Source organism: Glycine max, chromosome 13, assembly GCF_000004515.6.
Source record: "Glycine max cultivar Williams 82 chromosome 13, Glycine_max_v4.0, whole genome shotgun sequence".
Classification (NCBI taxonomy): Eukaryota; Viridiplantae; Streptophyta; class Magnoliopsida; order Fabales; family Fabaceae; genus Glycine; species Glycine max.
The window spans coordinates 26,491,868-26,624,641 of record NC_038249.2 but is presented as its reverse complement, the minus strand read 5'-3'; the positions used below and the strand labels follow the sequence as shown (position 1 = coordinate 26,624,641).

Genomic DNA, 132,774 nt, shown 5'->3' with positions numbered 1-132,774 from the left:
TATTTTATTAAAATCAGTGATTTTTTTAAAAAAAATAAACTTAAACAAGCTCACCTTTAATATGTTATTAGCCGATTTTTTTATTATTTTCCTATTAAGCGATGTTTTTTTTTTTTTTTGTAACGGAGGAAATTCTAATCTCAATTTAGAAGAAGAAGCTTTAGGCACCTTTCAAAAAAAAAAAAAAAAAGCCCTAGGCACAAAATTTTGTAAAAGCAAGTTCGTCACAAAATATAAGGCCAGTGTAATTAAATTTTGTCACTACTACATTTTTACGGCCGCAGAATGTCGGTGTTAGCTGAAATTTTTTTATGACAGAATTGCGAATCGGAATTCAGGTGTATTTCGAATAATTCTATTATAAATAAAGCATTAACGTATAACAAATAAGAAATTTAAAACATTAATTTAAAAGTACTAATGATTTTATTAAACTGTAAGCCTTAGTAATAAATAATTAAAAAAATTATTTAAAGAATTAAGAAATAATTTTTTATTAAAAATATCATAAAATTACATTAAAAGTTATAATAAAAAAAGCGTATTCATAAAACATTTTTAAAATCCTTTTTAATAAGTGATTTGAGCGTCGTTAAATTATTTTAATCATGCAAGAATTGATGTTGGATTATTATCTTTCTGTCTGTATTCTGTAGATTCATAAGGTAAGAGAGAAATTTAAATTATAAATGAGAAATGTTAATAACATAGTACTTTTTTAATAAATTCTTTTTCATACAATGTTTATTATAAGATGAAATTATTTAAAAATCACAAAATCATATAGATTCTACTTTTTTGTATTAAACACACCCCATTTATGAGTTTATAGTTTTGGGTCTTGTCAATAAAGGTACTTATTAGGAATTTAAAATATTTTTTAATTAAAATTTATATTGGAAATGCATTAGAATTAATAATGGATATACGTTAATGTTATTTTTTAATAAAAACGTTCTATTACCAAAAGATGTTTTATTTTTTATTCTTTAAGCAGTATTCTTAGCATTTACCCTCTCACTGTAAGCAGTTATAATGGTAGTAGACCAGTATGGTAACAAATAAATAAATAAAAGGACAATATGGTAATTTAAGAGCATGATTATGTCCTTATGAAATGAGAACAGTGAAAGAGAAGCAGTGAGAGGGAAGGAAGCATATAAATTTGCAGTCCCCGGTTTCAACCCCCTCGTTCCACCGTTTCGCGTTTTTTTCCTACCATAAATTCTAGATTCTCAATTGCTCAAAGAAATCGTTTTATGCCCTCAAACTCAATTACCACATCGATCTTCTTCCCTCTTCCCTCGGGTGAGTGAAATTCACGTGCTTTTCAATCTTTTCTTCTATCTACATTTCGTCTTTTAAGTTGGGTCGTGTTGTTTTGCATCTGCATCCTCCCTTAACTAAGAACCTAGTTAGAGCTTGTTCCGTGTACTTTTCAATTTTTTAACTTTGTTTCCTTGTCATTTCCCCTATCTGGGTCTTTCAGATCTGATGCAAAACTGTCAAAAAATGGAGTCTTTTCATCGATTTAGATTGTGGGTATTCGTTTTTCTGTGCTTAATGTTTCAATCGGGAAATGGGTTTTACCTCCCCGGTAGTTACCCTCACAAGTATGGCATTGGGGATGAGTTATCGGTGAAGGTGAATTCTCTGACTTCAATTGAGACAGAAATGCCCTTCAGTTATTATAGTTTACCCTTTTGCAAGCCTGAGGGTGGTGTCAAGGACAGTGCTGAGAATCTCGGTGAACTCCTCATGGGGGACCGGATCGAGAACTCGCCTTACAAGTTTAAGATGTACACCAATGAGTCTGAGATATTCTTGTGTCAAGTGGAAAAGCTCTCTGATGATCAGTTCAAGATCTTGAAGAAGAGGATTGATGAGATGTATCAGGTTAATCTCATACTTGATAATTTGCCTGCCATTAGGTTTACCAAGAAGGAGGAGTACTTTTTGAGGTGGACCGGGTACCCGGTTGGTATCAAGATTCAGGATGTGTATTATCTGTTTAACCATTTGAGGTTTAATGTCCTTGTCCACAAGTATGAGGAGACCAATGTGGCTCGTGTTATGGGGACCGGTGATGCGGCCGAGATGATCCCGACAATTGGTAAGGATGGATCTGACAAGCCTGGTTACATGGTTGTTGGGTTTGAGGTGATACCCTGTAGTATTATGCATAATGCTGATTCTGTTAAAGGGTTGAAAATGTATAACAAATACCCATCACCTATCAGATGCGATCCATCCTCGGTGGCAATGCCTATCAAGGAAGGGCAGCCACTTACATTTACTTATGAGGTCACCTTTGAGGAGAGTGATATCAAGTGGCCATCTAGATGGGACGCCTACTTGAAGATGGAGGGAGCCAAAGTTCATTGGTTCTCTATCCTCAATTCGCTTATGGTGATCACTTTTCTTGCTGGTATTGTTCTTGTTATCTTCCTGAGGACTGTTAGAAGGGATCTGACCCGGTATGAGGAGCTTGATAAGGAGGCCCAAGCACAGATGAATGAGGAGTTATCTGGTTGGAAGCTTGTTGTGGGGGATGTTTTCCGTGCCCCATCAAATCCTGCTTTGTTGTGTATAATGGTTGGTGATGGAGTTCAAATTCTGGGGATGGCTGTTGTGACAATTTTGTTTGCTGCACTTGGATTCATGTCACCGGCCTCACGTGGAACACTTATCACAGGTATGCTGTTTTTCTACATGATACTTGGTGTTGCTGCTGGTTATGTTGCAGTTCGGCTGTGGAGGACAATTGGCTGCGGTGATCAGAAGGGATGGATTTCCGTTGCTTGGAAGGCTGCTTGTTTCTTCCCTGGTATCGCCTTTTTGATCCTCACAACCTTGAACTTCCTATTGTGGGGAAGCCACAGCACGGGAGCCATTCCATTTTCACTCTTTGTTATACTAATTTTGCTTTGGTTCTGCATCTCTGTGCCCCTTACCCTTATTGGTGGGCTCTTTGGAGCAAGGGCACCTCACATTGAGTATCCAGTCAGGACGAATCAAATCCCTCGAGAAATTCCCCAGCAAAGGTACCCATCATGGCTTTTGGTTCTTGGTGCCGGCACCCTTCCATTCGGTACCTTGTTCATTGAGCTCTTCTTTATCATGTCTAGTATTTGGATGGGTCGTGTTTACTATGTATTTGGATTTCTCTTGGTTGTTATGATTCTTCTTGTGGTGGTCTGTGCTGAGGTATCTCTAGTTCTAACCTACATGCACCTATGTGTGGAGGACTGGAGATGGTGGTGGAAATCATTTTTTGCCTCTGGTTCTGTTGCTATATACATCTTTTTGTACTCCGTAAACTATCTTGTATTTGATCTCAAGAATCTGAGTGGGCCTGTTTCTGCAACTCTTTACTTGGGATATTCCCTCTTCATGGTTCTAGCAATCATGTTGGCTACAGGCACAGTTGGGTTCCTTTCCTCATTCTGGTTCGTGTATTACTTGTTCTCTTCAGTCAAGTTGGATTGAAGACTCTTCACAGTTAAAAAAATTAGCTCTACAGAGAACAGTTTTCAACAGGAGGACCCTCGGAAATGTTCAATTTTATGTTACTTTATTTCAGTCCATTTTACTAAGGAAAGTAGTAAATTTTATAACAAATAATCAAGTTTTACTTTTTTTCATTGTTAGATATAATATCATTGTATGATAGGTTGGAATTCTGAGGTTTATACTGTACTTGGCCGTCGCAGTTGAGGAATGTAATTCTGATAATGGGATCTTCATGGCCTTACATGCAAAATTTACAATTTCATTTTATTCATATTATTGGTTTTCAGTTTACTGATCTTTGTACCTCTAGTTTAAATATATTTTAGTCTTTATATAAATATAATTATAATTGATTTCATTCTTCCAAATTGTTTTGTTGTTTAGTTCTTATATTTTTAAAATTTTTGGACATGATCTCAGTTTAAATGTATGTTATGTCATTGATAAATGATGATAAGAATTATTTTAAAACAAATAACATTGTAAGAATTAAAACCAATAAAAAATCAAATTTAAATGTTGAAAATATATTTTAACGGTTCCTCATAGTACAGTACTATGGCTGTATTTCACACAATAATTGTCCTTTTTTAGCACCAAGGGTTATTGGACCACCTCGAATGGAAAACAAGGGACAAAAAGAAATTCAAATTTTAAAATTATAGTCACGCGTAACTTGCATCATTCTGCACCTTAATAAGAATTATATGGTCTGATCAACATTGGGAAGTTTTCATTCCATCATATGGTACGACTTGTGTTGAGTTGTCATATTTGTTTGTGGCCGTTCCGTCCTTCTGCAAAGGACCTTGGACAAAGGCTTCTACAGTTGGTCCTAATTTTTTACAGTATAGACAAAAGATAATAGATAATGATGATGATATGTAATAGAACATTTACGAAAAGAGCTCTTCAACAAATTGGAAAAGTTCAAACTTTATTTGTTAAGTCAAAAGAAGTGTTTATAAGAGTATACATGAATTGTCTTCTGTCTCTGCCTCAAATAAGGGGATGGATGCCTTATTTATACACAAAATTTAATCATTATACACATGCCTTTTTTTTAAAAAGTGCATTATACACATGCCTTGTCTTACATTATTGCAGAATTTGAATTATTGTTTTGCTGACAATATTGACAAAAAGTCCAAAGCTACAAAATTTAATTCATTTTAACTTATAAAAAAAACTCATTTCATTTTCTTCTTCTTATTTTCTTCTCCCAGTACACAAGCTCATAGCACAAAACAACACTTTTTAATGAATTTTCTGCGAAGATGCAATAACGGTAATCATCCTTGAAAATTCTATCAAGATAAATATATGCTTTAACCATAGTAAAACAACCAGAGAATAATGAAAGGAGGAACCTGCATGTCTATATATGCTTCAACTATGATTTCCAACAACTAAAATTCTTTAGCAATACAAATTCCTTAAATTAAAATTAACTGTTACACAATTTAATTCCCTTAATTAGAGCTTTAAATTTAGCCTAGTCCACCCCCTCAGTCATAGTCCATGTAATGATCCTTGAAAATTCTGTCAAGATAAATGTATGTTTTAGCCAGGATCTAAGTTACCCACACCCGAAGTAAAACAGCTAGAGGATGAGGAAAGGAGCAAACTGCAGACCTAAATACTTCAACTAGGATTCCAGCAAGTAACTAGAATTCTCTAGCAATGGAAATTCTTTAAATTTTAATTGACTGTTAGACAATTCAATTTCCTAAATCAGAACTTTCAATTTAGGCTAGTGCACCGCCTCAGTCCTCGCCCATGTGGGTCAGGACCAAAATCACAAAGCCGAAAGTAAAAGCTCACAAAGTCAAAATGTCCCCAAATCCTTAGGGTTAGAGTTGGCCCATAGTCCTTAATTTTTTTGAAGAACCTATTTATTATCAAAAAGTTGGTCTAACTCATTCCATGGGTCATCGGTTTACTTCTATTTTTTATTTATAAATAAATCATTAACTTAACATAAATCTATTTTAAAAAATTAATATTTTGTCTGACGTTCCAAATAAACTTTAAGGCATTCGAAATCCATACGAATAGTGAAATTCATGCACTTTGTTTGATATATAACTAATACTTTAGCACGTATAATGCACTTTCGTTTTACATAATTAAAATTTATAATATAATATATAAAGTAAACTATAATTAAAATTCGTAATGAATAAATATTTTTTAACACGTATCACCATTAAGCGACGGTTGAAGTTAGTTATTAGGAGTTATTAGAAGTTAGGTGAATAATTACTTTAGTTATGTTACTAGAAGTTATTGAAGTTAGTTATTAGGAATGACTAGAAGTTGGTTATTCTCTATATTTGTATAAATAAATCACCTTTCTAATACTTTGATGAATGAATTCGAAAACTAATCGTTTCATTTTTTTCATTCTTGATATGGTATCAGAGCCTGATTCCGATCCAAGGACCTGTGGATTTTGGACTCACCACGCTTGAAGTAGTTGTCAAATTAAATTAAATTAAAAAATATATTTTAAATAAATAAAAATAAAAATGAATAAATTAAATGTCCAAAAATATAAGATTATGTTCAATAAAATTAGTTGAAAAACTAGTAAAAAGTTAAAAAAATTAACTATAAATTAGAAAGTTAGTTAAAAATTAAAAAGGTAGCTTATAACTAGTTAAAGAATTAGTTTATTAAATTATAAATATTCGATAACTAATGGTTGAACTAGTTGAAAAGTGTAAAATAAAAAAAATAAAATCATTTATTTAAAAGAATAATAAGAAAATTAAATTAATATATTGAGAATAAAAATGAAAAGAAATATAAAAAAATTAAAAACTAAAAACTACCGTTCTAACAAAATTTTACTTCAAGTAATATTTCAAAAATATTACAAACTACTAAAAAATTATCAAATAGTCATACAAATTTGTCAACTAATAAAAATAATTAATTAAAATATCTTAATGAAGATGACCTAAGAATAATATAAAACATCATGACTTAACAAGGGATAATAACTCTAAAAACATTCTCAAAAAGAAATCCTAAAAATATTCTCATTGAATAATAACTCCTAAAAAATAATCTCATTTGAAGTACGGATTTGAATTTATAATATTAAATTTGGGACTCTGGTTTCTGGTGTTCTCCAAGTGGCTATTTTTCCATCCAAGAAGTAGGGCTAATGTTGTGGAGTTGTTGCAGAACTAATGATGTGGAATTTTTGCAGACTAGATGTGGAGTTTAGAGTGATAGCTATAATAGGGAAGAAGATAACCAAAACTTACACCAACTAGAGGGTTGTAGTTGAGTTTGTTGCTGCTACCTCTCTGGTTCTGTTTGCTTCAAAGTTCGGGGCTCCCATCTATGCAACTCATACTCTAGTAGGTGGAGTAATGGACGTTTAAAAAAAATGTTTAAATATGTCTATAAACTTTTATTTTGCATTGACTTTCTAATAAAATAATAATTTATTTTTTATTTTTGATATTTTTATTTTATCTTTTAATAAATTAAATTTTTTTATTTTAGCATCAAATAATAGCAAATAATTTTTTTTTATAAAAAACAAAAATAAAATTTGTTAATTTATTAATTAAAAAATGTAAAAAAATTAAAAATTAAAAATATTTTATTATCACAAAATAAAAATTTATTAGAACAAAATAAAAAAAATTAAATATTTATTAAAGATAAATTATATATTTAAGACTTAAAAAAAAAAAAAGAGAATCATATTAGCTTTTCACTATGACGCGCATTTCAAATTGACAAATTCATAAAAGGGTAGTATTACATTCAAACAGAAAACGAGAGACAAAAAGCACATAACCACGGATTTCCCACTGACACCAAATTACACCACCGATCAGCATTGAAATCATCAATCTCAATCAAACGTCCAATTCCGTGATAAGAGAAATTCAAATTCAAATCAAAATAACAATAAATTCAATTATGCACAAAATGTAAAGCTAATACCAGAAACTTTGTTGTATTACTAATATAAGTTTTCACAACTACACATTATGAGCATGATAATAAGAACTGAACATCACACCAACATCACCTAAAACATACACAACGCATCAAACTTTCTTCTACCATACGAAACCCCCATCAAACTACACATTCTAGATTCACATATACCAGACCCACATTTCTATTTCTTATTCTTATACCCCACCCTTCCGTCTTTAACAGCGTTTTAAAACTAACGACATCACTACCTACCTATCTAACCCCCCTTACAGAAACCGTAACACCAATATCTCCATCCCTAAAAACCTTCACACGTTGCTTTCTCCGTTTTTTCTTCACGCGCCCGCACCCTGCGCCTATCCTCTTGAAAAAATAAAGGAAGCGCGTCAGAGACCACACGAGCAATCATCATCATCATCATCCATCAACCCCTATTCATTGCAAAGTACACAATATAATCTGCAAACACCGAAATCATATAATCGAATTAATCATCATTCCAAATCGAGTCGCAGCAACCGTCGAAGATTGCTGGTGGCGGCGCCGTTCCGCACTAGAAATCCCGGCACCGGAACAGAACTCGGGTGCGGCGACGAAACGAACGCCGATCCCGCGTACACGCCGTTGTTGTTCGCATCCGAAACCCTAATCTGCTTCTTCACGGTTAATGGACCCGGGCCCAATCGATCCGTGGAACCCAATAACAAATCCAGGCCCACATCGTTCTTCACCAAAACGTTCTCCGCGGAAACAGCGAGTCTTTGGTTTTTATTCTGGAGGCTCAATTTCTCGCCTCGCTTCAGGATCTTAACGTGTCCCGTGACGAGATTCGGCGGCGATCGACGGCGCTCTCGATCAGTGACCGGACTCCGCTTCCGGCGGCAATTCTGGTTTGCGGAGGAGGCGAAGCTATTATGGTTATTGTTGTTAGAGTTAGGGTTTCTTCGCGATGCAACACGTGACGTGGCGATCGCGAAGGCTTCGTTGTGGAGGAACCGGCCTTGGAGGCAATCGTGGGAACGAAGGATTGCTGTTCCCATTTCTAGAGAAAGAAAATTGGAAATCGTGTTTTAGAGAGAGAGAAAGAAAACGAGAGGTTTTCTTTTACTTTTGAGATGAATGCGAGAAAAGGATAGGGGCACGAGTGGCCATTTATAGAGGTGTAAGTTGGGATTTTGAAAATGACCCTGGATTGAACCGCCCTTTACCGGCTGGTTGGGTTTTCGGTTACCCCAGTGGGATTAGTGGATGTTTAATTAAGTGGGGACAAGCTTGTGTTAGCGATGCGATTCGTTGTTGATGTTAGAATTGCACCCTTTCTTTTGATGTCAGAATTGCACCCTTTCTTATGGACACGTGTCGAGAATTTGAAATGATGGATTGTTAGGCGGTTCACGTAAGAAACCGACTTTCAAGGTTAACGAGATCCGAGGCGTGCATGCACATGCACGTAAATATCTGCATCGTTTACAGGTGTCAGTTTCTAACTCATTCTTATCTGTTTGTAGTTTTTTTTTCAACAATATAAACGGGGCCCAGGCCCAAACAGAAAAAAAAATACCCCACGATATCACGTGGGAAAGGATCTCCAAGAAGTGAACATCATATATCAACGATTGCCCAAGTAGAATACGGGGTTGCTCTAAGACCAACCAAGTTAACCGTTTAATTTCCATTGAATGTTGTTTTGGTATAGGGTTTCTCTGGTTTAGAGTTACTTAGTGAGAGCATAAGTGCGTAAATTTGTCTTTGTTCTAAGATCTTTTTTCTTTTGAGGATAGTTATTGATTTTATTAACTGATAATAAGGGGAGACATTACATCAGCATAGATGATTTGGTTCACTTGTGGAGAAACCTCCTCTAATCAATTATGACAAAATAAACAAAAGTTAAAGAAGCTAATGCATGTGCAGCTCGGTTGCCTCCTCTTTTGGTGAAGATGAGTTTATGAGAGTGAGGAGTTGGAATAAGAGTGATGCAGTCACTCACCAAGCCATGGAAGAGCTCTCTACCACCCGATGAGAATTCCAGCAATGAACCAGGTTCAAACAATCAGTTAAGTACACTCCATTAGCCTTTATGATAGTCCATCTGAAGGCCGCAACTTCTACCTCCCTAAAGTTCAACTCAGCCTCATATAAGTAAGTTGTTGTTGCGATAATCTGGCCGCTCTGATCTCTGGCAACCATGCCCAAGCCTGTTCCAACATCCTTTATGTCTGAAGCATCGAAATTGACCTTGTAAGTTCCTTCTGTAGGCGCTTCCCAACTCATAGACTCTTGACTCAATTTCATTACATAGAGATTGGGGAAGCATGAAACACCCCATTACATATGTAGGGATGAACTGTACTACTGACTTTATCAAAATTTCTCTTCCAACACTAGAGAGCGTCTTTTCCTTTCCAACCCTTCAACTTCTTCCACATGATCCCAGACAAAGCTAAAAATCTGCTTCTTAGACCTTCCCGTGAGAGTAGGAAGTTCAAGACACTTCTCATGTCTCTCCACTGTCTTTACATCCAATAGTTGTGAAAGCTCATTAATTTTGGTACTTAGCACGTTTTGGCTCCAAGAGAGTTCTGACTTATAGAAATTTATTCTGTGACCAGATGCCACCTCATAAGTCTTAAGAATGGTAGAGATGTGTGAGACCTCCTCAATGTTGATATGGAGAAGTGTTGATTTGTTGGCAAACGTATTAAGTTGTCAAATAGTATTTGATAAATAAAAGATATTGTTCCTACCAGGACTTATGTAATACTTGACAAGTTTATAAATTTTTATTATCTAAACTAACATACAAAATAATGAAAGTAGGCAATTTGACATTCAAAAATAAAGAACACCTTAAATAACAACACAATTTTAAAATATTTTTGGAATTTTTAGATAGAAGCACGTTAAAAATAAATCAAATACAAATGACAAAGCTTGTCGATATTAGATTTTTCACCAAACCAAACTCTCTTTACACTAGAGCATAATACCCAACTTGAGATTCAACATATTGGTCATTGTTCAAAAATGGTATTCTTTCCCTAATTTCTTAGGTGAAAATACCTAAGTTCTTCCATTAAATGTCAATCTCTTACACATTTGATAAAAAAACTTGCTTTAAGCTAATGGATGTTTTACCTAAAGATAAACAATAACCCTCATCTTATTCTTAACTCTAAGAGTTAATGGGTGTTCTACCATAAATCAAGACAAAGAAAGTATTTTTCAATAACAATTTCATCCTAAAATCAAGATATAAAAAGTATTTTCCAATAATAAACCATAACAAGCATTAAGAATAGAGGCAAAACACTAATATTGAAGAACAAGATGCATATATAAACATATTTCAAATGAAATACATGAGAATATAAGGTTTAGTTACAATCTAACCCCAGACAAAGACAAAAATGGGTAGCACCAAAATGCAATATGGAAGGAAGAAGATGGAAGAAAGTTGAAAGAAGAACCTTATTTTGCATAAATGAGTTGTTTTTACAAAGTAAGACCAGCTGGGTACAAAAATGGCACACAACTATTTTTAGAATCCCTAAAAATCTGTAATTTAATGAAAATTTGCTTAAGCCAAAAGTTTCGGGCTTAAGCAAATTCTGAAGCTTTGTATTCTCTGCATTCTGTTTTGTTTTTGTTTAAACAAAAACAGTTAGAGCTTAAGTGAAATCCTCCTTTACAACTTAATTTTCCACTTTAAGCTTTTTCATTTATGGCTTCAAATTGTATTTCAATCCACTTTAAATTCCTATAAAATGATCCATCCATAAGCATATATAACCTATCAACATGACAAACAAAAGAAAAAAACTACAAATTCATAAATTAACATAAAAAAGGCATAAACAAAGTCCTAAATAAGAGCAAACATGAGATACTTGCCTAAATTCACATATCTCAATTAAGTACTTTTGACAATTATCAAGAACATAATATTTTCATCTGCAAAGAAAAGATGAGACACGATAAGAACAAAATTTGCAATTTTAATACCATGAATATCTTATTTTTCTCCAACTCTGGATAACATTGCAGAAAGAGTTTCAACACACAATATAAATAAGTATGGTGAGAGAAGGTCACCCTGTCTAAGCCCTCTCTAAGCCTTGAAAACTTTATGAGAGCTCCCATTAACCATAACAGAGAAAGACATTGAGTCCACACATCTCATAATCAGGGAAACCCAATGTGATAAGAATCTCATAGACATTAGGACATTCTCTAAGAAACTCCATTCCACTCTATCTTATGCCTCAGACATGTCAAGTTTTAGTGCCATATACCTTTTTTACCTTTATCCTTGCATTTCATTTAATGGAAACACTCAAAGGCAATAAGGGCATTATCTATAATAAATCTATTAGGGACAAAGACACTTTGGTTCTCTCCAACTAGGTCAGGAAACACTCTTTTGAGTCTATTTGCTATGGTTTTCGTGACAATTTTAAAAATGACATTGCACAAATTGATGGGTCTAAAATTGCTAGCATATATAGGATTCTAATAATCTTTGCTCTTAGATCTAGCATGCATTATGTATGCATTATTAAGTCTTAACCGTATCATAAATAATTTATAACATTTTTTTTTATAATCAAGATGCATATTTTATTTTCATATATTAAGAAACAAGGATTGCACAAATTGAAGCTTAGACACTATTTTTTTCTCAACAAAGAATACTTTGATGATCTAACGGGAACATTTATTTTACAAAATCTTGATTATTTCACGAAATCTTGATGAATTTCCAAAAATATATACTCTCATGTGTATACAAGTTTTTTTAAAAAAAAAAATCTCGGGTATGATTGATTCTTGGGAATGTTATAATTTCCTTTTTTTTATCATGCTTTCTTGTACTTATATTTTCATGAAGAGGAGTGAAAAAGTGATATTTCCATGGAAATGTAAAATTTTATTTTCCAATACACATGTAACTTCTTTTTTATTTAAATTATTTTGAATTTTAAAAACTTATTCCTAGGAATATTAAAACGTAAAAAAAATATAATTTTTAAAAAATACTCAGCAATGATATTCCCATGTTATATTCCTAGAAATAGCATTCCTGCAAATGTAATAAAATTTCGTGAAACAAACGCCTCCAATATTAATTATTATTTTTTACTCTCTTGGTCTTGATTACTTGTTTCAATGAAAATGCTTTCATAAATAGGATTAGAAATATAGAGAGTTTATTTTTCAAAATCCTGAAGAATCTAATTTGATTTGGTAAGAGATCAAATCATTATCTTTAAGTTTCTTTTCATATTTCAAATATCAGAAAAGGTATAAATCTCATAATTTTTGCAATCCAATAGGTCGGGTATGACTGGAAATATTTGATACACTTTAGATTAAAAAACTTGTGTAATTTATCAATTACAGCTTGTTAGATTTGAGTTTGTCAAATATCAAATAAGGTATATATCTCATGAATATCCCTAAATGTTATTAATTTGATCATTATTTTTTTATGTTGCTAACAAGTTTTTTGAAGATAGTATTTGTTTAGAGTTTGACTAAGTACCTTTATAATGTTTAGATTATTGTAATCTTAATTAATTGCAATTCTAATTTAGGTTTTTCAAAAAAAGATTCTGATTTATATTTTAAAATTTTAAATTTGACCATACTTTTATTAATAAAGACTATGGTTGCTGATTTTAGTAATTTATTTCTTAATTGCTTCATTAATTTCAAATGTCAACTATTTAATTTTCCATATTTAATATAATCAAAATTCAAAATTCACTATCAATATCAACAATAAAAAATTCTACAATCCTCTTTATTTTTAATATACTTATATATTTTCTTCTAAAAAATATATATTTTATTTAAATTTAAAATTGCTTGCACAATATACAAAAAAGAAATCCAAATTTACAATTAAATAAATTTCCAAATAACAGTGGTAAATAATTATAAAGCAACATTTTTAAATCTTTCAATATTATTTAGAATTCTCTCAAAAAATATCATTTACAAATAATTTTAAGAGTATAATAATAAAATATAAAAAACAAAAAAATAGTTACAATTGAAGTATTCCTTAACGAAGAAGTATATACTTTATTCATTTGCTTATTTGAATTTAGCAATTGGGGTTGCTTTTAGTTTCCTTTAATAAAGTATTCATTCAACATGGAAAGGCAATTAATTACTCAGACGCTGACTAACAAAGCACTGCTAGCAGAAAAAGGAAAAGCTTATAGGTGTTAACGTGGCAGCATCCAACTCGCAATGTGACAAAACTTTGACGGTCAGCTCAACCTATACAAGCTCGTACCTCACAATCCCCAACGTAAAGTGGGACCCACTGAGCTTACCCAACACAACTGTGTGATTAATTGCTTAACCGGAGACATCAAGGCAATGGCATAATAATGATAGCGAAACAAGGAAAGGGAGAAGAATCCGATAATTGAGGGTGCGGTGTGTGGTGTGTAGTGTGACAGAGATGGACGCCGTAGCAACAGGTTCGGAGCTGAACAAGTCCGGAAGCGGAGGTTCGGAACGAAGCGAGGACAGCGGAGGAGCTGGAGGAGGAGGGATATTTGAGTACTCTGGGTGGGTTTATCATTTGGGAGTGAATTCCATTGGCCATGAGTACTGTCATCTCCGATTCCTCTTCATTAGGGGAAAGTATGTCTCCATGTACAAGCGTGATCCTCACGATAACCCTGGCCTCGTATGCTTCCTTCTTCTTCTAACCTTCTTTTACATTTTCCGTCAAAATCAAGTAATCTGATAATACTCTTTTTGCTTTCATGTAAAAATGAAATCAGTTGCTTCTTACGATGAATGTTGTTGATGCTGATTTGAATTTTAGATTAATTTTGGATCAAGAACTGAGAGTTTTGTAGTTTGATTAATTGATTTATAGTTTCGGTGGTAGAACGGAGATGTTACATACGAATGTTGCTTACGTGATTGAGGATTGTGCTACGTTCGGTTTGCTGAAACTTGAAAGAAGTAATTGGAAATAGAGTTCGCAAGCAGGCTCGAAGGCTTATCGATGCAGTATTTAGCTAATTATCATCGGAAGGAATTTACGATTCAAGTTGAATTTGCATCGAATGCTTTTTAGTTTAGTTTCTTTTGTGCTGAAGGTGCTGCAGAAACAAATAGGAGCAAGAGTTTTTGTAACACTGCTCTATCTTAGATCTGTGGTCCCAAAACCCGAATCGTGATCCGAACTAATCTTCTTCAACTTTACCCAAGTAGAACATATAGATAACCTTTTTAAGAAAGACTCAACTGGCAAGGTTAAAATATTAAACGGTTGAGCTTAAGGGCCAAGGCTCATTGGCTTTCCTTACATTTTTGTCTTTAAAAGAAAATATTTGTAGTGAATCAGTTATATTTAATTGGGCATGCATACTTGTTAGTTTCAATAATTTGTAAATAATTTTATTATTTTTTTTCAAATGTGGGTAATAGTGCCATTTCACTTACTAATTTTCCGTTTCTCCTTGGCCTTTATTTTTTTATCTCGTTTTTTTTTTGACAAGGAATTTTTATCTCTGTTTTTTCAATAATAAAATAGTTAATGTTAAAAGTTTTCTCCGTGCAGAAACCCATCAGGCAGGGAATTGTAGGACCCACGCTAATGGTGGAGGAGCTAGGTCGTCGAAAGGTCAACAATGGGGTAAAATACTTGTATTTATGAAATTAAACTGATTGTGCAGTAGTTTTAATGGAATATTCTCTGAGGTTTGATGCATAATATCTTATGTTTTGAGTGTGCATACATGTTTTGTTGCGTTCTAAATTTAATGGGAGCTAAATTTTTTCTGTTTTCTTCCCCAGGATCTTTATGTTTTACGGTTTTACAATCGATTAGATGAGACCAAAAAGGGAGAAGTAAGTTATGTTTTTGTATTGCTTATTCCAATAACTGCTGATACTTGGTAGTTGATTGAAAACTACACCTGTCTACATGCCATGCAGCATGCTTTTTAACAAGTCTAACAGCAAAAAAAAAAGCAATAATTGCAAGATCCCAAAACCATGAAGAGTGGCCTGTGCTGGGGTTCAGAACTCATTTGAAGCACCTTGTGGCCTAGGCCAAGCCGATGCCTGAGTGGGAGGGGGTTGGTCGCACACCTTGTGATCTTAACAAAAAAGTGCCCAATCCCCCAGCATACAATTGAATCTATGGGGAAAATCCAAAGCAGGAGGAGCTCTTGATAAAAGTAGTTCTTTAAGTTATTATTTTTCCTTCAAAATAAATATTTTCAACTGGAGTTCCTTATTTGGAACTCCCCCTTCATTTCATTGTAAGCATTTGTTGCCACACTTGTTGTGGGCAGTGTCATCAAAATGCTTAACCAAGTTCCCAGAATTAAACTTTATAACATAAAGTCATAAACTGTCCCTCAAATATTTGGCTTGAAAGGTTCAATGTAGTTTCTTGATTCAACAATTGCACTAGCATGCAAATTTATCTGCATCTGTGTCTGTATTGCAGAGCTTATTAATTTAGAATTAATGAACCCCTAAATGGCATGGCTGTTATAATTTTTCCTTTCTTTTTAAGTATAATAGAAATAAGTTTCTTTTTCATGTGCATTTTCTTCAAGATTGCTTGCGCCACAGCTGGGGATGCCAGGGGATGGATGGAAGCATTTGATCAGGCCAAGCAACAGGTATGAAAAAACCATGGGAAGGTTGTGTTTATAATGTGAGAGCATTGTGTTTATTATTGGTTTTAGTTATTGTTACAACCCAAGCCTGATTGAGATTGAAAGTTTAGTTCTGGGGGGGGGGGGGTTTGGATTGGAGTTCTTATTATGAAATTTCAAGCGTAGGTTTCCCTTTATGTAAAGAATACAGGAGTAGATGTTTGCTATCTGAAAGAATTGGGATGTCATAAAGCTATATGGTATTTGACATCATTTGTGAATGGTTTTAATTTACTAGGTATATGCTCTTTGTAGGCTGAGTATGAGCTGTCAAGAGGAGTTAGTGCCAGAGACAAACTAAACATGGAGGCCGAGTATGCTTCTCCCCTTTTGAAACGCACATGTACATTAAAGTCTGATTGAATAACATCATTTGAATAGTCTTGTTGGCCATACTGATTAGTTGTGTTGTATTATACATATTAGCAGCGGGTTCCAATGCTTTTGGTCCTTGAAATCATCTCTCTTTTTCTTCTTTTTTCTCATTATTTTTTTCTTATAAAATCTAAGAAGAAGAATAGTTTACTTTTAAATACTTTCAAGACACTGCTTACGGCTAGATATTACTGTCTATGATATATATATGTGAGTTATGCTTAATGAAAGACCTGCACAGTTGTTGTGGGATCACCATTGGGTGTTCTGTTCTGTCTAAGAGGTTGTCCTTGTATTAGATGATTTGACACAAGTTAATATATATCATCACTCTTTATGTTATGGAAGGATCAATCTTGAAGGACATCGACCTAGAGTCAGACGATATGCCCATGGGTTGAGGAAGCTTATAAGAATTGGCCAAGGTACAAAAGAAGTATGTTCCTATTTGAAAACCACAATGTTAATGGATTGACAAGTACACCAATTCGTCTCAAGTATTAAAGTTAAAATGAAAGTTCGAGTATCGTATCCACGAGTACTTTGTTTGTACTTAGGTAGATGAATATTTAATTAAGAAAAAAATTTGAAAAAGACAGTAGAAAACAAAAAATTAAATTGCTAAAAATTAAATCAAACAAGAAAAAGAATTAAACATGAATTAATTAAGGACAAAAAAGATGAGAAAATCCAATATTATTGTAAAAGAAAATTTAGAAGATGAAAATATTGAAAACTTAGCCTACCAAAACTACCCTTTGATGTAATGTTAATGATTTTTTTCTATTTATAATTATTTCGATTTATACCTGTATCTATTAGTATACTCTAACTTTATCTCCCGCATGAAATAGCCTAATTTATCTATTTTCTCTCTCAAATTCCTTTGCAGAGCTAAAATAATAAATTGCATTAAGAATAAAGATGTATAACATGCTAAATAAATATCAACCTATCCCTAGTGATGACTTTATTTAGATATCATTTTTCAGTTGTATTAGAAAATAACGTTTTACAATGCTACCCCTAAAACTTACCATGTAAATGGGTGGGTGATCAAGCCACAAACAATAATATTAAGCACAGGAAAAGATAATGCAAATGTAATATTCATAAATAGATAGGAAGAGAAATACATCAAGAGTAGTTGGCTGTCAAGTTCCCAACAAAGAGGGTTTAGCCTCTCATTGTCATAGAGACTTTACAATTGCAAGATGAAAATATTTAGTGAAGGGGGAAAAAATAAGAAAGGGAATGGAGGGAAGGAATGATTCTCAATGCTTGCTTCTCCTTCTTCTGGCATTTGCCTTCTATAAGGAATTGTATTTTCTTGGAATTCCTGTGTGTCTTTTCCTTCTTCTCTCTTCTTCTTTTATAGGTGCATATTAGCGGTTTGTTGCACTAATCCCGTATTTACATTCCTTAATTATTCTTCTTACCTTAATTAGCTCTGTTTTTCTCAATTAGTCTTTTTTCTATAATTAGCCCTGCTTTTCTTAGTTAGTCTTCTTTCCTTAATTAGCTTGCTTTCCTTAATTAACCCTGCTTTCCTCAATTAGCTTGCTTTTGTGGGCTTTATTTTACTCACTAACCTTCATAAATCCATTACTTTTAATATTCTCTGCACAAAAATTTAAATGATGTTAATTTAACAATTATTTGCTCAAAAAGAAAAAATTAGAAGAGAAAAATTACAAATTCCTTTATAATTTAGCACCCAAAATATACTCATAATTAACAGTTATCACACAATAACAATAGCCTTATCTCGTTAGGGAGGTTGGCTACATGGATTACACAATGTCATTGGGCTATGTTAAAAACAAATTTTTAAGGATATTTTTTATCACGAGATCCATTTTAATAATATCTTCTAATATCCTTCTTGGTCTCCCTTTATCCCTTTTTACAGGTTAAAAATTGTGTCTTTTTTTCATTGGTGCCTCTAGTGACCTTCTTTGCATATGTCCAAACCACCTTAACTGATTCGATATGTCGTACCAATTACTCTTTGTATACTATTATTTTGTATCCTGTCCTTTTTTGTGTGGTTACACATTCATTTTAACATACTCATTTTTCCTTTTCATTTTTTTCTCTTGCTAACCCTTTAACATTCACTACCAAAGTATAGATGGTCATATAACATTATGATAAAACACCCCTTTGAGTTTGATAGGTATTTTGTGGTCACAAATAACCCTTGATTGCTTTCTCTATTTTAACCACCCAACTTGTATCCCATGTGTGACATATTCATTAGTTTTCCCATCATTTTATAATATTGTGTTATTAACTTTCGTGTAGGATCAAGGGCCTAGACACAAAAGACTTTTTCTTGCTACCTATAGTGAAGCTGGAACTTGATAGAACCCCTCCTAGACTAACACAATTTTTTTTGAAATAGTTCCTTTCTTCCTTCCTCCAATCCAAGTCTGCCTTTTAAAAGGCTTCCTTCATAAGTTTAATCCCTATGTAGTTCATTCAGTTCTTAACATCTTCCTTGTTCTTATATATAGAAACCAAAATGCTCCTCCTCCACTCATTTTGACATTTTCTTACATCTGAAAATCACATTAAATAACTAAGTCAAATGATACCCTGTATTTCTTCATCCTTAATACATCTTACTTGGTCTAAATCTCTTGATTTCCTTTCCCTATTTTATGCAAGCTTAAATATCTTATGTTTTCCATTCTTTATCTCAAGATTTGGATAAAACTCCTCAAAAGCTTTGTATTGTGCCTCATTATCTCATTTCTAGTCGCTTCATACCTTGTCCAATTTCTCAGCGTTGTTGTACCCATGTAAGGCCTTAAAAGACTATTTTATTTCCTATTTCAAAAGGAATCAAATTTTATGGTATTGATATGAATGAGATTTGTGGAGTAATAGTTGTGAAAGCATGATTCTAAATCAATGGTTGTAGTGTTTTTGCAAGGAATCGCATGTTTCCAATTTCTATAATTATGGTGGGGTTGTGCATTAGCATTTTTTTATTATCTTATATGCTTCTCTCTTTTTATTACTAGTTAACTTACTCTTTCCTTTTCTTTCTGAAAGGCCCAGAGAAACTGTTACGACAATCATCAAAGTTGGCTGTTAGGCCAGAGGGGTTTGCAGGGGACAGTGGAGATGCAGTTGAAGCACATCAATGGAAATGTGTTCTTACTATGGCTGGTATTTTTCTTCTGTCATGCACTATTTTGCTGCCTATTACAAGGCAGCGTTTTTCTGCTCTGATAGCGTAATACCCTTTCCCTTTATGTGATTTCTTAAGTTAATCTTGATAAAAAAAATTAATCCAAAGGATCCAAAAATGTAATAAAGACCCCCTTTTTTGAGTAACTCTAGGTTGTTGAGGATGTAACTAAAGGCCCTTTAATGATAGCATCTACTTCTGGGTTTGAATAGAGGAGGATGATGTGGAGGCCAGAGTCCTTTGGACTAATAATTGGACTGTATGGTAATCAAATCATGTTGTCAGGGGAGAAAATTTTGAAGGGTATAATCCTCACGTCTTGTAGTCTATTACTGTATAGAATTAGAAATGTTTTATTTATCAGGAAAAAGAAAAAGAGTGGTAAAGGAAACTCTAGAAGGAAGAGAATCATTGATTTATTTGGGGTAAAGCAACTTGAGTAGTGTTGTACGCTTTGCCCTTTTTTTTTGCATGATTTAACTGTCAAACTCTTTTAATACAAACAATTATGCTTTTACTTATGGTTTTTCCTGCTTGTAATTCTTATTTATATTTGTTTCGATAGAAAAAATTATAGTTGAATCTACCCTAATACATCTAGATGTTTTTTGTTTGTGGTTTCAGGTATTAGAATTTTTGAGGATGTTTCTGATCACAAGGTTTCTGAATCTATCCTTATACAATTCACTTCTTTGGGTGGGGGAAGACCTGGGCAATACTGATTATTAACTTATTTCTTGAAAACTATTTAGCTTTTCATTCATGTCGACATGAGTTGTTAGAGTATAATACTTGTCGCGTTGCTGATTCATTTATTACCCAAGACTTGTTTCTGTGTTAACATGTGATTGTAAAGTGAGTTGCTTGATAGAGTTCAGCTGAGAGAGAAGAGAGAGAGTGAATGACATCTCTAACAGAAACTAACAGTTAACTGAAAATACTAACAGTGCACAGTTAACAGTACCAGCAAAAAAGACTTGGAATAAATTGAACTGTAGTAGCAACTATATCCCTAACCTTGCATCACACAAATTTCTTCTGGTGCATGGGTGTGTGTACCTCCATCTGTTACTTATAGTTATAGTTATAGCATTGGTTGCTAGTTACCAGGAACAATATTTTTAACTTATTTTAGTAAATCAAATGGACCTCATTACCAAAAACATAGGAATATTTTGATAGTGCTTAAGGAAATTCAAGGGATGGTTTTCTATTTCAGGAGTTAGTTCATATGTGCAGCTGTTCTCCCTCAAATATTCATTTCTGCTTTGAGATTCAAGTGCTTGGTTGGTCTGTTAAAATTCCAGTATTCCTTATCACTATTGAAGTTGTCGCTGATTTAATTAGAAAGATGTTTTTGCCATTATGAAACTCCAATTTTTTTGCTTCCAGAATAGTTAACATGTTTTCTTTTCTTCCTATTATGAATTTGTGGCTGACATTGAGAGTTTTTCAAGTAATTGTATATTGGTATCTGCTCGTACCTGTACTAGTAATGTCATAATATTTTCACGAGGTTGTTTTTATTGGTATCTCCCTCAAAAAGGACGTTGGAAGAAATCATCAAGGGAGATTTCATGCTAAAAAATAATATTTCTGAAATTTTGGTTTTTAATTGTGTTGAATGGTGTCATGTGGTCCATGTAGCCGACCTCACCTAGTGGGATAAGGCTTTGTTGTTGTTGTATTGGTAAAATCTGAAAGGACACCTTTATGTGTGCTGCTGTCCTTTATATGGTAAATCAAATGGCTATCATTTTCCCATTATGTTAACAAGAAAGTCCTGTCAATAAAGACCTTGTGTTTTTCTTTGCAACCCAAAACCTTTTCTTTTCATAATAAATCATCATGTTATTGATTCATTAGTTTTGCTAATATCTAAATGTTTGTATATGCTTGCTGTATGGCTTCTCTCCTATTTTATGTTACATTTACAACAATTGAGATTGGTGCTTTAGTTCATTATGATAGGACAGATAAATAAGTATGATTTCTGCTTTGACTTTTTTTGTGCTTTGTAGAATGGTAAGGGTGTTCTTGCAAAGTCTGTTGGTGTTATTGATGCAACTGCAGATACTGTTTTTGAAGTGATTTTGAGCACTGAACAACAGAAAAGATACGAGTAAGTTTCCTATAAAAGGTGCTTGAGTGTCTTGATAACATATTGGGGAAATTAGTCTCTTTTATGTTTATTTTTTGCAGGTGGGATACATTGATGTGTGACTTGGAACTGATAGATTCTTATGATGGACACTACGATGTTGTTTATGGGACATATGATTCTAAGTATCTATCCCGGTAATCTATTGATGTTAACCTTTTCAAATTTCAAAAGTTATAGCATTGTAACAACTGGATTGCTGTAATGATATTCTCTGTTCTGGAAAATTCATTGTGTGGATTTTTTCAATGATAGAGATTTCTCATTTGTGTCGACTTTTTCAATCATAGAAATTGCATGCTTGGCTAGTTTGATTTTCCTATTGACTTTGGCTCTCATTCTGCTAAATTCTTCATGTTAGACATGTGCTAATTTATTTGGTGTGTGTGTTTGTCAGTCCATTCTATAGTTATTAGTGATAAAATTTTAGTTGCCAAATAACTACAGTTTCATGACATCTCTGTCTTCTCTCCCATGGCCTTATTAGTTATTTTTTTCATCAATGAACATAAAGCAAGTTTTACACAAATTATTGTTACTTAATCATGTTTTACTTTTTATAATGTTCATTGAATTGCCTTTTAACCCAGGTGGCACTCAAAGCAGGATTTTGTCTTCTCTAGGCAATGGTTTCGGGGACAAGATGGAACATACAGTAAGACTATGGTTATTGTGATCACGTGCTTGGAACTTTTGTCACGGTCAAGAATTATTTCATTGCTAGTATTGTAGTATTGTGTACTTCATTTACTTGCTGAAGACTGAAATTTTTACATAATAATACTTATCAAACAGAAATAATGCTTCAGAAATTAAATTTCTTTAATTATGTGCATTGTATCCATATTTTTTAATTATGAAACCATATTGTATTTTTTTAATGCAGAAGTTTGGTATTGTTATGGTAGTTGTTGTAACCTTGATTTATATGAGCATCATGTTTTTTTATCAGCAAAAGTATATATATATATATAAACAGTACAAGTAGTACTAAAATCTGTACATCCCAGTGTGCATGTTATCAATGTATGACTATGGTATGGAAATATGCTGTATACAATGAGCATCATGTTGTATTTCAACTTACTCAGACAATATATGCTGAAATATTGTGTGTTTAATTCATACAGCTATCTTGCAATTTCCAGCTATACATAAGAAAAAGCCTCAAAGATCTGGATATCGACGTGCAAAAGTTAATCGTAAGATAACAATTTTTTGTGTTAAATCCTAGGAATTGACTAGTGGTGGTTGGTGGTATTTACTATTTAGTAGTATCCACTTTAATTTCACCCAATGGTGGAGAGTGTGTTGATTTCTCTTTGATGGGAACTGTCACTGTTCCTTTAATTTCAGAACTCTCTGGCAACTGATTAGAAGAAAGAAAATATGACCATTGATTTTTGTATTTTTGGTCATTGACTAATTTTATCTCTGTATGTGTTGTATTTTGGCTTCAGCATCTTCGTGGGAGATTAGAAATTTGAACACATCTATGGCATCAAAGAGCCCAAGATGTTTAGTGACCCACACTTTAGAGATACACTCTTCATCCTGGTGTCAATGGAAGAACAACAAGAGCTCAAAATTTGAGAGGAGCATTCCATATGCACTATTGTGCCAAGTGTCAGGTTAAGTATTTTTAGTATTGTACTACATCTAGGTAGTTTAAATTGGCCTCTTTTGTTGAAATTCTCAAGTCTTGATCAAATTAAGTTCTTATTTGGAGTGAATACCATTCCAGAGGCATTTAATATATTTTGCTAAATAATGTTTCAGGTCTGAAGGAATACATTGCAGCCAATCCTGCACTCCACCATGAAAATGGCACCACAATTGTTCATTCCAAATTGTCTGATGCTTCTATTTCTAGTGCTGAATATGAGGATGAAATGCAGGATGAGTTTTATGATGCAATTACTGCTGATTCATCAACATCAGACGAAGAAAGTGATGATGATCAGAAGCTTGTTCTGCAGGTTTTCCTGATTCTACCTATCTGTTATAAAAATAGTATACAACAGAAATGACTGTGCATTTGTGTGACTGAGTTGAAATGATGAAAACATGTTCATTTTGTTAAGTTCCCTAGTTTAATCACCTTATCCAATTTATCAGGAGCCAAGAGTCAAACTAAAGAATATTTCATGGGCAATCACAACCTTAGCTTTGAAGCGAACTGCAGGTCAGCTTTTCCTTTGCTTCTTGTTATTTGGTGGGGGGAAATGAGGTGAAACTATAATAACTTTCTCTTTGATGCTCTACTCAACAATTCCAATAAACATTTGCTTATTCAACAAGAACTGTGACCACTCATCGAACACTGAGAATGGACTCAAAAACACCTTTAGAAGAGTAAACTTTATGTACTCCTGTAGTACTTACTCCTTTGACAGTTATTATTCTTAATTAAACAGTTTTCTCTTATTTTTATCTCAAAAAAATTAAAATATAAAAAAATACACGGCACCCATCATGATTTTAATGGAAGGAGTACATATGCTCGGAGGGATGAAATTATTATCCTTTAACAAGTCAGGAAAAATTGATCAGCCAACAAGAACTTTGAACAAATTTATTTTTTAATTTATTTAAACAATACTTAAAATTTTTGCTGATAATATTAAGTATAAAAATATTTATCTTAGAGTTCAAATAATTTGTTTTTAATTGAAATTTTTTTCTACAAAAACAACATAAGGCTTGTTGGTGTTTCCACTCCAAATTTCCCTCAAGAAATCTATATATAATAGTTATATCATATGTATCAAATGCACTAGGTGGTGTATTGATTTTATTGTCCACACTCTTGTGGTTATGGGTTCAAGTCTAATAATTAACATTTTTTGCTTTTCCTAAATGTTCAATGTCAAGTTAATGTAGGGACCAATATCATATCACAAATTTTAAAAATATGGGGACCAAAATCAAGCAATTAAAAGTAGGACCTATGTCAATGCCTCTTGTCTTCACTTCAACTCTACGTCACCACAATCATGAGGTGGGGAACTAAAATTACCCAAGTACTATACATAGGGGCTAAAAGTTCAATTAAGCCTACTTATTAGATATATACCCATTCACTTACTTTTATCTAACAGCTTTAGCTTTTGAAAGAGTTGATTTATGACTTGATATCAAAGCCTCAATAACCATGCAAGTAGTCTAGAGTTCAATCCTTATTACCCCCAATCTTCTATATGTAAGTAAATTTTAGCAGAAGGTGAGGGTTAGGCCTTTAAAGGGCGCGCATGAGAGGATTTTTTAGATATAAAATTATTCATGTGCTTTCACATGACAGCTTAAGCGTTTGGAGAGTTAGTTCATGATTAACCTGTACAGTACAATTTATATATCTAATCTACAAGAGTAAAAGAAAACTAGTAATGGTAAAAATGAATAAAGCATTCTTTCTCTTGTGAGTAACTTGCTATAGTTACATATAGCTTCTTTATTTCATTCAGAATTATAATCTAATATATTTGGTTACTGAACACAGCTCCTGATCTAACTGAAGAACTGGATCCTCATGTAACTCATATCACAATTCCAAGTGACTTGCATGGTTCTTTGTGCAAAGGAAAGGATGATAATGACACAAACTGTTGGGCTTCTCCTAGCGGAAAAGGATTTATGATTAGAGGAAAGAATTATCTTAAAGATAGTTCTAAGGTTAGTTGACTATTTAAATCATTTAATTATAGAGTAACAGGACAACAAATCTTTTCTTTAACTTAGACGAAAAGCAATGCTGCAGTGGTGTGCATATGCTTCAATGTCCTTCAAGTTTCCCCTGCAATGGGGGGATATTAAGGGTTTTCGGCATATTGATCATTTGAACTGCCACTTTTTTTTTGTTTTTTGCAAATTCAGAAGTCAATATTTCTCAATTGTAGAACTGCATTTTCAGCGAAGATCTCAATCCACTTTTGCATAATTATAAAGTATATCTTGCTTTATATTGTTTTGGCTGAATGTGATAGGAAACTAAAAAGAAAAGAATCAATTCTTTTATTAATGAAAGAAAATTACATTCACGTCAACCACAGCCTCAGCTCCTACCAGAGAAAGACCCTACTCCCCCTCTCTAAAGTCACAATTCGCAAGCCTTCTCTCACTTTCTCCCCCCCCCCCCCCCCCTCTTTACCCTAAAATCCAGCTCTCCTGACAGAATTATCATCACTTAACTGCCACGCTGGCAGTGTGAGGCTTCTTCCTTCTAGTATATGCTTTGCATATAGTGGGATTGATCCCTCACATCTGATTTTATGGGTCAATCAAATTGTCATGGACATGAAATTTGTCATGCAGGTAGTTGGAGGAGATCCTCTTCTCAAGCTTATAGCAGTTGATTGGTTTACAGTTGATAAATCCGCAGATAGAATTTCCCTTCACCCTAAATGTCTGGTTCAGGTAATATCAATTTCCAATGTTTTATATCTTTTAATATTTGTATTGATTATTGTAAAATAGGGTTGGGGGGAAGATGCTCAATTTGCTTTTGACATGTTAATTAAGAAAACTTAAAAAGTTTAAAAATTTCTGAATATTATTTTATACTGACATGTTCAAGGTTTTTCAATATATATAAGGCTACATATTTGTTTTCCTAAAAATATGCTTAACAATATGACAAAACTGTAAATCAGTCCTAATTTACAATGATTAAGAGATTACACTTCAAATAATGTGGGACTGTTACAACAGAAAATGTTTTTGCTAAACCGTCAATTAACTCAAGGTTTTTAAGTTCTCATGCTATTACTTCTGCACATGTTAGATTTCTTGGAAATGAAATACAAGATAAATGACATTGATATCAAAGCTTCATTAAATCATCATTCCAATGGAGCTTTATAGTTTATACATCATCGTTCAGTTTGTCATTGTTTTGTAAAAAATTTGTTGACACTGAGTTTCTAAGATTATTTTGGTATAGTTTTGCAGTTTTTGCGATTTAGTAAACATATCATATATCTCCTGTATGATTGTGCTTCTTTGTTTATCCTTGGCTACTCTTTTGTTTATCAAACCTTCTCATTTTTTTCCCTCCTGCTATTTGAGGTGGTTCTAGATCCCCCCAGAAAGCCATATCTTTTCTGCAAAATTCTAAATAATGCTGTTGCTTTTTGAATCTTTTAGTCCGGTACATGCTAAAGCTTATGTGCTTGAAATTATTTATACGGTCTAATATTTTCCTTTTGAACTTCAGTCAGAAGCCGGGAAAAAGCTTCCATTTATCCTTGTCATTAATCTCCAGGTATGGATGTTACTGTTTTTGTCTTTGGCATACACAAATTAGGGAAAATTAAGGTTATTAAATGTGTGAATGTTAGAGATTCAACATTGACTAGTGAATAGTGATATAATCAAAATAGTATATATAAATGGGAGGCAACCCTCACCTCATGAGTTAACTTTTGGGGTTGAATTAGGCTCGAACCCAAATTGTAAGATGATTCCAAAGCTTATCCTAGTACTTGTTTTTGGGTCTATTAGCCACTCATTATCAGGCTTTTATCAAATAACCCACAAATTTCCCGTCTTGTAAACTTCACACTCAAGATGCTCAGTCCTTGGTGTGAAGGGGGTGTTGGAGATCTCACATTAACTAATGATATGACAAAAATAGTGTATATAAAATGTGAGACAACCCTCACCTTATGAGCTAACTTTTGGGGTTGAATTATGTTCAAACCAAATTTGTAAGGGTGAATAGTTAAAAACCACTCTTAGGTCTTGATTATCCAGTGATTCTTTGAAATGGTATCAAAGCATAGTTGCCCCCCTGGATGCTACTCTCCATTTTATATTGACAATTCTATTAAAGTATTTAGTCTCAGGTAATTGCTTCCCAAGTTTCAAGCTCCCAGAGTTTTAATCTATAAGAGGTCATGTAGCAATTTTATTATTATTTTCTATTTTTGGTTATTAATAAAAGAGTCCAAAAAGAGAAATTAAAGAAGTATAAAAACAATTAAGGATAAATTTATGCTTGATCCTTGCCTTACGTTTAACATTATTGACCAAGTGATTCTTCAGCTTGCCTCAACTCTCATCCTCTTTCTGGTTATACCTAGTTTGGAAAAGTCTGCTGCCAGCATATTATTGCTTTTGAGATTGAATGAAGAATTAAGTAACTTTACTACTAGTACATTGTCTAGGCTACCAACTTTGACCGAGGAATAAATTGGAAGGTTTCACTGGCTTTCTTTTTTAACTTAGGAAGCATGAATGTGATGCTCAAAGCTGAGAAGTTATTTGATTAAAATCCCGAATACTCTGTAATATGTACTTTGTCTTTTAATTAGTCAATCTCTGAAATCCACAATATCAGATCTCAACGGCTCAAGGGTTCATCATCTGTGGTTTATGTATATAGATATAAGTGTTACATTGGAGAATTTATTAATGCCACAGATCAGTTTCTCAATAAAGACTTCTTTTTTGTTGTCATCAAATTCAGGTTCCTGCTAAACCAAACTACAGTCTGGTTCTATATTATGCAGCTGACAGACCGATAAATAAAAATTCTTTGTTAGCTAAGTTTGTTGATGGAAGTGATGCATTTCGAGACTCAAGATTCAAACTTATTCCAAGTATAGTTGAGGTGTGAGATCCTAAATGAAGTGTTATATATATGCCCTATTTGATGACTGATAGCATTTGTCAGCTAATAGTTTTCAAATTGATACAGGGATATTGGATGGTCAAGAGAGCTGTAGGAACCAAAGCTTGCCTCTTAGGAAAAGCTGTGACTTGTAAATACTTTAGACAAGATAATTTTTTGGAGGTAATGTGCTTCCTTAGCATTTTTTCCCTTTTGACTACTCATGTTAGATGATGATAATTGATTTAGTTTAGTGTCATTGGAATATCAAGTTAAGAAGTAAAACTTCGTTTCTGTTGATCCTCAAGTGTAATGGAAAAACTTTTGAAGTGAAATCTCTGCCTTATTTCGATGTATACTATATCATGGATACTGTTACCTGTTCTCTTGACTCGAATTAATTATAGTTTCAGAATATTGCATTTTTCTATGCTAATCGTTTGATCTTGTTTGTTATGAAGTTCTTATGCAATTTTATAATTACATTGTATATGGGGATTATGCAGTTCGCATACATCTCTCATTTCCTTACTCTATCCCAATTTCCGCCTTAAAAACCGACTCTATTTTGAACCAAGACATGCACGCACGCACAAATACACACAGTTTCACAGTAATGGTTACTTTGTAGTCACTCACTCCTGAACATTTTCTCATCTTTAATCCTTCATGACAAAAATATACTGTAGTGTTGGAAATTGAACCAATATTAATATTCAAGTAGAATAAGTTCAACGTATCATGGCAAATAGTGTTATCTTAATTTCTCTCTTTTAAATTGTACTTGTCATTTATTATCTTTGTAACCTGCGTACCTTTAAATTGAAACATACTGCTGGGTGAAATTCTCACTCAAGCCAATTCAGAAAATTCTCCTTATTTGTCACAGTAGTAACACTAGCTCACTCTTTTTAATATAAAACTTTCAATAGGACATCTGGGGGAGGATGAGTTTGGGTTATTGTTATAGGTCTGATGATTATGTTAGTTAGTATTGTATGCAATAATATGCTAATTTATGTATCCTATCTACTCCCTGAATGCAATCATTCAAATGCAAAAAGAGAACAGCATGTTAGTTAAAATATAGATAATCTCAGCTTAATTTAAGGTTTCGTGGTAATTTTCTGTATTATACAGATTGATGTGGACATTGGATCATCTTCTGTAGCCAGGAGTGTCATTGGCTTTGTCCTGGGATATGTTACGAGTTTAGTTGTTGACCTTGCAATTTTGATAGAGGTTTGTGCCTTTCTGTTCATAAAATTTCTGGACAAACTATCCTCTTAGTGTCATCTTTCTTTGTTCCTTTTGGTGTAGACTGTAGACTTGATTTTTGGCAAAAATAATGAAGCCATTTTATGTGACTCTGCTATTTATGCAATTCTCCGGTGAATTTGGTTTGGGAGGGATGCTCTTAAGTTGAAGGGTGTCTTTAATACTTTTATTATGAGATAAGATTTGGTTTATGGTTCTATTTCGTGTCATACTCATGTTTGTTAAAGGAAAATTCCGTTAAGAATGTGCGAAGGGATTGGATTTCTTATCCTCTCGGGTGGATTTTCTCTTTCTAAAGTATATTATTCTTTTGTCAATGTCACATACACACAGGCATACTACTTTTGATTTGTGCTAAAGATGGCTTAGCCCTTTTTAAAAAACACATACAACATAATCACATATAAGGAAAAACTGAGAGAAAGAGGTTTGCAAAACTGTATATTTCTACTAAGAAAAAGCGGTGAGCTGATTATATTAACATCCCTTTCAAATGAAATAAGCAATTGAGGAAAATCTTCAATTTCTACAAGTTTCTTTTTATTAGGAATAAACTCCTCGAGGATTCTTTTACATCAACTGCTAGTGCATTCACTTCTAAAAGTCTAAATGTTCATCAACTTATGCAACTCAATTCTCAAGTAGTTCAGATATTAACTGATGCTATACTTGCAGGCAAAAGAAGAGGCGGAGCTGCCAGAGTACATTCTTGGAACTGTTCGATTAAACCGTTTGAAACTTGAGTCTGCTGTACCATTGGAGGTTTAAGGTGTTCTGCCAGAAATATTAAATCACCTGGTTTCATTCCATTATTATGAATAAATTTACACAGGGAATTCAAATAAGAAATGATGAGTAAATTTTCTGAGATACTTCAGTTTCTGTTTCTTTTCCTTTCTCCCATGCCTCTCATCCAAATTTGATTCCTCTGATAAGTTATCCAGATTCTTAATTGGTGATAAGATTGAGTAGGCCATTATTTTTCTAGAAGGAATGAAAAGCAATATTTATGCTGCTAAGCATCTGAAAACCCATTCCTTCACTATATTTATTTATTACAATCAGAATTAGGAATCCTTCTCTCGGTAAATGTGTTTGTGTTAAGCTCAAAATTGTATGGTTTAAAATTAACCTTTTCTCTCCATTTAATAACTCATAGTTAACATTTGTTTTGGAGAGTAAAAACTTATAAATTATGGCTCAGGAGCCCTACACAAGAAGAATGTTATTTATTGATAAGGCATAATGTAACTTGTTCATTATGTTTTACAATTGTTTCATTTCGTTTTGATAGATTAAGTTTTAAAAGTTTCACACTCTTATACTTAAGTTTTTAAAGTGCTTCATTCTAATCCTTTCTTTTGAATTTTGTAAGCAAATGTTAGTATTTCATTAATATTTGAATTTTAAAATAATTAATTAATATAATGATGACTAAAAATGATTACTATATTTATTTTATTTTAAAAAATAAACAACTAAAGCAATCATCTTCTCTTCCATATTTGAGTTTTCCAGAGAGAGAAACAATGGAGGCTTTCGATGAGAGCTAGTACTTCGAAATCAGATTGATCAGGAGAAAGAGCTTCACGTAAGCGTGAACGCTGATATGATTAGGGAGGACGAGGAGGAGCTGCAATGGGTAGCACTATTGAGATTGTCATTGCAGAAGCGCATCAACTATGCTCTCCTTCGTGCCTTCCCTTCTCACCAGCATCCTTTCTCGTTGGCATCGAGAACTTAATGGATGTCAAAAAACTCAGCCGCTCTCATCACGAACAAGTCGTTAAGACAACACTTGCTACCACGACAAGACAACTACCACCTCCTCTCCTCCATCAAAGAACGCCTCAATAGGTTTCGCTTTCAAATCATCAATTATATATAAATTATCATATATGTTTGTGATTTTTCAAAATTACAGATCTATAATTATATATTACTATTTTTGTTGCTTTTTGTTTTACTGCAATGCGATGGGGTTGGAATGGAAGTGACAAGTTGTGTATTTTTTATAAACTAAAATTATTATCGTGGTGGCTAAAAGCTCCTACAATATTAAAACCAAGTTGTTGTTTCCAATTTTTAAATATTATTACATAGTAGCAGTTTTTAGTTGTTATTATTTTAAATTAATAATTTCAAAATTTAAATGTTAATAGAGCATAAACGTTTTTGGCGGAAAATGCAAGAATGTACCAAAATGGTATATTTCAAAAATATCAAGGACCAAATTTAAACGTTTTAAAATTTAATGTAACAAAATAAAATAAATGTGAAACTTAATTGACGAAAAGTAACATTAAGCCTATTGATAAAAACACTTCCTCCCCTGCTTTCAGGATATCTTTTTTTCCTTGATCCAAAATACCTTCCTCTTATAAACTACTTGATCAACTCGGCTTCCTATAATAAGATGTTTACACCAAAAATAGAAGTTAATTTTTTAAAAAAAGAATTGGCACTGTACCAATTCCTATATTTAAAAGCAAAATGTTTTCAAATTAGATCAAGAATTAAAAATGTTTGGAAAAGTTTTATTGTTATTTGGTGGGACAATCCACATCTATGGATGACCCAAAAATGATAGGTGTGTGGGTGACAAAAAGGAAAAAAGAAATATAAAGAGAGCTTCTCTTGGGTTGATTTTCTTTCGAAGCCAGTAAACAAAAAGATTTATTGATTGGTACAAAATGGTAGAAGACAAAAATAATGAAATGAAAATGATACGTTTATCACGAAATCAGTGAAAAGGGAAATTTTTTTCTTGTTTTTCACTTGCTAGCTGTGGGAGAATAAAAGTGATGGAGTTAATTTTGTTATTTATTGACAGGATAGGAATGACCAAGTTGAAAGAAAAATCAAAGGAATTGAAAAATGTTTAATTAGGATGATGTAATTAACTAATTACAAATGAATCACAACACCAAATGAGTTTTAAATTTATTTTATCGTGAAAATAATTTACTAATATCAAAATAATCATTTTTAAAAAGAGAAAATATAGAAATGCATTTTTTTTTATTAATTTGAGATTTTTTTTTTCAAAACTACGCTACATTGACTTTTTTCTACACAATAATTTTCCTAAGCCTTGTAATCTTTTGTTAATCACTTTTAAGACATCAAAACTAGTTTAATGTACTGTTGTAAGATATAAAGTTTAGGTGTAGCCACTATCTTAACTTGAACTTAATTTTTAATAAGTTTGGTAGCTCAAATTTTTTACTAGCTCATGAATCTTTGCAAATGCTTCCAAATCTTGATCATTTTGTCTGGTACAAGGTCATTTTAGCACTTGCAAGTCATGGACAGAGTTCCAAATACAAGGGGTCCTCTTTTAAAAAAGTTTAGGACATTAAAACTTATGTATTTTTTTGTGTGTGTCTTAGATGTTTTATAGGTTAAAAAAGTACAGAAAATAATAAAAGGTTGAGAAAAGTTTACCAAAAAGCTTGAAACATGTGCCTTAGTGTAAAAGAACCGTTGTGAGTAGCAATGGATGTCTACATTCAAATTTTTACCATTTTGGTAATAAATTTTAGACTTTGAATAAAAAGAAAAAAAAGTGTGTTTAGCAATTTTGGTGAAATAATTTAATTTAATATAAATTAATGTGCTAATGATCAAACTAGAATGTTACTAACATGTGATTACTTCACGGTATTTCAGTAAGCTGTAGAAGCCTTATCAAAGGCGTGCATTCAACATTAGGTAAAATTATAACATTTCAATCAACAATATAAAATATAGTAATCCAACATCTTAAGGAAGTTTAACTATAATTCTTAATGACCAGTCATTATTAATTTCATCATATACTTGACTATCTATTCCCAATCACAAGCTAATGTTACATTGTCTATTTCATAACATAGTCTAAGTTTTAGTTGAATTAACTACTAAGTTTTCACTAAAAAAATACATAAATTTATGATAAAATAGGTGGTACATTAAAAATGTTAAAATATGTTATAACATCATTTAATTTTAATTTATTATGCATGAAAAATTTGTTAACTTTTATTATAATTATCTTAAAAATTATATAAAATAATTTATAATTGATTCACAATGTAAATAATTTTATATTATCAATGTAACATATTAAATTCTTAATCTATTTAATCAAAACTTATAATTATGAAAAAATCATTTAAATAGAAATTACATGAAATCAAGGTGTTGCCATTGTGGTGCTCCCAATAGTATATACATACACAAAATCTAATCTTTATTTTCTCTTTGATAGACATAAAAAAGTTTGATTGATGATAATAAAATAGATGAGTGAGAATAAATAAGAAATAAAATAAAATTTTAAAATATTTGATTGAAGATAAATAAAGAAAAAACGAGTAAAAACAAATAAAAATAATACAACTAAGTCCCACAATTTTTAAAAATGTTTTCACCCTATTCATATCTTACCAAACAAACAAACTTATTTCGATTTCTCTCCCTCTTTCCTATGTTTCATCTATCAAAAATCAAACAAAGGCTAAGGATAATATAATTTTTTTTATGTCCTGATATATAAATTTTATTTCTACATAAAAAAAAAATATAAAATTGATTTCTAAAAAGCCATTTTGTTTGGAAAATACTAGTAACAAAAAACGACATGGGGGAGTGTTGGGAATGAAGTGATGCGAAAACGTGCGTGGAAACAAAACAAAGAACAAAGACTTTCAGTCATTCAGTCTTTAGTGAGCGTGTTCACTAAGGTAACTCTTCACTCTCTTCTCCGTTGACTCCATAATCAACGTTTTGGTTGGGAACAGAAGTGAATGAAGTGACTACAAACAAAGCTCTCTCTCTGTTATTATTATTATTATTCATTTTCTCTTTTCACACTCCTTTGTCCTTTGAACCCACCCGTGAACTCTCCAACCGTCGTCGTTTTGATTTCACCCACTCTCATACCTCCAAACTCTCTTTTCCTCGGCTAATGCCGGACGGAGAATCCTCTGCCGTCGCCGGCGGCCAAGTTTCCATGGAACCCTCTTTAAGCCTCTCCGATCAACTACAGTCCCTGAGTCTTTCCCAAGTAAAAAATCATGATGACTCGGTCAAGAAAGATCCCCGGAAGATTGCAAGAAGGTAAGTAACTTTTGCTACCCCTTTGTTCTTTTGATTATTTTCTTCACTGAGTCACGTTTATTTTTCAAATGGGTGGGTGGAGTTTGGCTTTTTTTATTTTATTTTTTTATTGTTATTTTTTGCACGTGGGCTTGGTCATTATTGCTTGGCGTTGTTTGCTGTTGTAGTTAGTTAGTTATTTTTTTTGTTTGGCTTTTGAGAATTGGAGTTGAAGAAAACGCCTGTTTCAAGATTCTGCTTAAAATGTGACTAGTTGAATTGCACTAGCAAGCTTTGTTGTGTATGCAAGATTGTACTTCTTGCGTCTGTGAAATTTTCAACCGAGTGTTTTGTTATTTATATGTTTTATTCCAGAAAATGTTTTTGTAGTTCAAGAAAATGTTCCTAATTTATGGTGATCAGATGTCTGAAATGTGATGCCGACTATGCTTATCTTTTTTATTCTTCACTTGTCTTCTGGAACTCCAATAATCTTATGAATGTTTTGGTCCTTTAAAGGTATCAGTTGGAGTTGTGCAAAAAAGCTATGGAGGAAAATATAATTGTGTATTTAGGGACAGGGTGTGGGAAGACCCACATTGCTGTGCTTCTTATGCATGAGATGGGTGATTTGATTCGGAAACCACAGAAGAACATATGTGTCTTTCTTGCTCCCACTGTGGCTTTAGTCCATCAGGTGAGCTGCTGTACATATTGTTGCATTCAATGTTGTTATTGTACAAAAGTATTTTTTTGGGAAGTACAATATTTTTTTTTTCTGGGCAAATTAGAAATATAATGGAACAAATATCTTTTTCCTCCCTTTTATTTTTGGGTGCTCTGTACTTTGGCCATTTCAGGTTGGGTAATTTTGTGTTGCAGGTTTACAGTCTGTAAGGCCAGTGAGAATGGCTTTCTGGGATAAATAGGCCTAGCAAGGAAGTATTCTGTTGTATTATAACTGAACATGAAAATTTTAATGACAGATGACCTTTATACCTTTGATTATAATCATTGCAATTGGGTCAGTCTCAATTTCCCGCCAATCTTTTTGAATAAAACATTTCTTGAATCTAGAATTAGAGATCTTAGTGATCTACTTGTTATGTCAAGCATGGTTGTTTTATGTGTGAATCTGATGAATTAATTTGTTCTCGTGTTTAATAATGTCCCACCAAACTTTAGTTTTAACTGATTTCACTATGTTGGTCAATTCCATCATGTGTTTTCTGAAGCCTATTTTTTATTTATCTATAGCAAGCAAAGGTTATAGCAGACTCTACTGATTTTAAGGTTGGGACATACTGTGGAAGTTCCAAGCGCTTGAAACATCATCAAGACTGGGAGCAGGAGATGGGACAATATGAGGTGATAATGCTAGTTAAATCATGTTGAAATTAATTATGTTTTTCTCTAAATTATTTTATTTTATATCCAGACTTGTTACTGTTACAGAAATTTTAAGTAAAAGCTGTTGAAAGAAAGTTGGTTTCATCACTGAAATTTAATTTGGCAAAAAATTCAAATTAGCTCCTGCTGTTTTGAAATCTTAAAATCTGCTTACTTAAATTTTAATTCCATGTTGTTTTTTGCTTCTAAAATTTCTGTGTTCTTGTTTTTTTCCCTTCAGGTTCTTGTTATGACCCCACAAATATTACATCATAACTTATCCCATTGCTTCATCACAATGGAGATGATTGCACTTTTGATATTTGACGAATGTCATCATGCTCAAGTCAAAAGCAACCATGCTTATGCAGTAATCATGAAAGTATGTTGCACTCTTGCTCAACTTTAAAGATTCAAAATGGAGCTACACAATTTTCCACATAAATTTTTCCATTTTCATAGCTTTTATTTTTGACAATCTTTAATTTGGCATTTTTTCAGGTCTTCTACAAAAGTAATTCCACAAAGGTTCCCCGTATATTTGGCATGACTGCTTCCCCTGTTGTAGGAAAAGGTAAAATAATGCTTATCTTAAAAAAATTGAGTACTAACAAGAGCCAAGATATTTGCCTTCCTCAATTATCTTCCCCTTGTTGGTAGCAGTTATAATGTGGATGTTTGTGAAAGCTTTTATTGAGAAAAATAATTGCTTGTTTTTCAAAAGTTCTCTTGGAAAGGGATAAAGTAAATTTTTTTTTTTTTTACTCCAAATAAGCTATTTCAAACACTCGTTCTATCAAAAAAAGGTTCAAGGTGGGAGTGGGGGAAGGGAATTTGTCACACAGAAGAAGGTCAATGGGTTGTGTGGTCTATTAATCCATTTTTGTACATGGATGGAAAAAAGTATGAAAGATCTGGACTTAAGAAGTCAGTTTGTTAAGTTCACCAAAAGACTTACCCTACCATTAACAAGCAATTTTTTTTTATATAGTTTGTTGTGATATATCATGCAAGGCACTATTGTTGTGCCTAGGTAGAATGTGTAAATGATATGGTGTACCTTTATATGTGTATACATTCTCTTTATCAGAATAAAAAGATCTTAAATTTCAGCAAAGGGGCTGAAAGAGACTGACTGTATAGGATGTGGTCCACATATAGTTTGACTGGAAACCATTGGTTAACTTTGAAAGGTTCAAATGTGTCAAGAAAAAGAAAATCTTGTGATGTGAGGGACCTTTTTCTTGAATATGGGACAGGGAGTGAAGGGACAAACCAAGGTCACAGACATTTAATATAAATTTTTCAATTATTGACAAGAATTTTTTTTAATGAAAATTTTAACATGTCATTTTAGTTTTCAATACTTTGACCTTTGTTTAATTTTTTTTTCTCTAGGACTAGGTCCATCTAATCCTGCGAAATATTATTGAAATAATATACACGTGTGTGCAGTTTTGATGGTTGGCTTTCTGTTTATACATATATGTACATATTTTTTTATTTTGTATTTGAAAAATATTAACTGTTACCTGCTTTACTTTTGGGAATGTTGATGTTCCATCATATAAATGTTTTGTTGTTCTTATATCCCATTTCTGTCTGTTCTTCAAGAGTGTTACCCTAAAATTTGCCTACATTGTTAATAATATATTCTTTCTTTCCTTTTTATATTTTATGCATATTTCTATTAGCATAATTGCTGAATACTGATAGTGTAGTTTATTCCAAATATGTAAAACCCTCTTCATAATTTCTGAATTTGCTGGTTCTTTCAATTTTCAGGTGCTTCTAGTGAAGCAAATTTAGCAAAAAGCATCAACAGTCTTGAACATATACTTGATGCCAAGGTACAGTTTATTTAGTACAATATGTCAAAATTCTTAAATTTGTGAACAATATCTGTTGTTTGTGTAAAAGATTTTTTGTCAAACTTTTGCTGTCCTTTCCTGTGCAAGAAAGCAAATGTTCTTCCCATTAGCTATTGACTAGAAACCATTGATATAATGGTTGCAGCTGTGTATTGGTTGAGCTCCATATAAAGATATTTGTGTCTGAACTCTTCTGAATTCCTTATGTTTACCTTATATGCGAACTGCATGGTTCTTGTGGATAGTTACCTAGTTGTTCTGCTTGTTAGATGCTGGGCATGGTTACTAATCTGTAATGATTTGAATCTCATTTGTAGGTATACTCTGTTGAAGACAAGGAATTGCAATCTTTTGTGACCACTCCTGTGATTAATATATATCATTATGTTTCAACTGCAAGTGGGGAAACTAGCTTGCACTTGAAAATTGAGGAGATTAAACGCCAGGTGCACTTTTGCTATGGGTTTTAAGATGATTAGATAAATAAGGTTTACTGATCCCTGTGTAATTTTATTTGAATAGTGCATAGCAACCCTTGGTAGGAGTATAGAAGATCACCAGAAACGGATGAATACAAAGAAACTTCTGAACCGGATGCATGATAATGTGATTTTCGGTCTGCAGAATCTTGGCATTTGGGGAGCATTGCAAGTAAGACTCTTGTAGTGTATTATAAGTTTTAGTTCTCTAATCATTTGACTAGAAATATATTAATATAAGTCAATAATGTTTTTAGCAGAATCTATAAATAATAATACAGAGAAAATTTTTGTTGTTATTTGTTCCATTTTGTTGGTCCTCCTACGGGGCCCGCACACCCAAAGAAGAAAAAACCTAGGAAGAAAAATAAGCCTAGAATAGGCTGTGGAATTTCTTGGTTATAATGTTAAGCTTACATAAATTAGACACAGTAGCAGACACTCTACATCGATTCATGAAGATGAATGGTTTAGAATGGTGTTTTGTTTCTTGAAGATGATGTCTTGGTAGTTGGTACCAATTCAGTTTTTGCTAGTGAGGTAGATGGGATATTTGAAGATAAGGGGATGTTATTTGGAATTCATTTAGACAAGTCTTCTGAATACATGTTTTCCTTGGGTTTTGGTGTATTTATATTTTTTCTTGTGTTTTGTTATATATCTCTGACATCTCTGTTTTTTCTTTTTAATTTTTATTTTGTCCATTCCTGTGGTTTTCCATCATGCTTCTTGTTTTATTGATATCGGGAAATGATTTTATAGGTTAGAAGGACTGTCACTGTCACTATCTTGGTTTTTATTCTTTTTCCTTTTCTAATATATGTGTTCACCTTCCAAGGCTAGTCATATTCTTCTGAGTGGTGATCATTCTGAGAGGCATGAATTAGTGGAGGCAGATGGAAATTCAAGTGATGACTCTCTGTGTGATAAATATCTTGCTCAGGCTGCTGAACTATTTACTTCACAATGCATGATAGGTATTTTGACATTATCTGATATTCTTTTAATCATGCCACTGCTGTTACTAGGTTTTCTGGCTGTTATGTGCTTCCATTTTGCTTGATGTGTTAGGCTAACATTTGTCTAGCAATGAATCAGTCTTTTTCATTATTGTTAATTTTTATGATATGTTTAAAACAGAGTTCTTGTAGGATAGATGCTTCATTTATATTGCAACTAAACATACTTTTTTTGTAGGCGACAGGGTAACTGATTTATCTTCTGTGGAAATATTAAAAGAGCCATTTTTCTCAGCAAAGCTTTTACGACTCATTGGGATACTATCCAACTTTAGGTTGGCAAAACTATGCTGTTTAAACCACTCCTTTAATACATGTTTTCATATAGCACAAGTCTCGTTGATATTTGGTTATGAAACTAATATATTTGGGCAAATTCTGATTACATGTTCCAACTCAGGTTGCAAAAGAACATGAAATGTATAATTTTTGTGAATAGAATTGTGACAGCAAGATCCCTGTCATACATACTACAGAAGCTCAAGCTTCTAAGACAATGGAGGAGTGATTTTCTAGTAGGAGTCCATGCTGGACTGAAGAGTATGTCACGAAAGACCATGAACATCATTGTTGATAAATTTCGTTCTGGAGAGGTATTACTATTGGATTTCTCATTAATTTTTAAATGAATTAAACTATACTCCTGTATATGTGTGTATAAGTTGCTAATTCTCATAGAAGATTCTCTGATTTTACCTGATTGGCAATAGATATATTGAGGGAATGTAAAATGTCTCTTACATTGCAAAACTATGAAATAGCTGGGACCTACTGGAGAGTTTTGTAAAAAATATTTTACCTAACTTCTCTTCATGTTCTTTAAATATGTATATATTTCCTAGCTTGTTAGAGAGTTGATCGCTAGTAATGTGCCTGCATGGTCATGCTGTTAACAGTTGAATCTACTGGTTGCAACCAAAGTGGGTGAAGAAGGACTTGACATTCAGACATGTTGTCTCGTCATACGATTTGATCTTCCAGAAACTGTTGCCAGCTTCATACAGTCAAGAGGTCGTGCACGTATGCCTCAGTCAGAATATGCATTTTTGGTGGACAGGTACTACTTTCTAATAGATTTCAGAAGTAATTTAAGCAAATCCATCCATTTGGTTAGTTTTGTAATCATCTTGTTGTTGCAGTGGCAATAAGAAGGAAATTGACGTAATTGATGGTTTCAAGGAAGATGAATACCGAATGAATATGGAAGTTACTTTTCGAACATCCAAGGAGACATACATCATCCCTGAGGAAAGAATATTCAGAATTGATTCGTCTGGTGCTTCTGTTAGTTCTGGATATAGTATCTCATTGCTTCACCAATATTGTTCAAAGCTTCCACACGATGAGTATGAGCTTATTTAAACTAGACCATTTTGATCCAAATTATATACTCTGTGAGATTATGTCTTGATATTATTCCTGCTGTTGTATTTATTATTAGAATATTCTTTTTCCTGTTAATTAGTAATTGATTGATCTTGTAATCAATACTGATTCATGTTTCATATTATAAATAACATGAGGTGTGGTCTACATTGCCACTTCCATTAGTTTCTTCGTAGGAGGGGAATGAATATCCTCTCACACAAGATTTTCACATAATCGTATCATATGAAAAAATTGTCTTTCTTAATTTTCACATAGACTAATATAGATTTTGATAATATCCCTCCTATTCAATGTATATGAAGATAGAGAAATAGGTACAGAGAGAGAGAGATGAGTAGAGAGAGAAACAATGGGGGGGGGGTGAGTGTCAGGAGTGGCGGTGAGGCAAGAGTGAGAGGTACAGCGAGCTTCCATGCGGACCCACAACGGACATCAGCACACAAGGATGGACAGCAACAAGGTTACAGTCGAGAAAATTGGCGGGACAAGAGTGACATATCAACATTCTACTTCACACGATTTACAGAGGACATCACAGAGAAGGAACTATGGTATCATTTCAAGAGGTGGGGTGATGTGAAACAAGAACGGGAGGAGATTTGGATTTGCAAGATTCAAAGGAGTGGAGGATGCGCACGGTTTAGCAAAGAAAATGGACCAGATGGTCATTGGCGGTCTGAAACTGTACGTGAACGTACCCAAGTATGGGAGAGACACGAGGAGGATGGCACCGGCACAACCCAAAACGCAGTGGCACTAACTTGGACCATTTGGAAGCATCGAAATGGGGTGGTTTTTGCTAATCAAACTTTCGAAGGAAGTAAAGTGATGGAAGATGCGATTTTTCTACTATGGACATGGCTTAAACTTTTGGAGAAGGGTTTCACCCTGCATTTCAATCATTGGTCCTCTCATCTCACAGCAGCGTTTTGTAATTAGGGAAAAAAGGTAGTTGTAATATTATAAGTATTTGTGCTGTGTAGTAGTGTCTTTCCTCAGGGTCAGCTGGTTCTTATTGCATGTATCTTGGCATTCTGAACCAGCTATTAATTCAATCCTCTTATGTATCTATAGTACCTCTGGTACTCATTTTTATAAATGATACTTACTTTTGCTGAGCAAAAAAAAAAAAATGTTAGATGGAATCTGTTTTCAGACGATTGCTTGGATGTCTTGGAGCCAGTGCTGCACTCCTAAGCATATGGGAGGATTGGGGATCAGAGATATTCAAAGTCTCAACAAGGCTTTGCTGTTCAAATGGAAGTGGATGATGTTCCACCAACCAGACCAGCTTTGGACTAGAATCCTGAACTCTAAGTATAATGGCTGGAGGGGATTGGAGCATGGTCCTAGAAAGCAGTATTTCTCTACTTGGTGGGCTGACTTAAGGGCCATCTCTCAACATCAGAATGTGATCAATGCTGATAATCAAATTAGGTGGAAGCTGGGGAGAGGCGACAAATTCCTGTTTTGGGAAGATCCTTGGGGCGATGAAGGAGTTCCTCTCAAGGACCAATTCCCTGAATTATTCACTATTTCTTCCCAAAGGGATTTAAGAGTGGCAGAGGTGGGATCTTGGACTGAGAGTAGGTGGGTCTGGAATATGGTTTGGAGAAGACACTTGTTTGATAACGAGGTGCAGCTAGCCTCTAAATTCATTGATCACATCCATCAAATCAGATTAATTAACAATCTCAATGACACCTGGATTTGGAGAGCTGAATCCACTGGGGTTTTCACATCTAAATCTGGTTATCAAGTTATTAAAGCTGATAGGGATGATGAAGGTCAGTACCTGGGATTCAAGAAACTCTGGGAGATTAAACTCCCTCCTAAAGCCCTCTCCTTTGTTTGGAGGTTACTATGGGATAGACTTCCCACGAAGGACAACTTGATTAAGAGGCAAATTCAGGTGGATAATGATTTATGCCCCTTCTGTCATAGTCAACCTGAAACTGCATCCCACTTATTTTTCACTTGTGGCAAAACTATGCCTATATGGTGGGAATTCCTATCTTGGATAAAGGAAGAAAAGGTGTTTCACTGCAGACCTTTGGATAATTTTCTCCAGCACTTCTCCTCAGCAGTTTCAAAGGATGCTAACATAAGAAGGACAATGTGGTGGATAGCAGTTACAAGCTCAATTTGGAGGCTCAGAAATGATATAATTTTCCAGAATCATCAAACCTTTGATATCACTAGACTGACAGATAGCACTCTGTTCCTCTTATGGACCTGGTTGAGGGGTTGGGAAAGGAATTTCCAGATTCCTTATTATAGTTGGTCTTCAAATATATCTATAGCTTTTAGTTAAAGCTTCTGTTAGTAGGGATTTCATCTGTGTAGGGTGTTGTATCTCCTGAATTTTCAGGACCCTTTTCTGTATTATGTAGTACCTCTAGTACTTGTTATTACATATTACATATTATCTTCGCTTTCCAAAAAAAAAAGACAATTAACCAACAACAGAAAGAAATGCTGATGGGGAGGTTTTGGGAGGAGGAAGTAAAAGAGGCCATGTGGGACTGTGGGAGTGAGAAAAGTCCAGGTCCAGATGGTCTCAATTTCAAGTTCATCAAGAAATTTTGGGTCACCATCAAGCCCGATGTCCTTCGATTTTTGGATGAATTCTATGTTAAGGAATGCTTCCCAAAGGGATGCAATGCATCCTTTATAGCATTAATCCCAAAGATGGCTGATCCACAAGGATTGAATGATTATAGACCTATTTCACTCATAGGCTGTGTCTACAAGATCGTGAGTAAGGTTCTGGCCAACAGATTGAAGAAAGTGATGGCTTCCATTATAGATGAACGCCAGTCTGCATTTATAGGTGGTAGGCACCTGTTGCACAATGTCATTATAGCAAATGAAGTGGTGGAGGAAGCTAAGAGGAGTCATAAACCATGCCTTGTGTTCAAAGTTGATTATGAAAAGGCATACGATTCAGTCTCATGGAAATTTTTGAAATACATGATGAGAAGGATGGAGTTTTGTCCCAAATGGATACAATGGATTAAGGGGTGTTTATCATCTGCCTCTGTTTCGATTTTGGTGAATGGGAGTCCCTCGGCTGAATTTACCCCTCAAAGAGGCCTTAGGCAAGGCAATCCACTAGTGCCCCTTCTTTTTAATATTGTTGCTGAGGGTCTAAATGGTTTGATGAGACAAGCTGTGGAGAAAAACATATTTAGAGGGTATCCAGTGGGTAGCCACAGAGTGAGCATCAGCCTGTTACAATACGCGGATGACAATTTTTTTTGGGGAGGCATCAATGGAGAACACTAAGGCAATCAAATCAATTTTGAGGACCTTTGAACTTGTTTCAGGCCTCAAAATTAATTTTGCAAAGAGCAACTTTGGTGCAATTGGTATGCCGGAATCGTGGAAGCAAAATGAAGCTGATTTCTTGAATTGTAATCTGCTGTCCATTCCTTTTGTGTACTTGGGGATCCCCATTGGGGATAACCCGAGGAGATGTCAGTTGTGGGATCCTATAATTAAAAAGTGTAAGAAGAAATTAGCTAAGTGCAAGCAGAGACATATCCTTTGGGGGGAGAGTTACACTCATACATTCAGTCCTAACATCTATACCTATTTATTTTCTTTCATTTTTCAGGATTCCTAGAAGGGTGGTGGAAAGATTGGTGCGTATTCAGCGAAGATTCCTTTGGGGTGGTGGACCTGAACACAACAAGATTGCTTAGGTCAAATGGGAAACTGTGTGTCTCCCAAAAGACAAAGGGGGGCTAAGAATTAAGGACATCAACAGCTTCAACCTTGCATTGCTGGCCAAATGGAAATGGAGCTTGTTCCAAAATCACACAGGCCTATGGGCTAGAGTGTTGGAGTCGAAGTATGGTGGGTGGAGGGGTTTAGATGAAGCATCACGTGATTCTAATGAGTCCATATGGTGGAGGGATCTGAAATTGGCACTCCACCATCCGCAAACTAAGAATGCTTTTCATAATGGTTTGGTGTGGAAGTTGGGGTGTGGCGACCGAATCAAGTTTTGGGAGGATGGATGGCTTCATGATGGGACAACATTACTTGCCAAATACCCTAGGCTATATCTTAATTCCTGTCAACAGCAACATTCAGCAAATGGGAGCTCATACCGACACAGGTTGGGAATGGGACCTTAAATGGAGGAGGCATTTGTTTGACAGTGAGGTATCTATGGCTGGCAGTTTTCTGGGTGAGGTGGCAGGCATACAGGTTCAGATTAATTGCAGGGATGATTGGGTCTGGTTAAGTCACCAATATTCAGCAAAATCAGCCTATGATATGCTGAGGGGGGATATAGTACAGGGAGATGATGTTGTAGATTTTGTGGAATTGTGGAAGCTAAGGATCCCAACCAGAATTGCAGTTTTTGTATGGAGGTTACTTCGAGATAGATTGCCAACTAAAGTTAATCTGTGCAGGCGGCAGGTGGCAATTAATGAATCAAGCTGCCCATTCTGTGGGAGCGCGGAGGAGGACGCGGCGCATTTTTTCTTTCACTGCAGTAAAATTTTACCTCTTTGGTGGGAATCTATGTCTTGGGTGAGCGTATCTAGTGTATTTCCACAGCACCCAAGGCATCATTTTGCCCAACATATGACTGCCGGGGTGGAAGGAATTCGGGCAACTAGATGGAGGTCTTGGTGGGCGGCTCTTACATGGTTATATGGCAGCTGAGGAACAACATTATATTCTCAAGTGGGACTTTCAACGGAAACAAACTGATGGAGGACTCCCTATTTCTACTTTGGACGTGGCTCAGAAACTATGAGAAAGATTCTATATCTCACTACAATCAGTGGTCATCTAACCTTAGAGAGGCTTTTGTTTTTAGACAAGGAAAGCAGTCATAGTGTATTGATAATTGTATAACCAAGCTGTCTAATGTGGTTCCCAGCAAGACTGCTGTCAAGTGTCTAGTCTGGCTTGGGAACCATTTATCTGGATTTTTGTTGTAATCACGGTACCTCTGGTACTCAGATTCATTTCTCATATATATATATATATATATATATATATATATATTTATTTATTTATCTTTGCTGACCAAAAAAAATAGTAAAACACTGTTATATACTCAACCAACTAGTTCCATGTAAATAAAGTACAAATCTTGTGTTTTAAAATGTAATAATCTATCTTTACAGGTACTTTGACCCCAAGCCAAGTTTTCATTACTTAGATGATTCAGGGGGAATTTCCTGCCACATAACATTGCCTTCCAATGCACCAATAAACCAAATTTTGGGTACACCACAGTTATCTATGGAGGCTTCCAAAAGAGAAGCTTGCCTGAAAGCAATAGAAGAACTGTATAATTTGGGCGCTTTAAGTGATTGTCTCTTGCCAAAACAAGATGATGCAGAGCCTGAGGTGCAGGTTTCAGGCTCTTCTGATGAAGATGAATGTGAAGGTCAAACTTCAGTTGCTTTCTGATAAGCCATTACTTTCATTGTCTTTCACTGGGTTGCCAAAAATTACTGTTCAAATTGTATTTTGCAATAAACTGTTGAGCATATTTACTTGTCAATAACTATATTAAGGAGAGCGACTATTCCAGCATGTTGCCATGCTGATCATTTTCAGACCTTTCAAATACTACATAATCCATTGTTGGTAATTATTTTTGTAACATACCTGTCTATGGATTTAGTGTTAATCCCATTGTCAGTGTATAAACTTCTACACCATCATTCAATCATGTGTTGCCAGATCATTAGAAGGTTTTTTCTCCTCTCATGTAGTTATTGTCTCAAACTCTTTTGTGATGATACAATAACACATGATTGGAAGAGAGTGTAAAAGTTTTACTCCAAAATGAATCAAATCAAAATTTTCTTATGTGTTGATAATCTTTAATGGGAAGCTTTTTATTTGTTTTCAGATGTAGTACCGTTACTATGTTGATTACTATCAACTTATGTCTCTAGGGATGCGACTATATCATATGTTGTGTTGTACTATATTTATTTTCCTTTTTTAGCAGATGCCATATCAAGAGGAAAATTACATGAGATGCTAGTTCCTTCTGCCTTTGGACAGTCATGGATAAATGAGGATAACATTGTCCGTCTCAACTCTTACTACATAAAATTTTGTCCCTATCCAGAGGACAGGGTCTACAAAGAGTTTGGTCTATTCATGATGACCTGTCTTCCGATGGAGGCTGAGAAATTGGAACTTGATCTCCATCTTGCTCATGGTCGATCTGTGATGACAATGTTTGTCCCATTTGGAGTTGTAGAATTTAACAAAGATGAGGTAAGTGGTGTGTGTATGTGTGTGCTTTATTTTATTTTAAGAATTTTGTTAATTAATGCTTGGAGTTTTCCATCCTGCAGATTAAGATGGCAGAGAATTTTCAAGAAATGTTCCTCAAAATTATTCTTGATAGATTAGAATTCATTTCCGAGTTTGTAGACTTGGGTATGAGTGCTGAATCTCACTCAGGCACATCAACCTTCTACCTTTTGCTTCCAGTTGTATTGCAAGAATATGGAAATGCCATGGAAGTAGATTGGAAGATAGTGAAGAGATGCCTTTGTTCACCAATTTTCAGGCATCCAGCTGATACTATGGATAAAAAAGTTTTCCCTTTAGATATTCACCTGCAACTTGCCAATGGTTACAGAAGTGTAAGAAATGTCGAGAATAGTTTAGTGTATGCCCCACATAAGAAGAACTTTTATTTTGTCACGAATGTTAACTATGAAAAGAATGGATATAGTCCTCATAATGATTCAGGCACTTCAAGCTATGTGGATTACTTCATTGAAAAGTAGGTATCTGTTTATTATTATGGGTTCATTCTTGTGTTATTTTGGTTTTGCATCCCTAATTCTTCTATGTCGATGAAGGCATTTATATTTATGGGGGCTTTTGTAAAATTGCTGATTAACTGATGGAATTGGATATCTGAGAATGTTGGAATATCATATATTGTGCTTATAATATTTGACAAAAATATGCATGCTTGAATGCCAGGTTTTCCATTCACCTCAAATGTCCGAAGCAACCACTTCTGCATGTGAAACCGGTCTCCAATTTGCACAACCTGTTACACAACAGAAAGCGTGAGGATGCAGGTATTGTATTGGATATGTTATTTTTAGCGTTAGAGTCTGACAGGAACAGTGTTGATTAAAAAGAAAAATAGAGCCAAAGCTCCTTACAACCAGAAAATATTTTGAAAGCCTTGGAATGTAAAACAGCAACTCCAGGAATAAATGTGACTGAAAAAGAGACTCCACAAAGAAAATCTCAGCCTTAGGAATGGAGAACCCCACTTAAACCATGTTCTACCAAAATTGTCCCTATGTTCCTTCCCACTATCACGATCCCCCTTAGTCATTTTGCGCCCATTCAGTTAGGATTCTCTACTATTCTCTTTGTTTCAGCTCAGCATACTCATCATTCCTTTCATCTCCCCCCTTGGACCATAACTAACTCCTCTTTTGCCCCATTATCCATAATCTGAGGCCCCCTTGATGTTTCTTCTTGAGTAAACACAAGATATGGGCAATAGAGCTTAATCAACTAAGACATGAGAATTTAGTTTTTGTTACCTAAAACCTTTTACGAGCTAGTGGAATGACAAAAACATGCTAGGAAGAGATGTGGTAGGGTGGGCTAATGCGTAAAATATGTTAGGTTCGCACAAGAACAAGTGTACCCTACGCAATAATAACAGTGGACTCGAAGGTCCGAATATCAACCCCAAAGAACCAATTGTATTCCCAATTAGTTAAGTTTATTAAATTAATAATAGAGATGATTGAAAAGAGGATTTAAATATTTTCATGATTTTAGTTTTTATAAGAAAACAAATAAACAAATATAAAGATAGTATTAGTGTATTAAGTAAGTTTTACTTTGTGATTTAGTTAAGGGGGAGTATGAGGCTCTTCTTAACAATAAAACATGGGATCTTATTCCTCTTCCCAAAGACAGACAAAGCGTGGGTTGTAGGTGGGTCTTCAGAATTAAGTGGGCTGTAAGTGGGTCTTCAGAATTAAGGAGAATGCTGATGGGACTATTAACAGGTTCAAGGCTAGGTTAGTGGCTAAAGGATTTCATCAGGTTGTTGGTTGTGACTTTAATGAAGCCTTTTCTCCTGTGATAAAACCTGTTACAATCAGGCTAATTATCCCTCTTGCTCTCACTAATAAATGGGATTTGTTCCAGCTAGATGTCAACAATGCCTTTTTAAATGGCCATCTTGAACAGACTATCTACATGCAGGAACCACAAGGCTTCGAAAGTTCAGATAAAACCTTGGTTTGCAAGCTACAAAAAGCTTTGTATGGCCTCAAACAAGCTCCAAGACAGTGGTTGGATAGGCTCAAAGGAACTCTTTTACAGCTTGGGTTTGTGGCCAGCAAGTGCGATCCTTCGTTGTCTGTTTATTAAGACAAAGGGCACATTATCTACATTCTTGTTTATGTAGATGATATTATTATTACTGGTACCTCCAATGTAGTAATTCAGCAACTCACCACTAAGCTGCATTCCAATTTTTCTCTTAAACAATTGGGAAAACTTGACTATTTTCTTGGTATTGAAATCAAATCACTGGCTGATGGGACTATTCTATGGACTCAAAGCAAATATACAAGAGATTTGCTTCAGAAAACCAAAATGGCATAAGCACAACCTATTTCTTCCCCTATGATTGCTAATTGCAAGTTAACCAAAGCTGACTCGGATTTATTCGGTGATCCATCTCTCTATCGATCTGTTGTTGGTGCTCTTCAATACACAACCATTACAAAACCTGAGTTAAGCTATGTTGTGAACAAGGTCTATCAGTTCATGGCTAATCATATGGACTCTCACTGGACAACTGTTAAATGCATTCTAAGGCACCTCAAAGGCTCTATTCATCATGGTCTGCATTTGAAGGCTGCTCCTTCCTTAGAGGTGGCAGACCTGGTGGATTGCTTTGACATGGTGTATTTGGCAGCATAGGAATAGGATGGTCTTCCAAAATGAAAGTTTCAACAGTCATAAAGTGATGGAGCATGCTCTATTTTATTGCTGAACCTGGCTTAAAAATCTGGAGAAAGGATTTGATATCCTGTTTCACTTATGGTTCAGTAACATTAGGGATAGTTTTTTGTGTTGAGGGGGGATAGTTTATATAATACAAGTTAGGCTGGATGGGTACCTAGCGGTTAGCTAGATCTTTGGTTTCCTAATTCAAGTTGGTTAGCATGTATTAGGTCACTACAGTTCTGCACCTTGCAAGTGCTAGGATGTATATACAACTATACTGCTTGTACTATTTTTAATATTCTATATAATATATATATACTTTTGCTGATAAAAAAAAAGGCTGCTCTTCCTCTCAGCCTTTTACTATCAAAGCCCTGTGTGATGCTGATTGGGCCTCGGATCTAGATGATAGAAGGTCTACCTTTGGTGCAGTGATTTATTTTGGTCCTAATTTGGTCTCATAGTGGTCCAAGAAACAACAAATTGTGGCTAGATCTTCCACTAAAGTTGAATACAGGAGCTCGACTCAAGCCACGACTGAAGTTACATGGATTCAAACTCTCTTAACAAAGTTATTGTTCTTTTTCAGACCCCAGAGATTTACTATGACAACCAAAGTGCAGCTATATCACTCATAATCTAGTTTTTCATTCCCGGACTAAGCACATGAAAATTGACATCTTTTTTTGTCAAGGAGAAAGTCTTAGCTAAAGAGCTCAAAGTGTATCATATTCCTGCTATAGATCAATGGGCTGATTCCCTCACTAAGCCTTTATCACCAACTCGATTTCTTTTTCTTAGGTCCAAACTCAATGTTGTTGATTTCTGATTCTCAACCCCATTGAGTTTAAGGGGAGGGGGGGGGGGGGTATTAGTGTATTAAGTAAGTTTTACTTTGTGTAACCAGAAGACTTAATAGAAAGGCCTTGGCCATTACCAATGTATATTTGGTCTGGCCTTCAAATGGACCAAGCTGCTACATGTTTTGAGACTCTCCAGTTACGTAGAACGATGCACCCGAATCAGGTATCCAAGTAGTAGAGTTAGGATCTTGATTTTTAGAATTAACCAGCATTGCACTAGGTTAGGAGTCTTTGTGAGAATTAGTTCCCTGATTTTGTTCTGAACCGAAGGTGTTTGATGAATTGCTTTGAAATACTGGTTCCATCAGAGTGAGAGACGCATTTGGCTCAAAATCAGAATCATAGCGAAAATGACACATCGTTGCTGTGTGACCAAATTTGAAGCAAACTTGGCACTGAAAATTTGCATAACGACCGGGGCCTTTACCGCCACCACGGCGACCTCCATTGCCGCAGTCAGAATCATTGCCTCCATGACTGTAGCCTCCGCCGTGATTGAAGCCACCACGATTTCCAAAATAATTGGATCAATTTTGTGAATTGAAATTATTCGAGGATGAATTGTAAGAATTTGAAGATGAATTGTAACCTTGAGCAACATTAATCGAAGGTGAATTAGCAAAGCGCTTCTGAAACTTTTTCATGTATGTCTCATGTGCGAGCAACAGTGCCACTACTTCTCTAATCGGAAGTGATTCCAACTTACTTTTGATCATTGAGATCACTGGACCGTACTCCTCTGGTAGGCCTTCAAGAATCACGTCAAGGTGTTCACGCAGAAAAATAGGATCTCCACACGATCCAAGCGCACCGACTATGCATTTGATGCGCAAAAGAAACTCACACATTGTTTTCTGTTCAGACATTGTAGTTCTGAGTTCTATTCGAAGTATCCTAGCTTTCGCACGTGTTTGCTTTTGAAAATACTCATGGATCTGCTCCCAAAGCTGATATGAATGAACGCATCTGATAATTCGAGATATGATTGAAACTTAAAGAGTCGATTGGAGCCACGACAAGAGAATCTGATCTTATTGTTCCCAATTGGTGTATGCTGGATTTTCATTTCCAGCTTCACAATCTGCCTCTGTGAGAAAGCGCATCGGGATCTAAGGACTTGCCACGAAACGCTGAAGTCTATGAGCCTTGATGACAGATTCTACTTGTTGCCTCCATAGCAGGGAGTTAGAATCATCTAACTTCTGAGAAATCGGATGAAAAGAAGGTTCGGAAGCAAAATTCTGATTTGTCACCATGGATAGACCTTAAGCTCTGGATACCATCATAGAGTTTGAGAGAGAGAAAAAGAAGAAAGATGAAAGATATTATTATTGATTTAGAAAGAAAAGGTCAGTTACAAATTAATTTTGTTTCTCTATTTATGGAGAAAACAAATATGGTTACACATAACTTGACTAAGGCAGTTAACTAACCAAAGTTAGTTACTGCTCTAATAGAAATAATTGTTCTAACAGAATCACAAGTGTTCTAACTGAATCATAATTGCTCTAACAGAATAACAACTGCTCTAACTGAATCACAAAGTAAAACTTACTTAATACCCTAATAGAGAGGTTTAAGTAACGATAAGAATGATCAGGAGTTATGACTGACTGATACCAATTTTCTCTTAATCCTAGTCTTAATGAAATTCCCCCAGTTAATTATCGATTTTCAAAATCAACTAAAACCTATGATCAAGATTAGAAGATGTTTTTTTGCCTTAAATCAATACCCCAATGATCATGGATCTATCAATTTAATCCAAATGATTAAATCAATTTTAGGGATGATTAATTAAAGATTAACTAATCTATTGGAATTACCCAAATAGTTTGGATCATGCAATTTGGTATAAAACATTATCTACCAATTACATGCAGAAGATCATTACTATGCAATCGATTGAGTATTAAAATGACCCGTTCCAAATAAACATTAAAATGAGGAAGATAATTAATTAACATAAAACAATGAAGAATTTCATTTAGATTAAGGAGAGGAGTACAAATGGATAGCTACATCATTACTCTCGAACTAAGGGGACTACCCATTTATGATCAGAGCAAAACTAAAGAAATCTTAGAGAGAGAGAAAACATCACTAACAAAATTGAGGTGAAGTGAGATATTATTCAACCCAAACAGAAACCGAGTATAATACAGTTTATATAGCAGTTACGATACTGTAACTGTCAACTAACTTGAGTTAGTTAGTGCAACTGCTGAACAGTTGTCCTAACTAATTGTCAACTAACATAGCTGTAACTGCCTAACTAATGTAAACCAACTATAGTTAGACTAACAGAGTAACATAACTGTGTAACAGCATGACTAAATGAAAAGAAAGAGTTACACTGAGTAAGTATACTCCTATAAAAACTAGCAATTCTATATAGAGTAAACATAGACATACCTATAGGCAGGAACAATGATCACGAGATCCGTTCTAACGGTGTTGTCCACACTCTTCAGCTTTCAAAAACCCTCAAGGTTCTCTCAAATTCGTAAAAAGATAAGAATAAAATTGAATGCCTTTATTTATAAGTCAGAGACCTCTATATATAGCTTCCTAAAGATAAATACACGAAAATGTGCATTACGACCATGGTGAATCCACCTCACCACAACCGTCGTCGAAAGTAACACTGAAGCCTTGGGTTATGGATTGACTACGACTCTCTTGGTTGACCACCGCCGTGGTGAGGTCACTCGTTATCAAATCCTTGATGCTATTCTGAAAGGGCTGTTATCATTTGACTATAGCTGTGTTGATGACCATGGCCGTGGTGAATGGATCACATCCATTATCAAGTGCAGAGTCTTCAAATCTTCATAAATTTGTGTAATTTCTAACTCTTTCACTCAATTGAGTGATTGTACTTTTGCAATACAAAACTAGTATCCAAATGTGAGTTTTACTAAAAAAAATGCATACAAAATGACACAAAAAATCACATAAAATACCACCCATAAAGTTGGTTTATCATGGGCTTACTGCTATTGACGTGCAATGAGGAAGGATTTGCTGCTGAGAAGTGGACAATGATATACATTACAGATATACAATCCAAAATTAGTTCTTAAGATTGATCCTAATTGATTCTTCCATATATACATGATATGCTACCATAAATAATCTAGATATTATAATTTTGATTTCTGACAATTTGTGTCCTGTGAGCATTTCTTTATGATTTTGTGTTAGCAATTTAAAAAGTGTACTGTGCATTGACTACTTTCAAATTTGTATCTTGATTTTGAATTTATCTTGTATTCTGATCATTTTTCAGAATCTTATCTAATGTATGTAACTTTTGAATGTCAATGACAGAACCACAGGAGCTGGACGAATACTTAATTTATTTGCCTCCTGAGCTTTGTGAACTAAAAGTAATAGGTTTTTCGAAGGATATTGGCAGTTCCATATCTTTGCTGCCCTCAATTATGCATCGTCTTGGAAACTTGCTGGTGGCTATTGAACTAAAGCACATGCTATCTTCTTCCTTTCCAGAAGCAGCTGAAATTAGTGCCATTAGAGTAAGGCCTTATTAAATTCAATGTATTATTTACATTATTTTCAAGTAGTGTATTCTTATTCACATCTAACCATTGCAGTGCTTATATGGGACAGATGAATCTTGTATACAGCTACTAACAATTGTGAACAAATTACTAGGTTTTAGAGGCTCTCACCACTGAGAAGTGTCAGGAGCGCTTTTCCCTTGAAAGACTTGAAGTGCTTGGTGATGCTTTCCTTAAATTTGCTGTTGCACGTCATTTTTTTCTCATGCATGACAGCCTTCATGAAGGAGACCTTACAAAAAGGCGTTCCAATGCTGTAAATAATTCCAATTTGTTTAAGTTGGCTATTAAGCGCAATTTGCAGGTAGAGTTATACTAGCACATCCCTGCTTCATTTACTAAGAAAGTATAATTATTCTTATTTATTGATTTTCTGTTAGACTAGGGTTTCCACAGCCCCCACATTCCATTTCAAAACAAAATCACCTGTTGATGCTTTCTTAGAACGTTGATCTCTCATTAAGACCATGAGAAAAAAAGATATACGTGGGAAATAATTTTAATAAATACCTAATTAATTAATATATATACTAAAATTATATTGGCAATGAAAAACATATAGTGCCGGATTTGAGTCTGTCTTTAATTTCTAGCTCACCCACCCTTATCGTTTTAGGAGATAGATAGACACAGGACTCTACCAGGAATCCCCCATTTCCTGCTCTGGGACCTACTACTGTGTCTCAAAATTGTTGAGCCAAAATGAGAGGTTCAAATCCTATTTATGAAGTTAATTCATGCATTTGATGTAAGGTTTCCTGGATGGATTAAATGGTGGATAAGTTCTTTTCTATCACATAAACTCCTAATAATTAACTACCTACAATCCTTTAACAGATCCTTCCTGACTAACTTGGATCTCAGTTCCCATCAAAATAACACTTGGATAACATAAATCCAAACCCTATACAATTCCTAACCGAGGATTAAAGATACTGGAGTTTTCCCTAGAACTGAATAATAGAAATTAACTGAACCATTTAGTAGGGCTTATTACCTTGATAAGATTTTTCTATCAATATCAGGCTTTAGAATGGGTTAATGTATATATTTTAGGTCTTTGTATATATATTAGGTTGTGTTATTTTATTCTAGTCTGGCTCATTCAACCCATAGGCCATGATTATATATTATTCTATCTTGTAATCTTTTATTTTTTATCAATAGCAAAACACTTTCTCTCTTCATTTTCACAGTGCATATTTTTATTTACTGACTTGAGTCTTATCTCTATCTCCTCGCTCCCTCTTGCAGGTCTATATATGCGATCAGACATTTGATCCCACTCAGTTTTATGCATTGGGCCGTCCTTGCCCAAGAGTTTGTAGCAATGAAACCGAAGAAAGCATACACTTTTGTTTAAATTCTGTTATGCAACAAGGAAAAGCAACTGAAACCCGATGTAGCAAAAATCATCATTGGTTACATAGGAAAACAATTGCTGATGTGGTTGAAGCTCTGGTTGGAGCATTCCTAGTTGACAGTGGCTTTAAAGCTGCAATTGCCTTTCTTTCATGGATTGGCATACAAGTTGATTTTGAAGCTTCACAAGTGGTTGATATCTGCATAGCAAGTGCTAGCTATTCCCCTCTTTCTTCTGAAGTAGACATTCCTTCTCTTGAAGGTAAGCTAGGACATCACTTTTTTCATAAAGGCCTGCTTCTCCAGGCATTTGTACATCCTTCTTACAATAAGCTTGGAGGAGGCTGTTATCAGGCAAGTGTAACTTTTCTTTTCCCTCCCAGTGTTCTGACTTCATATAAGAATTATTTCCTTTACTTTATAGATCTATGAATCCTAGTGAGACATTTGATCTTTAATTTTTAAAATGTGATAATTCTTTGCAGCGATTGGAGTTTCTTGGAGATGCTGTCTTGGATTATTTGATTACTTCATATCTATTCTCAGCTTATCCCAAACTAAAGCCTGGTCAATTGACAGATTTGAGATCATTGTCTGTTAACAACAAGGCATTTGCTTGTCTAGCGGTAGATCGCAGTTTTGATAATTTTCTTTTATGTGATTCAAGTGGCCTGTCTGAGGCAATAAAAAAGTATGTGGACTATGTTAGAAGACCTGTGTCAGATAATGGCATTAAAGAAGGGCCAAAATGTCCCAAGGTAGATAGTATGACCTTTATATAAAGTTGCTACACCTGGTTGTTGTTGTTGTTGTTATGCATTTACTCATCTAAGATGAAGTTCCTAAAGCATTATGTCTGTATTCATTTCAAAGTTTGCTTTAGGTATTTTACTTGGAATAATGCTACTCCCACACACGACACCTCACATCTGTAAAGTTTCCATTATTTGATCATAGCTCACCTACACTTTGATTCTGCCATCTATGCTTGATGTAAATTGATGTGCACCCACTGTCCCACAAGATGTGTACCAAGCATTATTCTTTTACTTGGAAATGACAAGAGCAAATAAATGGAATACTAAAAGAGAACCCAAGCCCTTGTGTAGGAAGAAGACACAGAAAACCCATCCAAATGATTGCCAATATTTTTGCAAAAAAGCACAAAATAAGCCAGTACATGTTGGGTGGGAAAGCCTGACGCGTGACAGTCAACTGAACAAATTATTTATTATATTGAGATAAGATGACAAATTTACCTTCTGCTCTATGATTTGTGTTATGGACATGAGTAACTCTTCTAGGAACATTACGAGTCTTTTGTTTGTCCAATTCAAGCAGCTCATAAGTTAATTAAGTTTCTGATAGGTGTGCATTGCTTTGTTATTTTGCATCAAAAGGTATATGGGGTATAAATTGACATCATTGGTTTCTTCAGGCACTGGGTGACTTAGTGGAATCTTGTGTTGGTGCCATCCTTCTTGATTCAGGGTTCAATTTGAACAAAGTTTGGAAGATTATGACTTCATTCTTGGACCCAATCATGAAATTCTCATCAAGCTTGCAGCTCAGTCCTGTTAGGGATTTGCGAGAACTTTGCCAATCTCATAATTTGGAGTTGGAGTTTCTGCCAGTGCCCTCAAAATTGACTAAAAGGTTTTCAGTTGAAGCTAAAGTGAGTGGGAATGGTGTATGTGAAACAGCTTCAGCAACTGGCCAAAATAAAAAAGAGGCTTGCAGAATTGCTTCACAGCTACTTTTTTTAAAGTTCAAGGTAAAGCAATCATGTTAAGTTTTATTTTTTCCATCCTTATTTTCTCAACTCAACACCTTAGGATTAGCATTTCTTTATTGTACGGTGACACCACAGGTGAGTATATTACTTTTGTGATTCATGTAAACAAGGGTAATAATCATATTTTAACTTTTTCTGCTGATGTGGTGAAATCAGTTGTGCTTATATTCCTTAAATTTCTAAATACTCTAGTTGTTAATGAAACAAGTGTTCTAGTTTAAGATGTTCCTTGTTTCTTCATTTGGAGCTACTTTTGATCAAGTTCAGAATAATGCAATAGTACCTCTTTTTCCCGAAATGAGAAGCTTGGTAGTAACGTCATATTTTTTTTACTGTGGAGTTCTTGTAAGTTGAATTGCTATACTAGATAGATTGGCTCACTTAGTCCAACAGATTATGGACAAATTTCATTATTATATATTCATTTTCCTTTATATTTTCCGTAGAGCTGTCTAGTGTATTATGTTTGCTTTCTTCTGCCAAGTTCTATTCTTTATATAACTTTAGTTTGGGCCAATCGAAAATAGTACTACCTCCAATCCTATATATAAGAAACAACTGTCTAATTTATCAAGATCAGTAAACGTGGTTAGATTGGTTAACTTGTCATAAATTTTAATTTTATTCCAAAATGGTACATTAAATGATTTAAGAGATAATTATTTTTTAAAAGATAATTTTTCAACCTATGAGTATACCTTGCGTTAAGAAGAGAGTGAGAGAAGCAAAGCTATTTTGAATATGTCTTTCTGGGTTTTATCTTCCACCCAGTCAAAATGATTACATGGATAATAAATAACTATTCTTGTTTTCAAGAGAACAATTAAAATATCACAATTTTCTAAGATACATTGAACCCAACTAACTATTAACTAAGCTACTTGAAAGGAAATTATCATTAAATGCTCCTCTTTTCAACACTCCCCCCAAGCTGGAGAATAGATTTTATCCATTCCCAGCTTGTATAATATTCTATCAAAATTTGGAGTGTGCAATCCTTTAGTGAGAATATCTACAAGTTGACCTTGTGAAGGCACATATGGAGTGCAAATCAAACCACTATCCAACTTTTCCTTGATAAAATGTCTATCCACTTCAATGTGTTTTATTCGATCATGTTGTACAAGATTATGGGCTATGCTAATTGCTGACTTATTATCACTGTAGAGCTTCATAGGTCCGTCCCATTTAATCTTCGAGTCTTCTAAGATGATTTTTAACCAAAGCAATTCACAAATACCTTGTGCCATAGCCCAAAATTCAGCTTCAGCTCTAGATTGTGCTACAACATCTTGTTTTTTACTCTCCAAGTTACCAAGTTTCCTCCTAGAAAGGTACAATATTTGGAAGTGGATTTACTATCAGCTATTGATCCTTCATTGTTAGCATTCGTATAAGCTTCAAGTATTGTATTCCCATTTCTTTTGTACAAAATTCCTCTTCCTGGTGGTGTCCCCTCAAGGTAATGAAGAATTCTATAGGTAACTTGTAAGTGAACTTCTCTTGGACAATGCATAAATTGGCTCACCAAACTAACAGCAAAAGTAATATCAGGCCTTGGGTGAGACAAGTAAATCAATTTTCCAACTAGACGTTGATACATCTCCTTATCCGCTTCTGCAATGTCATCTTCATTACCCAATTTAAGGTTTGAATCCATGGGAGTACTTAGAGATTTACAAGCTGTCATGCATGTCTCCTTCGGCTAATCTGTGACATATTTTTGTTGGAATATGAAAATACCTTTCTTGGAGTGGGACACTTCAATTCCCGAAAAATATTTCAGCCTCCCAAGAGTTTTCATCTCAAACTCCTTTGCTAGATGCTGACTTAAGAGTAGTTGTTCCTTCCAATCATCACTAGTAACAATGATATCATCCACAAATACTAACAATACAGTCACTCCCCCTGAGGTTGAGTGTTTGATGAATAAAGTGCGGTCTCCTTGGCTTTGTTTGTATCCTAAGGCTGTCATGACCTTAGTGAATCTCCCAAACCATGTCTGAGGGGATTGTTTCAACCCATATAAAGTCTTTCTTGACTGGAAAATAGAATTGGCAGCATCTTCATATCCAGGTGGAACCTCCATATAGATTTCCTCCTCAAGCTCCCCTTGCAAGAAAACATTCTTTACATCAAACTGTTGTAATTTCCAGCCATAATTTGCAGCAAGAGATAATATTACTCGAACTGTATTCATCTTTGCAACAGGAGCAAAAGTCTCTGAGTAATCTATCCCATAGGTTTGTGTGAAATCCTTAGCGACCAATCTCGCCTTGTACCTCTCAATCGACCCATCTACCCTATATTTTATTATATACACCCACTTGCAACCCACTGGTTTCTTTCCTATTGGCAAAGAAACCAACTCCCATGTCTTGTTCTTCTGCAATGCCTCCATTTCTGTATCCATGGCCTGCTTCCAATTTTTATCAGGTAATGCCTCAAAAACATTAGTGGGAATTGAGATAGAGTTTAGGTTTGCAAGAAAGGTTTTATAGGTTGGAGAGATTTTATGAAATGAATTGTAATTTGAGAGAGGATAGAAAGGCTTTTTGGTACATGTTCTGGTTCCTTTTCTAAAGGCAATGGGAAGATAAAGGTCGTCATTATGTTCTGAAATTTCCATTTCATTTGGAGAAGCTAAAATATTATCATTCAAGATTGGAAAATCAAAGTTAGTTACCTGATCTAAAGGAGTTGGATTGGCCTCTTGGGCAAGTTTTGATTTAGAAATGGCCTTTGATCTTCTTGTGTAAACCAGATTCTTCCCAAACCTTGTATCATTTTCAAGTCTGGTGGGTGCATCCTTGTTGGATTCATTTTGGGCTAATGTTTCTTGCTTAGGTTTTTGTGTAAGATCACAATTCCTTGTCCTGGAATACACAACAATGGTCATAAAAAACAATAATACAAGATATGTCATTTGTATGTTTCTGAACAGAGACAAGATTTGTGGACAATTTTGGGACATGCAAAACATTTTTTAGGTTTTGAAGGGATTTATTTGGATGTTTCCTATACCGGCTATAGTTACAAGAGTGCCATCAACAATAATTATTTTCTTATTGCTAGGACATGGAGAATAGGTGGAGAAGATCATATGGTCAGTGGCTCTAGAATCTAAAACCCAAAGGGATGGAAGGATTTTTTAGACATTAATTTCAAATGAAAGAGGAAGTATACCTGAATATGCCAATGTACAAGTACTTGATGGTTTTTCAAGGTTGCTAAAAAAGGCTCTCATTCTTTCTATTTTTCAAGCAGCAGGAAAAATTATTGGAAAACTGAGTCGCCGGAATTCTAACAGTCGCTGGAAAAGTCTCCGGAATTTTGGCAGTTATCGGAAAAGTTTGACAGCTTCAAGAGCCCAGTCAAACTTGCTAAATAACCAACCCTTTTTGTGCAGAAGCAGAGCACCCCTAGATCAGGAGCTCTGATATTATTCGAGAAAATGAGAGAAAGAAAGAGAGAAAACGAGAGAGAAAGGAAAATGATATTATTGTGATCTGAAAAGTTAGTTAGAATTAGTTACAACAGAGGTATATATAGACCTCTGACCCTCTGAACTATCACTAACAGACTCTGACTTCCTAATACTAGTGAGGTGTTGTTAGCAAAAGCTAATAGACCTTACAAACATATAATCTGATGTCTAACACTAGAGGGGTGCTGTTAGCAAAAGCTAACGGCCCTTACAATCATTCTATAAAACTGTTTTCACAGTTATACAAGTACTTACTCTAATACCCCCCCCCCCCCCCCCCCTCAAACTCAAGGAGAAGAGTTTTGAGAAGAAACACTCTTCACATTGAATTTGTCCCTGAGAACTTCAAATCTTGCTGCAGAAAGAGGCTTGGTCAGTACATCAGCCCACTGGTCCAGAGCTGGAATATGCACAATGGAAAGTTGCTTGGCCAGAATCTTTTCTCTTACGAAGAAGACATCAATTTTCATGTGTTTTGTACGAATGTGAAACACAGGATTGTGAGCAATAGGCACGGTTCTCTGATTATCACAAAAGATTATAGGAGTAGTGAATGGAACTTGAAACTCTGTTAGGAGAGCATGAATCCATGTTAACTTAGTGGAAGTTTGAGTTAAAATGCGATACTCAGCTTCAATACTAGACCTGACAGCGACCTTTTGTTTGCGAGACCACCAAGATATTAAGTTTGGACCAAGAAATATGGCAGCCCCTGAGGTGGAACGCCTGTCATCCACATTGGATGCCCAGTCAGCATCACAACAGAACACGCGAAGAGCCAAGGGCTTGGTAACAGAAGTAGGCTAAAGAAGTAGTCCATGAAACAAAGTACCCTTGAGATACCTCAAGATTCTTTTCAGCACCGCCTAGTGAGAGTTTAGAGATGCAGCCATAAATTGACAAACTTTATTGACAACAAAGTTGATTTCAGGCCTAGTAAGAGTAGCATATTGTAAGACACCAACTATAGACCTGTATAGAGTTGAATCATGAAAGATATCAACACCATGTCGAGATAACTTGCAATTAGAGACCATGGGGGAAGAAATAGAATAAGCTTTAGTTATGTGAGTTTTGTGGAGTAAATCATGAATATATTTACTCCGAGTCATCAATATGGAGTTATTGGGTAGATACTTGATCTCTAGACCCAAAAAATAATCCAAATGACCAAGTTGCTTGAGAGAGAATGCAATGTGTAGTTTGGTTGTGAGCTGCTGAATTAGAGAAGCAGTGCTACCCGTGATGATGATATCGTCCACATATAGACTAAAAGATAGACAATATGCATTTGTTGCTCGTAGATGAAAAGGGAAGAATCACATTTGCTCCCAACAAATCCAAACTGCAGCAGAGTAAATTTCAGTCTATCAAACCATTGCCTTGGGGCCTATTTCAAGCCATAGAGAGCTTTGTTGAACTTGCAGACTAGGGACCTATCTGTAACTTCAAAACCAAGGGGTTGTGTCATAAATACAGATTCTTCAAGAAGCCCATTTAGAAAAGTCTTATTCGCATCAAGCTGAAACAACTTCCACCCATGTGACAGAGCAAGGGTGAGAACAATATGAATGGTGACAGGCTTGACCACAGGAGAAATGAAAATCAAAGCCATGAATTTGATGAAATCCCTTGACTACCAACCTTGCTTTGAACCTATTGATGGAACCATCAACATTTTCCTTTACTTTGAAAATCCACTTACACCCAATAGCTTGTCCATTGGAAGGTAAGGGTCCCAAGTTTTGTTTTTCAACAAAGCACCATACTCTTGTTGCATGGCAGCAAGCCAATCTGGATTTTTCAAGGCTTGTTTCACAGTTTTGGGTTCAGAATGGGTAAGAAATAAAAAAGGATGTAGTCTAGGATTGTGAATTCCAGACTTGAACCTTATTTGCATAAAGTGTGTATTATCTGGTATAGAATTAGGTGCTGAAACAGACTCAGAAGAGGATGCACTAGGGGTACTGGATTTTGAAGTTTGAGGATGAACAGAGGTAGGCTCAGAGGAAGTGGATGATGGACAAGGCACAGAAAAAGAGGTTGTGGGGGAATGAGTTGGAATAGGGGAAAAACCAAAGGGAACAAGAGGTATAGAAGGAGAATGAAAGGGAGACAATTGAGAGGATTGAGGGGTAGGAATAACACAAGGTGGAGATAGGTTGGGATTAAGGCTGAAGTAGGAATCAAGATTCTTAATGGGGTTAGAAGATGAAGGAAACATGTCAGAATAAGGGAACCTTAATTCATTAAACAGAACATCTTTGGAAATATTGATTCTGCCAAATGAAGACAAACATTTGTAACCTTTGTGGGAGGAGGAATACCCCAAAAATAAACACTCCTGAGATCGAAAATTTAGTTTGTGTGTATGGTAAGGCCTCAACAAGGAAAACAGGCACAACCAAAGGTTTTAAGGAAATGAAAATCAGGATCCTTGTTAAAAAGAGTAACAAAAGGAATGACAAAGTTGAGGGAAGCAGTGGGAACTATGTTAATTAGATAGACAACAGTAGTAAAGGCATAATCCCAAAATTGTAAGGGTAAAGAAGCATGATGCAACAATGTAAGGCCCAAATCAACTATATGTCTGTGCTTTCTTTCAATCACACCATTTTGATGATGAGTGTGGGGACAAATGAGTCTGTGGGAGATGTCATAGGAGGTTAAGAGAGTAGAGAAAAGTTTGTATTCACCCCCAATCAAATTGAATACTCTTGATTTTGCAGTTCAACCATAGATTTGGAAGCTTGAAAAACAGAAAGAGTTTCAGCCTTAAACTTTGATAGGAAATATTCAGGTGTACTTGGCAAAAGCATCAATAAAGGAGACATAATATTTATAACCAGCATATGAAGTCAAATGAGAAGGTCCCCACAAATCTGTGAAAATAAGCTCCAAAGGAGAGTAAACAGAAACAAAAGTGTGAGATGGTAATCTATGAGATTTTTCCATACAGCAGGAAGACCAAAAACCTAAGAAATTTTTATTTGATGGAGAAATTTTACAATGATTGAAGACAAGTTTCATTACATGACCATTAGGGTGACCTAATCTAACATGGTAGAGGCTAGCAGTACTAGAAGAAGAAACAACATAATTAGAAACTACACTAGAGTTATTATTAACAGTAGCAGTTGGATAGACAAGTCAGTATCTGAAATTGAGGTTGAGGTAGACAACAATAGAGGAGAGTTGTCTTGAAGCTTGAGATTATGAAATGAGTAAAGACCATCAGTACCAACAACTCCTTGAAGAAGGACTTTATTGGTCTCCTGAGATTTCACAAGAACAAGTGAGGATGAAATTCAAAGAAAACAAAGTTATCTTTAGCAAATTGACTCACACTTAACAAATTTTTTGAAATTGAAGGAACATGTAATAACTTGTGAAGTTTAAATGTTATGTGAGCATCATTGGAGGACACAAAAGAAGAGGAACCAACACTGGAGATACTCAAACCTTCACCATTGCCTATGAAAATTTGATCAGGTCTATCAAAGTGAGTGAATTGGTTGATATTCTGTGATTCACCAGTCACATGAAAGCTGGCTCCAAAGTCTGGAATCCAGGTAGAGCCATCAGGACCATTCCCACAAGAGGAGGAATTTGTGAGCATAGCACTGGGTTGATTGGAGGTTGGAACAACAGCCTTGGAATTAGGACTAATCCAGGTATTGGAAGTTCTGATTGAACCAGTGGAGTTGGGAATTGGTTGAAGTGTGGTAGGATCAAAGAAGGTGAGTGATTCATGAGGCTAAAAACTCATATTAGACCTAAAGTGGCAAACATTGGCAATGTGTCCATACATAAGGCAAATTTAACACTGAAAGTTGGCAAATCGACCACCATCACGACCTCTGTCGGAGCCACCACCACCACGTTCGACACCGCGATCTGGAAAATCACCACGACAACCGCCACGACCATACGAACTTCGAGAACCAGCAGGATCACCGGATTTATAAGAATTTTGGTGCGAATAGCCTTGAGTGTAATTCAAGGACGGAGAACTTAGCACCTTGTTAGACTTTTGGCAAGCGTACCAATGTTGTTGCAGGTTACAGATTTATAAAAAGAGATTGTCTCCACAAGGAGATGAGTTACTCAATTCCGCCGAATAAAAGTAAACAGTTCAATAGTTATGTACAAATTTAATCGAGATATCATGGATTTGTCTAACTAATGAAAAATAATTGACGTAACAGAATGACGGAAATAACAGAATTTAGTGCGTCAGAAATACGTAAAATTATGGAAACAATAATAATGAATCTAATTAATTTAAGAAAAATGTAGGATTGGATTTCATCGTTCTAATAAGATTAACATATATGAATCATTTTCTAACATTACTAATGAATACATTAAATTATCCCAAATCAATCCCTCACACTCATGAATCCTAAGAATATTTACTGAATATCGATCCCTCTCACTCAAGAGTCCTAAAAATATTTACCAAATATTGATCCCTCGCATATGAAGTAAATAACCCAGCATTACAATCATAATCTCGTGCTATTTGCAATCAAAACGTAATGCTCTATTCCTAGCAATGTAACGTAAAGATAAATTCATTAAGTTCAAATTCTAAGTATTTTCCGGTCAAACTTAAAATCCAATTTTATGAAATTAGTGATCAAATAGAATCAAGCATTACGAACAAAATGAAATTACCAATAATGAGTAGAAAAGATTCATACATATATAAAATATCAAAAAAGATACATAAGGGTACGAAGATTACATCCAATCTTTTGGAGAAACTAGCTGATCATTGCGTAGAGCACAAGATCAACAAGAGAAATGACGCCAGCAAGTTCATCATCATAGCCTTTAATTTTACGCAAATACTCATAGATTGATTTACCGTCAAGCAAAACCGCGCGCATCGCAATTCGAAGCTGTCGAGCATGAGATTTCTTATGAAGATTGAAGTACTCATGAATCATCTCCCAAACTTGATAGGAGTGATTCGAGTCAAGAATGCGCGATAGAACGGGTTTCGAGAGAGTAGATTAAAGCAAAACAAGGAGCGTTTGGTCCTAAACTTCCCAAGCTTCATAATCAAGATTCATGCAATCAACAATGCGATCATCCTTCGTGAGATAACAAGGCAGAACGACGGGATTGACGATGAAACACTACAATTTATGCGACTTGATAACCGGTTCTACATGTTGCCAGTGGAGATAGTTTGAGTCATCAAGCTTCTTGGTGATAGAGTTTGGAACGACTGAGAAACGAGATTCAAAGGAGCGGAAGCTATGGATGCACGGATCTGGAACTTCAGAAGGAACAATAACTACAAAAAAATGGCTCTAGATACCATATTCGAGAAAGAAAGAGAGAAAACTAGAGAGAAAGGAAACTGGTATTATTGTGATCTAAAAACTTAATTAGAGTTAGTTACAACAAAGGTATATATAGACTTCTGACCCTCTGAACTAACACTAACAGACTCTGACTTCCTAATACTAGTGAGGTGCTGTTAGCAAAAGCTAACGGCCCTTACAAACATATAATCTGTTGTCTAACACTAGAGGGGTGCTGTTAGCTAACAGCCCTTACAATTATTCTAGAAAACTATTTTCACAGTTATACAAGTACATACTCTAATAGATACCATGTTAAGAAGAGAATGAGAGAAGCAAAACTATTTTGAATATGTCTTTTTGGGTTTTATCTTCCACCCAGCAGATTGATTTATTTATAATCAGAATGATTACATGGATAATAAATAACTAATTCTGTTTTCAAGAGAACAATTAAAATATCACAACTTCCTAAGATACATTAAACCCAACTAACTATTAACTAAGCTACTTGAAAGGAAATTATCATTAAATGCTCCTCTTTCCAACACCTTGTTTTGTTGATAGTTCATAAATGCACCCACTTTCATGGGAAAATGAGTATATATCATTGATAGACCTCACAGTTAATTAGGAGTAAAAAGGAAATTTAACAATAAAGTAGTTTTATGTTTCTTATAATTAAGACCAAGAAAATGTTGTCTTTTGTTACTTATATAGAGGATCGGAGGTAGTATCTTTTAAAACCCATTCTCGTGCCAAAACACAATTGTAGTTTTTTAGTTTTTCAACCGTCATTTTATAAGAGCTTTCTTTTAAAATAAATAAATAAATAAAAGGGATGAAAGTGGTTCATATTCACCCGCATCAGCATATTACTAATACTGGGAACTAGCCCTTAAATATGATATCTCCTTGATTTTTTTCTTTGACATCATCCCTGTAGAGAGAAATCTGTATTTGTGTTATATCAGTGGCAAGGCACTGTACAGAGAGGTCTTGTTATTAACAAGGAAGAGTGCAAGTATCTGTCTAGTACAATTATTGAAGCTGTAGTATAGCTATATGCAATGACAATTAATGCAGAACTTAAGAACTAACATTAATATCTCAATTCTCAACATTCCTTGGTGAATTTCTTCTTCAACATGCATAATTAAACACAAATTCCCTAAGCCTAGTACTGTATTGTTGTACAAAACACTTGGCTAGATGCATTTTATCTTCCCTAGCTACAACTCCAGGAACTATATTGTTTGAATTTAACAGTCATGGGTGTGGATGTGCAGGCTCAAGGTTGGAAAGCTAAGTCAAAAACCCTGGAAGAAGTTCTGGAATCAACTTCTAAAATGGAACCAAAACTTATTGGCTATGATGAAACTCCCATTGATGTAACAGATACCAATACTGCCAAGCACATAGTGGTTAATGCTGACCCGTACAACAACTCTAACCCAGAAATTTGCCCTATGCAACTGACAGATGAAATATGCTCTCCATGTGTGAAACCTTTCGGCCAACGGCTTCAATCTTCTGCTAAGGGAAAGCTTAGTCAAATATTTGAAAATCGTGATTGTGGCAGTGACTCGTCTGGGACAGGTAGTATAAAAATCATAGTATTTTTGTCGATACTGCGTCTCTGTTAATCCTGAATATTGTTTCATATTTTTTGTACAAAGGAACAGCAAGATCACGATTGTATGAATTATGTGCTGCGTATTGCTGGAAACCTCCTTCATTTGAATGCTGCAAGAAAGAGGGACCAGACCACCTGAAACAGTGAGTTACTTTAAAAATAAAATGAAGTTTTAAACATCCGTACTATCAGGTTTCAGCTTTGGAATTTCACTCAGGATCTTCATTTCATCCTCTGAAAATCCAAAGTTAACAATAGAAGTTCAAAACTAGCTATCAATGATAATGAGAATCACAGCCAAAAGAAAAGAAAAATATCCCTAAAAACTTGTTTATATTAACATGGACTAAAGTATAAACAACAAACATTCAAATTTTGTAGACTGGAGTGGTGTCCTTAAAGGGCTGTGTAATTTAAGCATCTCCATGAAAAAACGGGTGGATTTTCTCATTCAAATCAATTACATTTCTGAATTTTTGACACTGGTGATGAATGGATGATGATAATTATAGTTGAAATTTGTAATCTTTTTCATCAATATTTAGTATATATATAAAACTTGGTTCACTTGCATTCCGTGTGTTGTTTTCTTAACGACTCTAGGTTCCTTCGTTTCAGGGTACATAGAACTTTCACTTGCATTTGTTTATTGTTCCATTTTTAGATTTACTTGCAAGGTGACCTTAGAGATAGAAGAGGCCCAGAATTTGATTTTAGAGTTTGTTGGGGAACCTCTGTCAAAGAAGAAAGATGCAGCAGAGAGTGCGGCAGAGGGTGCATTATGGTATCTACAACATGAAGGTTTCTTGCCTAGTATTGGTAATTGACATATTGCACAACAATTATCATGTCACATAAATCTGAGGCAATGTCTTAGGGTGTCATTTGAAATTTCTGGATGCACCCTCATTGTTATTGATAATCATATAAATCTAGAAGACAATAATAGATAATACAGGTTTAGTAACCCAGGGCCAGAGGGTTCCCTAATGGTAATCTATTGTAAAGCATTATTTATGTATGTATTATTGTAGTGTCAAAGTTACATTTATTTGTAATGACCCTCGATTGTAACAGTGAATTTTCTATTTACTACGTTTGAAATATAAATATAAGCTCCCGAAACATTTGAATGGTAACTGTTATACTTGGATTTCGAGGACCAAGTGCCTCCCAGAAATTGCAGAGAAGAAGAAGATGAAAGTAGCGTATATTCTCATTCCTTTGAACACCTTATTACAAGCTATTTATAAGGCAAGGTTCTTAACAGAATATAGAATCCTCTAACAGAAACTTCTAACAGAATCCTAACAGCATTGGCACTTCCTAACTAACTTCCTCGCTGTGAATGCTTCATGCAGCAGGTTGCATGCTTTCCTTATGGGCTGCGCACGTAGCTTCCCATTCATAACATTCCCTGGCCCATCAAAAACACCTTGTCCTCAAGGTGTTGGGGCTACCACCATGGCTTCAACATTCGAACCAGGATCCCAAATTAAAATGGGTGAAGAAATGAGCAGATGGAGGTTAGTGTTGCGGAAGTCGAACCATTTTGCAGTGTAAAAGGTGAGGGGGAAGGAGTGGTCGAGCTCCTTTCCACGGCTGAAGTGCTCCTTGCGGACTCCGAGAATGGTGATCCCGCGGGGGTCAGAGGACATGTGAGGGTTGCTGTTGGTGATGAGGGAAACAATCACAATGGGAAGCGGACCGGGCAAGGTTGTGGGGGGCGGCTGTATGAGTGCGACCAGTGGAGGTGACGGCGGAGGTGGTGACGGAGCCGACGGTGGAGGTGGTGGCGGAGACGGAGTCCGCGGACAGCATTCCGAAAGCTTCTCTTCTTGAAGGTGTGGTGCTGTGCCGTCGGTCCATGGTCCTTCTAAGTTGATCCTGTGATTGTTTGCAGGAGCAGCGTGGTAGGGGTGCGGAACTGGTATTGGGTTTGCATTTGAGATCGGAGTGGCAGGGGGAAAACGGTTCAGGAGTTCATCTATCTTTAGATTCATGGAGTGCATGCTCTCGTCAAGACGAGTGAGGACAGCCTCGAGGTGAGTCAAAGATCCTTCATGCTTGCTTGTGTTGGACATGGAAGGGAATGGGTGTTGTGGACATGGTTGCTGGTGGTTGGCTGTGTGGAAAGAATGACTAGGGAAGGGGTGGTGGTAGTGGAAGGTGGAAGCTCCGTACGGCGAGTGGCAGTCATGGACGGCAGCCATGGAAGCTTCGTATGGTGGTTGCTGAAATGAAGGAAGGGTTCTCTCAGGATCGAACAAGCTCAACAAACGTTTGCAGGTACTCTCAAAATCAATTCCAAGGGATTGAGCTGGATGTACAAAGGGATGAAGGGTGTGCGGCAACGAAGGTGTGTGGAGATGGGTATGACAGCCATGGAAGGCGGCCATGGACTCTCAACGAAAGCACCAATGTTATACTTGGATTTCGAGGACCAAGTGCCTCCCAGAAATTGCAGAGAAGAAGAAGATGAAAGTAGCGTATATTCTCATTCCTTTGAACACCTTATTACAAGCTATTTATAAGGCAAGGTTCTTAACAGAATATAGAATCCTCTAACAGAAACTTCTAACAGAATCCTAACAGCATTGGCACTTCCTAACTAACTTCCTCGTTGTGAATGCTTCATGCAGCAGGTTGCATGCTTTCCTTATGGGCTGCGCACGTAGCTTCCCATTCATAACAGTAACAGTTTTAAAAAATTGTTGACGAAATGAGAATATCTATTTTATTTTTATTATAAGTTATAGATTTATTTATTAAGATGTTTATTGAGAGGAAAGTAATTAATGTGAGAGGTTGAAAAAAATAGTGAGATAATTTACAATACTAGTTAAAGAATAAAAGAGTTTTAAATTATATAGCAAATGAGAATGTCCTCTTTAATATTTTCATAAATTTTAAATTAGGGATCGTCTCATCGCAACAATCTAACTCATCCCAAGATTAATATTTTTAAGATTAATTTTGAGTCGTTTCAACTCAGTCTACGTCATATTTTACTTTCAAAAAAAATTGTTTGAGAAATTATGTATAAATAATAAATTTAAATTTTATGGTTCTTTAATTTAATAATTTAACCATACATAATATTAAAATTAAAATTGATATATCACGTTAACAAATCGAATTGTCTCAATCTTATTTCACATATCATCAAAATTGAATTTAATAAATGATGGTGGATATTCCAAATAATAAAAATGCAGATAAAGATAGATATACTACAAACGCTCACCCTTATATAAAATGGACTTGATTGTACTTTAATTTGACATATTTTATCTTTTACTTTTTAAAAAACTTATAAATTTTATCTTTTTTATTTTATTTTTCACATAGTTGTATTTTTTATCTGCAGCTTATTTTAAAAAATCTTACATCTATTTTTTTTATTTATTTTTGACGAAGTTGCTCAATTTTTCTTATAAATTTTATCTCTCACTTTTATACTAATTAACAAACAAATAATAAAAATTAAAATTTTCAAATTTCTTTAAAAAGTAAAACATAAAATGGGTCAGATTAATTTGAGAGTAAAATTTGCTAAAATTAAAAAATTGAGAATAAAAAAGTTTATAAAGTATAGATACATCCGTGCCAACATCAGTGTCACACTCACACCCCGCCAATACTTTCCCGCCATAGCTTTCCCGCCAAAATCACCCTTCTTCTTAGCCCCTTTCTTTCAATCGAACAAATTCATATCCTAACGTTCTTCGGAGAGTCGTTCTTCTTTGTCTCTTTCTTTCTTTCCTTTCTTCAATCGAAAAAAACTGAAACCCTAACGAGATTGAGAGAAGATGTCAGGCTGGGACGAAGGAGCCGTCTACTACAGCGACCAAGCGCTCGCCGGCGACGACGGTTCCGGTGCCCGCGGTGAAGCCGGCACCGATTCGAACCACTCTCTCATCCAGAAATTCAAGGAATTCATCCGAAACTTCGAGACCACCAACAATGTCTTCCCTTACAGGGAGAGTCTCCTCCATAACCCTAAGTTCCTTCTCGTCGATATGGGAGATCTCGACACCTTCGACTCCGACCTTCCCGATAAACTCCGCTCTAACCCCGCCGATGTCTTGCCATTGGTACTATCTCTTTCTCTCTCTCTCTCTCTCTCTCTCTCTCTCTCTCTCTCTCTCTCTCTCAACTCAACAGCACATGTTTTCTGTTTTAACCTTTTTTTTTTGTTTTTGCTGTTTTAGTTCGAAGCTGCAGCGGCTCAGGTTCTCGTGAATTTGAAGACGAAGGTGGCTGGGGATACCGGAGATATGGAGGATCAGACGCCCGGTGATGTTCAGATTCTGCTCACATCCAAAGAGGATCCCGTGTCGATGAGATCGCTCGGGGTAAGTGGGTTTGATTGTGGTTTTTGTGTTTATTATTCAAATTGAGATTTTTTTTTCTAATTGCCTGAAGTTTCTTGGCATTGAATCAGCAAATCTCATTGGGGTTTTCTTTCTACAGGCTCAATATATATCAAAGCTTGTCAAAATTGCTGGGATTACTATTGCTGCGTCCAGAACTAAGGCAAAGGCCACTTATGTTACCCTGATATGTAAGAATTGTAAGAAAGGAAAACAGGTTCCGTGTCGGCCAGGACTTGGTGGAGCAATTGTTCCTCGATCCTGTGATCATGTTCCTCAGGTTTAGTTCTTGCTTTTGTTTGTTTTGCATGACACATGATATGCTTTACTTTTTTATTTTTATTTTGGGATGTCTCTTACGAGGTAAAGGAATTTTGTAGCCTGGTGAAGAACCTTGTCCAATTGATCCCTGGCTCGTGGTTCCTGACAAGAGCAGATATGTTGATCAACAAACTTTGAAGATGCAAGAAAATCCAGAGGTATTAATACAAATTTGAATAAAAATAAAACATTAAAGTCACTTGAAAATTGAAATTATAACCATATGTAATGCTGTGATTATTGAAGGATGTTCCAACTGGTGAGCTTCCTAGAAACTTGCTTCTCTCTGTTGATCGACATCTGGTTCAGACAGTGGTACCTGGCTCAAGATTGACAATCATGGGAATTTTCAGTATCTACCAGGCTTCTAACTCTAATACATCGTGAGATTCATCACCAATTTAATTTTTGTATATTTAATTTTTTTTTCATTCTCCCATCTGTAATTGATGTCTGGCTTCAAATATATTGTGTTATATGCAGCCACAAAGGAGCAGTTGCAATTAGACAGCCTTATATTAGGGTTGTAGGAATAGAAGAAACAAATGAGACCAACTCTCGCGGTCCAGCAGCATTTACACAAGATGAGGTCAGTGGTGAAACCTGAAACAATTTATAAATTGACTGCTTCCCTGCTTTATACCTTGTCACTTGCCAGTTGCGTCCATGAATATCACATCTTAGCAGAATGTTTAAAGTGTTCTGTGGTTCCTGTGAAATTTTACTTGCAATGTAACTTCATGAGTTTCAATGTTTGAAGTATTTTACCTTCTCCTTTCAAATACTGTATACCAGTTGTGATTTCCCTACTCTTATATAGGTTGTAGCATACTTTTCTTTCCCCAATTTATGAACCCAGACTGAATTTTCAATCCTACTCAATATCATAGTTACCTACAAATGATGGTATTGTTTGCAGATAGAAGAATTCAAAAAATTTGCTTCCGAACCTGATGCGTATAAAAATATCTGCTCCATGATTGCTCCCTCTATATTTGGGCACGAGGAAGTCAAAAAGGCCGTAGCCTGTCTTCTGTTTGGAGGGTCAAGAAAGGTATACCATTGTCTATGAATGCCCCTTTATTTTATTGGAGAATAACATAATAACATAAATCTATCATATGACCCATTTCTTTGCAAACAGAATTTGCCTGATGGAGTCCGGTTAAGAGGTGATATCAATGTATTGCTTCTGGGTGATCCATCTACAGCAAAGTCACAGGTTAGTAATATATTTCTATATATTTCACTGGACCAATTTTTTAATTAATTTGAGGCAATTTAGTTGTTAAAAACTGATTGTGCCACTGCCACTTGCATTACCTTTTACAGTTTCTGAAGTTTGTTGAAAAGACTGCCCCTATTGCTGTTTATACTTCTGGAAAAGGCTCATCAGCGGCTGGCCTGACCGCTTCTGTAATCCAAGATAGTGGCACTGTAAGTTCTTCCCTTCCTAAACTGTTTGTATTAGACAGTCAATTTATACTATACTACTTGTTGAGGTATAATCATAAGCTTGAACTCCATCAACTTTCCTTTTTAAGTCTCTGATTCATGTTCTATGCACCCTTTAGCGTGAGTTCTATCTTGAAGGAGGGGCCATGGTCTTGGCTGACGGAGGTGTTGTCTGCATTGATGAGTTTGATAAGATGAGGCCAGAAGATAGGTACTTAGTGTCTGATGTTTTTTTATTTCTAGGTCATCATTGTTGATTTATGACGAAATTTTATATGGTCTCCATGATGTAGAGTTGCTATTCACGAGGCCATGGAACAACAAACTATATCTATAGCCAAAGCTGGAATAACAACTGTTCTTAATTCAAGGACTTCAGTTCTTGCTGCTGCCAACCCTCCATCAGGCCGATACGATGATCTTAAGGTCTACTACCATATAACCCTCTTTTATCTTTTTTCAGTTTGTAAAAAAGCATATCGTCATTAAAAGAGACTAATAGCTGCCTTTAATGTTTTTCCAGACTGCACAGGATAACATTGACTTGCAGACAACTATTCTTTCTAGGTTTGATTTAATTTTCATTGTGAAAGACGTCAGAATGTACAGTCAAGACAAGGTAATTGACTGTTTTGTATCTTTGTTCTTATGGTACTTTGCTACCTTTGAATGCACCTAACTACTCTCTTCTCCCTACTCTGCCCAGAGCAAAGCTCCTTCAGTGGCACAAATGCTCTCTGCCCATAATTAACTTTAACCACGAATGCCCTCTCTCCTCCCATCAGGACCCCCTATAACAGAATTCCCTTCACAACCCAAAACCCACCACTCTCTCTCTGCCACCTCAGCACTCATTCCTTTTCTTATTCCTTCTGGAATAAACCCTCTAAATTGTGGGCCCAGTGAGTCCATATTTGGGGTGCTAACAAATAGTTTTTACATATGGCTTGATTTGTAATAGTCCTCAGGTCTGGATGATTGATGTTTGCAGATAATAGCTAATCATATCATAAAGGTTCATAAATCAGCTGGTGGAAGGATGGGAGAAAGCAGAACTTTTAAAGAAGAGAATTGGCTGAAGAGGTATGCAATACCTATGAACTTAGCCGTTGACTTTTCGTTCAGTTCTTTCAATCATTTGAGAGAATGAACTTTGAGCTGTTATCTAAATAGGTATTTGCAATATTGTCGAACTCAATGCCACCCTCGTCTATCAGAATCAGCAACAACATTATTGCAGAATCATTATGTGAAAATCAGACAGGTATTCATGAATGTTTTCAATTAATGTACAGAAATTTGTTTCGGCCTTTAGATTTGATCTGGTTATATTGGAAGTTGAAGATGTTTGAAACCCATTGTTTTTTTTTTCCTGTTTCTCTGGATGTCCTTCCTGAATTAAATCTATTTGGTACTATATGTTGCAATATTCTCCTGTGAATGCTGATTTGATGTAATGATTATTCTTTAAGAAACAATTCACTTTTTATTTTTTGAAAAATAAATATACAGGATATGAGACAACAAGCGAATGAAACTGGAGAAGCTGCAGCAATACCAATTACTGTGAGGCAGTTGGAAGCTATTGTTAGGTTGAGTGAGGCACTTGCAAAGATGAAACTGTAAGTATTGGTTGTATTCTTTGTTGCACTTGGTACCTTTTATCCGAAACTCTTGATGCAATTTCATGAAAAAATGAGAATACAGTCGGTGCCTGCATGGAATGTTACTATCTTTAGTGCAAAAAATTTCATTTGCTATCATGGGGCTTATAATGCATGTTGTCAATCCAAATTTGTTAAGTAGTTTTAGTGCTCTGCTAACAATCAGAACACATTTTTCATAAAATGTATCCAGAAAAAGGTTCACATAAATAGGGCTCAAATTTCTTAGGTGACTTTCCTAAATTTTGTATTTAGTGGATAGATCAATTGATTGAATAATGTAGTAGACAACAGTGTGAAGTGTTACTGGCCTATGCTTTTAACTGAAAACTAGTTCCATGATTCCATCATTGCATTTGCATGTGTTGTTCCCTAAATATGTTCAGCTTAGCCAAAATTAGTAAAATTTCTTGTATTAATCATCTTTCTTCTGTTTTTCCTTTTTTTAGAGCGCTTTTTTGTTTTATTCTTTTGTTGGTCCATGCATCTTTCTTCTGACAAAATGTACCTTGATGATTAATTCTTGCACCAGATCTCATCTTGCTACTGAGGAGAATGTGCAAGAAGCAGTAAGGCTTTTCACCGTGTCCACAATGGATGCAGCTAAGTCGGGAATAAACCAACAAATAAATCTTACACCTGATATGGCAAATGAGATAAAGGTTTGTCTTGTGATAAACATAGACCATCTTGTTTTTTCCGTCTAGCTTAGTATCCTAACGGATTACTTTACATTGTGAGCAGCAAGCTGAAACTCAGATAAAGAGAAGAATTGGGATTGGAAACCACATATCAGAAAGAAGGCTGATTGATGACCTCAGCAGAATGGGGATGAATGAATCTATTGTAAGTACCAAATAGCCACTTAACGGAAAAGATGGTCTCATAGCTTGTAATCCTGAATTTGATGTCACCACTTGGTTCCAACTTTTAAAAGATGCACGTTTGAAACTGGATGTCTTTTGGAAATTTGCTAGTGTCTTTAACATCATGAGCACACACAAACACCAAAGTCACCAACATTAAATGACATTCTTACAGTAACAACTGGCAAGTCCAGCAGATAATCAGACTTGAGGCCATGTTGAATGAACAATAAAACTGCTGCTCAAAACTCGGTTACAGCTTGAAGCAGTTTTGTGTTTTTTTTTTCTTCTGTTGACATCTCAGTTTATCAGCGAGACTTGTTAATATTTTTATTGTTGGGTTTTGCAGGTAAGAAGAGCTCTTATAATCATGCACCAGAGAGACGAAATAGAGTACAAGAGAGAAAGGCGTGTTGTATTTAGGAAAGCATGATAAATCTATTCTTTACACATTTAGGAAAGCGTTAAGGGATTTCAAAATTCAAAGGAATTTAGAGTGAATGTGAATGTGAATTTAATTCCTATTATATTTAAAATACTATGTTTAGTTAAAATACAATACAAATTTCTTGTTTCAAAATTTGTTTAGATATAGTAGTATAATTCTCTTAATATGTAAATTTTATTGTGTTATTTGAATTTTTTTTTTCATTTTAGGTGATATTTGAAATTCTTTCATCTTGCTTGAAAAAAAATCTCTTATTAATTTTCCTTCATTAATAATTTTTAAATTTAATATTCCTACAAATCATTTTGATGTGTGGTATTTTAATTTAGTAATGTTAACCCTGTGAATTTATAAACTTTTTATCGTGCAAACTGCTTATTCCCAATGGTTATTTCAAAACAAATGGCATCTACCCCAATTACTGACTAAAAAAAGTATTCTTATTGTCTTATCAGGTCGGATATAAGCCGAGCTTTTTTTTTATGCTTGACTTGTAATGACATTTTTAACATCTATATCAATAGTGTCCATTTTTGTTACATAAATGGTTTTTATTATAAATATAAGTTGATAATTTGGCTGTAACTAAGTGTATTAAGGTAAAGTTAAGACACTTTTTTTTTTAAAGTGATAGTATTTAAATGTTAATTGAAGGATCTTTTATATTTTAATAAGAGTAGTCAGAAAAAAAGTTAAAATAACCCACTTTTGGAGATTCTTAAATTATTGATTTGTGGTAATATATTAAATGTTTTTAAATTTAATACAAAAATGTATTATAAAAAAATAATGTAATAAAATAATAATTAATATTTAGCATTCGTCTAAAATGAAAGCATTAACATAATATGATTAACATAATTAATACTCTTAACGCATGCATTAAATACATAAGATAAAAAAATATGTATTAAATTAAATTTATAATATTTTATCCTAATATCAAACAAATGTTCTTTCACTTAAAATCAAATAGTCAATTATTTTTTCTAATAATCTTACTGATTAAATTTTTAATATAATAATAGTTACAAATGGTTTTCAATTTGAACAGTATAAATACGATTTTATTTCACAATATCTTGTGAATAAATATTTTTAGACATTAAGTAAACCTAAATATTTATGAATATATAGTTTAATTAATTTCTAAATTTCAAATTTTAATATTTTTATTTGTTTTACTACTAGAGGAGGGTGAGAAAAAAACATTTACTTTCTCTTATTCAAAACAATGATCTTTAAAGTTGTGACACATTGATTAAAAAACAAACAATTGATATAAATTTAGATTAAAATACACTCATTTTTAATTACTTTAGTCATAAATTACTCCACTGACCTCCAATAACAATGCAGTATACTATCCACCAACTTATTTTTATGAAAAATGTTTCATTAGTATTAATTTATCTTTTGAATTATGTCTAAGGATATTGTTGGAAAAAATAGTATAAAAAGATTATTACTTCCATTGGAAAATAAGTGTTTTTCTAAGTTATTTTACACAGATCAAGAAAAATTAATAAATAGACAAAAAATAATATTTTACAAAATTAATTATTAAATAGATGAAATATAGTATTAATATTAAATTTAAAAACTAAAATAATATTTATTAGTAATATTGCTAAAAAAGAATAATTAATGTTAAACTAAAAAATCAAATATAACACTTATTTTAAAAAAAAATTATTAAAATATTTTTTTTCTCTAATACAACACTTATTTTAATATAAAGATAGCATTGTTTTGGAAGACAAAAGAAAATTGTTTTAAAACGGGGGAGTAAAAGTTAAATTAAATAAACATTTTAAACAATAATAAAACTGTTTTAATCATTTAAGAAATGTTATGATTTTTCATAACATCAACGTTTGTATTTATTAGACTCAAATTAAAAATGATGTTAGTTTTTTGTTATAAGATCCAATCCATACTCCTAATTAATTATTTAAACTAAAATAATCCTAATTAATTGTATTGACAGACATTCGAAGAAAAAGAAAAATATTTACGAGGGTAGTTTTAAAAAAAAAAACCAGAGTTTTGAACATATTTATTACTATTAACTAGTAAATTACTATTCTTAATCTTAATGAATTACAATGAATTAGGTAATTAGATCTTATAAATAAAATAAAAAATAATATATATTAATAGTGTATGTATACACTTTTTATTATTTTCTTCTTTAAACTTTATTAATTATTTTAAAAAAAATATTATGTACATCATGTTATTTGTTGTTTAATGCAGCAAGCACGACCAGCTCTTCTGCATGGAAATAGAAAAGGAGGAAGTCAGTCCTCCACTTGTAGAGGTACTTAGCATATTTGAAAATACTTCACATGTCACATGAAAACAGTATGGAATCAGAAACTATAGAAGTTTCATTTTATAACATATAACAGAAGTGGATATTAAATAAACATCCTATCCTAGCGCGACGTCCAAATATAAACCTGGCCTCCACTTGTAGCTCCTGCTAGCATCCCAACCTCGTAAGAGTGTGTATCAAATCTGCAAGGAATGGCAGACATGTGCTGGCTCTCTAGAGTCATAACCATCTTCCTTTGAACTGCTGAGACAACATCAACTCCTCTTTTCAAATTTCCAACAAAGAGATATGAGTCATCCCAACCCCATTTTGCTCTGCTACAACAAAAGTTCACAAAAGTCAACTTCTTTTTTTAAGAATAAGTTGGCAATTTATAAGGTATCAGCAAGTTTGCAGTGGCATCACAAATTTGTAGTATAACTACACAAAAGTTTCAGCTTATGCTGATCAAATAAAACCTTTTCTGCTCTGAAGAGTGGAAGCTTGTTTGAAAATGTAAAAATCAGCTCTGAAGAGTTTAAAATCCCAAGCTTTGATTAGAAAATACTTTTGCAGGATACGGGAAGTTAGGAAGATGACAAAATAACAAGTCAATCTTAAGATACTCCCCCAGAAACCGTACCTGAAAGTAGAAAGCCATCTGCCAGTCTGATTGTTATGATTAATAACAGCTGCATCCTCCATGTTAACTCCACTGTAAATAGCAATTGTGTTGTCCAAGCTGTCCATCAAGAGATTATATTAAGCCCATCCAAGCAAAATCACAATTAGGTAAAAACCAGCTTCACTACAGCTGGATAATTAATAATGTTTTGGAATCAAGTTATCAAGCACTTCTATAGTTGGTGAATAATGAAAAATAAAAGACCACAGTACCACACAAGTAAGCATAAAACTAGTAATTTTTAGAATGGGAGAAACTCCACACCTTGTAGTTGCCAGGCTACATCCAGAAGGAGAGAAGTAAGCAGATTGTACAGATCTTTTATGGGTAAATGTCCTCAAGGCTGTGAGCTTATCTCCATCGGTATATCTCAAATCCCAGGTGCAGGCAGTTCCATCAGTGGAACTAGTAGCTGCAATATGAGGGTTTTTACAGTTGAAATCTATTGTGTTAATTCTACTTTCATGCAAAACCCAGTGCGACAAACGTTTTCCAATCCTGTTATCCCAAATAGTCAAACCTCCAGAACCCTCAGCAAGATATAGGCAGTTTGTCTCATTTGTTGGTTGAGAGAGAGCAAATATACTTTCATCACTCTCAAATACCAGATCAAAGATTTCCTTCTCGGCATCCATTAGCCTAAGAATTCCATCATAACAACTTGTGTATATCTGCATATAAAATTGTTCACAGCATCAGACAATTCTGCAGCTAACAAAACGTAAAGCAGACAAAATAAAGTTGGGAATATTGATTGACTGCAGAAACAAATTGATTCAACCATAAATATGTCTAGACTGGGGTACAAGGTAAACCACAAGCATAGTAATTATATTCAACCAGATTATATTATAAGCCCAAAAGGCTAACACTTTCCACTTTAACCTCAAATCTCCCACTAAGAACAGAATGCATCTAATAAAAATATGCTAGAGAAACACAGTTAACATGCACGCATGCTTTATCAGTGTATGGCAAACAGACCAAACGAGTGCATTTCCCGTACAGACAAATGAGCATATTCTACCAGTATCAGAAAACAATTTCCTAAAAGCAACACTATGAAGTTAATTAGTTTGAGTCTTAAGGTAACTAATAACCGGTAAAAGTTATAAAAGAAACTTGACAAATAAGCAGTAATTGTTGCGAATTCAGACACATCATGGTACCTTGGACAAGCAATGTGGTTGAATCAAGATCCCGGAAATGGGAGCTCGATGGGGACGGTATAAATGAACCTCACTTTGTCCCACATTCCAAAACCCAACATTCCCAAACGTGTTACCCACCGCGATCATTTTGACACTACTGGAAGGGAAAAACCGTGCACTGGTTATCCTTCCAGGAACAACCCGCGCAATATTCTCGGGATCCAAATACAGAGCTTCCAACCCAAGGGAAGCCTCCACTTTCCCCTTTTCAACACTAGCATATTGGGCTTTCAATTGGGCCATACCCATGAGTGATTCAACGAAGAAGCTATCTGAGTGATCGCTTTCTCGAGCATCAGCCATGGAAATAGGACCCAGACTTACAACGGAAGGTTCGGTTTTTCTGGGAGTGGTGGGACCCACGGAATCTCCGTCAAGACCTTTGGAATCTGGCGGAATTCCCCTGGTTCGCAGGGAGCGCCTAATCACAATTGGGGTTTCGGTTTTGGGTTTCTTTTCCGATTTCATGTTGTAGGATTTGGTTCCCACCCTGACAAAATGACAATTGCGAGAAAAAAAAAAAAAAACAACAACAACAACATTAAGTTAGGGAAGTTTAAACCTCTCATGATTGAAAAGTGAAATAAGAGAGAGAAGACAAAGTGAGTACCTTGGACGCTTGAAGTTGGAGAGTTGAGTAGCTTTGGAATGGAGTTTGAGTGCAGCCATCATTTCATCGTTGCGGCGAATGTTCTCGAGCCGTTTGCGCTCGTAATCGGTCAGTTTCTGAGGCGCCATTGAAGAGACAGAAAATTAGGGATTTGGTTTTCGAAAAAATGAATCACTGTAAGAAAGAAATTGAAAGTTAGGTTTGTTTTTTATATATAGAGAGAGGGGGGGTTTTGGGCGCGAACCCACACTGGCGGGAAAGTAAATAATATGTTTAAGTTAACATAATCGTGGCTTATTGTTCAATCCAAACTTTACAGTGGTTTGATTTTTCAAGTTAAAACTTTCTGAAGTTTTTTTAATCACTAATTTCAACGTACAGGATTAATCTGACAGTTTTTCTGTATAGATCTTGTGTGGTTTAAAGACTAAAAACGTGAAGTCATAGATAATTAAGTTCAATTAATAAAAAAACAGCTAAATGTGATTGGTAATGATCAAATTATTAAGTGGTGGCTAGTGTTATTAGGGAAAGTTATTAATAATCGAGTAATGCTAAACGAAAAGAATTTATAAAAAAAAAAACAAACTATGTTTAAAAAAATACAAAAACACGTGAACTCAATGTATAAATGCATGATAAATTTGTGATCATCTCATACACATCTTATGCCTTTTCGTTTCAGTTAATATAATTTTTTACCGGTTAACTTATGACAAGGTAACTATATGTTAAAAATAACTTGACGTTTCTTAAATAATAGAAGCTAAATTGAATATCTTTCAATATAAGTTGGATTTATATAGAAAATTTACAATTTTATTAGAATTAAAAAAAAACACTAGAAAGTAAAATCATCAAATAATTTTTTTAAGGACCAAATCCAACAACAAAATTTAAAGAATTGAAATCATAAATATATGCATTATTTAAACTAAAAACATATTTAAGTGAAATTTAAATTATATTGACTATAAATTAAATTATATTCACATCTCGAAACAACTGAGATATTCACTTTTAAAAACATGTTACTCCATCATTGCATCAACATGAAACTCTTAAAAATTGTATCATGACTAACATATAGTATTACAATAGGAAATTATAAACACCAATCCCATTTTGGAATGGCTTTAGGTAGAAGGAGAAAAATAGAGAGAAAAAGAAAGATTGAATAAAAGTTTTAAGAGAATGAAATATATAAATATCAGTATCCATTAAGATAAATAACTTCAGGGGAGACATATGGTATAACTAGAGTGGAACCCCTAATTCAAAGAGAGAAAGTGAAAGAGTGCAATAGAAAAAAAACAGTTATATATATGGAGATAACAATCAGAACCAGGTAAGCGGAAAAAGGCAGTTCCCAATTTCAGCGGACATCTTTATTATCACTAACCAAAACTAAAGAATAAGTGACAATCTACTAATCCTGACTAATAATGAAATCACTTCTAGTCAATTCTAGCAGACGTACTTAAATGATCACAATGAACCCTATGTTCCCAAGCTTGTCACCGGCCACGATCATTTTGACACTATTGGAAGGAAAAAACAGCACATCGGTTATCCTTCCGGGAACAACCCGCGCAATATTCTCCGGATCCAAACGCAGAGATTCCAACCTAAGGGAAGAACTTTCCATTTTCCCTTCTTTAAAATTTGCATCGTTCAAAAATCTCTCACCTTTGGTACCACCTAGTGTTTCTGTAATTGAATGAGAGGCTTGGGCCATACCCAGGAGCGATTGAAGGAATGAGGTATGAGAGTGAGTTCCTTGACAAGCATCGGCCATGGAAAGAGGACCAAAACTCAGGATGGAATCGACGGAATTCTTAGCATTTTCACATTGGCACGCTATTTTCGTTTTACCATTTATCAGCTTTTCCCATTTCCCGCTTATATTCTTTTGTTAGATTAGTTTTCTGTTGTAACTAACTACATAGCTTCACTCCATCTTGTATAGAAGGATAATGCTATATTCAATAAAGTTGTTTAAGCTGGTTTGATCATATTGCTTTGCCCTTGCCATTTTCTTTTCTCTGCATTTATCAATTTGTTAGGAATCCCGGGTTCGTAGAGAGCGCCTGATGGTGATTGGGGTTTTCATTTTGGGTTTATTTTTTTCCGATTTCACGATAGCCATCATGTCATCGTTGCGGCGAATGTTCTCGAGCCGCTTCCGTTCGTAATCGGACACTTTCCTGGGTGCCATTGACGCTGAGGAAAGGACTTCTACATTAGAGCATGGGGTACATTTTGAATTCAAAGTCAGTTAAGAAAACACAAGTCTTAACATGGATTATGACTACTTGGATAATAATTCAAATAGTAATTAACAAAAAAAGCTACTCCCAGATGCTTCACTTGCCAACTCACCGGCAGATAACTAAATAATAATTCATTCATTCATTTTTTTAATGAATAATCTATTTGTTATTATTCATATCTTTTATTATTTTTTTATTTATATTTATCTTTTATAACTTTCATAATTATTTCATTTTCATTTTCTTTAAATTTTTGTATTATCTTTTTTTTCTCTATTTTTCTACTTCAACTTATATTTTATTTAATAATTTTTTATTATTTGAGTATTTTCATAGGGTAAGGGTTTGTTCTATAAAAATAAAAGTTTTAAATTAGATTATAAAAATGTGAGTATTATTTCATTTAATTGTTCATTTAATTCTTTTTTCCCTCTCTTTCATTACACCCATCAGATCCTAAATGACCTATTTGGTCCCTACAAAATGCATTTAATACCAATTTAATCCTTGAATTTTGAAATCATCAATTTAATACACAAATGTATAAATGTTACCACAAATTCATCCTACCATTAATCCATCCCCATTAGACATGGCAAAGCGGGATGAGTATATGGTTCCCCTTTTCCATCCCTATTTTCTCAAGACCATCCCCTTACTCATTTCTAATAAGTAGGAAAAATTTTTTTATCATTGTCCCTATTAAAGATCAGGTATAGCCATCCTCGCCTAATAATTTAAAAAAAAATATTTAAAAAAACAAAGTTAAATATCTTATTTATTCAAAAAGTCAAGTTTAGACGACTAACATAATTAAATATAAAATTCTATTCTAGTAAAAAATTATAAAAATCATATTCTCATTACCTAAAAACTATCCTTTGGACTTGAGAATTGAGAGAGAGAAAAAATAGTCTCTTATGACTTATGTTTGTCTTTAGAATTTTAGCTTTAGTCTTCAAAAGAATAAACAAAAAATTGTAAGTATAAAAATCTAATAAAAGTAATTAAGTAATATAGATATCAGATAATTAAGTAATTATATGTATAGGGTAAAAGATGAATTGGTACATATCCATACTTTTATTAGAAAAAAATCAAGTATTACCCATATTTATACTCGATCAAAGCTGAGAATTTTCCGTCAAAGTCAAAATGGCACGTTGTTGCTAACAGGATAAATCCATGTGATGAATGTGAACTACACTTGTTTTGCCAAATCAAGGGAATAAAATTGTTACCGAATGTTATTTTTTGATCCCTTAATCTCCTCATTCATTGAAGGTCATTGTTATCATTTAGAACAAGTAGGAGAAAGCTAGGTTCTTCTTCCTTCTCTCGTTTTGCTTTGCGATTGGCGAACGGCAACAACGTGCCTGCAGACGATGGTAGTACTTTTTTGGCCGCCGTGTAAAGATGAAAGGCAACAATTCCTATGAATGCACGTTTGTGTGCATGTGGACAACAGTGGCGCAGTGCAGATGCTGACTATGTGCACTGGTTAACTTATGAATGCAAATTTATTAATGATACTGTGGACTATTGAGTCATTGTTAAGTCAAATAATTAAGTTCAAATTATAATAAAAAAATGTGTTGCTTTTTTATTTTTTTTAAAGACATCTAAGTCTTAATTATGAAAATATTATATTGTAGATAATAACTTTTGTCATTTTTTTACTCATTATAGAAAATCACCATAAAAAAACATCTAATCATTCAATTCTTCTTATAATTTTTTAAAAAGATAATCTTGTTTGAAATACATCAAAAATTACATATAGGTATCTTTTCCAACAAAAAATTGATTTTTCATTCATCATGGAGATTAGTCCTTTACACTAAACCTACCCAAATTTAAACTAATTGCTTCCTTGCTTTTTATCACTAACCAAACTTTAGAGTATAGAGTATATCTCGCGTATATTAATGGTCCGGTACCAGACTAAAAAGTAAAAACTTGAGTTCAAAATTCAAAATCATGTTCCCTACCCACATTCAAACATTTTGGTTAATGTAAAAATCATGTTTGACCCATCACAGATTAAAGTTTTTGGAACTTGAAAGCACATTCAAACACACTCTAAAAAGTGAAGGAAATCAAGTCTAATCAATACTAGGATACGTTTCATTTTCATTGTAGTGTATAACATAAAACGAAAGTGCATAGTTTTTTTTTTCTATTGAAGAACATCCTAGCGCGAAGTCCAGGTATAAACCTGGCCTCCATTTGTAGCTCCTACTAGCATCCCTACCTCGTAAGAGTGTGTATCCAATCTACATGGAAAGGCAGACAAGTACGGGCTCTCTAGAGTCATAACTCTTCTCCTTTCAACTGCTGAGACGACATCAACTCCTCTTTTCGTATTTCCAATGAAGAGATATGAGTCATCCCAACCCCATTTCGCTCTGCTACCACAAAATCAAACTCACAAAACTCAACTGCTTTTCTTTAGAGTATGTTAGCAATTTATAAGGTATCAACTAGATTGCAGTGGCATCACAAATCCGTTCTTATAACTACACAAGTTTCAGCTTATGTCAATCCGTTCTTTTCGTATTCCTTACTTAAAAAAACAGTGGAAGCTTTTTTGAAATGTAAAAATCAGCTCTAACGAGTTTAAACCATACCTGAAAGTAGAAAGGCGTGTACTATTCTGATTGTTATGATAAATAAGAGTAGCATCCTCCAAGTTAACTCCACTGTAAATGCCAATTGTGGTGTCCATGCTGCATCGATCAAGAGATTATATTTACCTTACCCCATCCAGTCAAAATCACAATTAGGTAAAAACCAGGTTCAATAAAGTTGGATGATAAAAAGTGTTTTGGAATCAAATTAACATGCACTTCTAAACTTAGTACAACATTAAAAGCCTTTTTCTACTAGGTGGTATCAATTATATGAATCACATGACGCTAACATATTTTTCCCAGTAGGTAAGGCCAGATAGTGAATAATTAAAAATAAAGGATTACATAAGTAAGCCATATCTGCGGCATACCAAATTTTCACTAGTGAAAAGTAGTAATTTTTATGATAGAACAAACTCCATACCTTGTAATTGCCAAGCTACTTCCAGAAGGAGAGAAGTAAGCAGATTGCAAAGCTCTATCGTGGGTAAATATCCTCAAGGGAGTGAGTTTATCTCCATCAGTATATCTCAAATCCCAGGTGCAGGCAGTTCCATCAGAGCAACTAGTAGCAACAATATGAGGGTTTTCACAGTTGAAATCTACTGTGTTAATCCTCCTTTTGTGCAAAACCCAGTGCGACGAACGTTTTCCAATCCTGTTATCCCAAATAGTCAAACCTCCATAACCCTCAGCGAAATACAAGCAGTTTGCTTCATTTGTTGGTTGAGAGAGAGCAAATATACACTCATCACTATCAACTACCAGATCAAAGATTTCCTTCTCGGCATCCATTAGTCGAACAGTTCCATCATAACAACTTGTGTATATCTGCATACAAAATTATTGATCAGACAATTCAATAACTGAACTGACAAAGTTGGGCAATGTTGATTGATTTATCTACAATCAGTTGCAACAACAAATTAATTCAACCAGAACTATGTCCGAACAACGATACACACAGAGTAAACCAAAATATAGTAATTCTATTCAACCAATTAAAACTATAAGCCCAAGAAGCTAATTAACACTGGGCTTAAAAATATAATTTTGGTCCCTATATTACTCAATCCGTATTCTATTTTAAAATTGAAATATTTGATTTTCCTATTTTAAAAAATTTCACAATTTCGGTCCTCCTATTTCAAAATAAAAATATTTCATCCTGATATTTTAAAAAATCCATAATTTTAATTTAATCTTTAATTTTACTTATGTTTTATATCTTTTTAATAAAAGATATAAAACATAGACAAAATTGAAAATTTAATTAAAATTGTAATTTTTTTTAAATAGAATAACTAAATGTCTTTAGTTTTATTTTGACACCAGAGAACTAAAATGACAATTTTTTTAAAATCATGAAAGACCAAATGTGTCATTTTAAAAAATGAAAAAAATTAAAATTACACATCAAACAAAACAACGGAAACCAAAATTGCCTTTAAGCCTTAATACTTCACTGCAATTTGCTAGAATTACATTAACACTCGAACTCCTGAACTCATATGATATATGTGATTCTGCTGCTGTGAAACAAAGCTTACTTTCCTCCTTCGCTTCCCCTTTAACCTCAAATGCACCCTACTTCAAAAAATATGACAGTATGCATCTAAAAAAAAAAACATGCATTTTCCCCTACGGCCTAATTAACATACTTTACCAATATCAGAAAACAATTTCTTGTTAACAATGAAATGCTGCAGTTAATTAACTTGAGTCTATAGGTAACCGGCAATGGGTAAAAGTTATATAAGAATCTTGACAAATTTACAGTAATCGTCGCAACAGCAGGGTACCTTGGAGAAGCAATGTGGTTGAATCAAGATCCCAGAAATCTGAGCCAAATGGGGATGGTATAAATGAACCTCTCTTTGTCCCACATTCCAGAACCCAATATGACCAAACCTGTTACCCGCCGCAATCATTTTGACACTAGTGGAAGGAAAAAACCGCACATCGGTTATCCTTCCAGGAACAACCCGTGCAATATTCTCGGGATCCAAATGCAGAGATTTCAACCTAAGGGAAGTTTCCATTTTCTCTTCTTTAACACTTACATCGTTCAAAAATCTCCCAACTTTATCTCGAACTGTTTGGGCTTGCTTTTTGGCCATACACATGAGTGATTGAATGAAGGAAGAATGAGAGTGAGTGCCGTGACGAGCATCAGACATGGAAAGAGGACCCGAACTTGAAGGTTCGGTTTTGGAGGGAGTGGTGGAATGTGGTGGAATAACTCTGGTTCGCAGGGAGCGCCTGATGACGATCGGGGTTTGGATTTTGGGTTTCACGTTGTGGGATTTGGTTTGTTCGACCCTGGTAATAAGCAAAAACAGCATTGAAAAGTGAAAATAAGAAGAAAGAGTGAGTGAGTAGAGTGTACCTTGGACGCTTGAAGTTGGAGAGTTGGGTGGCTTTAGAATGGAGCTTGAGGGAAGCCATCACTTCATCGTTGCGGCGAATGTTCTCAAGCCGTTTGCGTTCGTAATCGGTCAGTTTCCGAGGCGCCATTGAAGAGAAAAAGAAGGTTGAGTTCAGGACTTGGTTTTCGAATTGCTATGTTGGAGCAGGAGAGGCACCAACTCTGGCGGGAAACTGAATAGTAATGTCTTATGCAAACTCCTATATTACTACCTCCTGAATACTCCAATTGATGTGATTTTTAAAGTCACTAGGTGTGTAATTAAGTGTTCCTTGAATTGGGTATTTCAAGTTTTCAACTTCTCGTAAAAGTAAATTTATCTTCTCTATTTAACTTTAAATAGTACTTTGTTACAATAACATTGTACACAATTTTTCAATCCCTATAACCCTCACAATAAAATGGGTTAGTTGAGGGGGAAAAAAAAGAATTTATAAGAATGATGCTTAGTAAAAATGACCTTCCTAAGTATTTTTGTGTGAACAATGTGATTAATAACACTTGTTACGTAATGAATAGACTATAGAGCTACGATAAGACTAATTTTAAAATCAAATCCCCTAAAATAAAATGAAGGAAAACTGGCATCTCCATGTTATTAGATGTAAATATTTTGTTTTGAATAATGAGAATAATGACAAGGGTATAATTTTAACTTACTTTGAGCATTTTGATTGGAACCAATATTACGCTTGTTCGAGTATAATTGGAATTTTATCTCTTAAATAAAGTATTGCCTTTGAGGCTTATGGATGAAAAGTAGTGACTGAGAAGAAAATCTATTAAAAATAACTTGGTTCTGTGACAAAAAAAAAATTGTCAACAAAAGTCATAAATACTTTACACACATGTAGCATATAACCAAAAAAAAAAAAAGAAGATCACATGATAAATGACAATGTACGGATTATGCTTAATATTAGCCAAGTGTGTATTTGAACCAACATTGACAAAATCATTTTAAATTAAATTAATTTTACTTAAATTTGATTTAGAAGTCATTAGGTTTATCTTTGAATATTTTTATTAAAAAAAAAAAACAAGCTAGCAGTAAAGCTCAATATTTTTTTTATCCAATGCAAAATATATCTAAATTTGTTTCAACTTAAAATTAAGTTTAGACAAATAATCAATTTCTTATTGTGAAACCAAACATGCAATAATTTACCTAAGATCCCAATAACTATTATTTCAATATAATTAAGAAAAGTCCAATGTGAAACCCAATACACTATCACGTTTAGTCAATGACTAGCAAATTAAAGTACTTAGCATATTCCATAATATTACACATGTCACCCGAAACGGTCTGAATCAGAAAATACTAGTATGTTTAAGCGTGTGTTTAGATGCACGTTCGCTTCATTTGGACGTGCGTATTTAGTGTCAAACGTGAGAAATTTAGTTAAGCACCATGTTTGGTTTTTCTGTTGCACGCAATTCACTGAGAAAATTAATTTCCATGTGAAACTACTTGAGGTTGCTTCTTTGTCAAAGTAAAATCAATTTTTAGATTTGGAAATCGGATTTCTCATGTTTGCCCTTGCCCTTCACCCATTGTGTCTATCGATTCCTTTCGCCATTGATTATATTTCTAGGTGTTTCACATGAAACAAAGCCTTAACACCCCTCGAGGACTCAGAGACACCTCCAGCCATGACTCTGGTCACGTGGTTGTTGAAATCAAGGACGGAGACTGAGAGGCACCACTTCGGCCATGTTGCAAAGATGAACCGTGATGAAAATGCATCTTAAAAACATCCTAGCGCAACGTCCGCGCATAAACCTGGCCTCCAGTTGTAGCTCCCTCTAACATCCCAACCTCGTAAGAGTGTGTATTCAATCTGCACGGAATGACAGACATGTACGGGCTCTCTAGAGTCATAACTGTCTTCCTTTGAACTGCTGAGACCACATCAACTCCTCTTTTCACATTTCCAATCAAGAGATATGAATCATCCCAACCCCATTTCGCTCTGCTACCACTAAATCAAGCTCACAAAACTCAACTGTTTTTCTTCAGAGTAATTAGTCAGCAATTTATAAGGTATCAACTATATTATAGTGGCATCACAAACTAATCCGTTCTAGCATATGCCAATCAAATATTTCCTTTCTACTTAAAAACAAGTGGAAGCTTTTTTAAATGTAAAAATCAGCTCTAAAGAGTTTAAATAAATCAAAAGCTTTGATTTGAAAATACTTCTACAGGATAGGGAAGTTAAACAAACGGTATAAGTATAACAAGCCAACCTTCAGATACTTCCCCTGAAACCATACCTTAACGTAGAAAGGGGTGTGCTCTTCCGATTGTTAGGACATATAACACCAGCATCCTCCAAGTCAACTCCACTGTAAATAGCAATTGTGGTGTCCGCGCTGCATCAAGAGATTATAAAATCACAATTAGGTAAAAAGTAAAAACCAGGTTCAATAAAGTTGGATAATAAAAAGTGTTTTGGAATCAAATTAACATGCACTTCTGAAGTAGTAAAGTTAGTGCAACAAAAACCTTTTTCTACTGGGTGATATCGGTTACATGAATCACATGAAGCCTGAACATATTTTTCCCAGGAGGTAAGGTCATCTAGTGAATAATGAAAAATAAAATATTACATGAGTAAGCAATATCTGCGACATACCATATTTTCAGTATTGAAAAGCAGTAATTTTAGAATAGAACAAACTCCATACCTTGTAGTTGCCAGGTTACACCCAGAAGAAGAGAAGTAAGCAGATTGCAAAGCTCCATCGTGGGAAAATATCCTCAAGGGAGTGAGTTTATCTGCATCAGTATATCTCAAATCCCAAGTGCAGGCATTTCCATCAGAGGAACTAGTAGCTACAATATGAGGGTTTTGACAGTTGAAATCTATTGTGTTAATCCTGCTTTTGTGCAAAACCCGGTGGGACAAAAGTTTTCCAATCTTGATATCCCAAATAGTCAAAGGTCCAGATCCCTCAGCAAAATATAGGCAGTTTGCCTCATTTGCTGGTTGAGATAGAGCATATATAATTTCATTATACTAGCAACTACCAGATCAAAGATTTCCTTCTCAGCATCCATTAGCCGAACACAACTTGTGTATATGTGCATACAAGAGTATTGATCAGTCAATTCTTCAATTGAACTAATATGTCTGCACAACGATTCACATAAACCATAAATTTAGTAATTCTATTTATAAACCATCATAACAAACTAACTAATAACTAACTAAGTTTGTTAGTTATGATGGTTAATACTATTCAACCAAATAAAAATTATAAGCCTGAGAAGCTGACACTTCACTGCAATTTACTAGAACTACATTCACACTCTAGCTCCTGAACACACATATATAAAGTGCATAACAACACTATGCAGTTAATTAATTTGATTGTCTCTAGACAAATAGACATCAATTTTTGGAAATTGAGACAAAGCATGATACCTTGGACAAGCAATGTGGTTGAATCGAGATGCCAGAAATGTGATCCACTTTGTCCTACATTCCAGAACCCTAGATTCCCCGTGTTGCTACCTGCCGCGACCATTTTGACAGTAGTGGAAGGGAAAAACCACACATAGGCTGTCTTTCAGGAAACAAGGCGTGCAATATTCTGGGGATCCAAACGCAGAGATTCCAAGCTAAGGGAAGTTTCGATTTTGGCATCGTCTAGTTTTTCTTGAACGAGTGATTGAAGGAAGGAGGTGTGAGAGTGAGAACCTTGACGAGCATCGGGCATGGAAAGAGGACCCAAAGGTTGGGTTTTGGAGGGAGGAGGAAGTTTGAGGTTTGACGTAGTGGAATTTGGCTTCTTCAACCCTGGCAGGCAATAAGCAAAAACAATGTTTTGTTAGGTCATAAGATAGAGAGAGAAGAGGAAGAAAGTGAGTACCTTTGGCTTCGGTTGAAGTTGGAGAGTTGCGTGGCTTTGGAATGGAGTTTGAGGGCAGCCATCATTTCATCATTGCGTTGCGGCGAATGTTCTCGAATCGGTCAGTTTCTGAGGCGCCATTGAAGAACTGAGGAAAGGAAAGGCCTGCTACGTTAGAGCTCTGGCGGGAAACTAAATAATAATAATAATAATAAATTACGTAAACCTCAGCATTTTAAAAAATTATATACGTATTTTCTTAATTTTTTAAACTTATACAAACTCAGCTAAATATCCTTGAAACACACTAACAAATTATGTGTGCTGTCCATGATATTTAATTAGTACTTTTTTCTAAAATGTCTTTTGTTTTCCTCTTTTAAATATGAGACAATTTTGATTAAAATAAATCAAATTGCAAATTTAATTAAATTGTCATACAAATAAATATATATGCTAAATGAACATTATGGTGAGCAGCGAAATTATTGAACCGATTTCATTCTAGTAAATTCATATGTGAAATGAATAATTATGGGTTTCAAAAATCAAATAAAATTACTCACATCAAGTCATCAATGATCCAACTAACAAAATTATCTAAACCAACTATTAAGTCTTAGATATATTTTAAAAATGGAGGAAAAACATATATAATTTCCTTAAATTTTGGATAAAATTTGGAATTTTTTTGTGTAAATTTTAAAAAATGAAAAAAGATATATGTAATTTTCTTAAATGTCAAAAGAGATTTGTGTAATTTACTTTAGTTGTTTTTATATCCTGTTCAAGCTTGTGTTAATCAACATTAATTATCCTCTTTTAATTAATTTTAACCATTTAATTAATTGTTTTCTTTAAAGAAATAATTATTTCTCCTATTTATTTTACAGGCTCATCTCTTTATAATTTTTCTCTCCTATTTATTTTATAGATTCGCCTCTTTATAATTTATCTATTTCTACTAAAAAAACTATAAAACAAATCATAGCATTAATGGAGTGAAACTAAGTTAAATGAACAGAATAAGTAATTCCTTGTATTTGCTTTTTTTTATTGATATGAATAAAAAAAAGAGTAAATTATAACAACACTTTCTTAGGTTTTATGTAATTATACAAGCATTTCATATTTTTTTAACCATTTCATTCATCTCTCTTATAGGGTTGTTAGGGTAAAATCTGATAGGGTGTTGAGGGATTATCCGTATAATATTTGTAAACATATAAGAAAATATTAGTGTAATATTTTCAAACTTAAAAGGAATTAATTAAGAAATAAAATAGAGTGAAATTACATATTTGATAAAAAAATAAGTGTTATTGTAATTCTCACTAAATTATAACTAATATATTTTATTTTACTGCATCTCCCTACTGTATCGAGAGATAAAAAATGTAACTAGTTCTTTAAGGTTTTGTTTGGATTTTCTAATTTATACATTGTGTCTGTACGAGAGAAAAAAACTTAGAGATTCAGTTTTCAAAATAAAAAAGCTATTTAATATTTACTTTTTAAAATAGGTTTCAACCATTGTTATTTTTTTTTTGGCTTTTTGTTTTTTTATTGAAGTATATTGCCTTTTCGATTTATAGGCAGTATATTGCCCATGCTTATTTGGATTTATAGACACCAAATAAGAAACAAGATTCGGTGTATATGTTGCTTTTGCTGTGTAAAAAAAACATATGTTAGCTTTTTTATTTTATCACCGTATTTTTATACTATTACGGTCAGGTCCAGCGTATGAATTTATTTTTTAAAAAAAAAACTTCAAAGAGTAAGCTACGTTTTAGTGAAAAACGTAGTAAAATAAAAATAATTAGTTATATCATTTTAGTGAAAAGATAGAGATTATAAAGAGGTGGGTCTTCTGTAAAAAAAAAAAAAAAAGAAAAAAGAAAAATTGGGGTCCATAAAATAAATTAGCATTATTGTGTTGAGTATGTGGTTACTTAAATGTTTTTTTAAGTCGTTGATTAATCATTTAAAGCTCAATTTTGAAAATAATAAAACTTATAATGTATGTAAAAGTGAAAAGAAGTAAAGACTTTCTTTACACTTGATAAAATTTGTTTCTACGTATATCAAGGCTTTTTAAAGCTCTGATACAGGGATTTTTTGTCCCTCTAAAACCAAAAGCCTTATGATCTTGTAATTTTGATGATTTCTCCATTTTTACTGTACTTTATTCTTGTTGTTTTTCATCAAAGTAAATTGATCGGTTATATAAGATTTAGGATATGAAACATTTAAGTGTTTTTGTATTCCTAGCCCATGAGAAATGCCAAATGGAAATTGCAACATGTGCCTCGTATATAAAATTGTGTGGCCCCAAGGCTAAGGGGAAGAGTAGGAATATAACCACAAGATACATGGTTTTTTTATGATCTGCTCCATGAAGCTCTAATGTCCCGTATTAAGTATTTATTGTTCCTTAAAGATTGATTTAGAGGGTGTAGTGTTGCTGGATGGTATCAATGTCAATACCCTTCAACTTGACAACAGATTCAACATGTCCCTTGAGTGTGTGGAGCTCCCTCAACCTGGCAGCCTCAGCACGTCTCTTAGCCTGTTCCGCGATTTCAGACTGGTCATGTTGGTTGGCCTTGTTGGATTCTCCAACTTGGAGACCGTGAAGTGTGCGCTGAGCCACGGCCCATTCAGCTTCCCTTTCACCCCTTCCATAGTCCTTCTTTGTTGTGAATGCAGTCTACACATATATCAACACAACAAGAAATTGCATTTAGCCAAAAACAACATCAACAATACTGCCTTGGTCTTTTTATGTATAAGCAACAAGTTTACTTTTTTTGTCCCAGTTATAAGAAACAATGACTAATTTTCAAACAACATATTTAGGGTTAAAAAAAAATTATGCTTAAAAGCATTTTTGAAATAAAATTTGAATTTATACTAATATTAAATGTAACAATTAGAGGGCAAGCCCTGGTGCAGCGGTAAAGTTGTGCCTTGGTGACTTATTGGTCATGGGTTCGAATCCGGAAACAGCCTCTTTGCATATGCAAGGGCAAGGCTGCGTACAATATCCCTCCCCCATACTTTCGCATAGCGAAGAGCCTCTGGGCAATGGGGTACGAAGAAAATTAAATGTAACAATTACTTTTTTTTTTATTTTGATAATCTGTCATGTGTTTCTTTTGTATAAGAGCCTATGTGGTGGAATGAACTAATTAAAATGACCACAAAGTTAAGGACTAAACTGTTAGAATATGTTTCTAAACCTTGTTCTCAAGCATGTTGTCCCATGCCCTGCCTGATAACCCCAAGCGGATGAGGAACTTAAGGATGTCAAGAGGAATATAGGTAACAATGCTGAAGACCCAAATTGCTCCTGCCCATCCCCAGCCAACTCCATTGACCCTAGCAAAGTCCCAGTGAGCATACACAGCAATCACAGTGGCCACCTGAGTTCAATTCACCACTTCCCAAGTTAATAAAACTCAAACCACACTTGATATTTTCTTTTGTGATATTAATTGTTTTTTCAGAAATTTCACTAACCAATTGTGCAGCAAAGAAGGCTGTGATAAGCAAAATACCAGGGCGCTCAACATAAGACCAGCTTCTTGACCTGGTCACGAAGATGAGTGCTTGACTAATGATACTCACTTGAAGGTAGAGAGCTGAGTTAAGCTGCTCTTCATTGTCTACAATTGGCTCGACACCAAAGACTCTCTGAAACAAAAAACATTCTGGCATGTCATGTTACCGTCCCAAAATAAGTGTCGTATTTAATAATTTAATGTAATATTGATTATTCTTTTTCACATTTTATTTTAACTTTTGAATCTAACATTAATATTATTCTGTCATCCATTTAAAAAGATTCGCTTTGTAAAAAATTTTTTATCTATGTAAAACAACCTACTGCCACACTTATTTTTGGGACAAAATGAATATGTCATAAGTGGTGTATTGTACTGTTATTAACTCTGGAATAGCACTTACAGTGAAGAAATCCGTGTCATGAACCAAAAAGAAGAACACAACAGTGATGATGGCCATGTAAGCTCCAAGAACGACTCCAGTGGCAAAGATTTCCTTGAGCTTCCATGAGTCAGGAAGAGGAGAAGGCTTCACCCTATCCTTGGAGATGGTCATGATGGTTCCGTCGTTTAAGATGGCAATGATGAGGACCATGAAAGGAGAGAAGTCAAACTTCCAGATAAGAGCAACGAGCATGAACCCAAACACGATACGGATGGTGATGGAGACAGCATAGATTGTGTAGTTCTTCATCCTCTGGAAGATGGCACGGCTGGTCAACACGGCACTCACGATCACACTAAGTCCAGGCTCGGTCAGAACAATGTCTGAGGCACTTCTGGCTGCGTCAGTTGCATCAGCCACCGCAATACCAATGTCTGCCTTCTTCAATGCAGGGGCATCATTCACACCATCTCCAGTCATTCCACAGATATGCTTCATTTCTTGCAGCCTCTTCACGATCTCATATTTGTGCTCTGCATGCCATACATGAATAATCCTAATTTAATTAGAATGTATTGAGATTGCAATCTTATAATAATAGATTTTCTGTTATGTATAGTAAGATTGTTTGACTTTTGTAATAACTAATTTAAAAGTCATATTAAAGGTGATTTCTAATTAACTAGCTGCGTGAAAAAATTTGACATTTTTTGTCATGGGGTTTGGTTTAGTTTAACATGGAGTAGATTAGTTGATGTCATTACCAGGGAAGACTCCGGCAAATCCATCAGCCTTCTCAATGAGTTCATCAACTGGGATTGATGCAATAGCAGGGTCCTTGCTATTACCAAGAAGAGAGGATGAAGGGTACATGTTGGTGCCCATTCCAAGTCTGCGACCGGTTTCTTTTCCAATGGCAAGTTGGTCACCAGTGATCATCTTAACGTTGACACCAAGGTCAAGAGCACGACGAATAGTCTCGGCACTGTCATGCCTTGGAGGGTCAAAGAGGGGCAAGAGTCCCAAGAATTCCCATGATTCTCCTGCACTCTCCTTGTTCTTTTCTGAAACAGTCTGAAAACCAAGTGCAAGAGTTTTGTTAAGGGGAATTTCCTTATTTTGGTTTTTAACAACGAATTCATGGCATGTAGTATTATACACTTTATTTATTCACCTGGCGTGAAACACCCAATGAACGCAGACCACGGTTAGCATACTCATCAATGACTTTATGGGCCTTTTTCAAAACCTCTCCCTTGAGTTCACAGAGCTCAATAATCTGACATGTATAAATTGGTTAGTCAAATATGAGAAGTTACATATATGTAATGTTTTAAAAAATAGTTATTCCATGGTTATATTAGTATATTGATGCATATTGGTAACGGTGAATCCCTTACTTGCTCAGGGGCACCCTTGCTACTTCTGTGCCAGTTGCCTTGACCATCAATATAGGTAATAGCTGTGCGCTTGTCCACGGGGTTGAAGGGCAAGAAATGCACCTCAGTGATTCCTGCTCTTGCCTGAGATGCCACAAAATAGACGAAGTTAAGCCACTTTGTATGGGTTATGTTAACATAAGACAATACCAAGGTTCATAAAAAGAAACTTAATTAGTACCTCCTTGGGGTCACTCAACATTCCAACAATTGAAGCATCAATGGCATCCTGGTTTTCAGTCCTGGAAGCCCTGGCAGCATATAAGACAAGGGTATCCTTGTCCATGCCAGTGGGGAACACCTGCATTCACAAACAACCTTGGTTAGCACAAAATGGAAGCTTTTGGTGCAAAGGTGTTAATTCATTATCACATTTTAGGAAAATAAAATAATTCGCATTAGTCATTCACCTCAATTAAGCTCTTGTCCACAGTGAGCTTGTTAAGGGTGAGAGTTCCGGTCTTGTCACTGCAGAGGACATCCATGCCAGCCATTTCTTCAATGGCTGTCATCCTCTTGGTGATGGCTCCTTGCTCAGACAGGCGGTGAGATCCAATAGCCATGGTCACAGACAAGACTGTTGGCATGGCAATTGGGATACCTCCGATGAGAAGAACCAATAAATTGTCAATACCATCTCTGTAGGCCCTTTGCTGGATGGGGTACATCACAATAATCTCAATCAACATTCCAATAGCAATTGAGCAGATGCAGAAGTTTCCAATGGATGTCAACACCTAATAGAAGCCAATTAAGTATCCAAACACATTAGTCCAAAGTTGTTAAACAAAGAAATCAATTCAAGAAACACTTGCTAATTGTTAAAGAAAGATATACCTTTTGGAAGTGACCAACATTGTTGGTGCTGTCCACAAGATGTGCAGCCTTGCCAAAGAAGGTGTGAACACCGGTGGCAATGACAACAGCTTCTATCTCACCTTGTTTGCAGGTGGAGCCAGAGAAGACCTCACTACCAGGGTTTTTGGTGACTGGCAAGGACTCACCTGTGAGGGCAGATTGATCAATCTTCAGGGGATCTCCCTCCAATAAACGAGCATCAGCTGGGACAATATCTCCCAACTTGATGCTGATCAAATCTCCTGGCACCAACAATGCTGCCTCCTCCTCACTCCATTTTCCATCCCTCAACACCTATGTACAAAATTGTTCCTTCTTTTTAGTTAGTGAATGCGAAACATATGAGAGTTGTTATGGTACCCAGAGAAATCAAAGGATTTTGGTACAATTGTTTTGAGTCAATAGTTGAATGAGTTTGGACATTCCAAAATCCTTAAATTTTCGAGGGTATCATAGAATTTCTCAATTTATATTGGAACTGTGTGCATAAAAGTGAATGAACAAATGTTATGTTACCTTGGTTTTGGGTGCAAGACCAGCCATTAAAGCTGCTGCGGCATTGCCTGCATTGTTCTCCTCAATAAAACTAATGGTTGAATTGATGATGAGCAACACGACAATACCAACAAAATCCTGCCAATCCGGTGGCTTGCCCTGATATGTTTACAAGTTCTTGTTAAATAAAAACAAGGTCAAAGATGAGAAATTATAATGTGCTCCCCTACCACATGATTCTTATTGATTTCTACATGACATCTAATCAAGTGTTATTAAAAAAATTCTGAATTAAAAAGATTGAATACTTGTCATGTAGAAATTAATTGAGATTATAGATTTGTGATAGTTCTAGACCAACTAATAATTTCTCATCAAAGATGAACACAAGGACATAAAGAGATGAATTTTTTTTAATTACCCCTCCGTTGGCCAATACAATGGCCATGATAGCAGCAACTTCCATGACCCATGAAAGTGGATTCCACATAAAACCCAAGAACTTAAGTAACTTGCTATCTGTTTTCTCCTCTAGCTTGTTGGGACCAAAGACTTGGAGCCTCTTCTCTCCTTCCGCTGAAGTGAGACCCTCTCTGGTACATTTTAGCTGCTTGAAAACTTCCTCAATGGGAATGTGTTCCTGCACATATACATACAATGTAATGAATAAATTTTCAAAAGGCCAGAAGAATAGAACCCATGATTACTTATTTTTTTCTCCTTACAAGATCCACATTCTCGTTTTTGAGGTCCTCAAACGAGATATCAGAGGCCATGTTGTCAAAGATGAACGTGTCCCTTCCTAGTTTTGTTTATTTCTTTTTCTTTAGATTTTTTTTTAATCTCCTCTCTTTCAATGAGCTCCTCGAGCTCCCTCCCTTAGGCCTGAACGTCCATGGAAGGGTGAAAAGAGAAGGAGAAATTTTTGTTAAAGGAAGTAACAGTTATGGTAGGCTTAGGTTCCCCATGTTTTATAGTAGACAAAATAGACGATGCATGGTTACATGGTATGCAATTATTATCAGCCACTAACTTCCTAGGTCAAATTCCTCTTCTTTTGGAGTGTTTGTTGAATGACCTTTTGGCTAGCCAAAGTCCCCAGGGTGGCATGTGAGATGGATATTTGGGTGCAAATTAAACTGTCCACTTAATTAAGCTTCTTTGTTATAATATCAACTATTTTGGTCGGTGGTTTATTATGCGCCAAATTCCCTAAACCAATTAATGACCAGCCATCAAATTTATTGAAGGTTCAATTGGAAATTGCAATTATGATTTCACGAGGTTGTATAATAAAACACAACCCCTTACCTCTTTGTGTGAATGGTTCTTCTCCAAATAGAAATGCTAATTAAATTGTCTTCGAGTTGTCACGGTTTACGTTAAATAGTTTATTTTCCTTTTTAATTAATATTTGTAGGCTAAACTACTACAAAATTGTTTGCCACGACATTTTGTGATGATTTTTGTTTTAAAACATCGGTCTATACCTCTTCAAAAATTGTCCACTTAAAAAATATAGACCCTAAAACCATTGCATTCATTAATTATTAAAAAATATATAAATATAATTATAACCGTCATAAATTACTGATAAAAAAAAGTTGTGCACTTCATGTTTGGTCCTACTCCAATTTACCATGTGAAGTGCAATACATTGAACAAAATTTTCAAAATTGTGGCCTTGGAGATTTACTAATATTATTGCATGTAGTCAACAACACTTTTGGTGCATCAGCAAGTCATTTCCAACCTTCCACAGAACCAGCTGTTGATAAAAGTGATGAAGATGACCTAGCCAGTTCATCAGATGAAGAGCATCCAAATGCAGAAAGGACCACTGCAAAAGAAAGCACAGATAGCAAAGAAGCTGTAGAAGCATATATGCCAAACAAAAATGGATATATAAGGATGAAAGTTTTGAAGTCTTTGCAGGGTTAGTGGGGGTGGAGGTTCAAAAAGCAGGAGAGTAGCAATAAGAGGATACAAATACAAGTGCTGAAAAATTCAAAGAAAAGGAGTTGTTGTCTAATCTAATAATGAATCCATATACCTAAGACATCGTTGCCACAGGTTCCAATTAAAGAAGAACAACCAGAGGATGTATTCCTTCTAGTCTCAAGGCCTTCAACTGATGCATCCCTCATTCTGCACCCTGTTACCTCTTAATCTTTACCACGTCTTAAGGAACAGGACAAATAATTTCCATTTTGTATTGATATGGTGGCACTAAGGCCCCATTGAAAAAATTGTTTTTCTGATTTTAATTTGCGTACGCATTTTTGGGATTTTTAGTTTAACCTTATGTGTTTAATTTTTTTATTTTTACTTTACTTCTACTCATGCTTAATTTCTGCTTTCGGTATTGTTTTACTTTAGTATATATATTTTACATTGTCAATCAATGATGATGATAGGTATGACATGTTAGTCCATTGATCGTTTACTCATTATTTAATTATAAAATTAATTTGTTAACAACTCAAAAAAGTATCATTACTTGTGATATACCTAATCAAATACTTAATTTGAAATTATAAATGTTGATTAATATATTAAAAAGAAAACCATGTTTATTATATAAAAGATATACAAATTATTTAATATTTATATTTAAAATAATTTTTTTCATAAAACACATAAATGTTTCTTATCATGTAATTTCAATATTAAGATACGAGTCTACATATCACCAGTAAAGTACACTAGTGTACTTGTTTACGCAAAATCAAGCATGTTTCTAGTGGCAAAATAATAGTACGAAAGAATAGAGATAATTAGGATGTTTCATCTTATTAGAATGACAAGTTGACAAAAAAACATTTAATGTGCCAACATTCATCTCTCTCTAAAGAAAACCAAAGACAATACAAGGCACAAGGTACCTTTAAGGACTTTCTTGAAGACTAGTTATAAATACCATAGTGTTGGAGAATAAGAGAATAACTTTTGTAGAAATTACATTTATCACTTTGAATAAAACATTTTCATTTTTTTTCTCTAAGTGTAATCTTTGAGTAATAAAAGGACTAGCTTTAAGAGTTGTATATTCATCTTTATAAGACGAAGTAGTTAGTGAGCTTTACCCTACTTTTTTCTAAGTGAAAAAATTGAAGCTTGAGGAGTTTTGTGTTCAAAGAATACTTAGGTTGTTGTTTGGAGAAACAAAACAAATAATATTTGGCTATAGGAGCAGGAAAAGTTTTGGTGCAAACAATGTTTTAACAATTGTTTTGTTAGTAAAATACTTGGTGGTGTAACTAAGGCCTATACGTAGTTTCAAGTTGAAAATATAAATGTTTTGTGATTTTAACTTTTCTCTTATCTCTTTTATATTGCATCTTAAGATTACTTGTTAAACAACACTTGCTTTAACAAAATCTTAATACATTTGACTTTTTAAAATCGATATAATATTATTTTTGAAAGTCTTTCTTACATTGTCTATAAGATATAAGATGCATGATACATTCTTTGTAAAAAGTGTTGCGAAAATATCTTAAAATGCAATTCAACCCCTTTCTCTCGTGCTTTTTTGTATTTTACAGTTTGATATCAAAGTTCACCTTTTTGGGTTGAGCACTTACTTTGTAGTGTGAAAGGACAAAGATTTGCTATGAAAAATCTAGAAGGCCAAATTATACCTGAAGGTGGAGTTTGGTGTGTCTCCATTTACAGAAAGTTGCCTGTAGGAGAGAGAAAAATCAAACACTTTTGTGGGTCTCTCCTAATGGTAACTTGCAGCACCAGAGAGGATCTTAATTCCTGAAGGTGCCTCCTTAGCAAGGCTGCTAGCTTTTGTAGGTGAAGAATATTCATACAATCATACTAGAGAAATCGCAGATAAAATCCACCTAGTACGTCACATTATTCATAGAAATGTGGTCGATACACACAAGATCCATGGTGTCTACATTTTCTAGCTAAATGTTGAGCAACACAAATATTAATTATTAGTTTGTTAATTTTTATTAGCAGGACGATTAAACTCAAATTATCTTTTATTAATTTTTCCTTAACTATTCAATTAATCTTATATCTTTAAAATTAAACAGGTATATAATTACTTTTGTTTAATCTGAATCTCTATAACAAGTTTTACATCTATATATAAGATAGAAAAAGAGACGTGGGGCGTTATTCATATGACTTACAAAGGTACTAAAGATGTTTAGTTGAGAAAGTTGCAACCTAAATGAGACATTAAGAGATATTCATTATGAATGTTAATGAAACCATTAAAATAGTTTAATTTTTACACACCAATAGTTATTGCACTGTTTGAGATTATTAAACTGTGAACTGATTAAAAATATGTTTAGATATGACTTTTACGTGGCATTTAGAAGGGGAAAATGTCTAGTTTGGCAAGAATTTAAAGTCAGCAAAGTAAATTTCCTGTATTTGATATGCAAGTCAAAAAAATTCTCAAAAAACATTAATTTTCAAGGTTTTGACTCATTATTTCCCACAATTTTGTTCCAAATCCAGCCTTCCTAAGTTGGAAGAAAAAATTGAATGACAAAAAGATTTCACGATATTTTTATAAGCTCACTCAATACCTTATAATATAAAGTTTTGAAATATTTTCTTTGTAAATGATCAATAAAACTTAAAACATGTTGCAAAGTGATCGCTCGATCAATACACTTATTCTATAAAGTTTTAATGTTCTTTTTTAGTATAAGTGATTTTGGTTTGATTGATCATGTTTTCTTAGTATCACAAATTTTTTTCTCAGTTACCATCAGTATCATATTTTCTCAGTATCGTAATTTTTTGTTGTTGTTGCAAAGACTAAAGTTAGGCAGAGCCATATTTGCTAGGACTTAAAGCATATTATTAGCCTTATAAAAAAAAAAAAAAAAGTTCTTAGTAGAAATCACTTTGGATCTACTTACTGTTTGGCGATTGTGAGAATTGTGGCAACTTTAAATTTTCTATTCCATTCAAAAATACCTAGAGCAAGGGAACACCCTTATTAAGTTAAAAAATATTATACTTTTTTCTGTATTTTAATATTATATTTTTTTTCTATTAAGCCTTATAAATTTTTTATATATAGATATCTATCTATACTGTATATATAGGAAAATGTTTTATAAGAGAAAAGTTTACATGTGACATTCTCAAGAACTATGTGCACTAAATATATTTGAAATAATAACAATAATATTTGTATTTTAAAAAAAAATTATAATAATTGAAATTATTATGAATGATTGCTAGCAATCATCTTTTAAATAGTAATTCTTAATTAACAAAATTCGTGCACATTATTCACCAATTTAAATTGAATATAAATTTTAGCAAAAAAAAATTGACAACACCAATAAAATGAATATAATTTTATTTATCATTACTAAACACATCGATGACATAATTTTTTTAATTTATAAATTCAATAATATTTTATAAAAATTAATTGTCGAATTTATATTTAAGATAATAATTTAAGAAATTATTTGTCAATTAATTAAACATTTGATTGTTGATTGCAAATTTATTCTTGAATATAGCTTGATTAGTGCCACATCCAATTAAGAGATATAATTTAATTTGAAATTGATTTAAATGGAATACAAATGTCAACACTAAAATTATACAATTTAAACAAAATACATAATAACATACATTTGAAATCAATTTAAGAATTATACTAATCAAAAACGTTAGCTTTGCAACAAAAAAATGAAAACTTTAACATTATAACCCAATAAGTGTTTTTCATCCTAAAATTTTATATCCTTATATATTAACATAAAAAAAAAAAGACATTGGAAAAAGATAATGAGATGGTGATATTTGTTAGAAAAGTGACGGCTAAAATTTTTCATCCTAATTTTTGCATGTAATGAATTGGCATTTAAAGAAAAAATTAAAAGTGATAGCTAAATTATAAAAAATGAAATTAATTAGATGATAATATAAACCTGTTTAAACATTAAACTCCAATAAACATTGACATATTTTACATTATTAGTAAATAAATATTAAACTCCAATAAAAATAGACAAATGATAGTAGATAAATTGACTGTTTTTTCCATATTTATTGTAATTATAAAATTGGTAAGAAATTGTTTAAAGCGGAATAGAAAGAAGTAAAGTGAATTAAAAAAATAGTATGAAAAATTCTACTTAATTATCCTCTAATTTATTTTTACTTATATTAATATAAAGCAGGTAAAGATAAACCTTGAATATTTTGTTGGTGAATCGTTTAATTGAATGATTTCTAATTAAATTTACAGTTGTAAGATAATTAAAAGAAAAAGAAAGATTGATGGCAGCAGCACTATTTCCAAAGCTATAAAACCTCGGTTAAACCTTGCATCGGTGAAGGGTTGCTCTTCTTCCTCATCCTCTTCCTCTGTGAATAGGGTTTCTGCTTTCTTTAACAATTTCAGAAGGCTTTCGAATCGATTCGATTGGGTCTCTCAAAGATTTGATTTCACAGTTTGCGAAGATGCCTCGTCCCAAAAGAAAAGCGGCCCCACCAATCACTTCCTCTGATGTTGATTCTTCTCTTCGCACCGGTAGTTCAATTTCTCGTTTCCGATTGGTTCCCGCCCGCGAAAATCGAATCTCAATATTCAGTAAAAAGAATGATGAATCTTCAAAATTTTAATCAATTTTTTTTTATTTGAAATTCGGAGCGATGAGTTTTCCTGTGTTGAAGTGCCCAAGTTGGCGAATTTCGATCTTGCTCGATCAAGGTTAAATCTTTATAATTGGGTTGTGTTTTCCAGTGGTCGAGTTGCGGATATTCGTATTAAACGCGTTAAAATTCAAAGCGTGAGCACGAAGGGTTTTATTTGCCGTCAGTTTCTTTTTTAACAGTTAATTAGGAGGGAAAGGGTGGTGGTTGTGTTAGGTGTCTATCTTGTTTTTGGGCTGCTTCCCATCAATTACCCATTTACCCTGAATAGATATTATTTGGCTATTTATGAATCATTCACATGTGAAGTGATTGTCTTATGCAAAATGTAGTGTGAATTGTGATATTCCCAGGCAATTTTGTTATAGGAATGTCCAATTATGATCTATATTATTTGCAGTGTGCATTTTAATTTGAATATTTTTAGTGTGTATCTAGCTAGCTTCTGTTTTCTGATAACAGATAACTGCAAGCACATAACTTGGATGATAACTTGTTTCTTTCATTTGCTGAGTTCTTGATAGTAATTATTTCATTTCATGTTTTCATTTCAGAACCAAAGAAATCAACCACGAAGCAATTTGATCGAATAGATAAACTATTTGAGTCATATGCAAATAAGTCATTGGGTTTGATTGAGTAAGTATGTGCATTTTGAAATCATTATGACATGCTTTATTGTTGTTTGATCTGGTTTAATTAAGAATTTATTATGCTTAAGTTAGATTCAATTATTTAATGGGAACTTTGCTTATGTTTCAGTAACACACATAGGTTTATTATCCTTTTTCTTGATGAACTTTTTTATATATAAGGAATTAAAAATTGTTCAGGTCTAGTTATATTTTATATAAAATTAGTTTACAAATTAGGCAGTAGGCACATGATCTACTATATTATGGAAAGGTCTTCAGATAACTGTACAGGGATACATGTTGAGGTCCAATGTTTTTCCTCCTTTATGTTTTAAGTATGTTTTGTGTCCCTATCCATTAAAGTTTATGTGACTCTTGATGAAATTCTCTATACTTTTTGTTTGGTTGGTCAGCCCAGACGGGATTGAAGCACTTTGTAAAGATGTGCATGTGGACCATACAGATGTTAGAATGCTCATACTTGCTTGGTAAGTAATGGACTAGATTAATTTTTCCTTTGCCTCTATCTAACTGGTCTTTTAACCTCTATAAATGTATGATCTTACCAGGAAATTGAAAGCTGAAAAACAAGGTTATTTTTCCAAGGTTGGTAGGTAGTATTGCTTTACAATCTTTTTTTAGTTACACACTGTTGAAATTAGTGAGATAGACAAACATGCATGCCTTATTAATTTCCCAGTCTATTCTATGGATACACTCTTAGACATGATCATGGATTTGTGCTCTTGTGGGAACCCTTCGTCTAATACTTATGTGTTATGTGCTATGTTTCGTTGTATATACTTGCATTTATCCTTTCTCTGACTCTAAGTCTATATATATTTGTGAGCCCACAATGATGAAGGTTCAACCTCTCATGTTGAGAAAAAAGGAACCTCTCACTAAAAGACAATTTTCATTTGTTTATTTAATTTGTGTGTTACTATTAATGGAATAAATACAACTGAAATAGATAAGTTGGCACTGTAAATTTCAAACATGCTCTGATGCTGGTCTTCATCTTTTCAAAATCAGTGCACAATATGAGTAGGAAGTGATAAAAAGATTTTTTGGAATCAAGTTCTGCTTACTTTCTTTAGGATAAGATTTGGCTTCGTTATATTGTGCTTTTGGTGTTTCAAGTTTTTTTTTTTTTTTTTTGAGATATTTAAGTTGCCCTGAGGTTGACATTTTTTGGTGCCTTTTTTTGTTGGCCTGGTGAAAGATTGAACCTCCAGCAACATCATCACATCCAAAATCTTCAAGACTTGGGCCCAAGCCAATTGGGATTATGAGCTCGTAGGCATAGACTTCTCTGATCTATCCTTTATAATATTGATTACTGAAAAACTGAATTCTCTCCAGTAAATAGAATTTTCTTTTATACTAATAATTGGCTTGATCATGGACTGAGATATATATCCTTCGTATTTGATCAAATTTGAGGGTCATTCTGAATATAGTTAAATAATTTTTTCATTTTTTAAATGTTGAAAATCCTGTCATATTTGGTAATGTTGTGTGTCTGAGAGAGAGAGAGAGACTGCTTGATTCCATGCTAAGGTTGTCAAACCAAAATCCTCTTATACTGGTGACTGGTGATATACCACTCTTGTCATCATGTGTTGAGATAGCTTGAATTTCTTCATAATGTTAGTTTTTGGACATGTCATCATCATCATCAGTTTTTTTGTATTCTTAATAGGATGAGTGGCAAAAAGGGCTCAAATGTTTAGGGGCTGACACTCTCCCAAAATTAAGAAAGGCTATTAATGGACTGAAGAAAGAGGTATTTTATTTTTGTTATAAGTTACTGAATAAAGTTTTGTTGCACTCTTATTGAGATTAACCAGTAACTATGGTTGTTCTTCAAGAAATTTTTTGGTGTATTTATTTCCCGGGTGTCTTGGTTAGGTGACAGTACCAGAGTGCTTTGAGGATTTTTATTCTTATGCATTTCAATACTGTTTAACAGGTAAAATCTGTATTGTTTGGTTTTGATTTCACTTACAATTTATATTTGTTTACATTGCTGCTTTCCTGTTCTTTGTATATCTCTCTGGGTAACTAACAGAATAATTTTTTCAGAAGAAAAGCAAAGGAGTGTAGATATTGAGACCATCTGTGAGCTGTTGAATGTCGTTCTTAGATCTGAATTTCCTACTCAAGTCAACTTATTAACTGAGTATCTAAAGGTGGGTAGGTTTTTATATAGTAAATAAATAAATAATAATCTTTGTGCTTAAACATTTTGAGTTGCATGTAATGATTTGATATTGTGATTTTCAGTGATGTCCATTGTCCAGCAAATATGCTGGATTGTGAAGAATGTCAATATGTTATTTTCTTGTATTCCATTTTTGTTCCACAATAAAAGTATAGCTATTTGCTTATATAAAGTTTTGTTTTCTTGTGTTTTAATGATCTAAAAGTTATGTACATTCTTGAAATATTTTCCCATGGAAGGTCTATAATACGAAATCAAACCATGGCGATTTCCCTTGATTATTAGCAAGTATGATGCACATTAAAGTTGTTTTGTTTAGGGGGAAGATGTTCAGAAGACTTTTAATGCCCATACACGTTAAATTATTTTCTGACGGTTGAAATACTTATTTGGCAGATCCAAAACGACTACAGGGCACTAAACATAGATCACTGGAGAAATTTTTATCGGTTTTTTAAGGAGGTAATGCTGTTTTTATTTTTTCTTACGTTGCCTTTGGATTTTATATTATATACATTTTTCACTTCTGGTTGAGTTTACTATCTGATTGTGAGGTTAATTTGAGTAATGGTAATCGGTGGAAGTTGGTGTGCTTCATTTTTAAAAGTTGCCCAAGCAGAAAAAAAATGTCTGACGTTTTTTTGCTTCCAGGTAAGCCTTACTGATCTTCGAAGTTATGATTCTAGTCAGGCATGGCCAGTGATCCTCGACAATTTTGTTGACTGGTTAAAAGAAAAAGAAGAGAAAATATAGTTCTCACATTTCTCAAGTTTAAGTTCAATTTTAATCTGCCAACTCCGAATGAGAAAACTGTTTGAAGCGGATATACAATTGTATATTGCTGATCCGAGTAATCATTCGCAGTTTTTTTTGCAGAAAATTGTTATGATTAAATCACATGTAACAACAACTTCATACAGTTTCAACTGTCAGCTATATTCCTTTCTCCTGTCCTGGAGATATTGTTTTAAGCTATTCTTTATTCTTACTGCTCGTTTTTTAACATGTTTTCCTGAATCTTTTTTTCCGTTTAACGATATTCTTAACTAGAATTAAAAGTTCGAATCTGGATGTGGGTGAGTAATCAATCAATAAAGTCTTTCATCATGTCCAATGACTAAGGGTTCACTTTTTGGACGATTCTGGGTGAAAAAAAAACTAGTTCGTAAGTGTAGTACTGCTATTTGGAATAATTGTTACTTTGACAAGTTTATGCATGCAGTGGACACCATGATTTAGAGAATGATTAATATTATGTGTCTTTAAGAAACTAATGGATTAAATATTACAGTTGGTGCAAAGAGAAGGTTAGAAAAAAGAACAATAAGTATTATTGTCCATAAGAATGAAAAAAATGTGGTGGATGCAAAAGGGTTTTTTGAGGATAAAGTTTTGGTTTTAAAACCAATGGTTGTATCGGAGAGTAGTAGACCAATTGTAAGGTGCTTATGCACCATTGGTAGGATTAAAACACTTTAGAAAAACAATTTGGAAAGATTTGGTAGGGTTGATTCAAGGCTTTCTACAAGAGGAAAACATTATCATACGTAGGGATTTAAAAGGAAATGTTGATAGGTAAAATAATAAATAAAAGCTTAAGATGGTTTTGATTTTGGAGAATTAAACGAGGAAGGATTCTTAATTATTAATTTCTCTTATGACTTTCAAGATTATGAATATGAAGCGCGATGAAAATTTGATCACTTAAAAGGTTTCAATTTGATTTCTTTTTTGAAAGAGGCGTTAATAAAAGAAAAAAAAAATATGATGTAATAATCAAATGTCACATAAGATGAGTTGTGTCAGCGTCGAGAACTTACCATTCAAAGCATTAAATTGAAAGATAGGACTAAGTTTTCTGATTTGTGAGAATAGAGAGACTAAATGTTTTTACTTTTAATAAAAAGCCTAAAATTATTTATTAAAAAAAATAAGGAGATCGTGCATTTTAACCTTTATTATAGGTTTTCGACATTGACAATACTTATAACTCTCAATCCACTAAATTGAGAAACTGTTACGCAAAAGGAGGGGATTTTTCTCCCCTTTCATATTATGTTCTACTTGGGATCTACGTGAAAAATAATTCATTTTCTGAATGAAGGCATTGCCATCTACACTTGTGCATTGCATATTCAATAAACTCAATTACTTGATGTTGAAATAGAAATCAAATCTTCCCTGCGTGATGAAAAAAAAATAGCACAGACATGAAGTGATGAAAGTCAACTTTCAGTTCATTCCTCCGGTCTCTTCAATGCAAAGCATCCAGGCATTCAGAGCTGCATTTTGTCAATCATAATGGCATTGGTTAGTTTGGTGTTATAGAATTTATCTTCATCATCTAAAAAAATAAGAAATTTATCTTGAACCAAGTAAAACAAAAGTTTTTACATTTTTTTTCAATATAAGTTTTTACATTATTATCTGTTGTACATTATATATAGTAAAATTGTTGATTTTAAATATAATCACTTTAAAAGATATATGTAGGATAATTTCTAATTAATTAACAGTATAGAAATGTTTAAATTGATGAGGTACGAAAATTGAAGTCTATAAAATATATGTAACACATTTTATGTGTAATTTTTTTTATAACAATACTTTTGTCGGAATTGTAAACCATATCACACACCCAAGTTCATCTTTCAACGCAGTAGGATAATTACAGAATATTTTTTTGATATAATTACAGTAATCTAATTTGCGGTACGTGCTTTTAAAATTATTCGTTCCAAAACACATTCTACTGATAATAAATTCTACACAAATTATCCTCACAATAGTCAAATTAGTGTCTAAAAAAATATAATTTTATTAATTAACTCATGTCATAAATTTTAAAAACCATTTTTTATGCGTATTTTAAAAATCAGTATATTGACAAAATATACTATTGAACATTAATTGTAACGATTAAATGTACATTTAAAAGCTACAAATACAAATTGTATCGTTGAAACTAATGACATGGAGAGGATATCTTTCAAGAACTAGATAATTTAAAATTTAGGAAATAATTATTTATTTTTTAATTTTAAAAAAATAAAAAAATAAAAGAATTATTTTTCTTAAAAGTTTCCTGTACCTTGTGTTGAGATTTTCCAATCGCTAGTGTCGAGGCCAGCAGCCCAAAAGAAATAGCCATGAAGAGAAAGAGCTTGAGCAAATCCAACCTTAACCGCCACCGTTTTCGGGTCATCGTACCCGACCCAGTAACTCCCACTATACGAATAAACCGACGCCGTTTCCTTGTCACACACAACATTTGCACCCGTTTCGTTGTTAAACTCCAACACTTGAAATAAGGCCATTGCACCATTCGACCCAGGACCCGGTCCACTAGCTGGAGCCCCGATTCCATGCACATTCGGTTCAAGTAACTGCCACGTCCTCCCATATAGCGGCAAACCCATCACCACCTTCTTCGGAATAACCCCTCCCCGGATCCACGACCCTAACCCGTAACTCACACTAGCATTATTTTTCGGGTCAAAAAGCCCAGCAGGAGGCCCAGTATGGTTACTCCACGGCCCATTAAGATCGTAGCTCATAACGTTGACCCAATCTAAATTCTCGTTAATCGAATCCACCGGGTACCTCAACGACGTCGTTTCGGATAAGAAGTAATCGACGGAGAAGTACACTGCGGCAGTGAGAAGAAGCGGTTCCCGGCCGGTGGCGGCGGCCTCGGCGGAGACTGCGGCGCGCCACTCTTTGAACAGCAGGCCGAGGTCGTTCATCTCGTTCACGGTTCGAGGGAACTCCCAATCTAGGTCAATGCCGTTGAACCCGAAGGTGCGTGCGACGGTGATGGTGGAGTTGATGAAGGTGGCGCGGGCAGCGGCGTTGGCGGCGATGAGAGAGAAGAGCGTGGAGTTGGAGTTGGCGCCGCCGATGGAGATGAGGGTGGCGACGTTGGAGCGAAGGGTGTTGGTGAATGTTGCAAGGTTCGTGCCTGTGGAGTTTGAAACGACGTCGAGTTCGTAGGTGACATTATTGGGCGCAAGGAATGCGTAGTAGACGTGGGTGAAGAGTGATGTGTTTATGGCTGAAGGAGGGAAAAGTGGTTGTTCGAGCCAGTATATAGCTTTTATGTCATTTGTGGAAGTTGTGGCGGTTATTCCCACAAAGAAAATTGCTAAAAAGAGGAAACGTAGCATGCTGAGGCTTGCCATGAAGAAACTTTGGTTTTGGACTTTGCTTCTAGGCTTGGGTGGATGGAACGCGTATAAATAGGAGTATAATAAATATATTTAGTCGAAAAGTTTTCTTCTTTTTATTCCAATAATTTTTTTATGCTGAAAAATTTATGTAAGTTGTGAATTGGGATGGTAAAAAGATTAAATGAACGCTTAAAGAGATATCAACATCTTTACTGGATCAATCTTTTTTTTTTTTTTAATATTGAATACAGCACACTCTTGATGATGCTCCAATTCTAAGTATAAAACATATCGTTGCCGATTAGGTTGAGTATTCCTATTACTATTGTGCAATATTCCCAGGTGGAGGATGACATGTCAGTGTCTATTAAAAGCTGTCATTGTGATCTTTGATTATTAATTGGTTGCTTTGGTTCGTGCATTTATATTTGGAAATTAGTAATGCAATTGGTTTAGGAAAGTTTGAGGCTCTTCATGAGATTGTAACATGGCCGTCCATGGTCGTCCTTAATGTAAGGTATACGGACAGAATGTTTATGGATTCTCTGGCCGTCGAACCAAGTACATAAACGTGTTTCTATACTCAATGCTTCAATATCTCGCTAGCTTCATTTTGTTTCTGAAGTCAAATGGTTGAAAACTTGATTTATATAATAGGTTTTCGAGAAAAGAATAACTCGTGCTTCATTCTGATGATCAAGAACTCAACAATATTATAAAGCTTTGTCAAACTCGTACTGCGTGGTTATTTTATGCCGATTACTTTATTTTAGGAAAGGATGTACGATTTTCTTCCACCTCCTAAACTTTATATACGTATATGTACCCAAAAAAATAAGATGTAAAAAAAAAAACTATATATACACGTATTTTTCAGACAATCTTGTTCGGTGAGTATTCATAACATGATGATATTAATTAGCTCACAAAGATTTGTTTTTCATGCACAAGTCGAATGAAAACTTTACTTAAGAATAATTAAGTATCTATCACTTGATTCAACCACTCATTAATAAATGTATAAGTGTATAACATATATATATTTGAGATTATTTTTCTCGCTTGACATCCTTAAAAAAGTAGAAGTATAAAAAAACCCTATGAAATTTACATATCTCATTTTCTCTCCAAGAAAGAAAAAGAGAGTGTAAAGCATATGAAATGATAAAAAATTAAGTATCATTCCCATGATAAAAAAAATAAAACAAAAAGTATTTAATTTTATTTATATCCTATTGTAATATAAATAATTAATTATAATAAATTTAATAGAAATATACTATCAATATAAAAGTTTTTATACTATTAATCAATAATATTTTTAATATGACTTTTAAATAATCACTATAAAAATCAATAAAATTCATTTATAATAATTTGTAATTGAAAAATAATGTCAAAAGCTTTACTCTATGAGTGCATATATTATTTATTCGTGAAAGAAACTCTTATTTATTATCTTAATCTGCGATTTTGCTCGTACTTTCTAATACTCAAGGAGGTAAATGAATAATTGAGATTTGAGAATTATAGTATATATGAACTATAACGAGAGGCCATAAGTCAGCAAGCAATTCCTAAATTAAATTAGTCCTACAATACATATATATAGCATGATACATGCATGTAATCTGGCGGATAGCCGGATAAAATGAAAAGATGTTTTTTTAAGAAGAAAATACAAAACATTTCTTCGCTAGCTGGATTACAACGTGCCTTGAGATTGACCATTTGCTAAAGTCAGCTTGTCTATTGAATTTTCTTAGCTGATCATGTAGTTGTTTCAAGCTATGACTTCAAAATGAAGTAAGAGAGAGAAGTCATACACTTTAAGGTCATGTTTATTTATCTATTTAATGTGCATTTCAAAGCTTCCAAATTGATAAGTATCAATTTATTGTCATTAGATTAATTAAGTTGTGAAGGATAATCAACTTTATCGATGACTAATATTTACTTAAGAATCAACACATCTATAATGAAATCTTTTGCTCTAATCATATTTTTTTCTTAATATCTAAAGGTGGGCTAAAACATGTTTTTAACTTTATATTGAACGGAACATAAAAACGTGTATTAAATACATATTTGAAATAAAATCATTAAGTCATGTTACATTTAGACAAAAGTAATAAGTGTTGCTTTTGCATCATTCTTCTAGTGGGACATGATTTTATTGCCTTGATGTAGATTTAAAATATTTTTAAATGTCATAAATTCTTTTTTAATATACAATGATCATAATGATATTTAAACTTATAATCTTATGTATATTATTCCCAACTTTCCACCACTAGACCAATCCTATCCTAATGGGTTTTTACATGTCATAAATTCAATTTACAAGTTTCAGAGTTCACAATGACGAGTGAATGTATGTTTATATTAGATTTAATAAACTTAATTTTTTTTAAGAATACAAATTTTTCTTGATACTTTGGATATAAAATCTATTAGATATGTTGTTTTAATATTTTCTGATATGTAATCACTTAACAATGTCAACCAAATCAAAATCCCCTTTATCATTCTTCATTTTCTCATATCTTTGATAAACATTATATATGATATCTCTTTTCTGCCTGCTAAGAATTGATGCTCGATTTTCAAATAATGAAAGATACTCCTCATGACTTAGCTTACCATCACTAGATTGCACCGCTTGCATACCCCATTTATGCGGGACATGATTTCAATGAACACTCTGGAGGAATCAAGCTTCTTAGTCTATTTTGTATTAAAACGGGGCCAATACAGTGAATCAAACCTGTCATAGCCTTATAGGTCACCTCTTTCATCTTGATGAAATGTTTCCAGAGCAACAGATCTTACACCAATATGACCATCAGAAGACAAGGCGTCACTGAATCTCTCAGAAATAAGAGATCCCCTCAGTCCCAACTAGCATCATTACAAACTTCCGAAATGTTATCACAAGGGGATATAAGTCTATAGGAAGATTCGTGAAAGAGTCTCGTATATTCTTAAATTGTATCGATGTATCAACATTAACAATATCTTCCTCGGTATAGAACGGCTTTCAACAGAAATATTGCCACCACATATGGATCTGTATGCATCACAAGGTCTAATAATGTTAAATACCAAACAAACCATGCACGAAAACTTTGAAATAAATGAAATTTAAGCAAGTGCAATTAAAACCCTGATAATAGTATTAACTTTAGAAACAAGAGAATATGTATCAAAGAAATCTACACCTTCTATTTATTTACAATCAATCACAATAAGTCTTGCCTTAAATTTTCTATAAATCCATCAGTTCTTAATTTTTTTCAGAAAATCCACTTGCAACCTATACTTTTACAACCAGGGGGAAGATCAGTAACAAATCAAGTTTTATTAATTTTAAAAAAAAAAAACTCATTTCATCATTAATAGCTTCTTTTCAAAAAGGTGTATCAATAGATCTCATGGCGTCACCATAAGTTTTAGGATCATCTTCAAGTAGAAAAGAGCAAAATTTAAAACTAAAATCCTTAACTTTTTTAGATCTTTTACTCCTCCTAGGTTCAAAAACAATATCCTTATTAGCATTACTACAAGATGATAAATTAGAACAAGAAGTATCACAAACAGATTTAGACAATTTATTTTTCAAAGGAAAAATATTTTCAAAGAAAGTGACATATATAGATTCCATAATAGTACCATTAAAAATTTCAAACACTTCTGAATTAACAACCAAAAATCTATAAGTAGTATTATGCAAAGAATATCCAACAAAAACACAATCAACAGTTTTTGGTCTAATTTTCCTTTTCTTATTAACAGAGATGTTAACCATTGCTAGACACCCTCACACTTTTAAGATATTTCATATTTAGTTCTCTTTTTCTCCGTAGCTAATAAGGGATTTTCCAAAAAATTTATAAGGTACCTTATTAAGAATACAATTCACCATATCAAGCAAGATACAATTCTTTCTTTCCGCAATACCATTAGATTGAGTAGCATAAAGAAGTGTCACTTCATGAATAATACCATGCATTTCACAAAAATTACTCATGTCTAAAGATGTGTATTCTCTATCTCTATCGAAACATAAAATTTTAATTTTTCTTTTTAATTGATTTTCTACTTTTGTTTTATATACTTTGAACTTATCAAACAACACACTTTTATGATTAACTAAATACACATAACAATATTTAGAGAAATCATCAATGAAAGTAATAAAATATCTCTTACCACCACGTGTTAACACATCATTACTATCGCATACATCACTATGAACCAATTCAAGCAAGTTAGTTTCTCTTTCAATACATGTAGTAAAACTCTTAATTTCTAGGTTGCTTTGCTTGAATACATGTTTCACATTTTTGTTTTAAATCAATGGAAGCTTTAGGAATAAGATTAAGAGACATCATTCTTTTGATAGAATTCAAATTCACATGTCCAAGCCTAGCATGCCACATATTAGAACATTCAACATTTGCAACAAAAGAAGAAATGTTGGATATTTTATTAATAGAAAGAGACATAAGACTTAACTTAAACAAACCATCACAAATTTTATAAATAATAGAATATATATGATGACAATTCTATTAAAATCGTCTTAAAAATGAATGTCCAAAGACAATTTTGTTAAAACTGTCTTAAAAATCAAGTATTCAAAGACAGAATTCTCAAGAAAAGAAAATCATCTTTGAAATTAGTGTGATCCTCGCGCACCCTAAAGCATTATCTTATTCTGATGATGCTCAGTCTTCTCACCAATGTTCACATACTTCTCCTTCACACACACACACACCCACCCCCACACCCACCCCCACACTCACTCACTCACTCACTTCACTTCTTTGTTACCCAAAAGTTCTTCTCTTAACATCGTGGAGCTCTTAAATTTTTTGCCCCCAAATTAAATAAATTTTTCTTTTTTATTATAGTTTAAAGCCTAAACTCAAAGATGACTATTTTCATTACTACCATTTTGCCCAGAACTCAAGAGTTTGTCGGAATGATAATTATTAATTATGTTGGTGGATGACTCAACACTTTAACTTAATGCAAGAAAGTGTGGATGAAATCAAAAGAATCTTTTTTAAAATAACATTCTAAGATATTTATTTACCTAAAAACCATCTTACAATGATAGTCTTTCTTAAAATGTTGCCTGCAAAATTGTCTTTGAATTTCCAAAATAATTGTCATTGAATGCATGTTTTCTGATAGTGGTTGCATGTTATCATTTTCTTTATAAAAGTTATTATCATATTTAACTATCCACCTTTCTTTCTCAAATTAATTTATGTGTAAAACTAAAATTTCATATATATGATGTGCATCCTTTCAAACAATATAATATGACATGCATACAATACATTTGTGTTTATATGTTTCCTTTTCTCTTTAAAGGTCCTATGTTTTCCTTTATCACTTTGTTATTTCTATTTTATTCATTCGTTGTGACTTCCATGTATAATATTTTTAAATCTTACAATGTTTTGATTATAATTGTGGATTAAAAATTACAGACTTTTGTATGATTTAAAAATTATAAAATTAAATTACAACATTTTAAGTACCACACAGATGTCTTATACTTTTCATTACGTACTTTAATAGATAAAGAGTAAAATTATAATTTCTAATTAAAATTAATAATTAATACTTTCATTCAAAAAAACAAAACAAAAATTTACTTCTAAAATATCGTTAAGTGAAGCCACTCCCTTTTAACAACTCAATGTAGGGATGTAAATGGAGGGATTTATTTGATTTTATTCGTTATAGTGATAAATAAAAAAATAGCTCCAATAAAAAAGAGTAGCATACCATGATATGAGACTATTCAAAAATCATCAACTAAAGATTTAAGGAATCGAAGCCCACATATGATTCTCTCCTCTTCTTTATTTTTAATATTTTGATGCATAAATGAGTAGCTAGCCCAGGAAACCCGGCCCCAACGAAACCATATATATCCATATAACTTTGCTTAGAATTTGTAAAAGAAAAAGCCTCGCATCCATAATTCTCGTCGTCCTAAAACCTCATAGATTCTGCTCCTATATATCTTTCAAAAATCCAAATGCCCGTATACTACAGTACCCACACTTTCCCACAAACACTTACATTTTTAACTACCACAACAACTATTTGAAATGATAGATAAATATTATTCCCACCCAAAATGGCCGGACACTATTTCTTTTGTCAACGGATTCTTGTTTCTTTTCTTTCTTTTTCACTTAGTCCAATTGGTGTCTTCTGAAAAAGAATATTTACAAAAGACATTCCATATATACTCAAGTAAGGATTTTACCTTGAAAAATTAATACGAGTAATAAATGTCTAAGGATTAGATAACCTAATCTTATGATTACTCATAAGCATAATTGTTTTGTCTCTATAGGAGGGCGGATCCAATAAGTACTTGGTTGCCCTAACCAAATACCTATCTAGTATAAATACGGAATAACAAAAATAGATATTTATATGATATTTATATATATTTTTAATTTTATTTTATTGATGAAAATATATTTAGAAGTTTTTATAATTAATTTTAAAATCTTGTAATATTTTAGTTTTAATTGTTATTTTTTTTCATACATGTATTTAACTATTAATCTTACACTACTATAGAAGGAGTAGTCATAAAAGGGTAACCCTAGAGCTATATGGTAATCACGGGGAGTCCTAGTTGAATCCACTTCATGACCCCTTGGTCTCCACTGAATTGGCCTTGTGGGTTTTATAAAGGTGCAGGTGGTTGTGTCATAAGCTTGGTCTCCACAGAAAAGGTCATAGGCCATGAGTTGACCTAGTCTAAATTGTCAACGATTTCTTGCACACGGTAGTATTCCAATACTGACATATCTGGTCAGAACCAGACACTGCTACAGATAGCAGCAATGCAGGGTTTTTTTTTGGACGGTGTGAAGGTTGAGAACAAGGGTGCATTGGAAGAGGAAATGGTGACTTGGTTGGTGTTGGTTTCTAGGTCTGAAATGCGCAAAATAGGTGGGATCAACGTCTGAAACCGCACGGCCACCATCAGGGTGCCAATATCCTCCATTCACTATAGTTTGTGTAGAGGAGAAACCTAGTTGGAGCACCATCAAGGTGGATAATTTCAATCTTGTAAGAAATCAATTTTTTTTATTAATTTTGATTTCCTTATATGGATAATTTCAATCTTGAGACATAAATGTATTGATTTAAATTTGTATCTCAACCGAACTAGTATGAAGAATGCAATAATAATATCTGTCATCAAAATCTTAAAAAAATTATGTTTCTTTGCCATGTATTATTCAAGCCTAATTTTGGATTCTCAAATTTTATATTATATATTCATACATACATAAGATACTTGCATAAAAGAGGAGAAATTAAACATTAGAACAAAATTTCAAAAAATTAAGAATTGATTTAAACAATTTTCAATTTTTAAGATTTCAATAATAAAAAATTAAACATTATTTCAAATTTTGAAAATTGTTTAAATCGATCTAAATTTTTTGAAATTTTGTTCTAATGTTCAATTTCTCCTCCTTTTATGCAAGCATTTTATGTTTGAATCTATAATATAAAAATTGAGAACCCAGACTTAGGTTTGGATAAAGCATGATGAAAAAGCATAGTTTTTCAAGATTTGGATGACAGATATTATCATTTCTTGCTTCATAGTAGCTCGTTTTAGATAAAAATTAAATTCAAATTTAAATCAATATATTTATGTCTCAATATTGAAATTATCCATATAAGGAAATAAACAATCAAAATTAATAAAAAAAATAATTTCTTACAAGATTGAAACTATCCATTTTAAATTGTATTAAAAGAATTTTAATTAACTTACAGTTTAATCACCACATGTTTTACAATATTCAAATTATCCATTAAATTTTTATTAACATAATTTATAAGATTGAAATTAAAATTAACGTCAATCAGCATTAAAAATATTTTAATTTAAATTTTAGTGCTGATTTTTTATTTTAAAATCCTTTTTTTACTTCTTCTCTATAAATTATGAAAATGAAAAATATATTCAGATAATGATCATTTTACTACTTCCTTGCATGTCATTTTCCATTTTCCTGTGGATTCTGGTGTGTTTTTCGATTTGTTTCTACTTTTATTTAATATTATCTATAAGTCATTCTTTTATTTTTATTTTTATTTTATTTGACATTTTTAATCAGCTCTTCTACTTTTGTTTTGTTTATGTATTTGCTTAAGGATCACAATTTTGGCTAGAGATTAAGGCTAGAGATATGAAACCAATGCACCATATTTACATTACCAAACAACATATTAGTATTAGGTTCACGTTTTCTCTCTTATTGTTTTTATTTTGTTGACATTTTTAATCATTTCTTCTACTCTTGTTCTGTTTATGGGTTTGTTTAAGGATCATGATTTTGGCCAGAGATCAAGGGCAGAGATATGAAACCAATGCGCTACATTAACATCACAAAACAACATATTAGTATTCACTATAATTATTGCATATGATAAATATTTGACAATAAATAAAATAAAATATTAACAATATTTAGCTATCATATATTTATTGTATAGAAATTTTCTCTATTAAATATATTTATTCTTTTCAAATTTTTATTACCGTTAAAGTTTATTAACTAGATATGTGCATGTGCTTGAGAATTCAGATCCGAGCAATACTAATATTTTAAGGACACACATTGTAATTCTAATCGAATTACGAGATTGTTTTCATTTCAAGAAAATGAAGATAAATATATAACTCAAAATTTCAAACAAGACAACTCCCATAAAAACATGCATTTAAGTTAATGTGATAGAATTTATCATTTTTTTAAGAAAGTATTATAAATTTATATCATTATTAAATTAAAAATTCCTGTTACTAATCAATGTTAATTTAAATAATTGAAAATTCACCTCATATCACTAATAAATGGATGTTGCCCATTGATCCTTTTATTAAATTAAATGCTGCTGATAATTAGATCTCAACCATTGGACATATGGGTGTGAGGGGTGTAACCATAGATGCAGTAGGTTGGTGTCTATAGATCAAACGGAACAAAACTACAATTATTTATTTATATTATAATATTTAAGTTACATATAATGATATAATATTTATATTTTATTCATTTTAATATTTTTATTTCTTTATTTTGATAATAGAAACTACAATAACAATACCGACTATAAATATATTTATCAATAAATTATATGTTAATATAAGACATCATACTATCAATATTCACTCTAAATATCGATACTATTAATTAAATATTTATTATAAAAAGGATTATATTACAAGGGACAATCATCTAATTGATAAATATATTCGTAAAAAAAAAATTATATTATCCGTGCATGATATTGATAAAATTTATTAATATTCACTTAACATATATTTATAGGTATGAGTGGGCATAAAATGTATTTTCATCTAACAAGAATAATCAGAAAAAATAGCACGGATATCAAATCATATTTATAAAAGTCATTGATATTTAGTGGAATATTCATATTTAAGAATTATCATCTAAATTATCAATTTATATATACATTTAAAAATACAAAAATATCAATATAGTTTTAAAATAAAAATAAAAATTATTATTCCTTTTAGGTTAAATTGTCCTTATAATTTCATGGTTCTCACATTTTTTGTTCCTATAGTTTAAAAGTAGTTTTTTTAGTCCATCTAGTTTACATTTTAATTCTCTTTTAGTTCGTAATTTTTTTATTTTAATTATTTTTAGTTCTTATAACTTGAAAGTAGTTTTTTTTAGTTTTTATACTTTATATTTTAATTCCCTTTTAGTTCTTTTCATCAAAATATGAGTAATATTATCAATTTCAATTAACTACAAAAATATTAACAAGAAATTTGTAAAAAATTTTAACTAGCTAATTATTTTTATATTTTTTTAGTAAGAACTAAAAAGTAATTAAAATACAAATTATAGGGACTAATAATATCACTTTTAAATTAAAAAAAACTAAAAGAGAATTAAAATACAAACTATAAAAACTAAAAAAAAAACTTTTAAACTATAGAGATTAAAAAAATAAATTTTAAATTATAGAAATTAAAAAGATAACAATCATAAAAGACCAAATTAGTCATCTACTTTCCTTTTATATATAAAAAAACATCACCCTTCTTAATTTCATTAACGTTAGTGAAATTTATAGTCCTTTTTATATAATAAATATTAAAGTAAATATATTTAAAATTTACATATTAATAAAAGATATATTTATTTTAAAATAATTTAATATTATATATTAATTAAAATAAAAAATAATAAAAGGCTAACTCTTCATGTCTACATAATGCTAGTAATTCCAAAAAATTTCTCTTCCTAAAAGGCTGTCCCTCTCCATGTTATAAAAATTAAAAAGATAACAATGATGAAACTATAAAGACCAAATTAATCATCTACTTTCCTTTTATATATAAAAAAACATCACCCTTCTTAATTTCATTAACGTTAGTGAAATTTATAGTTCTTTTTTTATAATAAATATTAAAGTAAATATATTTAAAATTTACATATTAATAAAAGATATATTTACTTTAAAATAATTTAATATTATATATTAATTAAAATAAAAAATAATAAAAGGCTAACTCTTCATGTCTACGTAATGCTAGTAATTCTAAAAAGTTTCTCTTCCTAAAAGGCTGTCCCTGTCCATGTTATAGAAATTATAAAAATTAAAAAGATAACAATCATGAAATTATAAAGACCAAATTAGTTATCTACTTTTCTTTTATATATAAAAAACATCACCCTTCTTAATTTCAACGTTACTAAAATTTATAGTCCTTTTTTTATGATAAATATTAAAGTAAATATATTTAAAATTTACATATTAATAAAAGATATATTTACTTTAAAATAATTTATTATTATATATTAATTAAAATAAAAAATAATAAAAGGCTAACTCTTCATGTCTACATAATGATGCTAGTAATTTAAAAAGTTTCTCTTCCTAAAAGGCTGTCCCTGTCCATGTTGAGCGCGTTTGTTCACGCGCCTTCAATTTGTTCTTCCAACACCCTCAGTCATTGTGTGAGTCCGAAGCTCAACCTCTCTCGCTCTTCAATGGCCGTATCCTCTATTCGAATCGCCGTCGTCGGTGATGTGGTAAAGTATCCTCTTCCCACTGTCGTTACAGTTCCAATTTTCCTAACACAACTTTCACTTAACATGTTTTCTAATTTTGGAACGATTCCAATTACCTGATTTTGGGGGGTTTTCTGAAGCATGATTGCTGGAACCTTGAACAAGATTCGAAAGCACTTGAGCTCTTGCAGGTACTTTTGCTCCATTCTGCCTATTTTCACTTTTGTTCCCTGTTGATGAAAAAGGCTTATGCATGTATTGATTGATTATATTCCGCTGCCAACCCACGTGCCTTTTGATTCAATCCTCGGTGCGGTAGGGTTGTGTTGTGCGGTCTATGTTCCCTTTCATATTCCCTAACCCCTAAATGCCTTGACTAAAAGTGTGATAATTATAATACATGATAGGTTTATAGATCAAATAATAATTTTGGTTACCCCACCAAAGGGGGGAAAAACTGAGGCTGTTAGTTTTCATATGCCACAGGGTGTTAGAAAACCTTGCCTTGTTGTGAAATACAAATTTCATTTCAAGTACTACAGAGGAAAATGATTGTCACTTATATGTTATTATTATTTTGAATTAAACAATGCAGGGATTCTTACTTCCAAACCCCTTAAACACCAATACTTAATAGTAGTGATTGCTTTTGGTGAACTTAAGGTTCAATGTTCCTCATTTATATTCCTCCCAGATTCCTCTAAATTTCCATACTAGATTATATTGCTTTCACCCTTAATTTTCAATTTCAAAAAATTTCCTGCTCCAATTTTACCTGTCCCTGACAAAGTAATACTTCATGTAATCATTTGTGATAGAGAAACCAACAGTGATTGGAGTTGTGTCATTTGTGTATAAATGTCCAAATTGATTTTGTCATGTATGGTTTTATGTAGTGAGTTTCCATTTTGTTAATTTATATTGTCAGGTCTTTTTCTTTAATTTATACTGTATGAACTAATTTAACAAGCATGCATATGTATATCTGATCTATCAATCTAATTTAGACCTATATTACTGCAGCCAGATTTGGTGCTGTTTACAGGCAAGTTTCATTGTTACTGATCAACCTATCACATTACGGTGATTAATCTTAAATGCATTTAAGTGCCTTTGCTTTCTCATTGCCTATTTTAATTGGTATGGAAATAGCTGGTGTACACCTATGAAAAATCAGTGTCCATGTTGAAAATTGAATGCCATGGCATTGATCTGTTTATGATTTGCATTAATAGCCAGAGACCTGAACAAATCAGCATGTCAGTGTGCGCCAAGTTTATGCCCTGTTAATTTATTTTTGTTTTATAACTGTTATGATTTATTATGATTAATTTGTTATATGATTTATCTCTTTATTGTTGTTTCCTTCCTTTTTCAATTGTCATGTATTCAATTTTGTTAGGTGATTTTGGTGAAGAAAATCTTGAAGTCATTAAGAGTGTTGTGAATCTTGAATTTGCTAAAGCAGTTATATTGGGAAACCACGATGCCTGGTTTACTAAACAGTTTTCTGGAAGGTGAAGTTTACATGTTTGTCCTGGAATCATCCTGTGTTTGTGTGTGGTTTCATATACTTTTTTGGGAAAGGCTCACATTGTTAGATTCTTCCACGAGACTTAATAAGATTTCCTTTAAAAAAAGATACAATGCTAGGACAGTAAACTTACAATGTATGTGTACAATACATCTTTCATGTTCCACCACCCCCATAAAAACATGCACAATGCGCGCACACACACACACAAAGACAATCCCATCTGTTTAATCTTTTTGTGAGTACAAGTTTTATAGTATGTCAAATGTATAATTTGTTTGAAGTTTATTATCTGCCCAGTAGGTGCTAGTTGCAAATGCTGATTTCTATTCCAATTGTAAACTAACACTTTGATTCAAATATTAGCAAGGAGAAGGATAAAGTTCAGCTTCAGCTAGAATGGTAAGCTTATTATCTATAAGGATTCAATTTATTCTGGGATAATTTTCTCTAATCTTCATCAATGTGACTTTGTGCATTGCAAATTATTTTTAAATTTGAATGTATTCTTGGCAAAAACAAATTTTATGTTTATGTTGCTGATATGTTTATATAATGCTATGAGTGAAGTATTTCATTCATGAGTTTATCAAAATAAAATGAACTATTTTTCAATTTTCATTGTCCATTAAAGGTTTAAATTTTGAAAATGATTTTCAAATATCTATGATGACTTTTTCATTGTACCATAAACTTGTGAAGTGTAGAGAAGTTACCAATTACTGATGAAGAAAGTTAACTACTTAAAAGTGTAAATTGACACATTTCTCAGCTTTGTTTTTTCCCCCAATCCCAGTCATGGCCAATTTCCTTATGAGTTCACTTATAATGCTTTTATTATTTATGGAGATTCTTAGAAAATTTGTTGATAAATGAATCCATCAATGTGAATCTCAGCCTTGGTAAGGAGCACGTGGCTTATCAACGTTCAGACTTCCCTCAGATAAAAGTAAGCGTTGTTGGTGGACGACCATTTTCTATTGGGGGTAAACCAATGTTTCGGAAAAAGCTTCTTTTGGCAAGGTGTGCAGTGTAATGAAGTAATCATAGACAATTTGACTCTCAAAAATGTATTTAATGTTTCAACTTTCCACCTTAGCTTCTAATACCTACAAAAAAGCGTTAAGTTCACCAATCACACCACTTTGCTCTATTATGTGATCACTTTGAAAGAATATTGTACAATTTTCCAACAGTTAGTTAGTTATAGTGTTATCTTTTTATGCTCTTAATGTATTTCTCGTGTCCAATCTTATCTTGCCTCATTTAATTATCCATTATTGTGACAACACTAAGCCACAGTAAAAGTAGAGTTAGACTTAGATAGTCTTTTATGACTGTCAAGGAGATTATATTATGTGGTGTTTTACTATTCCTATAATTGCCATTGTAGCTCAAAATCAATTTTATCAATTTTGAGCATTGTCGTAGATACGGAGTCAAAGACATGGATGAGAGTGCTAAGAGAATCCAGAAAGCTGCTCTTGGAACACCAGAGGACCATTTTCTTATATTACTTGCACATAATGGACCCACAGGTGAAACGCAGCATTTCAATTTTAATATCAGCTCTGGTGGTGCTAGTCTGTCACATCTGGTACAAAGCATGATATTTGAATTTTAACTTTGTCTAGGCCTTGGTTCTGATTCAAATGATATATGTGGAAAGGATTGGGAATTTGAGGGTGATGGTGATCATGGTGACCCAGGTAATATATACTATTGTGGTTTTGGCTCTCAAAAATCATGTCAAATGCCAAGGCTGTACTCTTATTTCCCATATTAATGCTAAATAATTGTTTCTTTCATTTCCAATGCTTGTGTATAATCTTCCCACATCAAATTATAGTAGTGATTCTGCAGCCCTTGTTCAGTTTTGGTGGATCTGTACCTTAAGATACGAATTGCCAAGAGTGATGGAGATAATGAAAACAGAAAAATGGGATACCAATTTTTTAACCTAGTCTAATATGATTATATGACAGATCTAGCACAAGCAATATCCTTGCTAAAGGAGAACAATCAGATATCCATTCCATTGGTTGTGTTCGGTCACATGCACAAAGAGCTGGCATATGGCAATGGCTTTAGGAAAATGATTGTGGTTGGCGCTGATAACACCATATACTTGAATGGGGCAATTGTTCCAAGGGTCAAAAGGTTGGGTGGTGATGAAGACAAGAAAAGCTTAGATGATGAAAGTGCCCTTGCCTCACCAGAGGCCAAAGGTACAAGAAGAGCCTTTACTTTAGTTGAGATTTCGGAAGGAAGAGTTGCCAAGATTGCAGAAAGTTGGGTCTCGGTTGTCGAAGATAGGACCACATTAGAAGAAGAGCACATACTATTTGAGAGCAGCTAGGATCCTCATCCTCCACATATAGGTTCCTGCTTCAGTCACATGGATTTTAATGCGCATAGATAAATGCAGCCAGGGGTGAATTATGTCTCGATACTCATGAATACATCGTATTTAATGTTAGTAACTACTGTATAGACTTGATAAATGGTACATGCTCTGATACCAATTCCCCCTTATCTAGGTGGTGATTTATTGCTTGTACCGCTCCTCCATTCTATGTGGCAATTCAAATGTGCAGGGTTCGTGTCATTATTTTCTTTCTAGCATAGAGGACACCTATTTCTTTTGCTTGTCCTTGCACAGTTGGATAGATGTTGAATGATGTAGGTGGGTCTATTGGATTACCCAGGCTGTTCCATTTTGCCGTCATGGTGCCTATTCTTTTTAACCTGGCACTGTCTGCATGTGGTGCCATTTTATTGTCCAAAATTTACTCTCTTTTGCAAGCACTGTACAGGGATTCTGCAGCTGATAGGTTTGGAGTAGATCATTTTCACGTTTGCTTTTTTTTTTTTTCTGGACCCAGTGACAATTGCAGTGCTTTGGCAGATAGCTGTGATCCCATTTGGTCATGAAATGCCTCCCATGATTTTTGGCTCCAAGGTAAAGGATAAAGAGGCTGTGATACTGAAGGTTGACCAAACTTTTAATGATTTGATGCTGGCTGTTTCCTCTCTCTCTCTCTTTTTTTTTTTTATAAGTTATGAAAAAAGTTTCACTCACATGAAAGAAATGACCCATTTCCTAGAATTCCTCGATTAACCATGCAATTGGTGAATGACATATTACACGAATACCATTTACTATCATATTATATAGATTCCTTTCTGTTGCCATTAGCCAAGCATCTTTCTTCCTACCATATAATAATAATAATAATCATATTATAAAGCTTTCCATTCTGTAAAAGTGTGCAGTAAAATTATTTGGCACTGTCTTTTTTCTCTCTTGCTTTCTGAAGGTTTGGTGCACCGAATTCCAAGCAGTCTATGGGCTGTTTTTTGACTCGTCTGGTTCCTTTACAGCCGTTGGATAACAGAAAATAAAGTGAAAAAGAAAGCTTAAAGTAACTCTAAGCACTTTCCTTGGTAAAACATTGACGTTGATTCTTACCATGCTAAAAATTGCTAATGACTTTATTGTAAAATCTTGGGGCACCATTTTATAATTGTGTGGTGAATGTGACAGCAAATGCCCCACCCTATTGGCCTCATTTTAGTGTCCATTTGATAGAGAACTCTGATTCATTGATCCATGCTGTATATGTTTCTCCTCATCAATTTTGAGAGAGCATTAACATTATTCCTTCATTTATTAGGATTCCTACTTCTTTACCACAGCGGTCCCTCCTCTTAAAGATTAGTCAATTTAGTTTCTTGTCACCTGCCTATCTAGCTTTTCTACCATAAAGCCAACATTTTGGTCTATTTAATATTTCCATTTTCTTTGACAAGTTATTTGTTGTCTAGAACTCAATTCTACCTTAGCCTACGGTCTTAGTAGATGGAGTTAAAACTTGCTAGCACCAAAATATGTCGGCTAACGTTGTAATCTATTTTTTATTATTATGTTATTGTTATAAAGTATTTATTGACTTTGTGGATATTAATTTTTATTAGTGAACTTGGTTGGATATCTTTAGTGAAGTCTTCTTTCTCAATTATATTTTTTTCATCTACAAGTTTTAAACTCAAAATCTTATTTAAAAAGATTGAATTTAGTGTTACTTAGACCAACGATTTATTGATAATCGTATTCTATTTTGCTTCGTGATTGTCATAATTATAATTAGATAATTGCTATTAAAATTCTGAATTTTGTACATTATATATTTTTCATTAATTTTAGAGTTGTAGTATTGGAGCTGAGCTAAAGCTACAGCGGCATCTCTTTTTGTGTGTGTGTGTGTGTAAAAACGTCATTTTCTTGATAAAAGATTATTTATAATTTCCTACAAGTGTTGGGTTATGTACTGATAAGTAAGCGCTCTCTCTATTGTCTAAAGTTTAAATTTTGAAAAAGATAATTATTGGAAGGTTTGTTAGTCTGAGTTATTTTATTTTAGTTTCATATTCACTATAGGATAAATACGACATGATGGTGCATGATATCCCATTTCTCACACCCATTGTTGGGTTTATTCCTCCCAAAATATTATCATATTATGAAATAACATAAACAATCATTAAGTAAACTAATAAAATTGTGATTCTATTTATCAAATAGTATTTTTTTTTAGAGTGAGTTAAGCCGTGAAAATTTATGTAAAACAATTGTTTTTGATAGGGAAAACGGTACCAAGGATAAAAATGAAATTGACGAACAATCGGCGTTCTCCTTGTCATTTTGAACTTGTGGTTAGCTCATTCCATACCAATTTTTTTACAGCACATTTTATATTTTTATTAGTATCAAGTATTTAAGTTCCATAAAATGCAGTTCCATCACTCGTAAAACTTTTTAATTTAGGAGTTAGCACGCTAGCCTTTTATAGGGACAATGACTGAATTTCTATCTCGAGCTTAAGGAAGAAAAGTATAGGTCGTGCATATGTCTAACAGTTCGAAGCATACAAAAATATTAATTGAGCCACAGCTACATGTGTTTCTAGGTTTATTTTTTATTTTTTGCATATACTGATATACATGTGTTTCTAGTTATGTATTAGAATCTTTCAATTTTCAAAAAATACTTTAAAAGGTTGAACATGGTTAAATAATTGTTGACAAAGAAACTCATCCACTTTACCTGTTTGATTAATTTTAGGCTTCAGCCAAAAGAATTGAGCTTCCGTACTTTTCTTGGAAAAAAAGTAATAGTGATAATAATAATGGCATAATTCACCATACCCAATCTTGGGAGTAAATATATAACTTGCTCATTATTTCAAAACAGGTTTCCTAACATCAATAGCAAGAAACCATAAAAAGGATTAGTTTGGTAATTATGCAACAACATAGGAGGACCAATGAAGAGAATTTGGTCAAATTATCCTTCCTCACAGCTGGCAAAATCAAGTGTTTAAAAAAAGCACCTAAATATGATTTGTAAGAACTAAGAAGGAAGAAGAATTAATTTGCAAAAGAGTAGTTTATAATTAAGATATTTCTGACGATAACAAATTGTAATTTTCTCAAAAGGAAAAAGATAAGCACGGAATGTCTACTCTGACATTTTTTACACCCTTCTGCCACACTTGGCCCTCTTTCTTTGAAGATCCTCTGCCACCTTTGACCGAATCTAGAGACCCACCATCAACTCTATTACGTCTTCAATCTTTATCTTTCCTTCTCGATCCTGTTAACCACTGGCACATTGTTCTAAATTAAATATTTTAAGTGTTTTTGCCCTAAAATCTAATATACTACGCATTAAAAACATTGTTTTATATTCCTTTTTTTAGTCAAATACTAATTTATGATCAAATGTAAAAAATATCTCCCATATTTGGTCCATAAAACCTTTCAAAGAACGTGTTTCTAACCACTTTTTTATGAGTACGTGTTTGTATTCAATTTATTACGTAAGCTGGTTTAAAAGTTTAAATTTGTTCTTTTCTCAAGTCATTATTTCATCAAAATCCTACCAGAACTTCGTAATGTTCGCATTTTGTCACACAAGAACAATGTTAACAATATATTATTTCTCGTGACTTTGGAAAATAACTAAATATATTTAATAAGGAGAATGCTAGGAAATACTATAATTTATCTACAACTTGCGTGTTATTAAATATAAATTAAAAGTTTAAAATGAAATAATAATGTTAATTTTTATTTTTTATTAGAATAGAACTCTCTTGGGTGTTCTTAATAGTGAGATCATCTTATGTTTTTTTTTTTCTTGAAGCGTACTATTTCACTTATATATAACATTTTTCATCGAGATATTTTTTACATTGTAGTTAGTTTAAATTTACGTTAGTTTTTAAAAATATTAATTACATATATTCTAAAAAAATATTGATGAAAAGCAGGGGGAGTTGGTGTGAAAAATGAAAAATGAATGTTTTATTCTAACTTTTTTCATTATATTAATTGTTAGTCTTCTTATGGTATAACCTATCCTTTTTATCTTAGC

The 132,774-nt window shown here is 33.6% G+C and overlaps 11 protein-coding genes and 1 long non-coding RNA gene across 17 annotated transcripts; 6 read left to right on the top strand and 6 right to left on the bottom strand.

Annotated features, from left to right (window-relative positions):
- Positions 1–1,142: 1,142 nt before the first annotated feature.
- On the top strand, positions 1,143–3,784 carry LOC100802084 (transmembrane 9 superfamily member 11). The gene is made up of 2 exons (XM_003542574.5): positions 1,143–1,308; positions 1,490–3,784. Exons 1-2 carry the CDS (start codon positions 1,260–1,262, stop codon positions 3,487–3,489), a joined length of 2,049 nt encoding a protein of 682 aa, XP_003542622.2. The 5' UTR covers positions 1,143–1,259; the 3' UTR covers positions 3,490–3,784.
- Positions 3,785–7,473: 3,689 nt separating this feature from the next.
- On the bottom strand, positions 7,474–8,620 carry LOC102661202 (uncharacterized). The gene has a single exon (XM_006594167.4). The coding sequence runs from the start codon at positions 8,523–8,525 to the stop codon at positions 7,980–7,982; it is 546 nt and encodes a 181-aa protein (XP_006594230.1). The 5' UTR covers positions 8,526–8,620; the 3' UTR covers positions 7,474–7,979.
- Positions 8,621–13,781: 5,161 nt separating this feature from the next.
- On the top strand, positions 13,782–31,774 carry LOC100801191 (protein ENHANCED DISEASE RESISTANCE 2-like). Of its 2 annotated transcripts, none has more exons than XM_041008158.1 (23): positions 13,782–14,194; positions 15,080–15,154; positions 15,316–15,369; positions 16,089–16,154; positions 16,446–16,504; positions 16,914–16,990; positions 19,629–19,745; positions 20,392–20,426; positions 21,789–21,889; positions 21,970–22,065; positions 22,519–22,583; positions 23,059–23,130; positions 23,389–23,559; positions 23,708–23,907; positions 24,047–24,113; positions 25,428–25,600; positions 26,240–26,341; positions 27,141–27,188; positions 28,395–28,538; positions 28,626–28,721; positions 29,679–29,780; positions 30,492–30,585; positions 31,327–31,774. In XM_041008158.1, the coding sequence occupies exons 1-22, from the start codon at positions 13,964–13,966 to the stop codon at positions 30,582–30,584; spliced, it is 2,244 nt and encodes a 747-aa protein (XP_040864092.1). In that variant the 5' UTR covers positions 13,782–13,963; the 3' UTR covers position 30,585; positions 31,327–31,774. The 2 variants fall into 2 exon arrangements, with proteins under 2 accessions (XP_040864092.1, XP_003542620.1); XM_003542572.5 differs by having other exon boundaries at positions 13,783–14,194; positions 31,335–31,774.
- A 2,685-nt stretch (positions 31,775–34,459) lies between these two features.
- On the top strand, positions 34,460–69,229 carry LOC100797277 (dicer-like protein 4). 4 transcript variants are annotated; one of them, XM_014765575.3, is made up of 25 exons: positions 34,460–34,919; positions 35,418–35,595; positions 36,156–36,266; positions 36,529–36,669; positions 36,789–36,861; positions 38,073–38,137; positions 38,476–38,604; positions 38,681–38,809; positions 39,476–39,614; positions 39,835–39,931; positions 40,057–40,249; positions 40,553–40,713; positions 40,796–41,002; positions 46,199–46,464; positions 47,038–47,312; positions 47,393–47,829; positions 48,036–48,136; positions 54,242–54,447; positions 54,587–54,796; positions 55,747–56,208; positions 56,340–56,612; positions 57,293–57,628; positions 67,744–68,053; positions 68,140–68,233; positions 68,709–68,841. In XM_014765575.3, exons 1-25 carry the CDS (start codon positions 34,768–34,770, stop codon positions 68,752–68,754), a joined length of 4,791 nt encoding a protein of 1,596 aa, XP_014621061.1. In that variant the 5' UTR covers positions 34,460–34,767; the 3' UTR covers positions 68,755–68,841. The 4 variants fall into 4 exon arrangements, with proteins under 4 accessions (XP_014621061.1, XP_006594228.1, XP_006594227.1 ...); XM_006594165.4 differs by having other exon boundaries at positions 34,461–34,919; positions 68,755–69,229; XM_006594164.4 differs by having other exon boundaries at positions 34,461–34,919; positions 68,134–68,233; positions 68,755–69,229.
- Positions 69,230–71,711: 2,482 nt separating this feature from the next.
- Positions 71,712–77,405, top strand: LOC100800649 (DNA replication licensing factor MCM5). The gene is made up of 18 exons (XM_003542571.5): positions 71,712–72,187; positions 72,305–72,448; positions 72,567–72,746; positions 72,847–72,945; positions 73,034–73,170; positions 73,271–73,376; positions 73,707–73,841; positions 73,932–74,009; positions 74,120–74,224; positions 74,362–74,453; positions 74,536–74,668; positions 74,766–74,861; positions 75,234–75,325; positions 75,416–75,506; positions 75,755–75,864; positions 76,439–76,568; positions 76,651–76,752; positions 77,122–77,405. The coding sequence occupies exons 1-18, from the start codon at positions 71,903–71,905 to the stop codon at positions 77,203–77,205; spliced, it is 2,199 nt and encodes a 732-aa protein (XP_003542619.1). The 5' UTR covers positions 71,712–71,902; the 3' UTR covers positions 77,206–77,405.
- A 2,097-nt stretch (positions 77,406–79,502) lies between these two features.
- LOC100800122 (WD repeat-containing protein 76) lies at positions 79,503–82,300 on the bottom strand. 2 transcript variants are annotated; one of them, XM_041008157.1, is made up of 5 exons: positions 82,047–82,300; positions 81,395–81,926; positions 80,490–80,896; positions 80,184–80,282; positions 79,503–79,878 (listed from the first exon to the last, which is right to left on the bottom strand). In XM_041008157.1, the coding sequence occupies exons 1-5, from the start codon at positions 82,172–82,174 to the stop codon at positions 79,662–79,664; spliced, it is 1,383 nt and encodes a 460-aa protein (XP_040864091.1). In that variant the 5' UTR covers positions 82,175–82,300; the 3' UTR covers positions 79,503–79,661. The 2 variants fall into 2 exon arrangements, with proteins under 2 accessions (XP_040864091.1, XP_003542618.1); XM_003542570.5 differs by having other exon boundaries at positions 79,503–79,875; positions 82,047–82,293.
- Positions 82,301–86,494: 4,194 nt separating this feature from the next.
- Positions 86,495–90,392, bottom strand: LOC100799581 (WD repeat-containing protein 76). Its single transcript, XM_003542569.5, has 5 exons — positions 89,342–90,392; positions 88,755–89,274; positions 87,377–87,783; positions 86,950–87,048; positions 86,495–86,727 (listed from the first exon to the last, which is right to left on the bottom strand). The coding sequence occupies exons 1-5, from the start codon at positions 89,467–89,469 to the stop codon at positions 86,514–86,516; spliced, it is 1,368 nt and encodes a 455-aa protein (XP_003542617.1). The 5' UTR covers positions 89,470–90,392; the 3' UTR covers positions 86,495–86,513.
- A 71-nt stretch (positions 90,393–90,463) lies between these two features.
- LOC100796751 (uncharacterized) lies at positions 90,464–93,404 on the bottom strand. Its single transcript, XR_417608.3, has 5 exons — positions 93,263–93,404; positions 92,815–93,189; positions 92,075–92,520; positions 91,893–91,967; positions 90,464–91,759 (listed from the first exon to the last, which is right to left on the bottom strand). It is a non-coding gene; the product is annotated as an uncharacterized lncRNA (long non-coding RNA).
- A 2,089-nt stretch (positions 93,405–95,493) lies between these two features.
- Positions 95,494–101,055, bottom strand: LOC100798717 (ATPase 8, plasma membrane-type). Its single transcript, XM_003542567.4, has 13 exons — positions 100,713–101,055; positions 100,409–100,627; positions 100,009–100,146; positions 99,472–99,786; positions 99,045–99,371; positions 98,816–98,935; positions 98,596–98,718; positions 98,370–98,474; positions 97,960–98,269; positions 97,214–97,728; positions 96,767–96,940; positions 96,487–96,669; positions 95,494–95,954 (listed from the first exon to the last, which is right to left on the bottom strand). Exons 1-13 carry the CDS (start codon positions 100,761–100,763, stop codon positions 95,691–95,693), a joined length of 2,844 nt encoding a protein of 947 aa, XP_003542615.1. The 5' UTR covers positions 100,764–101,055; the 3' UTR covers positions 95,494–95,690.
- Positions 101,056–106,272: 5,217 nt separating this feature from the next.
- Positions 106,273–110,480, top strand: LOC100798191 (DCN1-like protein 5). Its single transcript, XM_003542566.5, has 9 exons — positions 106,273–106,525; positions 107,202–107,286; positions 107,696–107,770; positions 107,852–107,888; positions 108,988–109,071; positions 109,197–109,257; positions 109,371–109,477; positions 109,906–109,971; positions 110,161–110,480. Exons 1-9 carry the CDS (start codon positions 106,456–106,458, stop codon positions 110,260–110,262), a joined length of 687 nt encoding a protein of 228 aa, XP_003542614.1. The 5' UTR covers positions 106,273–106,455; the 3' UTR covers positions 110,263–110,480.
- Positions 110,481–111,383: 903 nt separating this feature from the next.
- Positions 111,384–113,821, bottom strand: LOC100796220 (nod factor hydrolase protein 1). The gene is made up of 2 exons (XM_003541421.5): positions 112,601–113,821; positions 111,384–111,791 (listed from the first exon to the last, which is right to left on the bottom strand). Exons 1-2 carry the CDS (start codon positions 113,688–113,690, stop codon positions 111,742–111,744), a joined length of 1,140 nt encoding a protein of 379 aa, XP_003541469.2. The 5' UTR covers positions 113,691–113,821; the 3' UTR covers positions 111,384–111,741.
- Positions 113,822–124,728: 10,907 nt separating this feature from the next.
- LOC100797661 (uncharacterized) lies at positions 124,729–128,893 on the top strand. Its single transcript, NM_001255836.2, is given in 9 exon segments — positions 124,729–124,822; positions 124,942–124,992; positions 125,825–125,846; positions 126,204–126,318; positions 126,702–126,737; positions 127,233–127,358; positions 127,767–127,873; positions 127,970–128,044; positions 128,321–128,893. Coding segments are annotated over 9 exon segments (948 nt in total). The 5' UTR covers positions 124,729–124,780; the 3' UTR covers positions 128,695–128,893.
- Positions 128,894–132,774: the final 3,881 nt, after the last annotated feature.

What these genes read in the sequence shown, in the direction of transcription:
- LOC100798717 (XM_003542567.4), bottom strand. Translation starts at nt 100,763, where the DNA reads ATGGCCTCTGATATCTCGTTTGAGGACCTCAAAAACGAGAATGTGGAT. An exon ending in ATGACACGGATTTCTTCACT is followed by an intron (nt 96,941 to 97,213) that starts GTAAGTGCTATT and finishes TTTTTGTTTCAG; the next exon opens with AGAGTCTTTGGTGTCGAGCC. An exon ending in CCTTCTTTGCTGCACAATTG is followed by an intron (nt 96,670 to 96,766) that starts GTTAGTGAAATT and finishes AATTGAACTCAG; the next exon opens with GTGGCCACTGTGATTGCTGT.
- LOC100799581 (XM_003542569.5), bottom strand. Translation starts at nt 89,469, where the DNA reads ATGGCGCCTCGGAAACTGACCGATTACGAACGCAAACGGCTTGAGAAC. An exon ending in AACCACATTGCTTCTCCAAG is followed by an intron (nt 87,784 to 88,754) that starts GTACCCTGCTGT and finishes TTTTGTATGCAG; the next exon opens with ATATACACAAGTTGTTATGA. An exon ending in ACACGCCTTTCTACTTTCAG is followed by an intron (nt 86,728 to 86,949) that starts GTATGGTTTAAA and finishes TTGTGGTAGCAG; the next exon opens with AGCGAAATGGGGTTGGGATG.
- LOC102661202 (XM_006594167.4), bottom strand. Translation starts at nt 8,525, where the DNA reads ATGGGAACAGCAATCCTTCGTTCCCACGATTGCCTCCAAGGCCGGTTC.
- LOC100802084 (XM_003542574.5), top strand. Translation starts at nt 1,260, where the DNA reads ATGCCCTCAAACTCAATTACCACATCGATCTTCTTCCCTCTTCCCTCG. An exon ending in CTTCTTCCCTCTTCCCTCGG is followed by an intron (nt 1,309 to 1,489) that starts GTGAGTGAAATT and finishes TGGGTCTTTCAG; the next exon opens with ATCTGATGCAAAACTGTCAA.
- LOC100796220 (XM_003541421.5), bottom strand. Translation starts at nt 113,690, where the DNA reads ATGGCAAGCCTCAGCATGCTACGTTTCCTCTTTTTAGCAATTTTCTTT. An exon ending in TTGGAAAATCTCAACACAAG is followed by an intron (nt 111,792 to 112,600) that starts GTACAGGAAACT and finishes GACAAAATGCAG; the next exon opens with CTCTGAATGCCTGGATGCTT.
- LOC100798191 (XM_003542566.5), top strand. Translation starts at nt 106,456, where the DNA reads ATGCCTCGTCCCAAAAGAAAAGCGGCCCCACCAATCACTTCCTCTGAT. An exon ending in TGATTCTTCTCTTCGCACCG is followed by an intron (nt 106,526 to 107,201) that starts GTAGTTCAATTT and finishes TTTTCATTTCAG; the next exon opens with AACCAAAGAAATCAACCACG. An exon ending in AACAAGGTTATTTTTCCAAG is followed by an intron (nt 107,889 to 108,987) that starts GTTGGTAGGTAG and finishes TATTCTTAATAG; the next exon opens with GATGAGTGGCAAAAAGGGCT.
- LOC100800122 (XM_041008157.1), bottom strand. Translation starts at nt 82,174, where the DNA reads ATGGCGCCTCAGAAACTGACCGATTACGAGCGCAAACGGCTCGAGAAC. An exon ending in TCCAACTTCAAGCGTCCAAG is followed by an intron (nt 81,927 to 82,046) that starts GTACTCACTTTG and finishes TCATTTTGTCAG; the next exon opens with GGTGGGAACCAAATCCTACA. An exon ending in AACCACATTGCTTGTCCAAG is followed by an intron (nt 80,897 to 81,394) that starts GTACCATGATGT and finishes TTTTATATGCAG; the next exon opens with ATATACACAAGTTGTTATGA.
- LOC100801191 (XM_041008158.1), top strand. Translation starts at nt 13,964, where the DNA reads ATGGACGCCGTAGCAACAGGTTCGGAGCTGAACAAGTCCGGAAGCGGA. An exon ending in ATGTGTTCTTACTATGGCTG is followed by an intron (nt 19,746 to 20,391) that starts GTATTTTTCTTC and finishes TTGTGGTTTCAG; the next exon opens with GTATTAGAATTTTTGAGGAT. An exon ending in ATCAGAAGCTTGTTCTGCAG is followed by an intron (nt 23,908 to 24,046) that starts GTTTTCCTGATT and finishes CCAATTTATCAG; the next exon opens with GAGCCAAGAGTCAAACTAAA.
- LOC100800649 (XM_003542571.5), top strand. Translation starts at nt 71,903, where the DNA reads ATGTCAGGCTGGGACGAAGGAGCCGTCTACTACAGCGACCAAGCGCTC. An exon ending in CCTGTGATCATGTTCCTCAG is followed by an intron (nt 72,747 to 72,846) that starts GTTTAGTTCTTG and finishes GGAATTTTGTAG; the next exon opens with CCTGGTGAAGAACCTTGTCC. An exon ending in CATCTACAGCAAAGTCACAG is followed by an intron (nt 74,010 to 74,119) that starts GTTAGTAATATA and finishes TACCTTTTACAG; the next exon opens with TTTCTGAAGTTTGTTGAAAA.
- LOC100797277 (XM_006594164.4), top strand. Translation starts at nt 34,768, where the DNA reads ATGCCGGACGGAGAATCCTCTGCCGTCGCCGGCGGCCAAGTTTCCATG. An exon ending in TAGAATTTAACAAAGATGAG is followed by an intron (nt 47,313 to 47,392) that starts GTAAGTGGTGTG and finishes TCCATCCTGCAG; the next exon opens with ATTAAGATGGCAGAGAATTT. An exon ending in CAGTGACTCGTCTGGGACAG is followed by an intron (nt 68,054 to 68,133) that starts GTAGTATAAAAA and finishes TTTTGTACAAAG; the next exon opens with GAACAGCAAGATCACGATTG.